This window comes from Pipistrellus kuhlii, unplaced genomic scaffold (genome assembly GCF_014108245.1).
Source record: "Pipistrellus kuhlii isolate mPipKuh1 unplaced genomic scaffold, mPipKuh1.p scaffold_m20_p_3, whole genome shotgun sequence".
In the NCBI taxonomy this organism is placed as follows: Eukaryota; Metazoa; Chordata; class Mammalia; order Chiroptera; family Vespertilionidae; genus Pipistrellus; species Pipistrellus kuhlii.
The window spans coordinates 107,021,521-107,165,699 of record NW_023425529.1 but is presented as its reverse complement, the minus strand read 5'-3'; the positions used below and the strand labels follow the sequence as shown (position 1 = coordinate 107,165,699).

Genomic DNA, 144,179 nt, shown 5'->3' with positions numbered 1-144,179 from the left:
TCTTGTCTCTTTCTTTCTCTAATTTCTTAATCCCCAGCTCCTCCACTCAGGAACTTGGATTGCAAGAGGGAGATTCTCAGATGATGTACCCCAGAATTCGGCTTTCTCCTCTCTGGTTACAGGTGTATTACCCGAGAATTGCAGCTGCCAAGTCACAGCTCAGCAGCTTCTGCATTGAGCATTTGCCCCCTGGTGGTCAATGTGCATCATAGCTACCATTGGATGTTCAGACAATGACTTAGGCTTTTATATATACAGATATGCTGCCTACATAAGAAACCTGCCTCAGATTGATAAAGTGCACAGACTGAGAGTAAAGGGATGACAAAAGATGTTTCATGCAAATGGAATAATAATAAAAATCTGAGCTAGCAATACTTATATCAGATAAAGTGGATAGACTTTAAAACAAAGATTGTAACAAAAACAAAGAATTATATTACATAAGGGTAACAGATACTTTGTAGGTGCCTGCAGCCCCAGACCCATCTCCAGCAGCTGCTTCCCTGATCCTGCCATAGGACCCTCCCAATGCTGGCTCATACTATGCCCAAGTGAACATGTATGCCCAAGTGAACATTTAAGGACTACAAACCTATCACTTGCTGTATTGCAAAAGTTGCCACTCCCTGTTGTAAAGTCTCCTTGCAGAGCTATAAGCTCCAGTTTCAGATTAGAAACTCACTACCATGTTTTGCCCTAGCACATGGGTTTTTGTTCAGTTTGGAAGCAGAGAATTTCCAAACGTGTTCTGGATCTGCCTGAACTCTACGATGTTGATCAAACACTATTCAGTGCTTTGGAAGCACTTCTGCTTTTTGGCTTATTGAGGTGTTTGTGTTGAGTAAAAATATATTTCTGGTCCAATCATGAGTTCATTTCAAGACATCTTAAAAAGGATTTTCCTAGATGCTTAGTTTAGAATATTGGTCTTTAGAGACCAGATGCTTTCATAGCCCTCCAGGAGGCCTGTAAGCCTTGATGGGAAAATGCAGCTAGGCATCTCACAGGAAAATCAAACATACTGAAATTCTATTTGCATATCTGCCTTAATTTAGGCTGGTTATTGATTCTCCTGGGGTGCTCACTTCACACCTTCACATAGCTTCCTTAGCCTGTTCTCCTCTCAAAGGAAGAGGAGCAGTGGGAATTTTCAAGCACATTTCTTCAATAAAAACTTATGTATCCCAACTAAGTAATGGACATATCCTTCCACAGAGCATATCACACTTAGGATAAGTGTTCAAGCACCTTTTCCAATAGGCACTAATGGCAGCTAGTCCCAGAGACACAGGTACATTAGCTTGCCATTGAATTTGAGAGCCTAGACTCTTATCCGTGATCTACCTCTTCTCCCTAGTCCACATGTGTCAAACACAAGGCCCGCGGGCCAAATCTGTCCCACCAGGCCTTGCAATGTGGCCCGCACCACGCTGTCATCACTGCACTCCACTGTGTTTCCATCACAATGACAGTTTATGACTGTTCAGTAAACCATTCGGCCCGCGATTTAGGCTGGATTTTAGATTTTGGCCCCTTCTCTGATTGAGTTCGACACCCCTAGTCGGTGACCTCAGATAAGCCACTTGAATTGCCTGGGCCTCCTTTCTACGATCTGTAATATGGGATCAATCAGTTTTTCAACCTCTTTCCCTGGGTCCTTGCCATATAATCCCTTCCCTGGATCTGTGTACACAGTCAAGGGATTTATGGAAGTAAATGATTACCTGTCCTACAGTCTGGCGAACTGTTCCTTCCTATAAAATGTCAGTCTTCATATATGCAAATTAGTACTTCCTATGTAGGGCAGTCAGGTACTCCTTGTTTAACACAATTGTGCTTCTACTTGTGGTAGTTAGAGGGGAAAGAACTGCCCCTCAGTTCACATCATGTATTCTGAAAGTGCCATGATCTCATGTCACTAGCACACCATCTGACTCACTTCAGCCAAAGTTTGCAAGGGGTAATCTACCACATTTCTTCCCACTAACCCAAGTTGAAGAGAAACTCACTCAGATGTGATATAAAATCTTTTGGAGAAAAGATTTTGGGTTGGAGCAAGTGATACACAAAGATAGATATACCAGCAATTAGAAATGAGGTGAGACACTCATAACATTTCAATCATTTAACATCTTGAGGTATTTTACTTTAACTTAGAAGATGTGAAAGTTAATAATAAGAGCAGCTGGTATTATATGTGTGGCCACAACTACCCCAGTCCCTTTATCTTATACTTTTACCACCTAAAGGCAGAGTCGCCATTAAAACAAAAATAGAACATACAACCAGCTGAAATAGTAACCACCAATTATAGTTGCTTATAAATAGTCTACATAAAGGACTAGCACTAAGATGAGAATATTATAGGTGTGGGAACCAAAGGTCGTCACCAGGTGATGGAGATTTGGCAGAAGGGAGCCTTCCTATAGCATCTATTGCATGTCCAGCTTTACAAACATGAATTTCATGGGCTAAGGTTCTAGAAGAAACCTGGCTCTCGGATTCATTAAGCCCTAACCCCACCATGAAGAAGCCTGATTTTTCCCTCTTCTGACTCTTCCCTTTTCTGGTGACAAGTACAGTTGTTTTATCATATGGCATAGATGACTATAAGACCCCAAAGCAAGGACAGGGAAAATTATACAAATGCCTAAAAGTCTACTTGATTGATTATTTTTATAGCCTAACACAAGAGCTTATTTTTAAGCTTATATTGTGTAACGTTAATGCTATTTATATGAACTAGATTAATGCAGAATCTGACCCATATTAGCAGCTCAGTAAATATTCATTAAATGAAATAAATAACCTCTGGATTCAGTTGGAAAAATTGAGAAAAGTAAAATAAATAAATAAATAAACAAATAAATAAATAAATAAATAAATAAAAATTAAAAAAAATGGAGAAAAGTCTTCAACAAAAACATGGTGAGTGAACAGGGAGACTTTTCTAGAATTAGTCTACCAGGGTTGAATCTCAGCTCTATTGCTGGTATCTCTGATCTTGGACAAGTGCCATCATTTTTCTTTGTCTCAGTTTATTCATATGTAAGCTGGGGGTAATAATTTTTAAAAATTATAAAATCAGTTCTTTTTAACTCAATAATGAAATAACTAATAAAATGTTATGATTGGTTTAAAGAACATCTGAGAAACTAGTATATTTATAAATAGTTTGATAAAGAAATATTAGGATAAGATTTTTGGGTTAGATATAATCTGGGTAATGTTTAACATTCCATAAATCATTAAGGTTATGTGTTTCACTCATGAGAAATTATTTATAAATCTGATTCAAAGTTTTCAAATTAACAAGTGACTTCCTTAAGTCTAAAAACTTGGATCAAGATTTTAAGCAATGAGGTAAACCAAGAACATTCCTCAAGAAAATACCTGGACGACCTTTTCCTCTTACACTGAAGGATGTGTTTTCCACCATTTTGCCTTCATTCTAGCTGTTGGATAATTTTTTTCTGGCAGCACCTACTTTACTGGTTCATTGTGAGGATTAAATAAGTTAATATATGTGAATCCCTAAAAACAGTGCTTGGCATTTACTTAGTAAATGCTATTAAAGTTATTGTGATGATTAGTTTGCCCAGTTAAGTCAGGTCCATTTAATGTCTTGGAAGGGATTTAGAGCAAACATCAGAAATGTGTTTATTTGCAGCATTCTCTTATTCTTTATTCAGAAGAAACTTCCCACTGATAAATCAATAGAAATGAATAACATCATCTGTTGCAATTGCCAATATTAAAATTAGCATTTTGGGGTGAGAGGGCAGGTTAGAGCAGGCAAACAGAGAGACTCAAAGTGCCAAGTCCCTCACCTGCTGCATCCAGTCAGCCATCAAATCCCTTGAGAAATCTTAAGCCCTGTCCTTCTAAACATCTGCTCTGCTATCTCCTGCCTGGGGTGTTGAAGCAGGTTCCTCACTGGGCTCCCTGACTCCCACCGACTCTCCAATGGCCCCTTCATCCTCCACATGCACTAGAGCCCACTGCCTGTAACACATCCACCCATGTCATTCCTTTGTCTCTTAACTTCCAGCAGTGACCTGTTCCTAGGTAACTCCTCACCCTCTATGTTCAGCAAGCCACTTCTACCCCATATCCCCCAAATCACTCTGTGGCCTCACCCCCCTTCGCAGTGGATCACCTGCCGCCCCCAGGCACGGGCCTTATACCCTCTGCCCTTTTCACCTCCTCACAAAGCGTGCTCGCCCTCCAAAAACTCATCCCAAAGCAGCCTCTGCTGTGCAACTTTCCCTAAGCCAGAGGCCCAGTGTTCCCCTGTTCTCTACCCTCACAGCTCTGTTTATAGCACTAGCAGGAGTTCCCTGCCATGCTGCCCTTAGAGAAACTGATAGGGGCTCTGCCTCTGTTAGTAAACTGAGTTTCACTTCATCTTGTGTTTCCCATCTCTGGCCCAGGGCACACACAGTCTCCAGCAGTAAATATTCACTTTCTGAGTGGTCTAGCCTTGCTCCAACACTTTTCCTGGGATGTAGCCTGGCTGAATGCTTAGAAACTTATTCTCTCATCTCTCACGGTACATGACTAGACCACATTCCTCATCCACCCCTTGGACTATGGGTGGTAATATGTGTACCAATATGCCCCATCCCCAGTCCCTCTCTGTGAGTGAGAAAACATTGTAAAAATAATACCAAAGTAGTGAAAGAAAAAATGTTAGAGGCAAGAAAAGCAGTTCTTAGCACATAATAGTAAGAATTTCACTTTCAAGTACATTCTTTTAATGTTATTTAGGCTTTACCATCAATTTGCTTGCCACCTCTTCAGCTCCAAAATATCACTTAAAAAACAGAACTAACACCCTATTGTATGTTTCCTGAGTGAAAAACAGAACAGAACTATATCACTTTTCAAGGGGCCAAGAAGTGAAAATATTATAAGGAAAGAAATATTTCCTAGAGGAAATTAGAGTCAAGAGCACTGGCCTGGGAAACAATTCATGAGAAAGTGCCCCATACAGAGAGGATAAGAAATACTGGGCTTATACTTGTAATAGTACTACAGACTTACCCCTAGTGCGAGTGATGTGAGGAAGGGTGATCTGCTCACTGTTTGTAGGATCCTCACCATTAGTGGGAGCCCAGTGAAGAATCTGCGAAAGCAAATGTCCCACATGCTGGGGCAGCCTTGGGACCTTGGATGCAGCCACTCCACCAACTGTGCCTTCTTGTCAACCATAAACAAAGAGAGAGGTGGGGCTGGTTCTATTGAAAAACAGAGAGGCTACTAAGAAATCTGCCACAGAGTGAGGTTTATTTCCCCTTCGTACATCTGTAAATACATGGTTTTAATTTTGGAAAACATACAGCTGGAGTGTCATTGTATTGCCAAACAGACGGAGTCTAGTCACAACATGACAATAGCATTCAATACTGAGAGAAGTATGATGAAGGGGAAAATGTTTGAAATAGAAGTCTTAACTAATTGAGACTTAAATATCTGTCTTTTGCAAATTTCAGGAAACCATATGACCATGTGAACACATTTTCTCCTTCCTGGACATTGGAAGTTGTAGAGTTTGTTTAGACAAAAGTTCCATTAAGAGTCAATAGCAGATTATTTTTTCAACACGCATAATTTAATGTCAACAATAGTCTTATGAAATTCTCACCTATATTTGCCTTAACATTGGAGGAAGAGAGAGGTATCTTAGTTACAAACCTTGCCCCACAGCTCCCCACTGGAGGTTCTCAGTTATGCATGGGGGAGAAGGTGTAGTCAGACCCAGTGCTTGCCTTGCACTGCCCATGTTGGAACTGTGAATAAGATGTCACCTCTTTTAGAGATGATGTCACCAAGAGATGAGGGTTCTTAGAGATGGCTGAGCTGGACTAGCAACAGTTTCTCTTTACTTCCTGAAAGATGGCTGATTTATCACAAACTACTTTATAATTGTACCCCTTAGAGTCTCAGTTGCATGATTGGATCCTAATCATGTGACACACAAGCATGTCAAAGACTAGAAGAGAATATGGGTAAGTTAAAGCATCTGTATTGAAAGGTGGAATTATGAGATTTAAATATTTTTCTTCTAATGTTCATATAAAATAGATAAAATTAATAAAGTATATAACATTTTAAAAATTGTAAGTAAAAGGAGTGAGAGATTTGAATGGACTGAGATAGAAGAAAGGACCATGACTTAGACACTCACAGACAGGCAGATAGTAAAATATACCAACTATCAGAAAAGGAAAATTTGGTGTTAGTGCCCTTCTGCCTTCTTTCTCTTGACAGTTTCTTCATTTTATTGCTCAACCCTCTTCCAAGAAAAGAACTTAACTAAAATTTGTGAATGGTGCTTACATATTCATGTTTATGTCATTCTGTTGTCTATAAGGTGTTCAATAACCAAATATATTCTTTGTATCAGCTCAAATGTCACCTCCCTAGAAAAGCTCCTTAAACAACCAATTTAAGCTAGCCCCCTCTCTCTACACATTCTCTTCACATTGCTTAGCTTTTAACTACTCATAAGTGTTTGAAACTATCTGTTTTATTTATTTGTTTACTTGTTTATTATTTATACAATTCTGCATACCTATCTTTACTGCTGTATCCCAGCTCCTTAAGCCACTCAGCACAGCAGAGAAGACCAATAAGTATGTGTTGAATTAATGAGTCACACACCATAGCCCTTGTCATAAGAGGTTGGGTGTTTTTGAAAGTTGCATAGGAAGGACACTGTTTAACATGATGTGATGGATAATAATGATGGAATTACAAGCATTGTGACATTCGAGTCTTATAACATCTCTAGAAGGTGATAGAGCATGAATTATGTTCTCCACCTTACAAATGAGGAAGCTAAAGGGTGACTTACCTAAATTTACACAGTTGAATTGGAGGCAAATTGGGTTTAGACACCTATTCCTATATTCTATCTACCATGTCAGCCTGTGAGAATCACTACCACTGCATCTGGTTTAGTTCTTTTTATATGAGGATTATAGTGTTAACTAGTTACTAGTTAGAATTGTACTTTGATGACAGGAATTGATTATAATGGTAGATTTGTGCTAAAAAAAAAAAAAAAGAAAGAAAGAAAGAAAGAAAGAAAGAAAAGAAAAAGTAGATGTTCTTTACATATTCTCACTCAACCTCACAATAGCCTTTGTGTAGGTTTATTTAGTAGTTACATTTAACTACAACTCTAACTGATAACTTTCTGCAGGTAAGTCAGAGTAAAAGTCAAAGATTTAGAAACCAGATGTATCTCCTCCTCAAATGACTCACAAGCAAACCCCTTTGACAGTAAAGACCCACATTTTTAAGCTGACTTGTTGGGTTTAAAATTAATAGTAATTATATGGTTATCAAACACAATACAATTTATTTTATAAAAACTTGGCTGACATATCATCTTCATCGAATTAAGAATTAAGTATTTTATCACCTATGGGTCTAGCTTCAAAAACCATACAAAATGGCCCCAACTTGTGAAGTCCCTGGCTTGCTTTGTGAATTACCATTGTTAACCAAAAGTTGAAGATATGCTACCTCATATTAACTACAGGAAATCCAGACATGCTTTTGTGGAGAAGAAGGCTGTCCTGAGAAAACCAACTTATGACCAATGGGTTATATATATTTTTAAACCAAACAAACTCTCTTGGGCTCCAGGGATCTTCTCCCATGAGTCCCTCGCTGTCATACTATGGGAAACTGAGAAGAAAGAGGCAAATTCACCTCGAACTCATGTCCATGCCACCATAGTCCCCCACTGCAGTCTAGTACCTTGCCTATGCTCTCGGTCAACAATGCAGCTTCATAGAAAATGAAGAGTGGCCCCTCACTTTTGTTCTCCTTGTTTCAGCTGAATTCTATTCTTGAAAGAGAGTAATGGAGAGGAGGGCTAGAACTACTTGAGAAGAAATATATAACATTTATCCTGCTTATTTTTGTTTTTCCAGATATTCTTTTTTATTATTATTATTTTCTAAAGATTTATATATGTCTCCTTTTTCCCCGATTGACCCTCCTCCTCCCCCCTGCCCCAGCCATCTCACCCTGGGCAAGCCCCCACCGACCCAGTATCTGTGTCCACTGGTTATGCTAATATGCACGCATACAAGTCCTTTGGATGCTCTCTAACCCCTCCCCACTACCCCTGCCATTTGGCTCTGGATCTATTTTTGTTCATCAAATTAGGTTGATCATTATATCCCACAGATGAGTGAGATCATGTGATATTTATCTTTCTCCGACTGGCTTATTTCACTTAGCACAATGCTCTCCAATTCCATCCATGCTGTTGCAAATGGTAAAAGTTCCTTCTTTTTTATAGCAGCATAGTATTCCATTGTGTAGATGTAGCAAAGTTTTTTAATTCACTCATCTGCTGATGGGCACTTAGATTATTTCCAAATCTTAGCTATTGTAGATTGTGCTGCTATGAACATTGGTGTTTCTGGATTCTGGTTTCTTGGGATATAATCCTAGAAGTGGGATTACTAGGTCAAATCTCCTATGTCCAGTCCTTGTTCTTCCACCATCCTCTGGTTGAATGATGAGTCTGCAAAGACTTAGAGCAGGGTAGAGCCACCTAATGAAAGGGAAATGTATCCCTGAGAGACTACATGGAGCAAAACTCCAACTTCCTTTTCTAACCTGCATTAAATTATGTTGTGAGCAAGAAGTAAAATATATTATATTAAGCCACTATAAATTTGGGGTGGGTTTTAAGGCAGTTAACCCTTCCTGACTAATACTTTGAACAAAATGTGTTATAGACAAGCAGAAAGAATATTCTGCAATTGAAGACAGGAATCCATTACAGGTTTTGAAAGACCCAGTACATGATCAAGTTTGAGAGGATATAAGATCAGAACTTGGAGCACATTGGATGGAGCTGGTTGTTCTGGAACAAGCAGGAAGGCATATGGGTCCAGAGAGTAGGTCTAGAACCTGGATTCAGCCCAAGGGAAGCAATTATCATTAAAAAGGGTAAAGGGACTCCTTCTCCTGGAAACCAGGACTCCATGCTGAGAATCCTAGTCTGGAGCCCAGGACAGGAAGCTGGGGGAGTAGGGTGTGAGGGAGGAAACTCTGCCAAAGTGAATCTTGAGAGAAATCTAATCTTTTTCTGAAATATGCTAATATAATAAGAATTCCAGACACAGAGGCCTTGTATCATGTTTTTAAGGCTGTAATCATGGCGCAACACTCAAATAAGTGGGTGTTTGTTTGTTTTGTTGTTGTTGTTTTTTTGCAAGTTTTTACATTTTCATAAAATATTCAGGAAGATTTTTGAAGTAGGAATGGGAAATTGAAAAAGATGGGTGTTAGTTTCTTCTTTGTACTATTTTAAAAAGATTTTTTTGTCTTAAGTTTACTCTCAGGGCAGGAAAATATATAAAAAGATCTTTAGACATTTAAGGCAAATGGGCATAGACGCAGATTTCACTTTTCTTTGGAAAATAATGTCACATATTTACCTCTCTTTTTATACTTTTGGTTATTTATTTTAACTTATAAATTAAGTCCCTTTTAGCTAGTTAGACATAAACTGAAACCCAGGCAATTTGCTATGTAGTATAACTTCAGGGCAGCATGAAGCAGGCAGAGGATCCAGTGCAATGTCCAAGTTCTCACTGGGCACCCCACCTAAACGAAAACTCCCCTCTGTCTAAGCACTCCTCACCTCTCCAATTGCTCTCTCACTCACGCTAGGAAAGTTTTATCTTTCTCCTAGAACTTGGAATCTTTGCCTCTAATTTCCCATGCTTCTTTCTGGGCTCCCCTTTCTCTGCTTTTGATTAACACATCCTTTCCCTGAGTCAGTAAACCACAAACAGTCATTGAGCTTTGCCTGGCAGGGGGCAGAGCAGCAAACAGGTCAAGATGTCACAACATTATTCTGCTACACTCACATGCATACGTGCACATACTCCAGTCTCCAAATCACTCAGAGATAACTATGGCCTGGATTCTCTAAATGCCCCTCTTCATTAATGCACAAAGTGCATCAGTGCACTCCTCCTTGTCCCTTTCTCAATTCTAATATTTGGTTTCACTGCTTTGTGTTATTTGCTGATGCTGTGTTTTACTCCACTTTTGTCCATGTCCCAGCTTAGCCCAGCAGATTGGTCAAATTAGTTACTATCAGAGTGATTTTATTGAGTACAGAGGATTCTTTCTCTCTGCAGTTGTAAAAAGTTCTGACTAATGGGTCTTTTTTATTCTTTATTTTATTTCTTTCCATCACCATGTATCCTCACTGTACCCTCTTCCACCTCCACCCATCCACTAACACCCTCTCCCCCTCTGCAGTCACCATACTGCTGTCCATGTCCATGAGTTCTTTCTCTTTTTTTTCCTTTTTTTCAATCCCTCTACACCCCCAGTCACCTTTCCCTTGACAGCTGTCAGCCATATTAATATGTCTCTATTTTGCATGTTTGTTCATTAGATTCTACATATGAGTGAAATCATATCGTACTTGTCTTTTTCTTACTGGTTTATTGCACTTAGCATGATGTTCTCTAGGTCCATTCATGCTGTCCCAAAGTGTAAATTTTCCTTCTTTTTTACAGCTGTGTAATATTTTGTCTTGTAAAGGTACCACAGCTTTTTTATCCACCCATCAATTGATGGATACTTGTACTGCTTTGAAGTTTAGATTCTTTAACAACTACATTTCTGTAACACCAGCTAGTTCCATTTCTAGTTTACACTACACATATCTGGGCAAATGCAGAAACTTAAGAAAACTTGGGTCTCCTTTAAAATAGACTCTATTATATGACTATAAAATGTCTTATCCTCTCTGCACTATTGTGGGTGGCAGTGATAGTATAGGTCCCTTTGATCTGGGGACAGCAATTGAAACTTTTTCTGCTTAGAAACTATCTAGAAAGCCATCTCCTCTCTCCTCCACTTATTTGGAGATGCTTACTTTGATTACTGACTATATTGTGTTGTCTTCATTCTCCCAATGGCAACAATAGGTGTGTGTGTGTGTGTGTGTGTGTGTGTGTGTGTGTGTGTGTGTGTTAATCACCTCTCTAGTGCATTACTGAAGTTTAGCTATTTAACTATTTAATGTGCACACATATGTGCGTATACACTATCAAAATGTATGCAATAGTCCAGGGGAGTAACTGGGGGTGGAAAAAAGAATGATTAATTTTGCCTGAGGAAAAAGGATCAGCAAGAGATTTTATTTGAACTAGGTTTGAAGAATAAATAGAATTGCACCATTGGGAAAAGACATCTACCTTGGGGATAGCAGATATCACAAGGAAAGGAGGTGACAATGAGAAAGTAGAATGAGTAAAAGCAAAAGAGTGTGGTATTAAAAGAACCGAGGCAATATCTGATAACTGAAGTACATGGTACTTTTATCAACAGAGAAATATCTATGGCCATTGTTCAGACCTGTTTGAATGAGTGGAAAAATCTGAAAACCTTAAAAAAATAAACACAAAAATCTAAAGAAAATACCAAATTCATAAACCAAGAAAACACTCCTTCCATTAAAAAAAATATCTATTGCTTATTGGACCTTTGAACAGGAATCTCAGGCTCTGAGGAGTAAAGAGCACTACATTACATATAATTTTATGTTTATAATTGCTACCTACACCCCCAGGCATTAACAAACACAGACAGCTGCCCTTTGATAAAAACAAAAATATAACCACTATCAACAAAGCTGTAAAAACCATTTAAAGTGGGGGCTATCCTGCATTTCTGCACATCCCCCCTCTACCCCAATCACTCTGATAATGAAGACCCAAACACTAGTGTTGAATGGACCTCTGAGACCTGAAACATTTGATTTGGATCACTACTTCACTCCATTCTTTACACTCTCAAATTCTCAAAATATGGAGAGAAAATGTGTGACCCTTAAGGAAGAGAGAAGAAAGGTGAGATGAGGAAAGATGGGATCTGTCACTAGCCCTGTGGCATTTTCTGTCTCCTGGTGTCTTCCTGGCTTTATTGGGAGCTCACAGCCCCAGGCTCCTCCCTCTCACTGTGAAACTCTCCACTAGGGCCCTTATCTAGAGCAGTGTTTTTCAACCTTTTTTGGGCAAAGGCACACTTGTTTCATGAAAAAAATCACGAGGCACACCACCATTAGAAAATGTTAAAAAATTTAACTCTGTGCCTATATTGACTATATATAAAGTAATTCTCTTGAATAGGAATCAAATAAACACAAAGAAAGTATTTTATAATTACTTTATTATGAAATATTAAGTAAACAAAATAGTGAAAAATTATAAAATTCTTGTCTCGTCTGCACCTACGGCACACCAGGCAACATCAGTGTGCCGCGGAACAGCGGTTGAAAAACGCTGATCTAGAGGTTAATACACAGGCCCACCCAGAGAGTGAACACCAGCAAGCCAGGGGTTGGCTTTGTTTGGCATGGATGTTTGAAGAGGCTTTGAAAACTTCGTAGGAATAAGGATTGTGACCCTGAGGAAGATATTGGCTGCAAGAAGTTCCCTTTGCTCCTGGGAAGCAAATGCCAGCCTCTCCTTGCTTTTAAAAATTCACATAGATAGTGAGGACATCCGCACACTCCCTTTGGATGCCAGAACCTCTCGAAAGACAGATGGGGGAGCTGTCAGTCGAACTCAATCAGAGAAGGGGCCAAAATCTAAAATCCAGCCTAAATCGCGGGCCGAATGGTTTACTGAACAGTCATAAACTGTCATTGTGATGGAAACACAGCAGAGTGCAGTGATGACAGCGCGGTGCGGGCCACATTGCAAGGCCTGGCGGGACGGATTTGGCCCGCGGGCCTTGTGTTTGACACATATGGTTTAAGCAATAGGTCCAGCTTTCTGTGACCGAAGATGCAAGGACACACAGTCACTCCTCCACCCACCTTCTCGCTGTGCAGCACGTGTTTTATGAGGTTGCTCCCAATGTTATCAGCTACTCCGGCAACACCTTCAGCATCACAGAGCTGCTGCTTACACTTCAAAGGGTGTCACAACGCCACATTTGCCATCTTCTAGTGTCCTTTCTCTGTTTCATGAGCAAGGACTTACTAATGTGTTAACTTCTGCATCCAGTCAGAACAAGAGATCAGTGACTCAACACTGACCTCCACTGGTTTGTGTCAAAATGCCTCATCCCTTTCTCTCTAAACCTTGCACGTTTTCACAGGTTGGGCAGGGGACACGTGGCACTTTGCATTGCTACGTTAACATCTTGCTATTGATCGAAATTTATAATCATAATAAATCCACCTTCCAGGGAACCCACATATTAATATATTCTGAAAAACCGGTACAACATGGATCTGTGGGATCACACACCTGGCATGCCTCAAGCCACCCACCCCCACCTCCACTGCCACAATCCCAAACAAGACGTGGTACCATTTTGCCTATGGGAGGTTTGGAGGGTCAAGGTAGAATTCACAGGGATTTGAGAAATCAAGGTCAACCTATTCCCATGGTGGTATCAATGACTACTTAGATGCAAATTGACTTAATATCTTTTAAATGCCCCAAACTCAAATTGGCAATAACCATACTTTGAGCTAGTATAATAACCTCACCTACAGACTCAGTCTGCACAAGATACCGCGTTGCCAATGCCTTCCTTGATTGCCAGGAGGTAGGCAGGGATGGCCTACTTAGATCAGTGCCAACAAGGGTGGCCGTGATTCTCCCCACTGCAGTGGTCAGGATTTGGAACCAGCCAGGGCCTTTTGGTGAGATGGTGTGCAAAGTGCACCCTGAAAAAATGCAAGCCCCTTTCTTTCCTGGAAATATGTCAGGAAATATGTACTGCAGCCCGTCAGGAATTTGAGCCTTGTTGGTTATAAATGGAACCCTACTGGGGCCTCCCCGCTCAGCAGTTTACATAAGATTAAGGGAGCAATTGATAGAGGAGATTCTTATTTGGAAATAATTACCATTTGGTCCCAGTGAACAGAGGAGGTCAGAAAAGTCTAAGCAAACACAGTGACAGGTGTTTCTGACTATTGAGAAATCCGGACCCAAAAAACAAACTCTCAGAGACCAAACCAGTGTTTTTTGGCTTGGTGCCTGCATTTGGAACAGGATATTGCCTTAACACCAATATGCTGAGGTTAATCTTAAGCAGAAATTTTAAAATATACATTTGCAGTAGATACTTTAAAAAATGAGTGACACAGTCACAACTGAAATTCTTATTGCTTCAATGCCCTTAAATATAACTTAAATATTTTATATACATTTTCAATAGGTAATACATATTCAAGGCACTAAATTAAAAGGCATATAAAATAAAAAGTAACTTTCTCTCTTATCCCTGTCCCATAGTCAACCAGCTTTCTTCCCAGTAGGCATTCTCTATTACTAGTTATTTATGGATATTTCCAAACACTTTAAATATGTTTGTGTGTATATATGTTGTCTGTGTGTATATGTATACATAAGTATGTATATATTTACATAAATTTTTTCATAATTGGTACTGGATTATGTGTACTAGTCTGTGCCTCGCCTTTTTCTCTGACAAAACAATACAGCTTAAATAGCCTCCCCTATTACTACATAAAATATTTCCTTATTAGTTTTTATTGGATACTATTTCATTATATAATGTTCCATAATTTACTGTATTGATAAACATTTAAGCAGTTTCCAAATTTTTACATTTATAAACAGTATTTCAATAAATCATTGGTATATATAATAATGTCTCACATTTGCAAGTATATTTGTAGAAAAAAAATTCCTGGAATTGGAATTGCTAGGTCAAAGGCATATACATTGATCATTTTGATAGATATTGCCAAATTTTTCTCCACAGATGTTGTACCAATTTATATTCTTACCATCAAAGTATGATATGACTGACTCATAGACCTAGCATGTTATAAAATGTATTGATCTTTGCAAATCTGAGAAAAAATTATATTTCCTTATAGTTTAACTTTAAATTTGCTAACTTTTAGTGAGTTTTAGGGGTGATCAGGCAGGCAAGCAGAGTGATTAAGAGCCAGCAGTCCCAGATTTCAAGAGGGTGCAGGCTGGGCTGAGAGACTCCCCCACCCCAGGCATGAATCTCATGCACTGGGCCTCTAGTATAAATGTATAAAACACACAACAGAATTCATATTCAAAAAATAGAAATATCTCACTTATAACATTTTATATTGATTACTTGTTGAAATAATATTTTGGATATGTCAAACTAAGTGAAATATGTTATTAAAATTAATTTTACCAAATTCTATTTTCTCTTTCTTATTTTTCTATTGTTTAAAGTAGGGGTGTCGAACTCAATCAGAGAAGGGGCCAAAATCTAAAATCCAGCCTAAATCGCGAGCTGAATGGTTTACTGAACAGTCATAAACTGTCATTGTGATGGAAACGCAGCGGAGTGCAGTGATAACAGCGCTGTGCGGGCCACATTGCAAGGCCTGGCGGGACGGATTTGGCCCACGGGCCTTGTGTTTGACACATGTGGTTTAAAGTATTGCATATAGTATTATCAATACATATGTCTCCTTTTTCCCCATTGGCCACCCTCACCCCCCAGCGCATGTCCCCATCCCCTTAGTGTCTGTGTCCACTGGTTATGCTTATATACATGCTTCTATATCTTTAAATCTATTTTTGTTCATCACTTTATGTTGTTCATTATATTCCAAAAATGAGTGAAATCATGGATTATTTTTCTTTCTTTGACTAGCTTATTTCACTTAGCATAATGCTCTCCAAGTCCATCCATGATATTGCAGATGGTAAAAGTTCTTTCTTTTTTACAGCAGTGTAGTATTCCATTGTGTAGATGTACCACAGTTTTCTAATCCACTCATCTGCTGATAGGAACTAATGTAAATTCCAAATCTTGGCTATTGTAAATTGTGGTGCTATGAATATAGGAGTGCATATGTTTTTTCTGATTGGTGTTTCTAGTTTTTTGGGTTATATCCCTAGAAGTGGGATTACTGGGTCAAATCAGAGTTCCATTTTTAATTTTTTGAGGAAACTCCATACTGTTTTCCATAGTGTCTACACCAGTCTGCATTCCCATCAGCAGTGCACTTCAATGTAAGACAGAAAACCATAAAAATCCTAGGAGAATCCATAGGCAGCAAAATATCAGACATATATCAGTAATATCTGTACTGATACAGCTCCTAAGACAATGAAAACTAAGGAAAAAGTAAACAAATGGGACTATTGATACATAAAAATAAAAAGCTTCTACACAGCAAAAGAAACCATCAATAAAACAATAAGAGAGCCCACTTTAAGGGAGAACATATTTGCTAATGTTATCTCTGATAAGGGTTTAATCTCCAAAATTTACTATAGGGAACTCATACATCTTTTTTTTTTTTTTTTAAATAAATCTTTATTGTTCATATTATTACAAATGTTCCTCATTTTTTCCCCCTCCATTGCTCCCCTCCACCAGGTTCCCACCCCACCCTCTGCCCTTTCCCCACCCCCCATTGTCCTCATCCATAGGTGCACAGTTTATGTTCAGTCTCTTCCTGCACCCCCCACTCCCTTTTTCCCCAAGAATCGTCAGTCCACTCTCCTTCCATACCTCTGATTCTATTATATTCACCAGTTAATATTGTTCATCAGGCTTTTTAATTCCCTTGGCTTTTAGTTTCACTTGTTGATAGTTACATATTTGTTCATCATAATTTTTATCTACATCTTCTTCCTCTTCCTAAAGAACACCTTTTAGAAATTCATATAATTCTGGTTTTGCGATGATGAACTCCTTTAGCTTTTTTTTTATTTGTGAAGCTCTTTATCTGGCCTTAGATTCTGAGTGATAGCTTTGCTGGGTAGAGTATTTTTGGCTGCAGGTTCTTGCTATTCATCACCTTGAATATTTCTTGCCATTCCCCTTCTGGCCTGCATGGTTTCTATTGAAAAATCAGCTGACAATCATATGGGTGCTCCTTTACAGGTAACTACCTGCTTTTCTCTTGCTGCTTTTAATATTCTCTCTTTGTCTTTTGCTCTTGGCATTTTAATTATGATGTGTCCTGATGTGGTTCTCTTTAGATTCCTTTTGTTTGGGGTTCTGTGCGCTTCCTGGACTTGTAAGTCTATTTTTTTCCCCAGGTAGGGAAAGTTTTCTGTCACTATTTCTTCCAGTATGTTTTTGGTATCTTGCTCTCTCTCATCTTCTGGGACCCCCATAATTCTGATGTTGATTCGTTTGAAATTGTCCCAGAGGTTTCTTACAATATCTTCAACTTTCTGGATTCTCTTATCTTCTTGCTTCTGTGGAGGAGTGTCCTCTGGCTCTTTGTGTTTCAAATCTTTGACTTGATTTTTGTGATCTTCCCTTCTGTTTTTAGGATTCTGTATAATATTTTTAATTTCAGACAATGTATTCTTTATTTCTAGTTGATCCCTTTTTATTTCTAGTTGGTCCCTGAATATCCTCATAGGTCTTGTTTATTTTACCAGCTTTTTCTAGGAAATTCTTGAAAAACCTTAAAACCATGGTTTTGAACTGCATATCTAGTCGCTTGTTGTCCTCCATTTCTTTCATTTGTGATGTTTCCTTGTCTAGGCATTTTCACAGCTTCCCTGAGTTGGTAGGGTGGCTTCGTGTGTTAAGGTGTCCTATATAGTTCAGTGGGTCAGCCTCCCAGTTATCTGAGATGGACACTCTTTGTGCACCCCTTTGTGGACTGTGTGTACAGCTTTTTGTAGTTAAGTCTTTATATATATATATATGGGTTTTTTTTTTTGTTTTGTTTTGTTTTGTTTTGTTTTTTGTTTTTTACAGAGAGGAAGAGAGAGGGATAGAGAGTTAGAAACATCGATGAGAGAGAATTATTGATCAGCTGCCTCTTGAACACCCCCTACTAAGGATGTGCCCACAACCAAGGTACATGCCCTTGACCGGAATCGAACCCAGGACCTTTCAGTCTGCAGGTCGACACTTTATCCACTGAGTCAAACAGGTTTTGTCTGTAGTTAAGTCTTGATTGTTGTTGGTATCACTGGGAGGAACTGACCTCCAGGCCAATTGGCTGTGAGGATCAGCTCTGTCTATGCTGGGAGACAGCCTTATTTGACTAGACTTGCAAAATTGCAAAATCCTCTGTGCTCAGCTTGGATGGGGGGGAGTTTCAGGGTGGAGCCTACAGCCTTGGCTTCCCTTCAGCCCCGCCCTATGAGGTTCCTGAGTTTCAGTGTTCCTCAGTGTCCTTCAGTATTCGCTGCAAGCACCTCTGAGAGAAAGGTGCCCTCGAGTTTTGCCCTCTACCAGACAGTCTAGTCTCTCCCCCAACTCCAGAACTGGAGTTCAGTGCAGTCAGAAGTGAGCTTGGAAGTGGGGTTAAGAGCAGTCCAAAGCTTATGTCTCCTTCCCACTAGGGCAATCCAGTGGCACAGTCAACAGTCCGTCTTCTGTGTGCAATGTGCGCGTCTCCAGGGCACTGCCTTTCGCCACTCCCCTGAGTTTCCACCTTACAGCTCAGATTCCCTCTGTATGAGCTTGGGTCTCCAGGGTCTGTCTTAGAAGTGGGATTCAGTGCAGTCAGAACTGGGGCTCAGCACAGTCCAGAGCTTATGTCTCCTTCCTGCTAGGGCAATCTAGCAGCAGAGTCAACAGTCCGTCCTCTGTGTGCAATGTGCATGCCTCCGGGGCACTGCCTTTTGCTGATCCCCTGAGTTTCCGTCTGACAGCCCAGATTTCCTCCGTATGAGCCTGGGTCCCCAGGGTCTTGCCCAGAACTGGGGTTCAGTGCTGTCGGAACTGGGGTTCAGCACAGTCTGGAGCTTTTATCTCCTTCCCGCTAGGGAACGCCAGCCAGGCACTCAGCCGCCCCTCCTCTCCTGCTCCATCCTCTCCCCACGTGCTCACTGTGTCTCCGTACCTTAGGCTTTTACAGCTCCTCTGATTTTCCTTCTGGTTTTCTCTTTCCTTCTAGCTGTAGAATTTCCAGTCAGTCAACTTTCCTGTAGTTCTGGATAATGTCCACTTTATATTTTAGTTTTATTTTATTGAGATTGTTGTGTGAGGCTGCAGTTAGTCATTTACCTATGCTGCCATCTTGGTTTCTTGAACTCATGTATCTTAACAAAAGGAAAATAAACAATCCAATTAAAAAAAACAGGCAAAGGAATTAAATAGACACTTTTTCAAAGAGGACATATAGAAAGCCACGAAACATATGAAAACATACTCACAGTCACTAATCATCTGAGAAATGCAAATCAAAACCACAGTAAGATGCCATCTCACACCTGTCAGAATGGCTATCATCAACAAATTACAAGTGCTGACGAGGATGTGGAGAAAAAGGAATTATACTTACTATAGGGAACTTATACTATTTATGTTGTAGTTATATTGTTCATTATATTCCACTCCTCTAATGTGATATATACCTTTCTCTGACTGGCTTATTTTTCTTAGCAAAATAAAATGTCTGTTATTTTGCTGCCTATGGCTTCATTTAAGAGTTTTTCAATATGAACTTTACTATCATATATAGACCCCCAAATCCTTTTGATATACTTATAGGATTATATGAAATATTTACATTAGTTTGGAAAGAATTAAAAGCTGTATGATTTGAGTTTCCCTTGCCAAGAATATAGTATATCTTTGATTAGTATAATGTTCTTTGTGTCCATGAGTACTATAGTAAAGATTTCTTCAAATAGATCTTTCAGATGTGATAAATTTAGTTCTAAAATTTTTCTAGTCATATTGCTATTAAAGTTGAAGTAGTTTCTCCTATTATTACTATTTTATTTTAATAAAGGAAGATGATAATTTTATAAATTAATTCTGTAACCAAAGACCTATTTAAACTCCACTATTATTTATAATATTTTTTCAGTTGGATTATTTTTATTTTTATTCAATATTAAATCTTACAATTATTTCTAAATTGTGTACATTTTATTTATTTTTTGTATAATTAAATTTCCCTGGATCTCCAGGTTAATGTTTACTAATAGTGGTGATAGTAAATGTTCTTATCATGTTTCTGACTTTAATATCAATAATTCTGAGGTTCCCCCTTAAATACATATGATGTTAGATTTTAGATTAAGATAAATAAATATTTTTAATTATGTTAAGTAGGTATCTATTATCATTTTATTAAAACGATTTTTGAAATAAATAAATTAAAATAGATGTTGGGTTTTATCAAGTGTCTCAGCACTAGAAACATGACTTTTAATCTATTAGGCATTATAAAAATACACATCTGATTTCCTGATAATAAATCAGTTGTCATTCCTGGAATAAATCACATTTGGTCATGGTATGTTAGTTTGTTAATATGCTTTGGGATTTGGTTTAATAATCTTTTATATTAATTGTTTTAGTATAATATTCCTAGAGTGATATCTTACTATTTTGAGTTTCTTACTCAGAAATACCAATTATGAATATATGTAGCTTATTTTGTATATATTTCTGTAATTTAATCCTTTAAGCATGTGTATTCTTTACACTCTCTTTTTTTCCAATCCATTCTCCCACATGCCTAGAGTTGTTTCAGCAGTACACAATCTTTGTTGCAGCTTCCAAGTTGCACTTTGATCTTCATTTCTGTGATTTTTGAAAAATATTTTATTGATTTTTTACAGAGAGGAAGAGAGAGGGATAGAGAGTTAGAAACATCGATGCATCGATCAGCTGCCTCCTGCACATCTCTTACTGGGGATGTGCCCGCAATCAAGGTACATGCCCTTGACCGGAATCAAACCTGGGACCTTTCAGTCCACAGGCCGACGTTCTATCCACTGAGCCAAACCGGTTTAGGCATTTCTGTCATTTTCTTGAATATCTTCCTTTAACTCTACCAACCCATGTTTAACCTACTTCTGTTGTTCTGTAATTGTTTTCTGTGAAATTGCATATAAGTGATTACTCATTTTTTTTTAATTCAGGAATATATTTGGTCACAATTTTGATCCAGCTCATTAGACATTTTTCTAGTAAATATTTCTTGACTGCCATTTAGGTTTTCCTCTTTCTGTCCTCTTTTTTATTTCTTCTTTTTATAGAACCTGTGTTGATTCTTTTTTGATTAGTTATCCTGAATCAGATTTTTTTTTAATTTTATTTATTTATTTATTTATTTATTTATTTATTTATTTATTTATTTATTTATTTTAGAGAGAGAAGTAGGAAGAGAGAGAGAGAAACATCAGGATGAGGAGGAAACTTGGATCATCTCCCTCCTGCACACCCCCTATAGGCATGCATCCCAACCAGGAATCAAACCAGCAACCCTTCAGTGCATGGGAGGATGCCCAACCAACTGAGCCACACCAGCCAAGACCTGAATCAGCTATTTTTAAAAGATAAGGATAAGGGCCATATCCCAGCCACAGGAATTTTTGTTTGTTCTGTGTTGTTTATGGAAAAGCTTATTTTGAGCCTTCAACTTTCTTCAGTCAATTGATATTAGCACCTTAGGGCCATTTATAAACCAAAGTCACTATCCTTCTTACTGGCATACCAATTACTCTTTTAAAGTGTGCTAATATTTTAATTGGGGGATGTTGAAGTCAGACTCACCTTAAATACATAAGAATTCTTCTTAAATGGACATTTCAGAAACTTTGAAAGGCTAAAGAAAGGGGAATAAGGGAAAAATGTTTCAGCAAAGGGCCTTCTAACAATATACTCATATGGCCAGCTTGGGTATCATATAACTTAATCATACACTTTCCCCGTCATCTTATTGTTCTCCAATTTGAGGAGAACTACTATCATTGAGAGTAACACCATCTAGCCCCACCTGAGGAAGTCACTGATGGCTTCCCAAAGGAGATAATGCCTGACAGAAGGGACTTTCTAAGAAAAGCGATCAGCATGTGCAAAGCCAGGAGGTACAATGATTGAAAAGTGAGTCATAGCAATGAGAATTTGACTGCTGCTCTGCAACTGAAGACTTTTCTCTGAATGGGAGAAATCTGTACCATTGGGGATCAAACTGTGAGTGGTTCAGCTCTGTAGACTTATTAAGACTATAGAAGAGCAAAAGATAGCATGGCACAGTGAATGGGGCTTTATCAGGAACTAAGGAAAATATTTTTCCATAGTACTAAACTGTCAGCCTGGACACAATGTGCATCAAGGCAAGAAGACTCACCAGGAATGGATATTTTTAAATTGCATATTGCTCATATAAATCCCAAAGAAGCAGCTTATAAACATCTAATCTTCTCTGATGTGACCACACCACTTTCATCACATAACAAGCTGGTCAGCCTACCCATTTCTGTTCAATGGCTATCTGTTGTAGTTCCTGTGACTAAATTGAATTTTAATTTAATCACATAAGTTATGTTTTTTATCCATCCATATAAATGAATATTTACTTATATGTTGTTTATTTATTCTTAAAAATTATGTTATTTCTATCAAAAACTAATGATAATAAGCACAATCATATCTAGCATGTATAAATAAATCACAACTTTTCAAAGTCCTTTTTATGTCTTATCTTAGCCAACCCATGCTTAGTATCAGTGGGATCTGGAATGGAGAGATTTTTATCTTCTTGTGCAAACAAGCAAATTGAAAAGCCAGAGGCCAACAGACATACTTGCAGTTATGCCCGTGGTCAGCAAGCCAAGGATCGAGAGCTACATGCAGCTCTTTGGCCCCTTGAGTGTGGCTCTTCCACAAAATACCACGGCCTGGGCAAGTCTATTTTGAAGAAGTGGCACTAGAAGTTTAAATTTAAAAAATTTGGCTCTCAAAAGAAATTTCAATCTTTGTACTGTTGATATTTGGCTCTGTTGACTAAAGATTTTGCAGACCACTGAGTTACACAATTACTTAGCCCTGAAGTCAAAACTGGAACTCAGGTTTCCTGGCTCCTGATGCTTTCTACTTCCTACTTTGATTCCTTAGCACTCTCTTCAATCCACGAAGACAAAAGAAGCCGTACTGTTTCTCCCATTCTCCCTTATGAATGAGAGAGGGAAAAATCAACAACAATCACCAAGGAGCCAAAATGGGTAAAACAATGTGACATAGGAAGATCATAAGTATTGGAACCAAACTGACAAAAATTGTATCTTGGTGTCAACCTTGCTTTCTGCGGGAGTTTGGATCAGTTTCTCCATCTCTCTAAGTCACGCATTGCTCATCTATAAAATGAGGATAATACTATTTCTGTAGGGTTGTTTTGTGTTTTTTTTTTTAATTTTTTACTATCCAATACAATATGTTTATTTCTGAGCTAATACATTCTGTTCCTCTATTCCCCTTTGTTTTGTTTTTGTTGTTTTGTTTGTTTTGTAATCTTTATTATTGAAAGTATTATATTAAGTCACTGTTTTCCCCCCAATGCCCTCTTCCAGCCTGCTCCTGCCCCCACCCCAGGCCCTGAGCACCCCATTGTCTGTGTCTACAGTTATGCTTATATGCATACAAGTTCATTGGTTGATCTCTTCCCACCCACCCCTGACTTCCCCCTAAGGTTTGACAGTCTATTCCATGCTTCTATGTCTCTTGGTCTATTTTTGTTCATCCATTTATTTTGTTCATTAGATTCCACATGAGTGAGAGCATGTGATACTTATCTTCCTCTGACTGGCTTATTTCACTTAGTGTAATATTCTCCAGGTCCATCCATGCTGTTGCAAATGGTAAGAGTTTTTTTCTTTTTTACTGATCTGTAGTATTTTATTGTGTAAATATACCATAATTTCTTTTTATTTTTTATTCATTCATCTGCTGATGGGCACTTAGGCTGTTTCTAAATCTTAGCTATTGTAAATTGCACTGCTATGAACATAGGGTTGTGTATATTCTTTCTGGTGAGTGTTTCGGGTTTCTTTATGTATATTTTGTGTGTTCACCTTAGTCCTGGCCATTCAGTGTATATCCTATATAATAAAAGGCTAATATGCAAATTGCCCCTTCAATCAGGAATTCGACCAGCAGGCAGGCCAGGCAACTGCCCATGTCCCCTCCCCCTTGCCAGGCTGGCTGGACCCCACCCATGCACGAATTCATGCACTAGGTCTGCACCTCTCCAATCTGGGATCCCACTCGAAATCCAGAACCACTGGCTTCTGAATTCTCACCTGCCTGCCTGCCTGATGCCCCTAACTGCTCTCCTGCCTGCCTGATGCCCCTAACTGCTCCCCTGCCAGCCTGATGGCCCTAACTGCTCTCCCCTCCTGGCCTAACCCCCTAACTGCCTATGTACCCTCCCTTCCTCTCTGAGCCTTCAGAACCCCGGTGTAGGAGTGCTGAGAGCTCTCCACCGAGGTCCTGCCTCATCCTGACACACACACACACACACACACACACACACACACACACACATACCATCTGGTCCTGGCTCCACCACAGGCCTGTGCAGTGCCTCCACCAGTAGGGCTGCATCCCCTTTCCCCCTGCCCCCCGCAGCAGCCTCATGACCTGGTAGCACAAGTCCCCATCCCTCTCCCCTCCTAACAGCTCCTGCCTATTAACCAGTCATGACTGTGACAATAGTAGGACCAATTAGCATATTACTTCTTTATATATATAAATATAGAGAGAGAGGTTTTTAAGGGAAAAGTAGCATTTCAATGTACTTTGATTTTCAACACAGTCACTAAACAACAAGAAATGTAGTTCCTCCTAAGCTTGTGCAGATTATTGTTGTAGAAATAGTCACCCTCTTTTTATATAACTATAAATATTTAGAGAAACCTGCCAGTATATTCAACCCTTCCTATTTTTCACAAGAATTTCCTACTTCAAGTGGAATATTTAGAAACAGTAAAAAGGGCTAGATGTTTCCATATGAGTTTAATAATACTGTAGTATTTGTATTCACATATCATATATCCCTGGTACTTCATAGCTCATTATCATTCAAAATTTACAAAGCAGTATATGAAAGCAAAAGGCTTAGAAGCAGCTCTTCTCCTGCCCAACAGTAAGTTATTAATGCAAAGATTGGGACTTATAATTACCAACACATGTGGTCCTACAATAGCTCAAGATAAGTCTCATAAGAAAAAATAAAGTGTTCAGTAAGTACAATATATCAAATCCAAAACCCCATTTATTCAAGATAATTTAAAAAAACATGTATCTTTAATCATATGAATAACCATATTAAGTCTCATAGGTCTACATGAATATAAAAATAGATTCATGTTTCATTCAATTAAACTGAATACTTAAAATGAATTAATAAATATTTATATACATATAGAATCCAATTACTTTCACAAAGTAGAATATGTTTCCATCAAAAAAAGTCATCAAACATGACAACATATTTAAAAATGTGAAGTACTATCTTAAAATTTTTTTCCAACATGCTATAAGGGTACAGATGCCACTGGCCAGACTGCTATATATTTTATCAAGTGTCTCTTTAGTGTGAATCAAAACATCCCATTGTTTACTGATTCAGTTGCGAAGGGAAGGTCCCAAGTTTTCTTAGCAGTACTTAGCTGTGGTTTTGATTCCAGTGTCCTGAGCACCATATGTCTGGGAGATTCTGTAAGATCTGTCTCAAAGAAGCACATGCTACCACATGAGCATCAGAAGGAAGGTTAGCAAGTGACTGAATCAACTTCTTTACTATTGTCTTCAAACACTGGTGAGCAGCATTCAAATCTCTGTCAAAATGGTGTCCTTCGATCTATAGAGCCAGATGACTGCAGATGTTTCTAAACTCAACACTATCCTGAAAGGAACAGCAAAAACCAACAAGCAACTGGACGGATTATTGAGGACATTTGTTTTATACTTTGTGTACCCAATTCCCACCCTCCACCCCTCTTCTGATGACAGCACTCTGACTTTTCTCCCAGAGAACTACTCTCCTCCATTCTCAGCCTATGCGGTTTGACCAAAGCTGACCTCACTCCAGGGACCAGGCTAATCAGAGCATATCATGCCTCAGCCACTTGGACTGTTTAGGGATGGACAGGTGACTCAACACAGGCCAATAAGCCACAGTCCCAGAATATTATCTAGGCTGAGAAAGAGAAACCCTTTTTAACTGAAACTGTTGGAAAATATCTTGCTACCACAAGGGAGAATCCAAATTACAATGATGCCAACACAGAGAAAAGTAGACCCAAGAAATTTTAAAAGACTGATTCTAATAACATTTTCTGAACATGTCAACTTAGCCGTATGTAAATAAACCCCAAGATTTTTTGTTTATCTGAGTGAACAATTATCCCTTTTTACTTAAACCATTTGAAGTTGAGTTTCTGTTATTTGTTCCTAACAGAGCTTTGACAAATACACAAATAGCCTCTGTTCATGTAATCCCCTACTCACTTTCTTCAAGTTCCCAATATAGGATTTAGGATTGAACAGGGTCTCAAAAAATTTCCAGTGCAAATTTAGAAGGAAAAAAAAATAGTTCCTAGGTGGTTTAAAACAAGGAAGTAAATAGATTTTTAATCCCAAAATGTTTCATATTCTAAAATGCATTGCATGTAAATGGTACACTGAAATTACTCCACATTATATGGTTTATTTTAAAATAAATGGAGATGATTTCCCACAGACTTCTGGGTCTGGCAACATAGCATGTTTATTTTCTTCAAAACCTCTTGCTACTAAATTACTGCTAAATGAAATAGAAAAAACATCCTTTTTGCACTTGCAGGAAAGTAATGGAAATCCCTAAGGGCCAGAAATAAAAGAAAAGTATTGTAGATTGCTTTAGCTGCCCTCCAATACACATCAGAAAAAGAAAATCAGTCTCTCTCTTAAACTGAGTTTAGGACTAGGGTAAAGTTTTCCCAAGAATGTGTAACTATGGACCTATATTACACAGAAGTTTAAGTTTGGAGTTAACCTCTGTACCATATACATGTTTGGGGACACTCATGCTAAGAAATTAACTTCAAAATTGGAACAGGGCTGAAATGTCCATGGACACAAGGAAAAGCAAACAAAAACCTATCCCAGAGTCCATGCCCACTGAGGCATTCCCATAAAGCTCCGTCAAAGACAAGCTCTGTTTGAAACTTAAAATACAATTCACCATGATATAGTAGATACAATGCAGGGCAATATTAAATTACAAAAGTTTCAAATATAAACTATAAAATATGCTTAAAATGATTAAAGATATAAAAGAAGGAATAAAAAATGTTTTAAGAAAAATCAGGCTTGAAAAAGAACCAAATGCAACTTCTAGAAATGACAACTATCATGACAAATTAAATATTCAATGGACAGTTTAAACACTTGAATAAATACATCGGAAGTGAAAAATAGTAAACATGATAATTGTAAGAAAAATTGCTCAGAAAACAAAATAAACAGAGGGAAGATAGGGTGGAGGGACGGGGAGAGTTTAACCAGGGAATTACATGCATACCCTGTTTCTCCGAAAATAAGACAGTGTCTTATATTAATTTTTGCTCCCAACGATGCGCTAGGTCTTATTTTCAGGGGATATCTTATTTTTCCATGAAGAAGAATATAGTACACATTTATTGTTAAATGAAAATAAAGAAAATTTATTACCTGTATATGGTACGGTAGTATGGTAGTTGTCAAGACAAACTGTGAATCTTACAGTATCAAGAATTTACTCATTTATTCAATGATAATCATGTCATCATCTTCTGGAACATCATAATAACAATCCAATTCCTGAATTTCCTGGTGAATTTTTTATGAAGTTAATTTTCATTCTGAGACAGAGCCTAGGGGGGCCTTATTTTCGGGAGGAAGCCTTATATTTCACTCAGAAGGAAACCTGTAAGTAGGTCTTATTTTCGGAGGATGTCTTATTTTCGGGGAAACACAGTATATACATAGTCCATGGACACATGTGGTGAAGAACAAGGAGGAGTGAGTATGGGGTAGAGGGAGTCAATGGGAAAAAAGGGGAACATCTAATATACTGTAATACTTTCAACAATAAAGATAATTTTTTTTTAAAGGAAAAATAACAAAACTAGATAACTAAAAAAAAAAGTTCAAGACATGGGAAATATGAATGAGTGGTTAAGCAACATGGATGATAGAATGCCCAACTACAATAAATGCATTTCCAGAAGAGACAAAAGAATCATTATAAGATTATCCAAATCTGATCCAAAACATGAATCCTTAGATTCACGAAATAAAACAAGCCTTGTACAGAGTAAGTTAAATGAGACACAAATCTAAACTCATTAAGGCAAAACTACTCTTAAAAGTAACCAGAGAAAATAAACAAACATATTTTAAGGGATGACAAGACAGACAATGAACTTCTAAGCTACAATTAAACATAGAAAAAATAGAATAATATTGCCAACTAACTTCAACCAAGAAATCTTTTTAATCTAAGTAAACTATTAGAGCAAAATAAATATATCTTCATTTAAAAGGACAAAAGTAGTTACTACAAATAGACTCTCACTGTCAGATCTTCCTTAAGATATAATTCAGAAAGAGGAAGTTAAATGCAGAGAGAATGAGATACAAGAAGCTACAGTGAATGAAGAAACATAAAAATATGATATAAAGCTAAAGAATTGATTGTTTGAAACAAAAATCTTAACAACTAACTTGGAGTTTACAACAGCAAGATGGTTCGAAAATGCTGAATAGTAGTAACATGTAGGATGAAGAAATATTTTAAAACATTGCATTTATTCAAGAGAAAGGTAGAAAATTGATAAATTTCAGATTTTTAAATTATGTACATGAGAAATGTAAGTGTTATTATTAAGGTAGAGAAATAATACATACAACTTCAAAATCAGCAGGGGAAAAGTACATTAAAACTTTATTGGTCCTATCTATACAGGTAAAAATGAAAAAATGCACAAACATAAAGCAAGGTGAATAGAAAACACCAAACAAGACACTTTTGAAATATAGTGGTAATCAGACTGTATTTAAAAAATCTATATGCTTGCTGGGACCGGTTTGGCTCAATGGATAGAGCGTCGGCTTGGGGACTGAAGGGCCCCAGGTTCGATTCCGGTCAAGGGCATGTACCTTGGTTGCAGGCATATCCCCAGTAGGGGGTGTGCAAGAGGCAGCTGATCTATGACTCTCTCTCATAGATGTTTCTAACTCTCTATCTCTCTCCCTTCTTGTCTGTACAAAAATCAATAAAATATACTTAAAATAATAACAATAATAATAATAATAATAATAAATAAAAAATCTATATGCTTTTTAAAAAACTTTAAAAGGAAAAGTACCTAAAGATTAAAGTCAATGAATACTAACATACATATATGCCAAGCAGAAAAACCAAAATAAAGCCAGAAAAATCATTATTAAGTATAAAATAAACCCCAATTAAGATAGGAGATTATTCCCTCAAGAAGTTATAACAATTATGTACTTGTGTGTGCCTACTATGATAACTTCAATTTACATTCAAAAAGACATTTTAGGGAAATCAAGACAGTGGCTTAGGTAAACACACCTAAACTGCTGCTGTGCACAACAATTTCAAAACTACAACTAAAAGACAAAACATCTATCACCCAGAACCACGGGAAAGCTGGCTGAGGGGAAGCTCTACAACTAGACTGAAAGAGAAAGGAGCATTCAAGGCACAAGAGCTGAAAAACTGAGGTACTGGGGCACAAGCGTGATATGGGCTGGCGGTGGATCCTCGCTGGAGACAGTCATTGCTTTCTTCAACCCAAAGAGAAACAAGCTCCCAATCTCTTTGAAATCCAATTTCTGGGGAAAAGCTAGACTGTCTGCCATCAGGTTGGAAAGTGAGGGAAGCTTGCTTGCAGAGCTGCGAGCAAGAATAATTGTTTGCTGTGTAGGGGCACGTGAAGCGGGGAGACACGGGGACTTGGTCAGAGAGGCAGAGAAAGCTGACTGGCAGTCATCGCTGTTTGCCACTCTCTAGCCTAGAGATGCTCTGAGACTCCACCTCGCACAATCTACAAACACACCCAAGCTCCAAGCAGCGGCTCTTGCATAAGGATGGCCTTCTCTAGTGCAGTATAACCTAGCAAACTTGCAACCTGGTGCAAAAAGCTCCAAAGCCTTCAAGCTCCAAGCAGGGAGGAGAGGACTGTGGTTCTCGCTGTAGCTCCTGCAGGGTGGCCTCAGACAGTAGTTGAATTGCACCCCATTGGAGAACCAGAAGCCAGTGTATCTAATGGTCAGTGTGAGACACGACTTTAACCCTTCACATCCATAAGTAACACATTCGGGAGGTGGACTCAGTGAGCACCAAAGCCCCACTAAAACAAGGTCTGCACCATAAACTTGTCTTTAGCACAGCAGTTTATCCATTATAAACACAGCGAGTCCTCACAGCCAATTGGCCTAGAGGTCAATTCCTCCCAATGTACCAACTGCAATCAAGGCTTAACTACACCAAGACTTTGCACTCAGCCCACAAGGAGGTGTACCTAGAAAGACCATCTCAGGTGATTGGGGAAGCTGAGCTACTGGTCCCAATAGGTCACCTACCACACAAAGCCACTCCATCAATACAGGAAGGAAACCAAAATGCAGAGACACAGAAGCATGTCATGAATGTACGAGATGGAGGAAAGTAAACTAATGGATGACACAGAGTTCAGAATCACATTTATAAGGTTACTCAAGAAACCTCTGGGATGGCTTTAAGCATACCAACATTTGGATTTTTGGGGGTGCCAGAAGGAGAGAGAGAGCAAGATATTGAAGGCTTAATGGAAGAAATAATGACAAAAAACTTTCCCTACCTGGTGAAAGAAATAGACTTACAAGTCCAAGAAGCGCACAGAAACCCAAACAAGAGGAATCTAAAGATGACCACACCAAGACATATCATAATTAAAATGCCAAGGGCAAAAGACAAAGAGACAATCTTGAAAGCAGCAAGAGAAAAACAGTTAGTTACCTACAAGGGAGTACTCATACAACTGTCAGCTGATTTCTCAACAGAAACTATGCAGGCTAGAAGGGAGTGGCAAGAAATATTCAAAGTGATGAATAGCAAGAACCTACAACCAAGATTACTCTACCCAGCAAATCTATCATTCATTATTGAAGGTCAGGTAAAGAGCTTCATAGACAAGAAAAAGCTAAAGGAGTTCTTCACCACCAAACCAGGATTACATGAAATGCTGAAGGGTATTCTTTAAGAAGAGGAAGAAGAAAAATAAAAAGATAAAAATTATGAACAACAAATATATATCTATCAACAAGTGAATCTAAAAATCAAGTGAATTAAAAATCTGAAGAACAGAATGGACTGGTGAATATAATAGAATCAGGGAGTGGACTGACAATCCTCAGGGGGAAGGGGTCTGAAGGGTGTGGGAAGAGATTGGACAAAAATCTTACACCTATGGATGAAGACAGTGGTGGGGGTAAGGGCATGGGGTAGGGTGGGGAATCAGGTGAAGAGGAGTTATGGGGGGGGGAAAAGAAGAACACCTGTAATAATCTGAAAAATAAAGATTTATTATATATATATAAACATTTTAGTTCAGCTTTTTCAGAACCTGGCAGATCAAACAACATAACAATCAGCCTGGAGAGAAAAGATTGAAGCATTAATCACAACCTTGGTCCAGTGGAGATAAGCAAATATACATTATTAGTGGCCTGGTGCACAAAATTTGTGCATATTAAAAGGGAATTAATTAGAGGAAATATTTTAATATTGCTATTTGCCTTTTCTCTATAATAAAAGTATCAGAGATGAAAGAAAATGAGTAAAATGCATATGAAAATCTCCCTCCTGTCAGAGTCTGGGGTGCACCACAGGACCTAGAGTCAAGTCCCCGCCCACCACCCGCACTCGCTTTGAAAACGCAGGAGACCCAGACCTGGCAAGCCCCCTCCCCCCACATTGGGTGAGACCCAGACCCAGCCGGTCCCACCCCTGTCAAGCCACTCTGGGCAGGGGGCACAGCCTCAGGTCCCCTGTTAAGCCCCATCAGGTTGTGGGGAACAGCCTCAGGTCCCCCAGCCTGGTCCCAGGGCAGGGGGCTCGGCCTGAGGTCCCCTGGCCCAGCACTGGGGTGGGAGGCAAATCCTGAGGTCTCCCGCCCTGGTGCCAGGGTAAGAGACATGGTCTGAGGTCCCCATCAAGTCTGGAGGGGTGGAGGGCATGGCCTGAGGTCCCTCACCCCAGCCAGGCACCATGCAGCCTCAGGTCCCTGATGTTGGGTCATGATGTTACAGCATTCAGGCTAATTTGTATATTCTTCTATTATATAGGTCAGTGGTCTGCAAACTGTGGCTCACAAGCCACATGCAGTTCTTTGGCCCATTGAGTGTGACTCTTCCACAAAATACCACATGCGGGTGCGCACATACAATGCGATTGAAACTTCGTGGCCCATCCACAGAAGTCGATTTTCGTCTCTCAAAAGAAATTTCAATCGTTGTACTGTTGATATTTGGCTCTGTTGACTAATGAGTTTGCTGACCACTGATATAGGTAGATTCTCAAAAATATATAAAGTATCTATGAATGCTGGCTATTTTATAATATGGCACAATGCAAATCTCAATAAATATAAAAAAGCCTGTTATACAAATCACAGTGCAATAAATGAGAAATCAGTAATATAGATAATATCCCCAAAACATGTATTACTTAACAATCTACTTGTAAATAACTCATAGTTCAATGAAAAAAAAATTTGGAATTTTAAAATAATTCATACTGAACACTTATGAAAGTACTATAACACAAATTTATGGGATATGGCTACAGTGAGAAATGCTAGACTTAATTGCTTAAATAACTAAAGAATAATCACTGAAAAACCATGAGCTAAGAATTCAACTCAGTAATTCAGGAAAGAAAATAAATAATTCAAGAGAAAATAAAAGGTAGAAGTAAACAATGAACCAATGTTTAATGATTAACTAGAGTTTCTTTCTAAATTCTGAATAGAAAAACAAAGCTATTCTTCTCCCTAATAATGACTTTGTCACTATGCCCTGGTCAGTGGCCCAGTTGGAGCATCATCCTGCACACCGAAAAGGTTGCAGGTTCAATTCCTGAGTGAAGCACATGCAGGAGGCAATTGGTCGATATTTCTTTCTCACATCAATGTTTCTTTTTTTCTCTCTGTGTTTCTCTTCCTCTGTCTAAAATAAAAAAACATATCCCTGGGTGAAGATTTAAAAAAAAATAAAGCTTTCCCTCCCCCTAAAAAACAATAACAAAAAATAGAAAAACAAACAAACACTGTCACTTAGGTGAGAAGAACCTGGGTTTCTGGCAAAATGTTTAATAGAGAACATCTTCCAAGAAACAAAACAAACATCCATTTCTTCAATTCAGCAGACAATGGCAGTAGGACCCCAGTGTGAGCTAGGTGTAGGATAGGAAACAAAACATGCTCCAGGCCCTTTACTCAGGGCTTCACAGGCTACCACGCTCTTCTCTTCGGTTTCTTCTCTTTAAAGCACTCTTGCTTCCCTGCCATTGTGTGTTACTCATTTTTTCTCAGAAGGTATCAAGGGGCTACTTAGGTAATCTGTCCCATAGTTTATAGGGCAATCTATATTGCTGGAGCACATTGCTTGGAAATGGGAAAGTCCGGGAAAAATGACTCTGGACTACTTCCCATAGATCCACACCAAGGAAAATTGTCCACTGGCTTTACAAGAGTGATCCAACTCTAAGTACAAAATGGGAGGATCAAAAACAACTTGCAAAAGGAAATTCAAAATAGGAGGAACCACTAAGATGTGTGCGGACATGTGCCTATTAGCCAGTCTGCAAAGGCACTCATCACTCAGAGAAGATGAAAATGCCCTTAAAATATATTTGTGGGCCTAATATATTTATTCAATTCCACACTTACTGTAAAGAATCAAAGAAGGCATCATTTAGAGAAATTATACATAAAATAAAATCCTATTGCTTGGCTCTACTTATCCCTGAGGTCCTGGGTAAATTTCAAATATCTGGCAAGCTATGCAAAGTCTCTTTATTTTACTATTTTAGTACAGTATTTCCTTTTAATCCTTTTTCAAATATATTAACAGTCAAAGAAAACAAATTAATAGAAATAGCTTTCCACGGACTCTTAAGCCAGGGAAGGGGAAAATAAAGCAAGTGGTTGCCTCTCTTCCTTTCTGGAAGGTCTGAAGCCAACTATAGATCCAGTCACAATGGCCTCCACCCAAACCTCTAATGATTCTGCTGTATAAGGTGGGGCCACAAGTCACAGTGTTGAGGCAATAGCATATTCAGTGCTCACTGGCTTTCAGTCTGGATGCACGTGATCAATATTGGTGATGATTTAACTTACGTGCTTTCTACTCAATGGTAGAGCATATCCTCCTAGCATCTTTATTTAGCAAGTCCAGGTGCTTCCAGAAATGATGTAATATCCTACTCTAGGATTTGGGTACATTGCCAGAATTAGAACAGTATAGCTGAGCAATCTAAAAGTGGTTTTGGAAGTTCTAAAGCCTTATGTAATTTCAGAGTCTGGATATTAAATGTATTGATTGCTACAGTGGTCCAAAATGATGGCCAACAATTAAATTTTAAAGTGAGGTAGTAACTGAACATACTGGGATTATGTTTGACTCAGCTTGTTTGACTCAGTTAATGAATCAGCTAATTTCATATCAAGTCTCCACTATCTGATTGACTACATTGAATAAAAGGCAGTAAGATATGTATTTCTTTGGATAAATTCCCAGAAGTAAAATTGCTGGGTCATAATTAGTTATATTTTTATTTATTGAGGAACCTCCAGATTGCTTTCCACAGTAGCCACAACAATTTGCAATTATATCAACAATGCATGAGGTTCCCTTTCCTCCACATCCTCACCAATATTTGTTTGTTGATTTACTAAAGATAGCCATTCTGACAAGTATAAGGTGAAAACACTAACTTGAAAAGATATATGGATCACTGTGTTCATTGTGATATTATTTACAATAGCAAGATATGGAAGCAACCTAAGTGTCCATCAATAGACGATTGGAAATAAAAGATGTGGTTTATATATACAATGGAATATTACTCAACCATAAAAAGGAATGAAGTCTTATCATTTGTAACAGCATTGATGGCCCTAGACGGTAATATGCCAAGTGAAATAAGTCAGAGAAAAAAAAAGTACCATATGATTTCACTTACATGTGGATCTAAAGAATAAAATCAGTGAACAAACAAAACAAATAAACAGAGAGATACAGAGAATAAATTAATGGTTGCCAGATTTGGGGGGGGGGGGGGGGGGCTTGGAGGGGGTGGGAGGGTTGAAGGAATGAGTAAAAAAGTTGTATGGGATAAAAAATACAAATTAGTAGTTACAAAATAGTCAAAGTAATATAAAGTACAGCATAGGGAATATAGTCAATAATATTGTTATAACTGTGTAGGGGGATCATTTTATAATGTATATAAATGTCTAACACTTATGCTGTATACCTGAAACTAATATAAAATAATATTAAATTCCAGTTCTAACTGAAAAATAAATTAAAAATAAAGGCAGTAAGATATGGTACTTGTTCTCTAAAAAGTTTGTAAATGGTAAGGAGAATGAGACACATAGAGCATATATACCAATGTCCAGTGAAATGTGATGGGGGCTGTAGGAAAAAAACACAAAAACCCAATCCTATATAGGAACAGACATTTCTAGACTCATAATCTAAGCAATGCACTAGGTTCATACAAAACTCCTTCTAATGTGTGAATCCTTTCTATAGCACACTTGATGTGTGGTTGTCCAAAATTATCTTGGTTACACTACAGAAACTCATGTGCTTAGGAGGCCACCATGGCTCTAGTTTTTAGCACATTTCTTCCAATGTTTAGCTGAAATCTGCCACGTGGCTTCCCAAATATGCCCATGTCCTAGTCCTCAGAACCCAGAAGGGTTCATTTAATGCTAAATGAAACAAATCACACACACACACACACACACACACACACACCGCCAAAAAAAAGAAGAAGAAAAAAAAAGAAAAGAAAAGACAAATACCATCAGTGAACAAATTAAATTCCACTTGCATGTGGTATCTAGAAAGTAGAATGTGAGTTGCCAGGGCTGGGGGTAGAGGAAAATGGAGAGTTACTGTTTAATAGGTATAAAGTTTCAGGTTTGCAAGACAAAAAAGTTATGGACGTTGCTTACACAACAATGTTAATGTATTTGACACTAGTGAACTATACACTTAAAATGGTAAATTTTATGTTATGCATTTTTTACCACAATAAAAAAATTTAAAGCAGCTGAGGCCATCAGAGTGCTGCCAAGGGCAGGCAGGAGGGCATGAAGGTTTGGATGAGGCATTAGAGAAATGTTAGGTTGGGAGAGCTGTACAGACACTACAAGATAGGTGGTGTTGAGAAAAGCAGTGTTTGATTCATAAGGAAGAGAGATGGCCTCCTGCCATTAGGATGCATAACATAAGCAAAGGCCTAAAGTCAACTAGGGGCCAGGACTGGGAGGAGATCTGTCTAAAATAACAGAGAATCGGGATATAAGCCAGTCTGAGAAACTTCGATTGCCCCAGTAAATTCCCTGGAGACTTCCAAGCAGGAGAGCAGCATGGCAAACCAGCACTCTGAGAACACCGTCTGGCCCCAGGAGCCTGAGCACCTTCTGTAGGAGGCGCCCCGCCCCAAGTGAGGCACCTCTGCACCTTGTCTCACTCAAAGAAATGCGGCTTGGCGAGGTCAAGTGATGTGCCTAAATCACACAGCATGTGAGTGACAGAGCTGGCATTAATCTCCATTTCAAATTTAAACGTTCTGCAAAAACCTGCCTCAAATCAGAACAGCGGGGCTCACTGCCCAGGACCGGAGACAGACCCGCAAACAGGATCAACGGAGCTATGGATGCCACAGTGGGATGAACAGGGACACCATGGGAGCAAGCAAAAGAGGCACCAAACTAACTCTGGCGATGACACAGAAATGTTTACAAGTGAATTGTTGCATTTTTCTTTTTTGGCCGTAGTCACACTGTTTTTTAAGGTTAACAGAGCGTTATTCGTGTTACAACACTCAAATTGGCCTTGGACGCATCTAAATTGAATATTAGCTTGCTGGCCCATCCTTCTTTCCTGCATCATAATTGAGAGCGGTTGGCCATCTGGAAGACATTCAAGACCTGAAACCTTCTGCACCCCATTTAAGCTGGAGCTCCCCCTTCCTCTGCGCTGTTCTCTCCTCTCCAGTGTAAGGGAGGTCTCTTAGAAAAACACCACACTTGTACTTTTCCGCATCATGCATTGTGTTTATTTAGAATACACACATCTGGAACTCTTGAGCAACTTTCATGCACCTGCAAAGTCCGAACAGGGAAGAAAAGTTAAGCTTTTTCTTTTAGCTTTTTGCTGAAAATAAAACTTAAGGCTTCAAGGCAAAAAGAATCTGGCTGCAGGAGTCAGTTTCAAAGCTTATTTCCTGAAACCAATACCAATGGATAATAAAATCAAAACACAATATGACTTTATAGGTTCCAAAATGCAGACAACTTTTACACAATCCACTAGGACAGTTACTGTTGTTTTCCTATTATGTCACCTTCAAAATTAGTTCTAGATTTACATGAGCCATAAATCAGTTCATATTTCCTTAACCACCTGCTTTAAAATAAGCTGGTTCTTTTCGAAACAGTCACATCTTGAGCTATATTGTCTTACAATGGCTTCCACAAATTTGTTTCTTCTCACTTTTTCCCCCTCTCATTCTTCCTGAATTCCTAATGTCCTCTGCAGAGAGCAGGAAAGAAAGAAAGAAAGAAAGAAAGAAAGAAAGAAAGAAAGAAAGAAAGAAAGAAAGAAAGAAAGAAAGGAAGGAAGGAAGGAAGGAAGGAAGGAAGGAAGGAAGGAAGGAAGGAAGGAAGGAAGGAAGGAAGAGCTTTTCCCTTGCTTTCTGTCATGGGGCCTGTTTGTAATGAGCATCTGCATGGCCAGCAGAACATTCTCCACTAAAGCCACCCAGTGCTAGGCACTACAAGGGAACACAAATCCTCTCTCCAAACCCTTTACAACCCTCCAACTGGATGTGTACATAAAGGGAGAATGTTCCTCTATGTAGAGAGATGTCATGAAAACCACATTCTCAGGAACAGTATGCTTCAAATTGCCCCAGTTCACTTGTTTCATCAACATCTGGCTTTGAGCTACAAATTCACAGGGCCCATATTCGTCACCAGTTACAATCTCAGATAGATATGTAACTACACACTAATAAAACACCCAATGAAGAACCAACATATCTGCCATTCACCATAAAAAGTCTCTCATCCACAGGAAATTAAAGATTTTTACTTGTGCTGTACCCAGAGTCAATGCCCCATGAGTAACTTAGCTTCCTTATGCATGTGCTTTGGGCACGTCATCATTTCCATTAGAAAAGTCTGTGAAAAACATGTTGTGATGGCTACAGGTACTGGATTCAGGTATGCTCACAAGGCAAACCCCAAACTGTAAGACAGAGCATGGCAGCATTTGCACCAAGATGTTAAACATAAGTAGCTTTGTTTTAGGGCCTTTTTGCAATGTTCTTTGCAAAATTTTAATTTCAGAAAGTTTATATGTCCTGATTCTCATATCATTCACATAAGAAATTACAAACTATGATTAAACTACTTCGATGGCAGTCACTGGGCCTGTTTCTAAAACATATAAGCATAATTTTGTCTCAAATCAATAGCAACCTCCTGGCTTTGGCTATTAATCATATGACCATAAGCATTTTTTTTTCCTTCAAAAGTATGTGCATAATTTTGAAGACACAGTTTTCAAATTTGCAGAAACTGGCTCCACTAATAAAAGAGCATTACAACAATGACTGTGCAACCAAAGCCAATGGCTTTGCTTTGTAGAATGAAAAAACAGTGAAGACTACTAAACGTGATGGAATGATTGGTACCAAAATTAGCTACAAGAAACGGAGAACTCACAGGCAAGTTAAATCTGCAATGTCAGGAAAGTTATTTTGCCTCTGAAAGTTGGCAACAGCCATAGTTTCCATGAAACTTGCTTCAGAACAGAAAGAACTCTTGGCAACTATAAATATTTTTAACTCTCAAAGGAAGACAGACAAAACTCAATCAGTGACTTCATAATTGGCTGTTTAATAGTCTCTATGTGAGTTGGTCATTTTGGGGAGTTTTTAAATCCTAACTTTCCTTCTGGTGTCCCACACATTTCTATGCTCTCTTTAGGTTGCAGGTGCCTAAAGCATTCCTGCTAGTATTACTGGTCTGACAATGATTTCCCACATTTGCCTGGTATTTTTTGTCACTATGTAAAGTCACCATCATGGAAGGAGGCGCACAAATCACCCAGTGTTATGGACTGAATTTTGTCTCCCAACCTCCTCCTGTCTTGCCCTGCCCTCAAAATGCATATATTAAAAACCTAACCCCCTTGTGACAATATTTTGCAGAGAGGTAATTAGGTTAAATTATGTAAGAGAGTGAGCCCCAGATCCAACAGGACTGGTGTTTAAGAAGAAGAGCCCTAGCTGGTTCGGCTCAGTAATCGGAGCATCCGTACACAGACTGAAGGGTCTCAGGCTTGATTCTGGTGAAGGGCATGTGTCTCTTTGCAGGCTCAACTCCCAGCCCAGGTCAGGGCACGTGAAGGAAGCAACCAATTGATGTGTCTCTCTCACATCATTGTTTCTCTCTGTGTCTTTCTTCTCCCTTACACTCTGTCTAAAAATCAATGAAAAAAATATCCTCGAGTGAGGATTAAGAGAGAGAGAGAGAGAGAGAGAGAGAGAGAGAGAGAGAGAGAGAGAAGAGAGAGAGGAGAGGGAGAGGAGAGGAGAGGAGAGGAGAGGAGAGGGAGAGGAGAGGAGAGAGAGAGGAGAGAGGGAGATAAAGGAGAGAGGAAGAAGGCAGAGAGGAGAGAAGGAGAGGAGGAGAGAGCCGAGGAGACGAGGAAGAGGACGAGCTGAGAGGGTAGAGAGAGGAGAAGACATGATAGGTCGAGATTGAGAGTAGAGAGAGCAGTGAGATACGGTGCCGGTCACACTCGCTTCGAAGAATGCACGAATCATACGAATCATAAAGTCCTATGACTATAATCTACATCTGAGATCTCTTTCTTTCCACATGCACAGAGGAAAGGCCATGTGAGGACACAGTGAGAAAGTAGCCATCTACAAGCCAGGAAGAGAGCCGTCACCAGAAACCAAATTTACTACCACCTTGCTTGATCTTGGACTTCCCAGCCTCCAGAATAGTGAGAAAATAAATGTTTGAGGTTTAAGCCACCCAGTCTGTGGCATTTTGTCATGTCAGCCAGAGCTAAGAGTCTATAATGTGACTGTTACACTCCAAGTGGCGTTCAGTGCACGGCATGCATGACTGTGCCCTGTCAACCACACACTCTCACATACTTTATTTCAATGTGATGTTTCTAATACCCCTTTAAGCTAGCAGTGTGATTTGGTAGAGTCACATAAAACCATGTTTGGCCCTGGCTGGTGTGGATCAGTGGTTGATTGTCAATCCATAACCAAGAGATCTCCAGTTCTATCCCATCAGAGCACATGCCTGGGTTGTGGATTTGATCCCTTATAGGGGGCATGCAGGAGGCAGCCGATTGATGTTTCTCTCTCATTGATGTTTCTCTCTATCCCTCTCCCTTCTTCTCTTTCTAAAATCAATAAAAACATGTTTGAATCATAAGCCATCGCTTCCCAGAAACAGGATCTTCAGCAAAGTTTTACATTTCTCTGAGCCTCAGTTTCCTGCTATAAAAAAAAAAAAAAAGTTTGTCAAACTGGCCAACTTCTCCACCAAATTTAACAAGACTCATAACTACTAAGCACTTTTTATCCACCCCGAAGAAACTCATTTCATGTTTGTTTGTTTTTTCTTTTCATATGATTGATAAACTCTAAATGTTCAAAAGGAATAAAAATTATTGGTGTCTTTGAGAAAAGAGTAAAGACGCCATCTTGAAAGGGAGAGCACTGTGATGGGAGCACAGCTTCACCACCACCTGAAGAGACCTTGGACACCACCCGGGATCCTACAGCTACGTTGGCCAGGGACCAATTGCCTCGGCTTTGAACCCATGAACACCAAGACTCCAGCTTCCCTGCCACAGGCTCTAAAACGTTTGTCCAAGGGGAGACAAAATGGTGGCCAAATAGGCGGATGAGTCCAGCGCCTTCTCACGGAGCAGACAGAAGAAACAGCTGAATCGAGCAACATCCACCTGGAATTGGTGAATTAAACAACCCAGACCCTTGCATTGCTTCTGAGTCTTAGATCATAGTTTCCTTATAATGTGTTTTCCCTTTAATGCCTGGAGAGCAAAAATTCACTCTTTTAAAAGGTTACCTCCTACAAGAAACCTGCCAGGATCACCTTAGGTAAAACTGATCACTCAGACTCTCCTTTTGCCAGCCTGTATGTCTTGTATATGCTCCCAATATCATACAATATTTCCTATTTCATCAATTCTAAGATGTACATTTTTTCACATTTCAAAAAAATCTCTAGAATGAGACTATCTTACAACCAAAGGTCTATCATAAAATAATTGGCAGGATTTTTTTATTTCTTGGAAGTACATAAAAAGGTGCATTTTATTTATTTTTTTAATTTTTATTTATTAAATTATTATCTGTGTACATATTTTAACATTGCCCTCCCCACATACCCTCCCTCCCCAGAGTTTTGTGTCCATTAGTTGTACTTATATGCATGTATACAAGTCCTTCGGTTGATCTCTTATCTCCCCCAGATCTCCCTACTCTCCCTGGTGTAATTTTACAGTCTGCTTGTTGCTTTACTGTCTTTATATCTATCTTTTGGTTTGTCAGTTTATAATGTTTTTAAAAAGGTGCATTTTAACTCAAGAGCATTGGTGAAATGTAGCTTCATTTTTTAATTTTCTAAGGTGAATGGAGCAGTGCTTCACATCTGGAGGCATTCCAGCTTTCCCTCTCATGCATACACATTTGGCAATATTTGATTTTATCAACTCAAGGAGGGGGGGAGAGGTAGGGAGACAGGGAGGAATGCCCTGGCATCTACTGGATAGAGGCACAGGACAAACCCCCACAACATTTGTCCAGCACAAAATATCAATAAAGCAGAGACTGAGAAACCCTAATGTAGAGTAATAATGCATAGTTGGGAGTGTGATATGCTTTATTATGTTTGATTTTTAAATCAGTCTTTTATAGTGGATATGCAATCTAATATGTAGCAATTTTTTTCCAAACCATGGCTTGTAAAGCACGAATAAGCAATTCTTGAGAAGTGCTCTGAGCTTTCTTCGTCACCCCTTCCCCGCTCCTTCTGCTAGACTCCCAAGGGAAAGGCATGATGCGAAGCTCCAAGTCAGAACTGGAGAAAGACAGGTCTCACAGAGGCTGTGACCCTAAACCATCAGTTAGGATAATTAATATCAAGACCATCACTTAACCCAGACACTGGATTTCCAGGATCCTTCCCAGCCTGGGAGCTAGCTACTCTGTTTCCTGACAGTTGGGAATCTTAAGAAGAAAATGCACTCTACAAATATGAGGTGCATGACTTAGCGGGAGGTTAGCATTAGAATTCATGCTTTGCCCTAGACAATTTTGCTCAGAGGATAGTGTTGGCCTGCTGACCAAAGCATCCCAGGTTCGATTCTGGTCAAGTGTACATTGCAGGCTCAGTCCAACGTGCAAGAGGCAGCTAATCAATGATTCCCTCTCATCATTGATGTTTCTATCTCTCTCTTCCTCTCCCTTCCTCTCTGAAATCAATAAAAACAAACATAAAAAAATAAAATATATGATAAAAAATATATACAATTCACGCTTCAACACTGGGGATCTAGCCCACTCTTAACTTACCTTATGAGAATGTAGACTCTGTGAGGTGGTCCCTGAGCTCTGTGGGAAACTCTATGTATGCAAAAACAACTGTTTCAAAGGACTTTAAATTAATGTAGGTGACTTTGTCATACAGAAGGCAGTGGGGACGTAACACGTGTATTCATGGCCCTGGAAGAAGGGTTATTAAGTTGGAAGAGAGAGCAGGGGAGCTGTCCCACATGCCTGTGGAAAGGGCCTTCAGCTGGAGCAGGAAGCTGATGTATAATACTTCGTTGTAAGAGGAAGGAGTTCCAGAGACCTTTGGAAAGCCCTCTCCCGCTTCTCTGCTCCATAATCCGCACCCACCCCTCGCCCTCCACTCCGAGTTCCCTGCCACAAGTGCAGAGTCCTCCTCCCAGCCCCACCCGTCCCTCTCCCTGGTGCAGTGAGCAGCTCAGCTTGGGATCCTGGGACCCCACCCAGTCTCCATCTGCGTCCTCCAACCCCAGCCAGCAGGGGAATCCGGCCCCGATGCCGGTGCTGGAGGCCAGACTCACCTTCAGGTGGATGGGGAAGGATCGCTCCTGCTGCAGGGGGCTCAGCAGCGTCCTCTCCACGCTGACCAGCTCTGAGGTGGAGTCCACCACGCGGGCCAGTGCGCTGTGCATCGCCACCCGGGCCAGGGTGCACGGCCCGCGGCCCCGGGGGCAGGGCAGCAGTTCCTTGCCCCTCTCTGCGCCTGGCACTACCTCTACCTCGGGGGAGCTCGCCTGTCCCTGGAGTCCCCCGTTCCTCCACCCCCGGCCCCCTGCGGTCCTTCCCCCAGCCCCAGCCCCGCCCGGGAGCGCCGGGGGCCTGAGCGCAGCGCTGGGGCGGCGGACACGTGGTCCGAGTCGCGCGAATTTCCATGGGCGCCCGGACCGTCCCGCCAGCCCCACTCCTGCTGCAGAAGCTGCAGGGTCTGCAAAGCCAACGTCTGGTGGCTGATGGAGGCCAGGAAGGGCGCGGAGCAGGCCATGGTCTCCTGGACTGGCTCTGTGCGCTCCGCGGGCAGGTGGAGCAGCGATGGGTGTTGGAGGTCGCCTGGGTCACAGTCCCTGACCCGCGGCTCCAGGCCCCAACCCTGGCCCGCGGTCAGTGGTCTGCGCTGGCCCGTGCATTTGCTTCAGGTCCAAGTCGCCTTGTTCTGATTCAGGCTGCTTCACGTGCACTTGAAAATCAGCCAGATGCTGAGCTCTGATTCCTCGTCCTCCCTGGGGTCCTGCGGGGGAAACGTGCCGCTGTGTGCATACATGTCTGCAGCATTGCCCCACCCCCATGTCCTTTGGAAGATGCTTGCCAATGTCCAGTAAGGCTCTGGGGCTGGGGTTGGGAGGGACATAAAAGTCCCTCGCCCTAGGAGAATTTTCAGGAATTTCTTGAAGTATCCTTAAAGACGTCTAGCCCCCAAACAAAAGAAAGTGACTGTGTGTCCCACAGTCCTGCAGTGCTCTGCGCTGCCCCACGCAGCAGGTGCCTGGAGAGCCTGACCACGGAATGGCATCAGGGCAAGCCCTCCAGGCTCCTGAAGTGACTGGCGGAGCGGGTAGGCGCTGCCTTGGTGGAGCATGAAGGATTTTGAGTGAAACTCCCAAAGGAGTGAAGCTAAACCCTTTCACAAGCCATGAGCACGGGGACAGCTGTACAAATAACTGTGGTTTTAATTAAACCTAACTTCGCTACTTCCTTAGCTTAATGTTTTGATAGATTAGAAACTATTGGTGTGTGATTGCACTTAAAAAAACACACACAAAAAAAACCCCAAAAACTAGAGGGAATGATATGGAGGACTGTCCCAGAGGGGCATCGTTTCTGCTTCCTTCCTGCGTGGGAAACCAGTGGGATAACCTAACAACACAGGAAAGCAGGGGGCAAAGGCACAGGCCCATGGCAGACAAGTGGGCCCTCGCACACCCAAAGGATGCATTTCACTTTTCCTTTGTAAGGGAAGGGCCCCCCTGGGTGTGGCGTGAGATGGGGAGAGGTCCTTGCTTGCTTGGGAAAGCTGCTCCAGTGACAATTCGTTTAGAAAGGCAGTTATCAAAGATGTGGGGAGGGCTCAGGGTCCTTTAAGGTTTCTTTAACTCTGGGAGAGTATGACCCCACGCATTCCTCCCAACTCTCCAGGGATGATTCCTTCTCCTTCTCACTGAGTTGTTCTTTGTGGGGGCTTTTTTCCATCTATGAAAACAAATCAGAATGTCAAGATAAAGAAAATCTTTCTTAAACAAAAAGTAGTATGCTCACACTTATTATAATAAAAATCCATGCCTGTCAAGTGACAAAGAGAAAATTACTGTGGAAAATTACTATTTACAAGTAAATAGTTCAATCTTGATTAGATTCTCTTGCCATGAAGTTACTTAAGTTCACAATAAAAAATAAATAAATTATTCTGTGTGTGTGTGTGTGTGTATGTGTGTGCACGCGCGCGTGCGCGTTTTATATCCTCAAGTGTTAGAATACATTAGGTCCAACAGAGACTAACCAGGAATAGCTAAAACTAGCTCCTAGTTTTCTCGGAGCATGTCAGATCTCCAGGGGTGCTCCTGTTTCCAGATAGGCAGGAAATCCAGGTTCGTGGGCTAACCCTACTGCTATCGAATGGCTGACTGTGAAACCTGCTTGACAGATGGAATTCCAGCCAACAGCACAATTGAAATCACTAGACACAACCTGACCTGAGACCCCACTGTTCTGCATCCCAGGCTGAGTCTGAGAGCCATGAGACCAAATGAATTTCAGGGGTATGGGAGAAAGGGGCCAGAAAAACACCAGGCCTGTGGGATGGCACATGCCACTTAAACAGCTGCCTGGGTTTTCCAATATCCTCTGAGGGTACTAGATTCTTAAGCAGCCCAGCCTTGGTCCGTCTTGCCTATGGGCCACTCACCTTGAGGTGGCTGATGTTCCAAAGCTGGAGATATGAGGCCCTAATTGAAGAAACATATTGATTCATAGGCTAACAAGATGACTCAATAGCATAGCAGCTCTGCCTTTGATTTAAAACCTTCAAAGTTATATATTCTGGGCTACCAGTCCAAGTAACAAATCACAACTCCTTAATTTACTATACTGACAATTTCAGGCCACTCTGTAATAGAAGGCACATTCAAAAGGATAAAGTACTGGATACATGATGTTTTTGCTTCACAGTATCTATTTCACTATTTAATGGAAACCATATCCTCATTTCCCAGTAGATATTCTTCCCCTTTCTCCATATTCAGTCCATGTAGTCAGATGTATAAACTCATCCCACTGCAGAAGTGGGCTGGGGCATTGAGGCTGAGGCCAATCACACATCACATTCCCATTATGACTGGTCAGGGATGGATATATGACCCAATTTGAGCCGGTATGACAATTATCAATTAGTATACTTTCTGCTGAATGAACCAAATAAGAGAAAACAATGAAACTAGAAGAAAATGTAAGCTAAAATATAAAAGAGTAAAAAAGATAATTTCCCGCCTTAGCTGGTATGGCACAGTGGATAGAGCATTGGCCTGTGGACTGAAGGGTGCCAAGTTCTAGTCCAGTCAGGGGCACATGCCCAGGTTGTGGACTTGACTCCCAATGGGGGCATGCAGGAAGCAGCTGATTAATGATTCTCTCTCATTGATATTTCTATTTCTCTCTCTTTCCCTCTCCCTTCCTCTCTGAAATCAATAAAAATATATTTTTTAAAAAGATAATTTCCCTTATAACAAGAAAACTTAACATAAAATAGTTTAATCAGTAAGAATAAGTTATTGTTTCAGATCACAAGTCCTGAGGTAGGATGGCTCCAGGGTTCGTTAATCCCCAGGAGTGCCAGATCTCCAGTAGTGCTCCTCTTTCCAGAGCCACTGGAAAGCCAGTTTTAGGAGGCTAACCCATCTAGTATCAAATATCGGCCTGCAGTGATTCCTTATGGATGTGAAACAGAGATGTAAGTTCTGAAGCTTCTGCAGCCAGATTGTGAGTCTGAAAGGAGAGCTTGCCTGTGAAGGAGCCAACACTAAAAGATTTATAAAATGAGAGCAATCAGTGGCTTTATCACATCACCTGAGCCCCACATTTTAGCTACATAAGGGGACAGCTGCAACTCTTAGCTTTTCGTTATTCAAGCCACTAAAATCGCTTTTTGCTTAAGCCACTTTGGGTTGAGTTACTGTCTCTTGCAACAGAAAGTTACAGCTGAAGCAAACAGCTTAACACATCTCGGAGGACAGACAGGATGTTAATGCAGTGACCCTGTGACCCAATGCCCCTCAAGCAAAACACTGTAAAAGGCTCCCTTTTTCCATTCCCCACAGGGCCTTTGTCGTTCACCTACTCTTTCTACTATTACAGGAATGGTGGGAGAGCTCTTTGAGCAACTTTGGCCATTGCTGATGATTGATGGGACCATTAGAAAATGATCAATGGAACCATTCACGACCCTGGGTGCTGTGGGATGGAAAGTAGAAGAGCAGAAAACTCAGTAAAGTAAGAAACAATTTTCTACCTGTTATTGGGCAAGTTGGAGTGTTGTTGCAAATAAGGATTCTGTTGCTTCTATTCATCCAAAGGTCCTTTTTCACATGAGCAAATGATAAAAGATCGTGTGTGGAATCATGAAGAAGCCAGGCTCAGTGAGAAGAGAAGGGAGCTGGCAAAGATGCAGCTCTGTGGAGCCTTCCTCAAAGGACTTGGCAGAGTCCAGATACATTTGAGCCCTCCTTATATACTTTGGCACTTTGCTCCAAAACGGGTCCAAGAGAATTCCAGAAATGGAGCTGTTAACCTTCAACACATGCTGGTGAACTCCATAGGTGGGGACAAAACAAAACATGTCCAAAGAGGACAGAGAGTTATTATTTTTGAATGAGAATTGTTATTGAGGAGAAACAGATGCTGAATAGATATACCAAGATATGAAAATGTTCTGTAAAAGAGAAAACAAAGAAACTGGGGAAAGAAGGAGTTCCAAAGAAGAAAGAGGAAAAAAAAGATCAAATTCCCCTTTTAAACACACAATTGTAACGTTTGAATATGCCAGTTCATAAAACTGCACATGCAGTTCTAACTTTGGCCAAAACATTTCATTTTGAGGAGGGAAAAAGATGCAATCCTGCCACGAAACCTCCGAATTGCCAAAAACAATTGTTTACATAGGGCAGTGTGTTTTCAGGACATCATATATGTTCTGCCTGCCCAGACCCTACTAAGCTGGTGAAGCAAAGTGAAACTTAGTAAAACTAAGTGCAGAAAACCAGGGAAGTCTAATAAAGGGAGAAAAAGAAAGAAGTAAAAAAATGTTGAATGTCACCTGCCTGTGCTGACTTAATCTGATGTGTAACTCACCTCCTCAATACAAAATTGTATTTCCCCTGGACTGTAAATAGCTTTATTGAATTTTGTCTCAATAATTATTATATTTCCAAAAGGAATTCTTAATGTTGACAGAAAAAAATAGAAAGTGGACTTTTAAGGAGTATACTTAATCTTTACTAATTCTTTTTGCTTTGGTAGGTAATTTGGTTTTTAAGAGTGAAAGAATGGCCAAGGATTTTCATACTGCCTACATATAATTTCAATAAGACAACCTTGCTGGGTTCTCCCCTCTGTTTCTGATTACAAAATGTAACTTGTAAAGAATATCCTTTCTCTTGGGGGGAAAGTTAAAAAGCTGCTTGATCTGCTAAGCTATTGCAATTATCTGTGTAGAAATGGCTTATAAAATTTAAAGAGGGGAGTAATAGCAATAAAATGGGGAAGGAATAAATGTGAAAGTGTTTTCATACAATTATATCCCAGGGTCTGCAATCTAAGTGAAAAAAAAAAAATGGGACCACCCTCACTACTTTCCATGATCAACCTGTATATATTTCCAAGTTCCAGTAGGTACCCTTTTAATATAATAAAAATAAATGCTCAACTTTGGTTGGTATATTTAAAACTAAAAGAAATCTTCACACTCTGTTTCTGTACTTCTTATCTTAAGAAATTCTATTCTTGTTCCCCAATTTCTAGCTCTGCTGGGTTTTATAGTTGAATAGACATTGGGGTTTTATCTACTCTTTCATTTACTCTTTTCTCCCTTGATATTTCTGGAGCTCCCTTTTCTGTGGTAATTATAATGAAAAAGGGGGGGGTGCAGGGAGGAGGGATTGAGGGCACATGGTCTTTTGTTTAAAGATCACTAAACCTATGCTTACATGAAATGAAAGTTTCATACTTGGAGATTCAATAAGTGCATTGTTAGTATAAGTCTTATACTCCGAGTGCACCAAGAAAGAACTAAATCAGTTCTGAGGACTGGAGTAGTGCCTTCCCGTGTTGGCTCTCTGTACTAGGAAAACAAGAGAGACCAACAGATGGGCTTGTTTTATTTGTTTGGTCATTTTCTTCATTTTTGTTTCAAAAATATTATTGAGAATAGTCAGAAGAGTTGAAATAAGGTAACAGCCATTTCAAAACCAAAAATTTGTTGAACATCACTGAAAGACTTATTTTTCCCTTGGAGAAAAAAAATATAATATTTTAAAACTTATGCTAACATGAAATTATGTTATTACATATTTTAGCATAAAGAATGTCTGTATTTTTTTTCATCTGTTTCTCTAATAGTCCACTGCTATTTAGCAAATGGGGTTTTATAGATGCTGATCTAACCATAAAATTCAAATGGCCCATACAAATGATCAAATATCAAGCATATGATCAAGAAAATAATTTGTAAATTGTATTTGGTCTGTAATTTCCATTTGAAAATTGAAACTACATTCAATAGAATCTTTAACTCCTCTGTTCAAATATATAAGCTTTCTCAGAAGCTTAATAGTAGCATCTGATGGATCCCTCCTAGGTAATGGTAGATATTTGTTAAAGAAGCATTGAAGGATTTTTAATGTTCTATCCATTTTAGGTAAGAGTAAAATCTAATACTTCCTGGGTAAATGTTAATTTTAATACACAATTCTATTTAACCATGATTTATTTATTTTTAATTTTAAGTAATTATCATTTCAAAGCCAAGATAAAATATAAAATAACAGTTGATAAGTAAAAAGTATACCTTGAAATGTCTTATTTTTATTTATCACAATTAATGCTATGCTTTAAATTAAAACATTTTTAGTTCCCTTAAATTTCCATGCAAATATTTTAAATTACCAAACTTAACACTCAGGGGGGAAGCAATGCCATGTGGAAACTAAGTATTGGGCTCTTGTGGATGATAGAAACATCTGCCAGGAGAACCTAAGAAAATTAATTAAAAACTTGAAAATTTACTTCTGATATATATTTTCAGTATACAAAAACTGATTAGCTTTTGTGTGTACCACAATAACTGATTAGAAATGTCAAGGGGGAAATGGCCTAATTCATAACTTATAAAATAGCTGGAAATAAACTAAGCATAAACATTTTCAATACTTATGTAAAAAGAAAAAAAATTAAAAAAAAAAAACTATGTAAAACAAAATTACTAGAGCTATAAAAAAAGATCTAAATAAATGCAGAAAAATAATCCCTTTCTGTTGACCAGTTCAAATTTATAAAGTTATCAGTTTTCTCTAACTTATTCTAGAAACTCAATATAATCCCAATAACATGTCAGTAGGATTTTTATAAAACTAAGCAAAATCATTCTCAAGTTCATCTAGAAGAAAAAGCATCTAATTAGCTAAAAAAAAAAAAAATGTTTTTGAAATAACAATTAGGAGGGAATTTCTATATCAAATATCAAAATGTACTGCAAGTTATTCCAATTTTAAAAGAGGGATATGCTAGAGGCTAAGACAGCAGGTCATAATTATACAAGAAGTCTCCAGAAGGCTGACAGGGTAACATTACATTACCCTGCTGCTGGCCAAATGGCTGAAGTTGATCCCCTTACCTGATAGTCTTTTGCTGTTTACCAAACCTTACCTTTGATATGTATGATTGCTTTGCTAAAGGGAAATATGTGTAAATAAAAAGCTGTGGGTTGGTTCGAACATTCTGGGAGCCTGCTTCACTAGAGGCCAGGTCTCCACCTGGCTTTCCCCCATGCCTTCCAAATTTATATTTCTTGTCTAGTCTCTTCATTTATGTCGCAGCCCCTTCTCCAGATTCCTGAACCCTTGCTGCAAAAGACTGCAGCAAAGATAATGGAACTAAAATGGACAAATAGATCAATAGAGTCAAAACCAGGTAGGTATTTACTGTAGGTACTAGAGGTTGCATCTGTGGAAAGGACCTTCAGCTGAGAGAGGAAGGAGTTCCGGAGCCTTTGGCAAGGCTTCTCCTGCATCTCTGTTCCATAGTCAGTGGGCCCCACGTTCCCTGCCCCAAGTGCCAATTATATATATGATTTTATGTCAAATCAGTGAAGAACAAATTAATGATGTAATAATTGCCTATTCATTTGGATAAAAACAAAGTTAAATCTATTTCAATTTCATATCTTATATAATAAAAGGCTAATATGCAAATTAACCAAAAAGCAGAATGACTGGTCGCTATGATGTGCACTGATCAAAGGGGGCAGATGCTCAATGCAGGAGCTGCCCCCTCATGGTCAGTGCACTCCCACAAGGGGGAGCACCACTCAGCCAGAAGCCAGGCACTGGTGAGAGCAGTGGTGAGGCAGGAGCCTCTCTTGCCTCCACAGCACTGCTAAGGATGTCCAACTGACGGCTTAGGCCCGCTTCCCTGGGGGAAAGTGCCGACCAATCAATAGACACCATGACCCTAACTCCACCATGATTAATGATTCCCTCCCATATAACCCTGCCCTAGAAGCGATCAGGGAGCCAGGTCTTTCAACACACATTCACCTGTGACTTCTGGTTTGGCACCATTTCCTTAACTAATAAACCTTTACTTTTTTTTTTTTTTTTTTTTTGCAAATTCCTGTTGGGGTTTGATTGGGCTCAAATGAACCCCTGTAATTTGGTAACACTAAGGCAAATAAATGGGGAAAGAAAATCATTTCAACAGATGTTACTGGTATACCTGCAAAGGATTTAGAATAGTGACAACTATTCCTAAAAATAAGAATGGAGCTAGAAAATTTATACAATAGATATATTCAGGTGATTTTTTTACAAAATTAATGAATGGGGTAAGGAAAAGTCTTTTTAATAAATAGTGCTAGAAAAATGGATATCTGCATTTAAAAGCAAACAAACAAACTTCAATCCTCATACCATTCTGTTGAGAAAAATTAATTTAGGGGGAATCCTATCCTTAAATGTAAACACTCTATAACCATACAGCTTCTAGCAAAAAAAAAAAAAACCCACATAAATAGTTTTAGACAAGTAACAATAGTAGCAAAAGAATTGGACTTCATCAAAATTAAATTTTCTGCTATTCAAAAGTCATTATTGAGAAAATAAAAAGGCAAGTCACAGACTGGAGAAAATATTTATAATAAACATCTGACAAAAGACTTGTATTTTGATATGTACAAAGTAATAGTTGAAAAATATTATTTTTAAAGTGGACACAAAATTTGAACAGACATTTCACAAAAGAAAACATGAGTAACCAAAGAGCTCTATGAAAGTAGTTGGACATCATTAGTCATCTGGAAAAGGCAAATTAAAACCACGTCGTGCTACAATGTTACATTCACTAGAATTACTTTGAAAAATACAGAACTGACAACAACAAATATAGTGAGGTTATGCATCAGTTGAACCTCTCATATATCATTGGTGGGAGTGTAAAAAAATAGTGCAAGCAATAGGGAGAACTATTTGGAAGCTTCTTATAAAATTAAACATACATGTCCCCTGTAATCGGCAATTACATTCTAGTTTCTTACTAAGAGAAATGTAAATATATGTTAGCTAAGGATTTGTAAAATAATTCTTACAAATTCATAGGATTCTTATTCACAATGACCAAAAAAAAAGGAAAAACAGCCGAAACCAGTTTGGCTCAGTGGTAGAGCGTCGGTCTGCGGACTGAAAGGTCCTAGGATCGATTCCTGTCAGGGGTATGTATGTTGGTTGTGGGCACATCCGCACATCCCCGGTAGGGGGTGTGCAAGAGGCAGCTGGTCGATGTTTCTCTCTCATCGATGTTTCTAGCTCTCTATCTCTCTCCCTTCCCCTCTGTAAAGAATCAATAAAATATATTTTTTTTAAAAAAGGAAAAAAAACACATGCCAGTCAACTAAGAGAATGGGTAAGCAAACTATGGTGTATTCACAGAATAAAATACTTCTCAAGAAAGAGACGTTTAAAATTATTGATAATTTCAAATATGTCCAAATCTTAAATATACTAATCTAATTGCAGCAAATGAACAATAATAAAAGCGTACTTACTGATGGTAGCAAAATTTTGGCCCTTGTTGTTATATCTGTGAATATGCTACATTACATGGCAAAAGGGTCTTTGGAGATGTAATTAGGGTTACTTATTGGTTGACCTTAAAATAGAAAGATTATTAAGGATTATCCTGGTAGTCCCAATCCTATATAATAAAAACCCAATATGCAAATCAACTGAATTGCAGAACGGCTAGTGGAACTACTGGTCACTATGACGTGAACTAACCACCAGGGGGCAGACACTCAATGCAGGAGCTGCCCCCAGACAGCAGGCCCCAGGCCAGCCAAGGTGGATGCCTGCGCCCCCCCGCCCCCCGCCCCTATTGTCCCATAGATCAGCCTTGATCGCTGGCCAGGCCTAGCAATCCTACCTGTGCACAAATTTCATGCTCTGGGCCTCTAGTTAATCATATTATTTGGGTGGAAGTGGGTTAAGGGTAAAATTCTTACAATATCTCAAGAAAAAGAATTTTCTGAGACTCACCTGAGAGGATGAGCGATTTTCTTAAACTTACTCAAGCATAAGTTGCAGACATTATGACCTTTTTTTAAAGTTTTTTATTTGCATGGAACTACATCTCTGTGTTTCTAAAGCCCCATTTCCCTCAGTCCAGCTCGGGAAAGGTGCAACTGGCATTTCAGCAGAGCTAAACGCAAAGCCAGTGTCCAGAGTTTCCGTTCCAGGTTGCAGCCAGGCCCAGCTCAGCATCAGCCTCGTTGCAGTCCATTAGTGTAGGAAACGGGCCTCCTCATCCATCTCCAGCACAGTCAACTTTTATTGGAAACAGTTACTGAATTTCCCCAAGGCAAACAGGATGAAGGGAGGAGGGAAGAGGATAGAAGAACAAAGAATTGTGTAGGTGAGCCGGCATCCTGGCATCCCGGTGGAAAAGCCCAGGCTCCCAAGACAAGACTCCTCCCACTGGCCTCTACTAGACAGGGGGAGGCGGAGACAACTAGAAAAGGCCTCAGCCCATTTTTTAAAATAAGTCAATCGGAGACAGTAAGACCTCCGTGACAAATGAGCAAACTATTAATCCCAGAGCACTCAGCCAGCGAGGAACTGGAGGAGGAACTAGGCACCCTAGGGAGAAATGGCCTGTGATGGCTGCTCCAGGGTGCTTGTTCGAACATATTAAAAGTCTCATTTTCTCCATACTTCTGTATCCAAGTCAGTTATTTGAATCGGACAGGTGAGCATTTCTCACATCAGTGCAGTGTGTGGGGGTCCACATGGCCATAAGCCACATAGGAGAACGCGGGGAGCAGGAGCATGAGAGCCCCGCAAGCAAGCCAGGAGTCAGCCCAGAGGAACCGGGAGGGCCAGGAGGGCGAACTCCTTGGTAGGGAATTAAACATCCCACATCTCCCTGTGCCTGCAGTGGCCATGCCTGTGCTGGCCAATGACCTGTTCCCAGGTGTGACTGACAGCTAGCCCTTCCCCTGTGTCTCCCCACTTTTCCTGGGCATGCATCTACCTCCCGCCTGTCCGGTCCCGTCCCTCAGCGCTCTGCAGGGAATGGCTCCCTCGGGAGTTAGAAAGTGACAGCTTCTTGGCAAAACTGCCCAAAGGACATGCCTGTGATATGTGGCCTCCCCCTTTGTTCCCTTCCTGTTATTAATAACTAGGTTCATTACAACCATATCACTGTGAGTCCTCAAATGCAGAGGCTGGAGGGGAAGTCAGAGATTCCAAGCTTGGGGAAAATTCAGACTAGCTTGGAAATGAATGAGTCCATGTGGAAAGTGTGTGTGTGTGGGGGGGGGGGGGGGGGGGGGGGGGGGGGGGGGGGATGGATTCTACCTACAACCAGTAGCTTGGAAGATGACCTTGAGACCCATTTGAGAACTTCCTCAGCCAATTCTTATAAGACCCTTGCCCCAAGGAGGTTCAGGGAAGGGATCTGGGGGGTTCATCTTCTAAGTCGTCCTTTGAGATAAATGAACCGTGCAGGAATTGGGACATTCAAGTGGAGACTGCTCTGCATCAGCAGGACCAGCGTGACAGGCTTAGGACCAAAAAGACCAGAGGCTTTAATTTTAAGTTTAAGCATACGCAAATTAATTCAATTAACTGCAGGAGGAATTACACCACATGAAACATTTGCAGTTGCAAATCACACAGCTTTTTATCACTCACACACATTCCTGAGCAGCCGGGGTACTAGCTCAGTTAGGGATCCCCATGGCGCTGTCCGCTGTGGTCGGCAGCTGGGCTGGGCTGGTCCGGGAGCGGGGGCCACGTTCTTCTCCCGAGAGCTTAGTCACGTCTCCATCGGGGATTGCTGGCCGCTCTTCCGTCTTCTGGCAGGGAGAGGAGCGTGGAGTGGTGTTGCTTGTCAGACAGACAACGGGATGGGCCTTTGTAATGACAAGATGAGCATCATTGGCTGGCAGGGGTCCATATTTGAGGCTTGACCGCACCCATAACAGCTCAGGTGGCTATCAACGATTTTTGTCAATGCACATATGTTAATCTTTAACATAGCGAGGGGGCTAAGGAAAATATATCACTCAGGCAAGTGTTTATCTTGACACAAGTCACTCTGCCTCAGTTCAAACCCTTATCTCTGAGCAGTGGGGAATGTGTTTTTAAGTTTCAAGGAAAGTTAATTTGAACATTTTAAAACCTTCTTGATATATATATTTTTAGGCATTTTAAAACATTTCTATATATTACTATGACAATCCTGAGCAGAGAATTAAACCATGCAGTACTGAATTCCTGACCTTTAGAAATTGTAAGATAATAAATGTATTTTGCTTTAAGATGCAAAGTTTGTGGCAATTTTTCATGCAAAATAGATAACTAATGCACTGTATGATTTCATGTGTTTTAATTACTAGACCTGGCAAACTACTCTGTGGTAGAGGTCAGAAAAATAGTTGCCTGTTGGAGGAGATAACTAAATAAAGGGACACAAGGGAAATTTCTGGGGTAATATAAATGTTCTATATGCTTTTAAATGATGATTACATGGTTTATAAAATCATCACAAGTCTAACTTTATGTCTCCTTCATAAACAAACACAATGAGACACCACTACATGCACACTGGAATTGCTAAAATAAAAAAGACTGACAATAAGTGTTGATAAAGATGCGGAGCCACTAGGACTTGCAGGCATTGCTGGTGAAACTATATCCAGAGAAGCTATTGGCAGCTTCTTATCAAGTTAAACATACATTCTCCCCATAATCCAGTAATTCCACTCATAAAAATTTATCTAAGAAAAATGAATACTGTGTTCACAAATTACCATGTGCAACAATGTTCAAACACCCCATTCATAATAGCTCCAAATTGAAAAAAGTAACCCGATGTCTATCAATAGGAGAATGGAAAAACAAGTTGCAATATATTCATGTGATGACTCAGTGGTGAAGGGGATGATACTATCACAGCACTATGAATGGACCTTTTAAATATTATATTGAGTAAAATAATTCCTCACAAAAGAATGCATATTGTTGGTTTAATTTACATGAAATCCATGAATAGTAAAACTAACTATGGTGATAAAAATTAGAATGGATTTTGGAATTAGGAAATTAATTGAAAGGGCCAGAAAGAAAGTTACTGGTGTAATGCACGTATTCTATATTTTGTTTTGGATGGTGATGAGACGGGAAAAATTGTCAAAATTCATCTGACTGAACACTTAAATCTTGTATGCTACATCATTTGTAAATTATCTCATTAAAAATGAAAAATAATATCCTAAGGAAATAAAAATAGTATTTATTTAGTCATCCTTTACTCTGCTAACATAGTTAATTGAGTTTCTTCTATGTGCCCAGCCCTGTGCCGAGCCCTCACACTGGAAGTCCGTTCTGTTTTGACATTCTCTGTCCTGTTATCTCAACAGCTGGGCTTCAAACCAGTTAAATTCCATTTCTTAAAAGCAGATTTCATCAATTCAAACACGTCCTTATTACATTAATAGTGGAAAGTTACATATTATAAATACACTAAATTCACCCAAACCTTATGGGTTTTAAGCTTTGAGATTAAACTGAAGGAAGCCGAGACCGGTTTGGCTCAATGGATAGAGCGTCGGCTTGGGGACTGAAGGGTCCCGGGTTCGATTCCGGTCAAGGACATGTACCTTGGTTGCGGGCATATCCCCGGTAGGGGGTGTGCAGGAGGCAGCTGATGACTCTTTCATTGATGTTTCTAACTCTCTATCTCTCTCCCTTCCTCTCTGTACAAAATCAATAAAATATATTTTAAATAAATAAATAAATAAACTGAAGGAAAACATTAAGATTTATATTCCTTTTTCACTTAATGCTCTTCTGGAAGCATCTATCTACCATGGACTATTTTTTAATGTTTTCATCCTTGCTGATAGCATTTGTGATATGTTTTTAATATTATATTGTGGTTATTCTAAATATTTGAAAGTTTTATAGAAAATAGAAAGATTATTATAGAGATACTAGAGGCCCAGTGCACAAAATTCATGCATGGGTGGGTGGGGGAAGGGGTGTCCCTCAACTCAGCCTGCACCCTCTCCAATCTGGGACCCCTCAAGGGATGTTTGACTGCAGATATCCCTCTCACAATCTGGGACTGCTGGCTCCTAACCACTCACCTGCCTGGCTGCCTAATTGCTCTTAAACGCTTCTGCCTGACTGCCTGATAGCCCCCTAACTGCTCCCCTACCAGCCCAATTGCCCCCAACTGCCCTCCCCTGCAGGCCTAGTCACCCCAAACTGCCCTCCCCTGCTGGCCATCTTGTGATAATGTGGGAGTGGCCATCTTTGATAGCCATCTTATGATGACATGGAGGTGGCCATCTTGTGACAACATGGGGCAGCCATCTTGTGATGACATAGGGGGGTCCATCTTGTGACAACATAGGGGTGGCCATCTTGTGACAACATGGGGCAGCCATTTTGTGATGTGAGGGTGTGACGGTCAATTTGCATATTATCTCTTTATTATATAGGATAAAGACTTTGCAAAACATTTTGCTTCAAAATTTTAAACAGGTTATAGTTCACAAAATAAGAAATACAAATGACTAATAAACATGACAGAAATTAAGCCAGTTTAATGATAAAAGAAATAAGTTAAAAATTAGATACTATATTTTTGCCTCTCAATTTATCATATATTTTTTAAAGTGACATTATCTAGATTTGGCTGAAATATGCCATGGGTTACTAGTAGAAATATAAATTAGTACAGTTTTTGGAAGAGCAATGTGGTCATATGTATCAATAACCTTAAAATGTATGCAGCTCTCTCTTTGCATTGTGCTATATTTAACTGAAACTCAGTCAGATCAGAACTGTGCAAAGTGAGGAGTGTTTGTGTTGCTTTAGATACAATAATTCCATCACCAGTAATCTATTTTGAGATAATAAATAGGAATGCATGAAAAGATTAAATTCTAACTATACTTATTGGGGCATTACTTATAATTAAAAATGGGAAATCATTCACATATCCAACAATAAGGAATTGGTTAAATAAATTACAATGCTTCCATATAGTAAAACACTAATCTTCCATAAAAATCATGTTTTCAAACAATGGTGAATGACACTTGAAAATTTTTGTAATATTAAACTAAAAGTGACATCCACAAATTATGTACAGAATAATGTCAATTTTTTGGGCAATCATGCTCCCAAGAATATACATAGTTGGTACCTGTTTAAATCAAATCAATAGGTTAAGAAGGCCCTTTTTGAGTGGTAAGATTATGGATTATGTATAATCTTTCTTAAAGGTTTCTATACTTCCCCAATCTTTGTTACAAAGCTATACATTTTTATTTTATATTTCATTTTTACAATAAATATATTTCATGGTACATTTTTTAAATCTGCAACTATACAGAATTAAAAGGTGAAGTTCCCATTTCACTTCCATGTACAGAGATGACTATCCTAACTATTTTTATGCACTTGTACATGTACAAAGGTACACATCCATATTAAAATGGACTTCATTAAGGTATAAGTTACATACAATAAACTGCACTCATTTCAAGTAAGCAAGTTAATGAATTTGATAAATGTATTAAACTGGCACAATAATTAAAACAAAATATTCCCATCTATCCCCAAAGTCTATGTCACTTTGCAGTTCAATGTTCCCTACACTAATCAATATTTTGTTACCAGGGATTAATTTGACTTTTCTAGAGCTCTGTATACAGTACAATTGGAGTTATACAGTATATAATCTTTTGTATTTAGCTTCTTTTACTCATCATTATAATTTTGAGATTTCATTCATGGTTTTGCATATATATGAAGTTCCCTTTTTATTGCTAAGTTGTATCTAATTGTATAGATATACTACATTCTGTTTATATAATATGTTCACCTACTGAAATATTAGGACTATTTCTAGTTTCTTACTATTGCAAATAAATCTACTATAATCTTTTGTGTACAGTATTAATGTATACATATACTTTCATTTTTCTTGAATAAACACCTAAGAGTGAGTGCTTGTCGTTATCTGGAGAAAAATACTCAATAGGAAACATACAACATATCTATGATATATAGATAAATCTATAGATTTAGAGATGATATATTTATATAGATAAAAAGAGAGAGGTTGATTTACTATAAAGAATTATCTCATATGGGTATGGAGTCTGAAAAGTTCTAAGAGCTGCAATTGGAAGCTAGAGACTCAGGAAAGCTGATAGTATAGTTTCAGTGTGAGTCAAAAGGCCTGGCAACCAGGTCAGCTGATGGTGTAAGTCCCAGTCTGAGTGCAGGTCCCAGGGTAGAAGAAAACTAATGTTCTAGCTGGAAAATAGTCAGGTAGAGAGAGTGAATTCACTCATTCTTTCTCTGCCTTTTTGTTCAATTCAGGCCCTCAACACATAGGGTGAGGACCACTACCAATAAGGAGGACAATTGACTTCCTCAGATCCAAATGTTACTCTTATCAAGAAACACCCTTACAGATACATGCAGAAATAATGTTTAACTAAATATCCGGCACCCAGTGATCCAGTCAAGTTGACACATGGAATTAACCATCACAGAGTGGAACATATGGCTCAAGTGGTAAATATGTTTACCTTTTTAAGAAGTTTAAAGAACTTTTAAGTTTTTTTAAGATCTGTCAAAAAAGTTTTCCTAAGTAGTTGGATCATTTACATTCCCATCAGTAGGATAGAGAGTTGTAGTTCCTTCACATCTGACCCAACACTGATTCTGTTCCTTTTTAGCCATTATAATAGACTAGAGGCCCTGTGCACGGGGGTGGGGGTGGGGGGCTCCCCCTCAGCACAGCCTGCTTCCTCTCCAATCCAGGATCCCTCTCACAAACCCGGACCGCTGGCTCCTAATCACTCACCTGCCTGCCTGCCTGGTTGCCCCTAACTGCCCCCGCTGCCAGCCAGGCCACTCCTAACTGCCTCCCTCACCAGCCTGGTCATCCCTAACTTCCCCCACCCCCCAATGGCCTGATTGCCCCACCTACCCCCCTCTGCCTGCCTGGTCTTCCCCAACTGCCCCTCAAACCAGCCTGATCACCCCAACAACCCCCCTATGCTAATCTGGTCACCCCATGCAGCCTGCTTGTTCGGTCGTTTGGTCATCCCTCGGGCTGGCCCTGGGCAGCTGGGGTGCTGAAGGGACTGGGGGACTCTGAAAGCAGGTGCCCCAGTGGGGCTGAGGGGACTGGGCACTGCCATCTTGTGGCTATGAGCACAGCCATCTTTGAGAGTGTGACAGCCAATTAGCATATTCCCTTCTTATTGGCTATGGGCGCTGCCATCTGTGTGAGGGTGTGGTGGTCAATTAGCATATTCTCTCTTTATTAGATAGGATGTTATAACATTATGTTTTAGTTTGAATTTCCTGGTGATGTTCAACATCTTTTCATTTGCTTATTTACCATATATATGTTCTTCGGTAGTGTCTGTTCAATTTTTTTTGCCCAATTTTTAATGGAGTTGTTTCTTTCTCTCTTATTGGGCTTTGAAAGTGTTTTATGTAGTCAGGATACAGGTCCTTTATCAGATATGTTTTAGAAATATTCTCTCCCAGTCTGTGGTTCTTGTTTGATTCCTTTAGCAGTGTCTCTTCAGGAGCAGAAGTTTTTAATTTTAATGTAGTGCAATTTATTTATTTATTTATTTATTTATTTATTTATTTATTTTTAGATTATGTTTTTGTCATTTCAGTTAAGAAATCTTTGCTAACCGAAGATAACAAAGGTTTTCTCCTTTGTTTCCTTTAAAAGGTTTTACATTTTACATTTATGTATATGATTAATACTGAATTGAATTTTGTATATAATGTGAGGTGTGCATCACAATTTTTTTAAAATATGGCTACCAAGTTGTTTCAGCACAGTTGTTGCAAAGACTATCCTTTCTGTATTGAAATGTCTTTCCACCTGTATTGAAAATCAGTTGTCCATGTATGTGAGAGTTTATTACTAGACTACCTAAACTGTGTCATTATCTCATTGTCTATCTAGATTCCAAAGCTAGACTGTCTTGATTAATAAATATTTATACTCAGCTTTTAAATTCAGGTAGTGTTGATTCTCCAACTTTATTCTTGTTTTTCAAAGTTAGATTGGCTATTATAGATTCACATTCCTATATGTACTTAAGAATTAGCTTGTCATGTCCACAAAAGACCCTTTTGGGGATTTCTTAGAATGTTTTAAAAATCTATAGATAAAATTGGAGATAATTGACATCTTATTTTGAATCTTTTATGAATGAACATGGCCTCAGTATATCTCATGCTATCTCTCTATCTATCTTAAATGTTGTTAAAATCACCAAACATTGCTGATTACATATATACTTGAGGCCGAATGCATAAAATTCATGCATGGGTTGGGGGGGAGGGTGCAGAGGAAGTCTGGCCTGCATCCTGTCACAATCTGGAACCCCTCAGGGGATGTCCGAGTGCCGATTTAGGCCTGATCCCACCTGCCTGCCTGATCACCTCTAACCACTCTGTCTGCCTGCCTGATCATCCCTAACTGCTCGCCTGCCTGCCTGCCTGATCACCCCTTACCACCTCTGCCTGCCTACCTGATTGCCCCTAACCACTCTGCCTGCCTGCCTGATCACCCCTAACCACTCACCTGCCTGCCTGATTCCCCCTAACCACTCGCCTGCCTGACTAATCACCCCTAACTGCTCACTTGCCTTATCATCCCTAACCATCTCTGTCTTGGCCCCTGCAGCCGTCTCTGCCTCAGCCCCTGCCACCACAGCTTCATCTTGGAAGGTCGTCCAGAATGACATCTGGAAGGTCATTTGGCTGTTCAGTCTAATTAGCATATTATGCTTTTATTATTATAGATATATATATGTATATACATATATATATAGACAGTGGGTATACACACACACACACACACACACACAAAACTGTTAAACTCTGCTGAGGTGCATATAAAATATTATGTTGATTTTTTTACTGCTCCATAAAGATATTATTCTATTGTCTCTAGCCTTTATTTGCTTTCTAAAGAAAAGCAATCATTGTTTTTATTGATGTTCTGAATGTAATATGTGCTTTTTTTGTGGGATGTTTTTAAGATCTTTTTTAACTTTTGGTTTTCACCAGTTTGACTATGATCTGCTTAGATGTGTTTTATTTTATTTTGGTTTTGTATTGATCCTGCTTGATATTCACTATACTTATTAAACATGTGGCTTGGTGTATTTCAGCAATTTTGATCATTTTTGACCATGATTTTTCAAATATATCTTTTGCTCAATTTTTTCTCACCTCTCCTTCTGGGTCACTTATTACATGTATATTAGATGATTTGGCATTATTTTTAAACAAACTTAAAAAAATAGCTTTAGGTTACAAAAAAAGTTGGAAATGTACTAATTTCTGGCCTTTTCTTGTTAGAGTAAGAGTGACAGACTCTTAACTTTTTATATCTTATAAGAAAATTAATGTGTGTCCTCTCATTAGGTGTTGTGCATTATCATCAGGGTATAGTTTGTGTACCTATCACAAAGTTACCTTAAATACACACAGAGGCGCACTTTTTTGGGGTTGTAAATCCTCACCTGAGGATATTTTTTCCATTGATTTTTTTAGAGAAAGTGGAAGGGAGGGAGGGGAGAGAGAGAGAGAGAGAGAAAGAATATAGAGATGAGAGAGACACATTGATTGGCTACCTCCCACACGCACCCTAACTGGTACAGGATCAAACCTGCAACCCAAGTATGTGCCCTAGTCTGGAAATTGAACCTGAGACCCTTCAGTGCATAGTCTGAGGCTCTAACCACTTAGCACACCAGTCAGAGCCAGACACACCTTTTAAATATGACTAAACTGCCGAAACCGGTTTGGCTCAGTGGTAGAGCGTCGGTCTGCTGACTAAAAGGTCCCGGGTTCAATTCCAGTCAGGGGCATGTACGTTGGTTGCAGGCACATCCCTAGTGGGGGTTGTGCAAGAGGCAGCTGGTTGATGTTTCTCTCTCATCAATGTTTCTAGCTCTGTCTCTCTCCCTTCCTCTCTGTGAAAAATCAATAAAATATATTTAAATAAATAAATAAATAAATAAATAAGACTAAAACATGCTTTAAAACCTCAAGATTCAACACCCCTATTAAATGTGAGGAACTTAAAAATGCCCTCTGGAATCTCCCATATTTGTGATACAATTCATATCAATATAATAAATTTGTTCAATAAACATTTACTTGAATAAATTTGTTCAACAAACACTTACTTGTGTACCTACTATGTGAGTTAACCTTCCAGTGGACTTCTGCAAAAATAAAAGAATCATGATTTAGAAGTGAGCACTCCCACTATGTGCAAGTTTGCCATAATCTGACATTTGAAGCAGTGATTTCAGAAGCCAAATTATTAAGGATAATTTATTCCAGATCTCTTCTGAAATAAACAATGTTTTTGAGCTCTGTACAGATGTGTAGCCAGCAGGAAACTGCCTGACTACATCAGTTTCTAGACATCTTTCAGCAAAGTCAGAGCTTCACATGGAAAGCAGGGCACTAGGGCCTCTGTGCACAGTCAGGCCTGCCCTGGGGCCTCAGGCTAATGAGGAGATTATGCTTTTCTCTGTGTGTAATATTTTCATTGGTGACAGATTTAATGTGAATAATCATACTCACTTAATAAGCAATCCAGTATAATTTAACAGAAGTTAGCAATACAAGCTAACATGAACCTTCATCTACAATTTTAAGAGCATCATGAAAGAATATATGACAAAGAAGAACAGTGGGTAAAGAACTAACCTAAAAATAAAAACGACATAAATTACGTTATTGCATTCATTTCTTTTATTTAAACAACTGAGACTATGAAAAGTGGAAAACTGTATTTCATGGTAGACATGATTTGAGTATAATATTAAGAGCTTAAGCCAAAAGATTGTACTATTCACCTAACATGATATGAAGTCATGCTTACTCACACAGTTTTAGCTTATCACTAAAGCATGGTCTGAAAACTTTTTTTCTAAAGGACAAGATTGTAAATAACTTCAATTTGCAGACTCTGCAATCTCTTGTCAACTACTCAACTCTGTTGTAGCATGAAAGCGGTCTTAGACAATAGGTTAATAAATGAGTCTGACTCGTTCCAATAAAACTTTATTTTTTAAAAATGTATTTGGTCTGTGGTCCATAGTGTGCCAATCTCTGAACAGAAGAGTTTTGGGAGCTTTGGAGTTGTAATTAGACTCTTTAAGAAAAATGACAGGTTATTGACCTATGGCTGGCTACGAGCAGAATTGGTGGCTCCTTATATGCTATGCACAAAATATGACTCTATCATGGAAATATTTCTAGACCTATATGATAGGATTCTTAAGTAAATATATTAATGCATAATGACCCTATGCCTGAGGCTGGTCAGGAAGATAGATTCTCAATGGACTCTGATGTAGTAGCTTTGTGGGAGGTGGAAAAGGTATGATCCCACCAGGTTGGACTTGGTGTCTTAGCAATTGAATCCTCTCTCAGAAGTGCTTTCACCCCTGTACACATTATAAAACATCTAAATCCAAGGAGTATTTACTGATTTCTTTAAAATATTTTTTTATTGTCTTGAAATACACATAACAAATGTTATCATCTTAACCATGTTTAAGTGTACAGTTCAGTAACTTAATTACATTCACATTGTTGTGCAACCATCATCTATATTTCCAGGACTTGTTTTATTTTTTGCAAAACTGGAACTCTGTATTCATTAAATAATAACTCCCCATTGTCTTCTCTCTGCAGCCCCAGCAACCACCATTTTCATTCTGTCTCTATGAATCTGATTACTCTATAGTTCATATAAATGAACTCATACAATATTTATCTTTTGATGTTTATTTCACTTAACATACTGTCCTCAAGGCCCATCCATTTTTTGTAGCATGAGTCAGAATTTCTTTATTAAAGCTAAATAATATTCCACTGTATGTGTACCATATTTTGTTTATCCATTTATCCATTGATGCAAACTTGATATTGCTTCCACCTTTTTGTCTATTTACTTTTTAAAGTTTAAATTACAACTTATACTATTCTAAGCTGAAAATATCTGCAAATTCTAATTTTGTTTAAAAACAATCCTGAGTTTGTTGTTTCACTAGTTACCATCATGGTGTGGACGAAAAGAGCCACATGCTGACCTGACAAGCTCAGGGGAGGCCTACATGGCAGTCTTGCAAACTCAGAGACCTAAAGTAACCAACCACAAAGGGTAGTCTGAAATTAAACTTTACCTAAAAGCACCTCTTAGGCCTGTAGTCACCTCCTAGGCCTGTATCTTTACTGACAAGATCAACCATTACCTTAACTAAGCCTATCTGTATTTTTGCATCTATAATAACATACCTTTGAAGTGTCTGGGTAATTTGTAACTTCCCCTTTTTTGGACCCCTTGGGGCACAACCTAATATGCTGGGTGCCAGGACAGATACCACAAATTCCTTCATTATTTTGTTAATTATTCCTGCACCCACCTAAGTATGTGTCATCATTTTATTCTTTATCTAATCCCAGGGGTTTCCTTCCACCCCTGCTTTGCTTTATCCCACCTCCTTAATCTATCATCAACGAATTTCATGTAACCCACCTACATCCCTCCTTTATTGTAATGTGTAAATACAGATGTAACCCTCCATTCTCCAGAGCACTATTTCAATTCTTTGAGATTCTGCTTCCTGGCATATGCCAACAGTTTGCTCAAATAAACTCACAAACATTCTTTACAGGTTTCAATGGTTTTTTACATTAACAATGGGGGAAAAAGAAAAGCACCAAATTATATCTCAACCAGCACAGATTTATCAAAATCTTTCACCTTATATTTACACTTTGTTATTTTCCATGCTATTCCATTTATTTTTTTGTGTGATATGGTTAAGAAGAGATTGGCTGTTAAATAAATACCCTTAGAGTAGCCAAACATACTATGATTACTGTTTTGTGGCCAGTGCTCACTTTGTTTTACTTGTATTTTTGCCACATTTTTTTCTCACCATTGCTTCTTGCATCCTAATTCTTATAACTGATTTCAGTTTTCTTCTTCCAGAAGCATATCCTTCAGATTCAACTGTGGTCAACACTCCCAAAAGGGGGAATGAGTGCTTAGTCCTGAAGTTTTGGATGAGATTATTAATACCAGTGTTCACTACACAGAATAAACTGAATAGTATGATATTTATGTATTATATAAACACACAAAAAGCTATACGTTGTTTATGTATATTAATATATGCTAAAATTATATACATAGCTGCCCATCCTCCAGAGTTAAGTTAACTGAGCCAATAAATGTTCCTCTGGCTTTAGCTAGTTTATGATGGACTTTCATCAACACCAAACCAGTATTATATGAAATGCTGAAAGGTATTCTTTAAGAAGAGGAAGAAGAAAAGGTAAAGATAAAAATTATGAACAACAAATACATATCTATGAACAAGTGAATCTAAAAATCAAGTGAATAAAAATCTGATTAACAGAATAAGCTGGTGAATATAATAGAATCAGGAGCATAGAAAGGGAGTAGTCTGACAATTCTCAGGTGGGAAGAGGTGTGGGGGGTGCGGGAAGAGTCTGGACAAAAATCATACACCTATGGATGAAGACAGTGGAGGTGGGGGGAGGTAAGGGCAGAATGTAGGGTGGTAACTTGGTAGAGGAGAGCTTTGAGGGGGAGAGGAACAGTTGTAATAATCTGAACAATAAAGATTTATTAAATTTTAAAATAAATAAATAAATATGAAAAGGCCGCCATATCTTTCTACTTTATTTATTTATTTTATTTTTTAAATATATTTCATTGATTTTCAACAGAGAGAAACGGAGAGAGTTAGAGAGCCAGAAACGTCGACGAGAGAGAAACATCGACCAGCTGCCTCCTGTACATCCCCCACCGGGGATGTGTCCGCAACCAAGGTACATGCCCTTGACCGGAATCGAACCTGGGACCTTTCAGTCCTCAGACCGATGCTCTACCACTGAGCCAAACCGGCTTCGGCAATATCTCTCTACTTTAATCACACTAATTATAGGAATGAAGGAGGTAATAGTGTTTTACTCATTAATGTCAGAGGCATAGAAATGAAAGGTTAGTCTAAACTACAAAGACTTGATCAAACTTTAAAATTACATAATGCTTTATGGGAAGGAAATATGATTGCAGGGCCTTTGATTTGAGTCTCAACATTCATGACATTTAGTATATTTTCAGCTTTTGTATAAAAGGGATTTTGTCTTGAATGAAAAATAGTTGGAGATGATATAATCTCATAGATGGTATATGGGACAGCAAGGAGAGTGTGGTGACTAACCTGGGTGACCAGGAAGGAAGAAAGAGGATTGAGGTGGAATGAGCCACAACTTCTTCTATTAATTTTTTAAATTCCTGTTTAAAATATCAAATATCCTATCTAACAAAAGAGTAATATGCAAATTGACCATCACTCTAACACACAAGATGGTTGCCCCCATGTGGTCAAAGATGGCTGCCCCCATGTGGACACAAGATGGCTGCTAAAAGATGGCCAGCAGGGGAGGGTAGTTGTGAGCAATCAGGCCATCAGGGAAGGGCATTTACAAGGGACCAGGCCTGAAGGAGAGGGCAGTTGGGGGCAACCAGGCATGTAGGGGAGGGCAGTTGGGGGACCAGGCCGGTAGGAGAAGATAGTTGTGGGAGACCAGGCCTGCAGGGGAGAATTGTTGGGGGAGACCAGGCTGGTAAGGGTGGCAAGTTAGGGGTACCTGGGCTAGCACGGAAGGGCAGTTGGGGGGGACCAGGCCTGCAGGGAAGGGCAGTTGGGGGAGGGGAGGACCAGGCCAGCAGGAGAAGGCAATTGTGGTGTCCAGGCCTGCAGGAAAGGATTGTTGGGGGTGACCAGGCTGGTAATAAAAGGAAGTTAGGGGGTGACTGGGCCAACAGCAAAGGGCAGTTGGGAGTGCCCAGACCTGCAGAGGAGACAATTGGGGGGGACAAGGCCGACAGGGGAGGGTAGTTTGGTGGGACTAGGTTGGCAGGGAAAGGTAGTTGGGATGACCAGGTCTGCAGGGGAGGGAAGTTCTGGGGAGTCCAAGCCTTCATGGGAGGGCAGTTGGGGGCAACCAGACCTGCAGGGGAAAACAGATAGGGGTGACCAGGCTGGCAAGGCAGGGCAGTTAGGGGTGACCAGGTCTGCAGGGGAAGGCAGTTGGGGGCAACCAGGTCTGCAGGGAAGGACAGTTAGGGGTGACCAAGTCAGCAGGGGAGGGTAGTTAGGGGCAATTGGGCCGGCAGGGGCATCGATCATGCTGGCAGGGGAATGGTTAGGGGGTGCTCAGGCTGGCAGGCAGAAGCAGTTTTGGGCAATCAGTCAGGCAGGCAGGTGAGTGGTTGGGAGTCAGCAGTCCTGGATTGTGAGAGGGATGTCCGACTGCCTGTTTAGGCCCAATCCCACCAGGATCTGACCTAAATGGCAGTTGAACATCCCTTGAGGGGTCCCATATTGAAAAGGGTGCAGGCTGGGCAGAGGGACACCCCCCCCCTCCCAAGCACGAATTTCATGCACCAGGCCTCTAGTCCATAAATAAAACACTATAAAACAGAGATTTCTAAATTAATCTAAATCTTATGTTCCACTTTTATGCATAAATACACTTTTAAAAATAATTTTAGAGTAAAATCACCTTATAGCAAGCCTTCAGTGAAATGCCTATCAAGGTATTTCATTCCACTTAAGTTTTAAGTTCTCAATCATCTGATTAATCATAATGTATATATTCCAAGATCACTATTCAGGTTAAATCAAGAATAAATAAGTTTTATAACTGTTTCACACTCAATGAATAACTTGATTCTTTTAAAATTATTTGCCCACAATTCTTAGCATCGTGCCGGTGTGCCCACCTTGCCCTTTCCTGCCACGAGAAGCAGAGCAGTGCTCCTGGGCAGTGGGCTGTGATGCTGGGAGGGGTGGTGCTCACTGTCCTTTTGCTCTTAATGCTGGAGTGCAGAGGCTTCCCTGAAGCTCACAGGACACTTAATGTTCTCTTAGATAAACCTCTCCCTCTATGGAAGAAATAAGAGTTAAGGAAGTTAGAAGGGGAGCTGGGAGAGAAAAAATGAAGTTTTGAAATATAAAGCCTAGATAAAAGAAAATGATAGCAGAACAAAGGAATAAAAATGTTAAAGCTATGCAACAAAGTAATGGAAGAAAAAAAACGGTAAAAAAAAAAATGATTTATAACAAATAACAGAACACTGGCTCAAGAACATTCTGAAGTCTCCTTGATTACACAAAAGGGAGAACTGAACTGATGTGTTTTTCATGGAAACTTCGTGTCTAAAGGATGGCAACTGTAAATTTTTTAATGATGAAACATAACCTTCTAGAAAGAATCAAAGAGCCAGTTTGACTTAGTATTGGACTATACAAGTTAAACATATGCACATCTTTTAAATACTCGGCAGGAGTCAGCTGCCCTTTTTCATTCTATGAGAGACTATTAGGATTTCAGCTGTGCTTGGGACATGGTACTAGTGTAATTCTTATAGAAAAGTCAGTGATGTTAAAAAAAAAGAGAGAGAGAGAGAGAAAGAAAGAAAAAAGAAGAAAGAAAGGAAGAAAGAAAGGAAGAAGAAAGAAGAAATCATTTGTTCAAAACAAATCTAAAGGGAACAGTAACATAAAATAATGAAAATGCCAAAGATATGAAAAATAAAGACCACTATTATAAGACGCAATAGCTCTGAATGTTTGCTTTTATGTGACAGATGTTTTTAACCAAAGTTCAATGCTGGCAGTTTGAGTACACTTATGATTTTAATTTATATTCTATCCTATTTTCATATCAATGTCTACTTGCAACATCTGTGAAGGCTGTGTAACCCGAATTTGACAGGGGAAAGTGAACAGACTGCTTTTAGGTTGTTTCCATTAAGTCCTCGTAACAGACTGTTAACAAAAATCTTAAACAGGTATTCTAATCATCAGCAGCAATCTTACACAAATTAAATTAGACCAAAAGGGCTTGATTAACTTTAAAATACCTTACAGGCATATAACATGATTTAACCTTTTCCTTCTTTGGAGTAGAAATAAGATTGTCCAGTGTGGGTGAGATGCACAGTTTAAAAAGAAAATCAGCATGCATCTCCTAATGACGTGGAGACAAAGTTTCATTTTCTGAATCAGGAAACCACACATGTGCTTAGAAATTCAGTTCATCCACAACCAACCTCCTGGTTAACATGCAAAGTACATGCATTAAAAGAGGCTCCTTTAATAAATGCAAGGATGCTTAGCATTCTTATTGCTAAAGAAAGGAGGCCTATATCAACTGGCATTAATATTAAAATGATGCCACCAGCAGAGGTCAAAGCTGAAGTAGAATTTCTGCAGTTCAAATTCACCTATCGAGAATAGGCTGCAGCCTGGCTGGTGATGCTCAGTGGTTACGTGTCAACCCATGAAGCAGGAGGTCACGGTGTGATTTCTGGTCAGGGCACATGCCTGGATTTCGGGCTTGATCCCCAGTAGAGGGCATACAGGAGGCCTTTTAAAGCATTCTGTGACTGTACACCACTAATCAACTGTTTTTACTTCATCACCTCTACAAAACTTCTATAAATGTTCTCTGATATTCATGAATATTCCTCCCTCAGGTTTTGATCCACATTTAGCCAGCATCTGGAACTCCTTCAACTTGTCTGTGACTGTTCAAGTTCTCTCCACTCCCAGAGCTCCGTTTAGACCCCCTCACGCACAATGAGCCCGGTCCATGCTAATCTTTCTTTATTGTAATTATCAATTGTTGAGCTATATTTTTCTAATTGTTTAGTCTGTGTGGGTCTTTCAATTTAATTGTAAACTTGAAGTTTAAGCAATGATGCTATTCTTTTTGTATTCATTCCTGTGAGCATTTTGCACAGTGTGGAATCTGAATGCTCCTCTATAAATGCTTGTTGATGGACAGGTAGAAATAAGGTGGAGTACAGGTGAAGCAGGGCCTTCCCCTGCATCATTGGCCCCCAGAGCTGTGGTTGCCTTGGTCCTACTGGGATACCATTAGCTTCTCAGAGTTAGCTAGGTTCTTACGAGGACTAAGGACCAAACTTCCTTGTTTTGCTCCTCAGTGACCCTTCTGCCTTGCTATAGATTCCAAGGAAAACAATTAAAGTCCTTATATCTATAGAGTTAGCAGGCAGAATCTCAAACTTCAAAGGACATCTATGACATTGATAAACCTTCTAGCTCCAAGCACGCTAGGATTTAAGCTGTTTCAACAAAGCTCTCGTTCTAAAAATTCCCAGGCCTTCTTGAATGTTTTGCAGAGACATGAAGTTATTTCAAAAGTCTAATCTAAATCTCTTTGGCTGCAACTCAAGTCTGTTCTCTTTATCACAATCCTAAATGGAAACAGGGATTAGAGCTATCTTTGCTAAGCACCAAGTTACTGATTTTCAAGAATGTATTTATCAGTCTATCTTCTTCACAAGCTAAGGATGTGGTGGCATGTTTTCTATCTGGTCTCAGTTTTAAAGTAAAAGGCCATCTGCAGTACTGATTGTAATTAGGCAAGTTCTATAAATTGGCAAACAGAAAGTACAGAGAAACTTTGTCACATTTGCTGTAAATATTTGATTTTAAAAACTAAGATATTACACATATAGTTGATGCCTCCTTTGTACAATTGCCTGTTTTTTTTCCTAAAGGGTTATGTCTAGCTTAAGCTAAATGTATATTTCTTATCCAGTTTTTAAATTGTATATACATATTGTATATGCCAGGGCTGACCAGCAGCCCCTGAAGGATGGATGAACAGATTACCCTGACCCAGTTTCACTGTGAAAGAGAAGGCTAAGGAATGACCTGGCTGGTAGCAGCCAAGCAGCATTGATTGACTGCCTCATAGGCTTTTATTGGAATTTTTATCTTTAGAGACAATCAGTAGGGTAAGTATTCTTAGGAGGACACATGTGCTTACATTGTCCTCTAGGCTAGGGCATCCAGGGATTAAACATACGAATTCCAGTGAACACCAGTGGGGCTTCACATGCACAGACCTGTTTGGGAAGATCAAGGAATAATTAGGGGCATCACCGTAAGTATCCCCTAAGTTGAAATTCTGATAAACAGGGCAGGCAGCCTTCCACACACGTCCCTTTTCTCAGAATGTCCTCCTTACAACTTTCCAACCAAGTCTCTTGTGCTCCCCAACAATATACATACATATATTATGATAAATATACATATACATATATAATACATATACATATATATATTGAGTGGCCAGATTATTATGATCTCTGAATGCATAATAATCTGGCCACTCACTATGTATATACATATATATATGTGTGTGTGTGTGTGCACACACACACACACACACACACACACACACACACACACTGGGCCTCGAAAATATATATATATATATATATATATATATATATATATATATATATATATATATATATTTTTTTTTTTTTTTTAGAAGCCCAGTGCATGAATTTGTGCATGGGTGGGGTCCAGCCAGCCTGGCCAAGGAAAGGGTACATGGGTGTTTGGTTGGCCTGCTTGAAGGTCAAACTTCTGGTCAAGGGAACAATTTGCATATTAGCCTTTTATTATATACTAGTGGCCTGGTGCACAAAATTCGTGCATGAGGTGGGGGGGGGGGGTTGTCCCTCAGCCTGGCCTGCCTTTCCAATCTGGGACCCCTGTGGGATCAGGCCCAAACCTGCAGTTGGACAAACCCCTCACAATGTGGGACTACTAGCTCCTAACCACTAACCTGCCTGCCTGCTTGATCTCCCCTAACCACTCTGCCTGCTGGCCTGCTTGCCCCCAACTGCACCCCCCCACCAGCCTGATCACCTCCAACTGCCCTCCCCTCCTGGCCTGATCACCCATAACTGCTTCTGCATTGGCCCCACCACCATGGCTTTGTCCGTAAGGACATCTGGAAGGTCTCATGGTTTAATTAGCATATTACCCTTTTATTAATATAGATAGGATATGACATACTGCCATAACTATAACATATCTACCAGTATTACTCTATGAGAATACATACTTCATGCAATAGGAAGGCATCTAATACATTACATTGTATATGTTGTAAGTAGTAGAAAATACTGTATTGCATCAATAATATACACTCTGTGACTTCCCTTCCTGATCTGGGAATGGTTCCCCAATTCTTTGAATGTTTCCTGGCTCCTAATGTATTTTTTTTTGTCATTCAGTGTAACTTTATTTACTGTTTATTGCACATGATTTGAGGTCTTTAATTTCTAACCACCAAAGATTCAAAGGACTATTTTTTCCATGAAGTTTAACATTAATATTAGTGAATTCATGTATTCATGTGTCTTTATTGTAAACATCTGAATTATTCACATTGTCATAGATTCTGAACTTATAAGTGTGGACCATGCACAGGCTGGCAGCAAGCTAGGAAGCCACTCTGAAAGCAAACAGATACTCTGCATAAGGAAAAAAGTCATAGCACAACATTTAATGTCCAACCTGAGTCACCTCAGAATGTTACACCAGCGTGGGAAGCATAGCCACCTCAGAATATTGACTTCTTAATTCATATAGTATCGGGAACTCAACTGCTTGGTTAGTGCTGGGGTTAATTATTCCTGAAATAATTAAGGAAAGGGGGGCTCAATCTTTCTTCTTGGTTGCTTGCTCCTCCCCAGCACCTTTATCTTTCTTCTGGTCCTCAGCTGCTTGGGCATCTGCTCCTTCACCTTCACCTCCTTTTTCCTCCTTTGTGTCCTCAAATTCTTCCTTGGCTCCTTCTTCCCCTTCCTCTTCTTCCTCTTCATCAGCCACTTCCTTCTCCTCCTCCTCTTCAGCTTTTCCTTCAGAAGGGGGTTCATCCTTAGCTTCTTTGGCTTTTGCTGCCTCAATGGTCTCCTCCACCTCGATCTGCTCCTTCTGGACATGGCTGGTGTATTAAGAAGGGAAGGAGTGAATGGACACCAAGTAGGAGCTGGTCTGTAAACCACCTTAGGCAGATCACCAAAGACCTGGGAACTCTGGGAGTAGCTGCTGGCTATGCTTCCCACGCTGGTGAAACTGAGCCAGGTCTCCTCACCTTCCAAGAGTTTCCTGTAAGTTGCAATGTCAATGTCCAAAACTATCTTCACATTGAAGAGGTCCTGGTATTCTTTTAAAATTTACTCTCTGTGGTTCTCAACACATTTTCTAATTTGTTGATTGTGTCCTGCATAGCACTAACATTGGAGTTCTGCTTATCCTCCAGCTCTTGCAGCTGCTTTCCCAGCATTTCGTTCATGCCCCAGCTTGCTTCCATCTTCAGGGTCTTGACCTTGAGCAGTTGCTGGCCCACACCGCATAGATGCTTTTGGCAGGGCTGTCAGCAGGGTGAAGCTGCTCTTATACCATTCTTCGGTATTCTGCATGTTCTTGGCAGCCAGCTTCTCATACTGTCCTTGAGCATAGCAGAGAGGATGGACTTGGAGAACATGTCCATCTCCACGGAGATCTGAGCTTACTGGACATGCACCTTCTTCAGAAAGGCGATTTTGTCCATCAGGCTTTCAATGCACTTTTCCAGCTCAGCACTGGCAACAGCCGCCTCATCTGCACCTTTGCTCACCTCCATCAGCCAGCATCCTCATGGCTCAGTACCTCTTCCTGGGAGCTCGCCTGCAGGTTGTTCCCAGCCACTTCAGAGCCCAGGTGCCTCCTAACTGCCCACTTCCCTCTCCTCTCCAGGGACAGGGAGTGGTGGGCCAGGGCACAGGCATCGCATTTTCATTAAACTGTTCAACCCGGGCCTGCTCCACCAGTGTCCTCAGGCGGACTGGGGGCAGACAGTGATCCCTGAGACACAGACCCTGCAGGCAATGTAAGGCACGGTCCATGCTGCCTGCCCAGCCCAATCTCACCCTGGACCCCTCGGGCAGCATCAGGAGAGGACTTGAAGTATGCACTTACTGTGCAATCTTGAGCCGGCATGCTCCTTATCTTAAGCAGCCAAGATGGAAAGAATCCTGAGCACAAAAGGAATGCCTCACTTAAGCTTACTTTGTGATTAGTATAGTAACTAGTAGGAACTAAGGTATTAAAGATGAGAAACAAGAAACAGTTGCATCAACAAGGTATTCTGGGATTTTGTAAAATATCAACAAATCCTTAATTCTTTATTATTATTATTTGTACTTTATAGGCTGTACTTTAAAGGTCCAAAACCTTTGGATAAAATTATCTTTATAGGCCGAAGGAAGTCATAATTAATAATCACTAATGATTTTTCCCTTTCCGTTAATCTAGAGCAATTGTTCTATTTTTTTTAATTCAAATTATGTACTTATTTATTTATTAATGAAAATATCCTGAGCATTGACTACATGCCAGGCTCTGTGCTATGAGAAATAAGGTAAGATATGCAGCATACAGATGTTAAATACAGATGTTAAATAAATAATTACAGGAACAAGCTTTAAATACTGCTGTAATAAGTCCTCTTCACTGCCCTTCTTCCTATTTTCACATATGTGGCTCTTTCTTTCCTTTTAGGGACTCATTTAAAATGTAATATTCTCTGCCCAGCCAGTATTGCTCAGTGGTTGAGTGTCGACCTATGAACCAAATTCGATTCCCAGTCAGAGTGCATGCACACGTTGCAGGCTCCATCTTCAGAAGGGGGTGGGGGGGGGCACAGGAGGCAGCCAATCAATGATTCTCTCTCATCATTGATGTTTCTATCTCTCTCTCTCTCCCTTCTTTTCTGAAATCAATAAAAATATATTTAAAAATAAAATAAAAATGTAATATCCTCAGATAACCCTCTCCCCACCCATGTGCCATTATTCTCTGGTCCAATTGAGAGCTCTGATTTGATATGCTTATCACAATTTACTATTATTTTGCTCATTTAATTTTTAAAGTCTGTCATCTAACCAGACTGAGCTGCACAATGAATGCCTCTCTGTCTTGTTGTCTTTGCTATCGCTCACCAGATATGAGAGGAGAGTTGAATGGGAGTGGAAAGAACTTTTCTGGCAGAAGGAACACCTGTGTCAGGTCTTTGGGAACAGAAGGAGTGTGGCAACTGCAGGAGCAGAAAGAAGACCCAAGAGACTGAAGTTGCAGTGAGTAAGGGGTGGGCAGGGGTCAGTTGGTCTTGGCTTTGAGTGCCAAACTGAAGATTTTAAATCTATTTGAAGGGCCATTAGAAGCCATTGCAGGGGTTTAAGCAGAAAAGTGACTCATTAAATTTTCTTTATGCAACTGCTCTGTCCAATATGGCAGCCATTAACCCCACACAACTATTTAAATTTAAATTAATTAAGATTGAACAAAATTTTAAATTAAGTTTCTCAGTCACAATCCACATATCAAGTGCTGAAAAGACACATGTATCTAGTGGCTTCATTAATAGGAAGTACAGATATAGAGCATTTCCACCACTGCAGAAAGACCCATGGGATAACACTGTTAAAAATATTGGATACTCAATGTATGGTAAGCATGTCAGTGGGAACAACTGCAGTGTCTATAAAATTTGAATGTATCTAATAATACATCTAAGAACATTTTGAAGTGAAAAAATTATTTTTAAATTAAAATGTAGTTGAAAATGAATTTTGAGTTTTGAGAGATTTAACAGTTCAGAAAAACATCTGTGTTTATATACTTACTAGATGTCCAGTGCATGAAATTTTTGCATGGGGAGGTCCCCTCAGCCCAGCCTGCACCGTCTCCAATCTGGACCTCTGGAGGGATGTCTGACTGCCCGTTTAGGCACAATCCCCGGGTTAGGCTAGGATCAGGCCTAAAATGGCAGTTGGACATCCCTCTCACAATCCAGGACTGCTGGCTTCTAACTGCTCACCTGCCTGCTTGCCTGCCTGATCACCTCTTACTGCCCCCCCCCTTCCATCCTAGTTGACCCCAACTGTCCCTCCGCCAGCTTGGTCACCCTTAACTGCCCTCCCCCCCACCGGCCTGGTTGCCCCTTATCCCCCCCACCCCCACTGGCCTGGTCATCCCCAACTCCTTCCTCTGCCAGCCTGGTCACACCTCACTTCTCCCCTTGCCAGCCTAATCATCCCCAACTTCCCCCCTTCTGGCCTGGTTGCCCCAACTGATCCCCTGCCAACCTGGTCACCTCCAACTGTCCCCCTCTGTCAACCTGGTCCTCCCTAACTGCTCTCCCCTGCCAGCCTGGTTGCCCATCACGCCCCCCCCCCCCCCATTGGCCTGGTCACCCCATGAAGCTTGTTAGTTGTTTAGTCATCCTTCACTAATCCCCTGTTGGCCTGGTTGTAGGCAGCCATCTTGTGAGGACGTGACAATCAATTTGCATATTACCTATTTATTATATAAGATAAATTCAAGTTATCCTTAAACCTCTTGAGAAACTCTCAAAAACATTTTGAGATATAGTTCTAAAATCTGCACTGTTCTCTAAAAACAAATATATCTAATGATTGGTCTGGAGATAATGAGCAAAAATCTATTAGCAAATTTACTAATTAGGGTCATGTCTATGCCTTAATGAAAACATAAAACAATTGCTTATTTGACATAAAATTTCTTTAACTAACTACCATAAATATTGGCTGCCTGTCAAAAATGATATACACAGATTTCATATGTTTTAAATTTCCTAATAGTGACCCAACCCACACAATATTTTCATATCATGACAGCTGTCATAAAAGCAGGATATCTTGTATATGCATAGGATTTTGATTAATGGACTAATGGTGGGTCCCTGTTTAAAGTCATTAGGCCCGATGTGGTGTTTAGCCAAAACATGCTTAGAGTTGATAATGGTCTTGATTATGATATCCAAATGTTAGAATATAACCAAAATGATCACATTACTGATAACTATGTTATTTCAGCTGCAGATCACAACCTGCTACTAGGCTGTGAAATAAATTTAGTCAATGTTATCAGCATGTCTTTTGTGTGACTGCTAGGTCATGCTATAAAATGTATTTCTTGCTGTGGATTACAGTGAAAATATTTTATGCAATACTGGGCTTCTTTTAGGTGTTTAGATGTAACTACTCTTGGTTGATCTACTTTTTCTTTTGGCCACATATTGATCAAAGTCCTTTTATTACACATTATTACACTCTCTTAGCATTCCTTACTCAGTCCTCAGGGGGAATCCTATTTTGCTCCCTTCAATGGCATGCAAGGTCCCCACTGCTGCAACCTCATCTCCTACATTGGACCACACAGCCTCATTGCTGTCCTTGACTGTGCCATGCTGCAGAGCCTTCGCACTGGCTGTTTCCTGTGCCTGGAACCTTCCCACAAGGAGGATACCCACCTAACTCCTTACCTTCCTTTCAGCTATGCTCAGATGCTAACTTACTATTGAGCCCACCCTGACTGCTTTATTTAAATTGCAACTGTTCTCATAGTCACAAACCCTATTTCACTGTTGTATTTCTTTCCTCCACAGTACTGGCCATCTTCTACTGTATTCTAGAATTTATTTATTGTTATATTGTTTGTCTATCTCTCTACTAGATGTAAACTCCAGGAGGGCAGATATTTTTCTGTTTTATTTACTGATATAGTCCAATCAACCAATCAGCCAGACAATGTTTGGCACAGAGTTAGTGTCTATAAATATTAGATTGGTCCACATTGCACATACATGAGAGGGAGGGAAGGAAGAAAGGAGAGAGAGAGAGAGAGAGAGAGAGAGAGAGAGAGAGAGAGAGAGAGAGAGAGAACCAAGAATTAAATACAAAGTTATCAAGAAGTTGTTATTGCAATTTTTTGTTGTTTTTCTTTTTCTTTTTTCTGCCTTTTGTCAAAAACTTCTAACTTCTTAAAAGCAGCCAGTCTATTTTACATTTTCTTCTTATATGGCCTATTCCTCCTCTGGTTCTACAAGAAGTTGGAGGAAGAGATTCCACTAACTTCTAGGAATCAACCCCAGAGGAGTGTAGCACAAGGTAACAAATGAGCCTCTGGTTATGATTTATAGATTTAAGACAGCTAATGGAGGCAAAATCATCGCTGCTGCAACCTCTACTGAAGTTACTGACCCAATATTGAAAATGAAATAGTAAAGAAGTTCAGAAAATAAATAACAGGGTCAGTTGACTTACAACATGAAACTTAGGTAGGAAAGTAAAAGGTTCAATGTGATGTATCCTGAAATTTTGTTTCTGGAGTGGCCCAGTTTAGGGAATAAAGGACCCCAGTGGAGCCATTCTGCTACTCCAACAGGAGGGTTACATACTTGGCACATTTCATCTATTTCTCACCTCAAAATTTTCAACATAGAAGGAGGGTCTACTATTTGCACCTGATGAAGTCAACAATGTCTTCCTGTGCTTCTGGATCCTATAGGACTCATACTATATTGGGCCACACTACCAAGCCTGGGAAACATAGTAGCTGTACCCAATACAATACAATACAATACAATACAATAAAATAAAATAAAATAAAATAAACACAGGGAGGCTGCCCAAATGAGGAGACAAAGAAACATGTCCCAAATAAAAGAACAGAATAGAACTCCAGAAAAAGAACTAAACAAAATACAGACAAGCAATCTACTGGATGCAGAGTTCAAAATACTGGTTCTAAATATGTTCAATGAACTTAGAGAAAACTCCAACTGCATAAAAAATGACATGAAAGCTGTGAAAAAGAAACAGTCAGAAATGAAAAATACATTAACTGAAATAAAGAATAATTTACAAAAAAATCAACAGTAGAGTAGATGAAGCTGAGAATCAAAATAGTGATTTTAAATATAAAGAAGAAAAAAACATCTAATCACAACAGCAAAAGGTAAAAAGGAAGACAGTGAAAGGAGCCTCTGAAAAAACTTCAAGCATTTATATCCTGGGGGTGCCAGAGGAGAAGAGAGAGAGCAGGAAATTGAAAACCTATTTGAAAAATTAATGACCAAAAACTTCCCTAACCTGGAGAAGCTAGACATACAAGTCCAGGAAGAGAGTCCCAAACAAGATGATAAGCAGTTAGTTACCTATAAGGGAGTTCCAATATGACTGTCAACTAATTTCTCAACAGAAACTTTGTAGGCTAAAAGGGATTGGCAAGAAATAGTCAAAGTGATAGAACCTACAACCAAGATTACTCCACCTAGGAAAGCTGTCATTTAGAAAGGAAGGACATATAAAGAACTTCTCAGACAAGAAAAAGCTAAAGGAGATCATCACCACTAATCCATTATGACATGAAATGTTAAAAAGACTTCTTTAAGAAGGTACTTTTTTTTTTTTAAGTGAATAAAGGAAATTGTTCAGAGATGTTTGTCGCAGCACATTAAACAAATTAATTTTTGCTCTTGGATCTAAACATGAGAAAGTTTGCTGTAATCTTAATAGGACATACCGACAGTGGTCCATACTACGTGTCCTGGCTTCTCTCTCATTTGATTATTCCATTATCCCTCATTCCTTATCCCATTATCCTCCATTTTAAGACACCCATTTCTTTTTGCTTGATAATGGGCTTTCACTGTGCATGTATCCTTATAAAACATGTTTTTTTTTAATGTGTGTTTTTAATTTACCTACATGGTATTCTGCTATAAATCTCTGCCTACCTTTTTTCTTGACATAAAGGACCCATGTTGTTATGTGTACATCTAGTTAATTGATTCTAACTGCCGCATAATCCATAATTGTATACTTTGTAGCACTATCTGGAATAAAAAAGGGTAATATGCTAATTAGACATCATTCCTCATGTCCTTCCTGATGAGCTGGGCCAGGGGGAAGCCAGCCTGGGTCCCGGGTGCTTACTGGTGGCCAGATGGGAAGCCCGGATTCTGGAGGAAAGCCAGTGCTGGCAGCCCGGGCCCAGGTCCTGGAGGGAAGCTGTGCCAGCAGCTGGGAGAAGGAAGGCCTACTCTTGTACCAATTTTTGTGCATCGGGCCTCTAGTCCTATATAAAAACGTAATATGCAAATTGTCCTCTCAACTGGGAATAGGACCAGCTGGCAGGGCCAGCTGGCCAACCTCCCACGGATTGGGGCCGGGGCTGGCCAGCCAACCTCCCGTGTCCCCTTCCCCCTGGGCCAGATCCAATTGGCCCCATCAGGGCAGGTCCACCCATGCATGAATTCATGCACTGGACCTCTAGTTTATAATAATACTGTGAAATAAGCTAAATATTGCACAGTAGGGAATAGTTAAATAATCTTGGTGCATTAGTAGTGTGAAATAACATGCCTCCATTAAGAATGACAGTTCTGGATGCTATAGGGTATGTTTTATGACAATGTAAAGGGAGAAAAGCAAACAGAATTGTATTTATCCTGTGAAAACAACCACACACTTGTAAAAATATATGTTTATTCAGCCAATGGCTAGAAAGGAGCACAGGAAATAAAAACAGCTCGTTGTCGGAACACTGGAACTGTGTGTAACATGTCTCTTGTAGCTGTTAGTCATGATTATGGTGTGTCTGGGCAGTTGACCTATATACACTAGAGGTCAATCTTAGTGGACAGAAGAGGTCAGAGTAAGATTAATCTCGGCCTGCCCCAGACTTGGCATTTCTTTGCTCCTCCTCAGCCGGAAAGTCTTCATCTCTACCACCCGTGTCCTGCACGGAACTTCAGCTGTCTCCTCCCATGGGAAACAGGATTAAAAATAAAAAGTCCTTTCAGAAGGCTGAGACAGATCCAGTGTTGTCAAATTTAAGTGCACAGAATTACATATAGTATTCTGCCATTTGTGCAAAAAAGCAAGATAAGAATTTGTAAGTGAATGGAAAATTGCTGCAAGAATAGACAAGAAGTTGTAAACAGTAATTGCCCCGGGCGGTGGGTTTAGGGATCTGGGGTAGGAGGGAGACATACTTTCCTTTAACGCACTTGTCAAATACAAGGCCCGCGGGCCAAATCCGTCCCGCCAGGCCTTGCAATGTGGCCCGCACGCTGCGTTTCCATCACAATGACAGTTTATGACTGTTCAGTAAACCATTCGGCCCACGATTTAGGCTGGATTTTAGATTTTGGCCCCTTCTCTGATTGAGTTCGACACCCCTACTTTAACGTATGAGAGAAATTGCTATTAGTCTTTTTAAAACCATGTTACATCAAGCATCACCTTTTCAATTAAACTTTTTTTTAAAAGCTTAAGTTCCCCAATTTCATGACCCTGACTTTTTAAACATTGCTTTTTAAAATGTCTTAACTTTTAACTCATTACAAAGCCGCCCCAAATGACAAGTTCATACTATGAGCCTCACATTGTGAAACCTCTTTTTAGTGATGAGGACTCCGATTTGAAGCACACACTCTTTTGACATGAATTCCTATGCAGAATGCAACAGACGATCCAGGCACACTGACAACCAAGAGCACAGAGGATTCCGAGGTGCCTGCTGTTGTCCCTGACAGGAACTTGCTCCCCACAATTTCTCCCGGCCAGAGCTCCAGCTCCGGGGTGGAGGGCATCAGGGCGCGGGGCCCCGTCCCTTCCCAGCCGCCCCGCCCGCTCCCGCGCGGTGGGTCCTCCGGCCGCGCTACCAGCTGGGAGGGCCCCTGGGCCCGGACCGCGGCGGCCCCGCGCGCTCCCGCGTCGCGTCCCGTCCCGGAGCGGCGCGGGCGCAGCGTTCCGGCGCCTGAGCTGGGCACCTACCCGAGTTTGAAAAGTTTCGGTGACGGCGGCCGGCCCCGGAAACGAAGCCAAACTCGCCCCCCGGCCGCCTCCGGGGCCCGCCAGGCCTGTGCGCCGCGCCCCCGGAACCAGCCCCTCCCGCCATTCCCGCCGCCCCAGGCCCCGCGGGAGGAGACGGCTCATGGCGCGCCGCGGGGAGCGCGGGGACGGCGGCCGCGCCCGCGAGCACGTGTTCCTGCTTCCAGGTAACCGGCCGCCTCCGGGGGCAGCCAGGCCTCCAGCCCGGCCGGAGCGGAGCGGCCGCCGCGGCTCCCCCCCTCCCGCCGCCCCGCGGGACCCACGGTGCGCGCCCCGTCTCCGGGCCGCGTGCAGACCCGATCGTCTCCCGGAACACAGCGTAGCACAGCCAGCTCGGTTTTCAAACCAGACCCGGAAGCGCCAACCGGACCCCCTCCCCGCTAATCTTCCCTCCCCCCGCCCCCAGCCGGTCCTCATTGGGGGGGGGGGGGGTCCATGGGCCGCAGGGGGCGGGCGCGTGGGCCTGCGGGGAGCGGCGCGGGGCGGCTGCCGGGGTTTGCTGCGCGCCCGCCGGGGGGGGGGGGCGTCCTGCCCTCGGGGTGTAAGCTGGTGCCCCCCCCCCCCCCCCGGGCAGCGGGCCCCACGGCTGGGCTCCCCCCGGGCCGGCAGCCAGGGTCTGGGCGGCCGGTCCCAGCACAGACCCGGACGGTGAGAGGAGAGAAGCCGATGGGGAGGGGCCAGGCCGGGGTGGAGAGGTTCCGGTGGGGGGGTGCAGGCAGGAGCCAGCCCACCTCACCCGCCCTGACCACTGGCCACCGGGCCTGCAGGGGCTGGGGAGGGCCCTCAGTTTCCGCAGGTGATGGGCCCCGTTAATTGGCGGAATAAAAGGAGTTTGGGACTAGGGAGTGAAAGCCAGAAAAGTTTGGCGCCTTTTAGACTATATTGATATGATGGCCTAACATAGAAAATAAAGGAAAATACGTTGTTTGAGTTTTAGCTCAGCAAATGCTTTAAAGTAATTGCTAATGACGATATAGTTGTCCAGTCATGTAGGTTTTATGGTGGATATTGAAAAGTGTCACATGTCAGTTTGTAAGTAATTTTGTGCGTCTAACGGCATAGCATACAGTAAAACCTACATATTTAAGTGTGCAACTCAATGAGGTTTGCATATGTAACCCTGTAACCGTCCTCCAGGTCGTGATGTAGAACTTGTTCAGTGAGCTCCCCGTGTCTGCTGGTAGATAGCCCAGGAACCGCTCTGCTGACCTCTGTCACCAGAGGTTCATGTCACCTGCTGAGGTCAGCGTGCACTCCTCCGTATCTGGCTGCTTTCACTCAGCATGATGCCTGGAAGATTCATTCATACTGGGTGTAGCAGTTGTTGGTTGATTTGTGTTTTCATTTCTGGGTATATTTTATTGCATAAATATCCATAATATTTATCTCCTTTACTGTTGATGGACGTTTGGATTTCCAGTGGGTAACTATTGTGAATTACACTTCTGGGACAGAGAGGAATTTGTTTCTGTAGGGTGCAAGACCTGGGAGTGGAATCGCTTATCTTAGGTATCTGTATGTTCAGTTTTGGTGGCTGCTGCTGAACAGTTTTCCAAAGTGGTTGTACTACTTATATTACGACCAGCGGTGTGTCAGAGTTCCTGTTACTCCACATCCTCATAGAGATGCTTGTGCAGTAAAGCAGTTAATGCAAAATTCAGGTTTTGACAGAGTCTAATGAAGGGCTACCTATACACTGCTTCACATTGGAAAAAATCCTCTTCTCACTTTTTAAAAAAATATATTTTATTGATTTTTTACAGAGAGGAAGGGAGAGGGAGAGTTAGAAACATTGATGAGAGAGAAACACCGATCAGCTGCCTCCTGCACACCTCCCACTGGGGATGTGCCCACAACCAAGGTACATGGCCCTGGACCGGAATCGAACCTGGGACCCTTGAGTCCAATGCTCTATCCACTGAGACAAACTGGTTAGGGCTCTTCTCACTTTTGTTGCATCAATTCAATGAGATGTTTCAAATCAAATGCATTATTTTTATTCAGAGACACAATGGCTGAGGATAATTTACGTTTCTTATTTTCTGTTTAATCAGTATTGACATTCATTCTTAAAGTCTGTTTGTATCTTCATTATATTAAACACAAGACCTTCAGAAAAATTAGTATGTCTACTGCTGGGGCTGTGAGAATAATTTCAGTCCTGTTCCTGTTCAAAACTAAACTCACTGGAGGAGGCGGAGGCAGTTGTTCAGGAACTGATAGAAGGAACTGTCAGACCAGCAGGTTTTGTAACACAGCTTCAGCTTCCTGCCGATGTAATTCTTCTAGCCGGCCTGTAGTGCCACCTGCAGGCTCTGAGGGCATGGACACTGGTGCTTGTAATGACCGCAGTGCCACAGTGCTGCTCAAACCGGAGGGTGTCTCACAGGTGAGCTACTGATTCAGTGGGTCTGGAATGGCCTGACAGTGTGCATGTCTAACAGGTTCCCACGGGATGCTGCTGGGCAGTGAGACCAGCCCTGGAGAGCTGGATTTGGGGAGAGGAATGGCCATCTTGAGGTTTCTCTGGTTAGAGTGGGCCAGAATGTGCATGGTCAGGGCAGTGCATGTAAGCACAGGGTATGCCATGTCCTGGTATTGGTTAGGAAATCAGCTCCAGTAAGTTATGCATTTGAAAGGAGGAGGCTGTACCCTTGTCTGAGTGAGGGCCATAGCTACAGTAAAGTTGGGCCCTTCATTAAAGAAACGAAGATTGTATGAAAATTTTCAAAAGTATTTGATGGAAGCAGTCTGTACTAAGTTTTAGAAAACTTCTGGCAGAAGAATTTGAAGCACTTACTCTACATACTGAAAAGTGAGCAAATTAATCATCAGACCAACAGAACTTTAGAGATCTGTCCACGAGACAAATGTACAGGCACCAAAACTGAGATGCCTCTTTCCCCCCCAACACTTAATTTACTTTATTTATCGAGTTGCCTACCATAGTATTGTGTTACATGTTGGAGGGTAAATGCAGAAGTACTATTTAGGTATCTTTGCCTCTCATTTTCCTGAAGAAGTAAATTATTCTTTCCTCCCTCCCCCACCAGCAAAAAAAAAAAAAAAAAAAAAAAAAAAAAAAAAAGCTGGAACTTAGGAGGGATACTTGGGAGGTAATCAGACTTGGAGTCTTGATTTTCGTAGGCCGGTGAAGACTGAATTGCCTTCCTTCTTAGCAGAGTAAGCATTTCTTGTAGTTTAAGATGATCTTAAACATTTCTCAAACTAGTGTAGGTATTTGCTGTTTCAGTTACTATGAAAGACTGTTAACATCTCTACTTTTTGGAATATAGCAAATATTTTAAATATTTCTCTTGAGTCCAAGTTTTGTACGCTTGTCAGTTCTTTTAAATTTGAGTGGATTCTAGTGTGGAAGGCCAGCTGGGAGCAGATCACTAAGTGTGGGATAGAAGACTGTGTTGATGTTAATGTGTCTGAACCCTGTTACTTAGCCATCTCCAAGGAAATGGTAAAGCATTGAGAAGCCCTAATGTGAGGGGGTAAAGCAAGGACAGAAATGATGTCAGGACCAGTTAAGAAACTCATTCGGGTCTACTTCAGCTGAAAAGATCCTTTAACCAGCCCTCTGATTAAACTGGACATCAACCACAGACAAGTTTTACAATAAAGTAATTCCCCTTTACTGTATTTCCTGCATATATGTGTTAAAAAGCATTCTGGGAAGAGTAATATTATTTCCTCACAGCCATCATAAGTAATGCCAGTTTTTTGTGTGTTTTTTTTTTGGTGGGGGGGGAGAGGGGCAGGGGGCAGGTGGGGTGTAGATAAGAATTCCCAGCTTGCTCGCCTACCTTAGACACTCCAAGTGTAATAAGGAGTCTGTCATGTGAGGCACCACAACAATCACAAACAATGACAGGCCTCTCCAGAGGAATGCAAAGATAGGTTTGAAAGCATTGTGTGAATGAAACCTTAGAACTATGTTCTTAATTTAAAACTTAAAGAGAAATAAACTTTAAAAGAAAAAAAAACATTTTTCTGTTTAAAGATGGAGAAAATTCATTTCAGTGCTATTACTGATTAGAGTCTTATAGTTTGTGGTGTTTATTTTTAAAATCCTCACCCAAGGATATTTTTCCATTGATTTTTAGAGAGAGTGGAAAGGAGGGAAAAGGAGAGAGAGAGAGAGAGAGAGAGAGAGAGCGCGAGCGCACGCGAGAGAGAGCACAGATATGAACGAGACACGTGCATTGGTAGTCTCCCTCACGTGCTCCCATCGGGGATTGAATTTGCATCATGCCCTTGACTGGGAAACGAACCCTTGACTCTTCAGGCTGATGTTCTAACCACCGATCAACCCAGCTAGGACATATAGCTTTGTAATAAGCCCCCAAGAATACCTCTTGTTTGATAAAAAGTAAAAATATGTGTTGAAAGAATAATTACTATATACCTAAATGACTTTTCAGTGACCCTCAAACAAACAAAACACAAAAAACGCATTTTCCCTCCTTAAGTGCACATGGTTAGTCTCAAAGAATATTTAAGCAGGTTTTTTGTTCTTTGTCAAACTGTTTGCAGGTATGTCTGTGTTTAGAAATACACCTTGTGGGCTGAAAGTTTCCTTACTTTCAGAAGAGCTTATTCTCAGAGAGGAACCTGCACTTAGTTTGGCTAGCCTTGGGGGGAGGTGGGAAGAGGAGATAGGGAGGCGTGGGGAGATCTGGCCAGTACAAGTGCTGATTTTAGACAACCTCTGAATAATTAAGCTCAGCTTCTGGGAAAATATGACATTTACTGAATAGTGGTCTGTAGGCCTTCAGCAGTGGGAGTCTCTGAGTTTTCTAGCATGGAGCATATGTGATATTTTCCGCACAAATACTGAGCCTGGCTTTGCCTTTATGAAAAGTTTTTTGGTGGGAACCAGACTGACCTCTCTCATATGGCCATTGGATCTGCTCCCCTTGTATTTGAGCACGTCCTGGAGTGGATGGCCTTAAGTGTTTGCCAGCTGGTGTAATTAGGCTGTTTCCGGAGCCTGATCTTGCCCTGCTAGAAATTGTTCCAATGACCAAGTACATTTTATGTTAATCAGCTTAACAATAACCCACAACCTTCGGACCAACTCCAAGTACGTTTTATAAGAACTTGTGAGTCCCGCATGTTTATCCTCCAGGGCAGAAGAGAAATCATAAAAGCAAAGTAAGCAACGTTCACAGTTTTTCATTTGAAAAGCAGAATGGGAGCTACATGGGTTTTCCTAAGAAACAAACAACTCACCAGTGTTCTTTAAAGCCTGACTATAAAAACACACACCTAAAACTAGATTTTGCTATTGACTAGTTATGTTCTTGGAGAAATTGTGTTCTCAGTGGCAAGCCTCAATTTCCTCATCTCTACATTGGGGAGAACAGTACCAATCTCATGGGTTTGCTAGCTGTTGGTTTGAGTTTCACAGAAGCTCTTTTTTTGTGCCCCAAGTTCTTAGCCTGAGGTCTGGGACAGAGTAGGCATTTAATAAACATTTATTGAAAGAATAAATGCCTCACATTTAATTTCTTCCTGCAGTGTTCTTTGCTTACACTGTCCTTTTTCTCCTTTCACTTCTATCCAAATTCTACTCTTTCTCCAAGGCTTGCTTCATCTTTAGTTCCTGTGAAGATAATCCATTTGCCCCAACCCAACTTCTTTGTCTTTTAATATCCTTGACTTTGTGTCTACTTGTCCCCTACCTGCCAACTCTCTTTGTGTTCTCTACCTGCCAAATGCCTGTTTATTCTTTACTGGTAAGCAAATGCAAATGTCACCTCTTCCAGGAAGCCTGCCCTCTTGGCCTTTCCTGTTAGTGTGCAAGTTCATGGTACCTCTGCAGTCACCTATATACACTTCCTCCTGATTACTCAATTCACTGTGCCATTTTTGTATAAATATGTATTGAATGCCCAATACATGCCAGTGGTTGGGGAGAACCCAGGTCTATTCTCCCTGAGTAGCCATTTTAGCTTCTTAGTGGTGGAGCCTTGGCCTTAAGCTTCAGAGCCCCAAATTGCTCAGTGCCTCTGAAACTAGAGCATGCTCCTTGGGACTCTCAGCCTTTTTGTTCCGAGATCCTTTATATTTGATTTTAAAATACCTTTAAAAGTGACTTTCTTTTCTAGGTTTCTGTCTGCTAAAGTAGCCCATTCTACCTGGTAAAAGGGTCAGACCTGATGCCTGTTCTGTTATCTGCCTCTGAAACAAGGAGGACCCAGGCCGGCTGAGGTCTCTGGCCAGAGCTGATTTCCCTGCAGGGGCCTAAAGTCCTAGCAATGTTTGGTGAAACTTTGCCTTGATCAGTTGCTCAGGTTTGACTAGTTGTCTCTTCATTTACACATTTTCTCCCATATATTTTTATTAAATTTTTATTAGAATAGCAATACTCAGTAAAGAAATTTTAGTAATGCTATACACACACACACATACACACACATATATATATGAAAGAATTTGTCCATCATTTTACCACCTAGAAATAACAATTTGGAAATATATTTTTCTAATCTTTTTATGTTGTATGTATCACAGAAGGAATTACATGTTCTTAATTTTTCTTTTTGGATATTTGTATTTCTGCCTCCGTTTCACTATTTACTCTTTCTACTTATTTACTATAACACTCACTAAAATTCTCAGGGGTATTGGGGTTTTACCAGAGTGTTATATAGTTTTATTTGCTGTATCTAATCATGGAATTAGAGAATTACATTTAAGTTGATTTAATGGAGAGGTAAAGGACTGAGATATTTTTTCTCTTAATTTTAGGAAAGATAGAAATTCACATAGCCAATATTAACAAAGTTGAGAAAGATTTGTAGGTCATACTTTTTGCATTCAAAAGGCATATTATGAATTTATTTATATTGTAACAAATATACCACATAAGCATTGCTTTCACAGAGTAGACTACATATTTAGTATGGGTTATTTTTAAGAGTGGGTTGAGACTAAAAATACAAATAGATGCAAAACAGGGAAAGATAAATTCACAGAGCCATAGTGGACACATGGCAAGCTAGAGTGTTTTGAAAGGCATTTGAGGTTAAATTTATTTAGGACAACCATGGCTTCCTGCAGACAGCCCTTGGAATAAATACGATGCCAGTTTGAATTCACCATGAGTCTGTATAGTGTTTCTCTAATATGTGGCCAGTGAGTCCTGACTGTGTTACAAAACCTGACTTAACACTTTGTTAGGAGTTCCACAGTGGGATCAACATATTCCTTGAAGAGCCAGCTGTGTGTTGGGGCAGGGTTTGGGGGGTGGGTGTTGGAGAGACATCTGGAACTCAGGTGTTGCAGCACCAGGCCCAGGGTTTTGCCTCTCTGAGCATTAACACGAACTTCCTCTGTTTAGTGGGAACCTGGTTGCACACTGCACCACGCTTCAAATCTCCTGGTGTCTGCTGGGAGAAGCTGCCCCTCTTCTTTTAATCTAGTTTTAACCTTTTTAAAACAGCCTTCTGCACCCTGTACCCCATTACCCGTATCCAGGGAGGAGCAGACTCCACTGCAAGCACAAGGTGGGAGAGCGGGCAGAAGACCTACGCAAGAGTAGAGAGTGCTTTCCTGGGAGAGTGGAGTAGACAGCACAACAGACAGCCACTGCCCTCCGTTAGTTACCGGTGTGACTGAGCTCTGGTCAAAAGCTTGAGCCACTTACGACCAGGCCTGTTTCCATCCAGCATTCTGAGTTTCTCAGTTATTGGTGATTTCTTTGGGTGACATACAGTTATGGAAGAGATTTATTTGTAGGGAGAATTTTATTTTGGTTGTAATTCATACTCATTTAGCCAGGGTTTATGTAAGTTTTAGGAAGCCCATCCTCTAGCTCTTATACTCTTACAATGCGCTTGGGTGTAAGTTATTGTATTTGACCTTGGGAAGTTATCAAGGCAGACTTCATTGTCTCCATTCTACAAGACTCGCAGAAGTCAAACCATCTGTCCAACATCAATAGGAATTATTGGCATAGGCTGTTGGCTCTTCTGTGTCCTCCTGAACTCCTATGTGCCAAAGACCACTCTGCAGAATGGAAGGTGGTCGTTGCCACTGTTGGAGAGGAGGGAAGTTTAGAAAGGGCAGGTCCGTCCTTTCTACCTGTTCAGAATTTTCCTGCTTCCCAGATATTTCAAGGCCTTCGTGACATCTCTATATATTGCTGGTCTTTGTGGCTCTGAGTTGGCTGCAAACCTGAAGTTTTTCATCAGCTCATTTTTCTGACTGTATAGGGCAGGGGAGGGAAACCTTTTTTCTGCCAAGGACTGTTTGGATATTTATAACATCATTCATGGGCCATACAGAATGATCAACTTAGAAATTAGCCTGCTGCATATTGTCAAACATCTAATTAACTTACCCTTAATGCCTTGGCAGGGGCAGACCAAATGATTTTGTGGGCCTTAACTGTCCCTCAGACGTTCCCTACCCCAGTATAAGGCATTCCTAGAAACAAGGCTGTTGATCTATTGATAGGGACAGCCCTGGAAGAATGGAGATTTTATCTTCTATGGTCTTGGTTAAGGTCAGTTTTTATTTTTTCTTCAAAGCTTCAGAATAAAAAGATATTCTTAGATGAACCAATTACTTGGGAATTATTATTCTAGTTTGTGCCTTTCTCTAGCTTTCTTGGTTTGCCTCTTGTCATGTTTGAGAAAGTTGAGAGCTTCAAAGTCAGGAAAATGACTCAGGCCATGTGGCAGTGCGAACATCTTAGGAAGAGGAGGCATAGACTGAAATTAATATTTCTGGAAGTGGGCCTAACAAAAGCCTATACAATAATTATTGTTATGTCCATTTTATAAATGAAACGACTGAGGCACGGAAAGGTTGGAATCTGCTGAGTAAGGAGGAAAGCAGGGATTAGATTGTGCATCTGTCTGGTTCTAGATCTTGTGTACTTCCTATGCTGATATTATCAAAGAAACAGGCATCAGCTCAAAGTAAACTTACAGAGGAGGCCCCTTCCTTCTACACTTCCATTCTCTCTCATTATTCTAAAAGCAGATTTTTTTCTTTCCTAATTAATGCAGGTAAAAGTTAGAAAAAAGACGGAGCTTCCAAGTCTGGAGGGGTGACCCAGGATTTCTCAAATTTAAATGAAAATTAAAAGCTCTTTCATAGAGCCTTTAATTTATAGTCATAGGTAATTTTGTGTGTCTAAGGCCAGGTATAGACCAAGAAGTGTATCAGAAGTATTATAGCAATCTGAGTTCTTTTTTATACTAAGCATTCAAAATCTGGTAGGGTTAAGTTCATAAAAGTAATGAAAACATTGACAAAGATGGCCAAAATCAACTTTTTCAGACTCTTGATATTGCTTCCTCCAATAATAGGAGTATTTATTCAAGAAAAACTGCTGAATCTCGTTAAACAGGATTTGTGGCATATAACTTGAACTTACTCAGGTCTGCAGTAGCCTTGAAAACCAGCAGCTTTGAAAACATGGTATTACTTGTAAAAACCAGCTGCCTTGCAACCACTGGATGGGGCAGGCCTTGCTTGGAACTCTTCAAAAAAAGTCCCATTCTCAGCTCATGTCCCTGTTTGACCCGTCTCACAGCTCACTGGAAAAGCCCCATTTACAGGACAGTGCTATCATTTGGCCCTCCTTGGAGCTCAGAATTTGCTCTGCAGAAAAAGCCCTGTCCCTAGGGCATTTGCCAAAAAAAATCAGTGGCAATTGTTTAACATATCAGCTGCTGAGAGGACAATTCTTAAAAGGAAGATAAGGCAGTATTACTAAATACAAATAAATAAGTAATTGCTCCTAAGCAATAGAATTGAGTTATAAATAATAGAAAGAAAAATCATATAAATAGAAGAAACAAAATCAGGGTGAAGTAAATTAGAAGAACAAAAAGCAAATATCTTAATTTTACAGATTCACCATTTCTTTTCAGAATATTTAAAAGATGCCTCCAAGAAGATGAAAAGTGGGCTTGTGTTTGTAAAATTGGTTAACCCATGTTCAGGTAAGCTCCCTTTCCCTTCCCTGCATTAATAGTAACTTGAATTTTTTTTTTTTTTACATTGTGGCTAAAAAATGTATGTACTTATTTGCCTTTGTATTTGGTTCTAACTGAATAGCTTTTTAATGTAAAATGGCATTACCTGGTGACCAAAGTAAGCTGTTGACATTATCAGTCTTCTCTAGATGATTCACTGGACCTAAACATTTTTTATTTATCCTTATAATTTTAATCCATAGACCTGTTTATCAGAAATGATGGCAAAACATAGTAACATATTTGATTTCTTTCTGAAAACAGGTTAATTTTCTTTGGCTTACCTAAGCCAGCTTTTCTTAGAGTAGTTAGCCTCCTATTCAATAAAATATATAGGGGTTAAAAAAAGGCTTTTATCTGAAATGCCAAGATTATGAGTGTTTCAGTTTTAGCTGTACATTCTTTATTTGGTTCTGACCAGAAAATAGTATTTTTTTTTTTCCTGTCAAAGGTTGGTTTTTTGGTAGCAAAACCATTGTGTATTATAGAGATACATATTTTATCAGAAATAATTTTATTTTAACTATAGTCAGTGTATTTTCTATTTTATCTTAAAATATTTAGGCAAAAATATTAAACTATATAATAGATATGCAGTAAAATTGACCATGTTATTTATCTCTATATGGAATTTTTATATAAGATTTACATTAAAAAGTTATTGTTAATTTTATAATGTTTGAGTAGATGCCTGATACTTAGTAAATCAAAGGATTCTCCTAGTAACTATAATCTATACCAGTGTTTCCTCTATAATTTTTGTAACGCTGAGTATCCCTCATACTCATGAGAACATAGAATTAGGCGCAGCTAAGCACGTGCAGTGCATATCCCCACCAAACTCCAGTGCAACGCGTACCCCCACCAAACTCTTCCTGTACCCCTGAGGGTACTTGTACCACACTTTGGGAAACACTGATCTATATTATAAAAAGCCAGGGTCGTAACATCCACAACGACCAGAGGCTTGACTGAAAGCCAGGCTGCTCACAGCAGACGAGCGGGCTGAACTGCTATGCTCAGTCCGCTGGGGGTTGGGGGGGTCAAGAGGGGGAGGGGAGAGAGAGAGAGAGGGGGGGAGAGAGAGAGAGAGAGAGAGAGAGAGAGAGAGAGAGAGAGAGAGAGAGAGAGAGAGGAGAGAGAAAGTGGTGCTGTCAGCAGTGGCAGTGGCTGCTGGCAAGGCCCAGAAAGAGAGGCAGGGTGATCAGACCCTACTCCTCTCTCCGGGCCTCACCAGCAGCCAAGCCTATCTCTCTCTCCCAGAGTCAACAGTTCAGTCCTCTCACCAGCAGCCTGGATCAAATACCAGGCTGCACATGCTCACTTCTCAGAGAGGGAGAGAGAGGCGGGGCTGATCAGCAATACCAGTACTTGCTGGCGAGGCTGGAGAGAGAAGCAGGTGATCATACTCTGCTTATTTCTCTTGGCCTTGCCAGCAACCAAGTCTCTATCTCTCTCTCAGAGGTCAGCAGTTCAGCCCGCTGGCCAGCAGCCTGGGGCAGCTGCTGATCAGCCCTGCCTCTGTGATCAAGCCCGGAGATAGGCCTGGAGATGCTGACTGGCATAGAAACCTACCAATCAGAACCAAATCTGGGTGAATAGCGAGGAGCCAATGGCTGCCTAGGAGGTGAAGCTTTTGACGTTGACTAGCATGGAAACTGACCAATCAGAACCAAATCTGGGTGAACTGCAAAGGCAGAACCTAAGGTGGGGGCTGAGGAGTGGTTTTAAGGGCAACAGCTGTTTGGTGTAAGGAGTAAGAAAGTAATTCTATTTTTTTAATGACTGGTTTGACAGTATAGTGCATATGGCTGGCTTATCAGTCCAGATATAGGAATTATGTATTTGTCTGCCAAGAGCATCTCCTCCTGCTGAAAAAGGCTTTTCCTCCCATTTAAGCAATCCTATCCTCTATATCTATACCAATAAAAGGGTAGTAATATGCTCATTAGACTGGGTCGACTGTCCGTCTTCCAGATGTCTGACTTCCTTCCAGACAAAGCTATGGTGGTGGGCGGCAAGGCAGAAGCAGTCAGGGGCAATCAGGCTGGCAGGGGAGGGCACTTGGAGGCAAGATCAGGCCTGCAGGGGAGAGCAGTTAGGGGCGAGATCAGACTGGCAGGGAAGGGCAGTTAGGGGCGATCAGACAGGCAGGCAAAGGCAGTTAGGGGTGATCAGGAAGGCAAGCAAAGGGGTTAGGGGCAATCAGGCAGGTAGGCAGGCAAGTGGTTAGAAGCCAGTTGTCCCAGATTGTGAGAGGGATGCCCCAGATTGGAGAGGGTGCAGGTGGGGCTGAGGAACCCATCTTCATGCATGAATTTTATGCACTGGGCCTCTAGTACTGAATACAAAAGTAAAAGAAAGGGAAAACCAGTGGGTAGTACTTTGCTATTGTTATTGTTGTTAGGAAAAGTATAAGGTAGAAGCAACAAGAAAAAAATTTCTGGCTTCCTTCAGTTTTCTTTTCTTCTCAAAATGAAATTGAATATAATTTGTCCTCTATGCATAAGTTGAGGTGAGAAATCTTTTTTTCAAGGGACGTTTTAGATAGTAGCAAAAGTTCTAAAGCATTTAATAAAAGTAAAGGTTCAGAAATGTCAGGCTTCTTGTAAAATTTCTTTTGTTGTATAAATGTCCATAGACAATAGACATTTGAACAAATGTTTGTATTTGCTGCATTGACTAGGGAAAAAGTAAAGGCTAAGACTTGTTGAGCATTTATTCTGTGCTAAGTACTGTACTGTTTTAAGAACTTTGCATGTATTACCTTTTCAATTCTCATAAAAAACCCTGTGAGGTAGGTTCACTGTTGCTCCCATTTAACCGATATGGAAACAGTGGTGCAGGACACAGGCCCAGCATGTGACAGAGATAGATTCAAAGTCCTTGATTTTTCTGTGTTTAGGAAAAAAATTTCATGAATTAAAGGGCCTTTGCTTTTCTCACTTAGAGCTGCCTTCAGGGTCGGCAGGCTCAGTCCCTCTCTTGGTCCCTGTGTGTGATAAGACACATGCTGCCCTGGAGTCTGGGACCAATGTGTCAGTTCAGTTCATGTGCTTGAACCATTAGATTTGGGTAGTTTGAGAATGGGTTTTTCTTCCTGGTCTGATGGAAGATTCAGTAAGAGACTGTGTAACAGTTTAAGATAAATAATTTGCCTTTTATTATTTACTAGAGGCCTGGTTCACGAAATTTGTGCTTTCAGGGGAGGGGTGTCCCTCAGCCTGGCCTGTGCCCTCTCAGAGTCCAGGAGGAGCCCTCGGGGATGTCCGTCAGCCAGCTGAGATAGAAGCGGGCCTAAACAGTCAGTTAGACATCCTTAGTGCTGTTACTCTCGCCAGCAGTGAGCCCAGGGGGCAGTTTCTGTGTTGAGTGTCTGCCCCCTGGTGGTTAGTATGCAGCATAGCGACTGGTCGTTCTGCCATTCAGTCAATTTGCGTATTAGCCTTTTATTATATAGGATTTGTTTTACCAGTCAATTTGCACATTAGCCTTTTATTATATAGGATTTGTTTAAGTTCAATGAGGATAATAAGGCTAAAAAACAAGCATGCTATTTAATAAAGAGGGAATATGTAAATTGACCATCACGCCATCAAAATCATGTCAGCGCCTACAGTAGAGGCCGAGTTCCCCTAAGGAGCCTTAACGAGAAATCAGCAGGGACCTAAAGCTGCATAGTGCTGGGCTAGAACAGGGGACCTGAGTCTGCGCCCCTTACCCAGTGGGCCTTGACAGAGAACCTCAGGCTGCACCCCCTACCGGACAGGGTTTGATGGGGGACCTGAGATTGTGCTCCCTGCCCGGCGGGGCTTGACAAGGGTGAGACTGGCCAGGTCTGGATCTCACTTAATGGTGTGGGGCTGGCTGAATTTGGGTATAGCGTGATTTTGAGGTGCGCCCTAGAGTCTAACAGGAGGAAGATTTTCATATACATTTTACTAGTTTTCTTTCATCTCTGACACTTCTATTATAGAGAAAGGGCAAATAGCAATATTAAAATATTTCCTCTAATTAATCCCCTTTTAATGTGCATGAATTTCTTGCACTGGGCCACTAGTTTGTATATAATAGTGTAAGCTTTCCTTGGAGACAGTTTGTATAGAATATATGTCTATGTATGTTTATATTGGGAACATTTCTCAGAACAATTGCATAGTCTTGATTTTGTGTATGTGTGTGTGTGTGTGTGTGAATACGTGGAAATAAAAAACATTTGTCTTAACAGGGGAAGGAGCCCTTTACTTATTCGATATGTGTCTACAGCAACTGTTTGAAATAAAAGTTTTCAAGGAAAAACACCATTCTTGGTTTATAAATCAATCAGTTCAATCAGGTAAGTGACTAGTGTATATATTTCCATTAAGTAAACAATATACTTTAGCTTTTCCATTCTTCACAGGCGAACAAGTCTGTCCTCCTGGTTTGGAGGCTGGTCAGGGGTTGTTTTCTTCCTTGGCATCAGAGCAGGGTTTAATCAAGGAGAAAGGAAAGATAATTTGAGCAAGTTATTTCAATACCTATGTATTTAAGTGGTAGGGAATTTTGACCCAACGAATTTAAACACAGACATCTTTTCAGAAGATAGGTGACCTTTGTACCATGGAGTTCACATTATCTTGACCAGAAACTCTTTGCTCTTCTCAGCCACATTTGTGGCTTTTCAAATTTTTAACATCTTATTTTCTTGAAAATGGATACTGATATAGTTTCTAAAATAGAATAGAATCTAACAAAGTTGTTGTTTTTTTAAAATATTTTTTCTTGAGGTTTTTTTTTTTTAACTTTATCTTATTGTTTAAAATATTAAAAATAGTAGTACATATACAATATATCCTTTTTCCCCCCACTGACCTTCCCCTGGCCTCCCCTATCCCCCGGCATATGCCCTCACCCCAGCCCCCAGGGTCTTGCATCCATTGGTTATGCTTATATGCATGCATACAAGTAATTCAGTTGATCTCTTACCTCCACCGCCCCAACCTTCCCCAGCCTTCCCGCTGTAATTTGACAGTCTGTTTGATGCTTCTCTGCCTCTTTATCTATCTTTTTATTCATTAGGTTATAATGTTCTTTATTATCCATAAATGAGTGAGATCATGTGGTATTTTTTTTTTTTTCACTTGACTGGCTTATTTCACTGAGCATAATGCTCTCCAGTTCCATCCATGCTGCTGCAAATGGTAAGAATTCCTTATTTTTTATAGCAGCGTAGTATTCCATTGTATATATGTACCACAGTTTTCTAATCCACTGTTCTGCTGATGGGTATTTAGGCTGTTTACAAATCTTAGCTATTGTAAATTGTTCTGCTATGAACATAGGGGTGTTTCTGATTGGTGTTTCTGTTTTCTTGGGATATATTCCTAGAAGTGGTATTGCTGGGTCAAATGGTGTATACACTTGGTCATGATGTATGACCTTTCTAATGTATTGCTGAATCTGATTAGTTCCATTTTTAAATATTTGAGTAAACGCCATGCTGTTTTCCATAATGGCTGCACCAATCTGCATTCCCACCAGCAGTGCACAAGGGTTCCTTTTTCTCTGCATCCTCTCCAGCACTTGTTGTCGGTTGATTTGTTGATGATAGCCATTCTGTCAGGTGTGAGGTGGTACCTCATGGTTGTTTTGATTTGCATTTCTAGGATGATTAGTGACCTTGAGTATGTTTTCATATGTCTCTTGGCTTTCTGAATGTCCTCTAATGAAAAGTGTCTATTTAGGTCCTTTGCCCATTTTTTGATTGTTTTTCTTCTTTTATTAAGTTGTATCAGTTCCCTGTAAATGTTGGAAATTAAACCCTTATTGGAGATAAACATTTTCAAATATATTCTCCCATGCAGTGGGCTTTCTTGTTGTTTTGTTGATGGTTTCTTTTGCTGTGCAGAAGCTTTTTATTTTGATGTAGTCCCATTTGTTTATTTTCTCCTTAGTCTCTCTTGAACTAGGATCTGTGTCTGTAAAGATATTGTTACGACATATGTCTGCAATTTTGCTGTGTTTGGAGTCTTGTAGGATTTTTATGATTTCCTGTCTTACATTCAAGGCCTTTAGCCATTTTGAGTTTGTTTTTGTGTATGGTGTAAGTTGGTAATCTAGTTTCATTTTTTTGCATGTATCTGACCAAATTTCCCAGCACCATTTATTAAAGATAATGTTTTGACTCAATTTTATACTTTTCCATCCTTTGTCAAATATTAGTTGAGTATAATGACTTGGGTAAATGTCTGGGTTCTCTATTCTGTTCCATTGGTATATGTCTGTTTTTGTACCAGTATCAGGCAGTTTTGAGAACTGTGGCTTGTTAATATAGCTTTATTTCTCATATTGTGATCCCTCCAACTTTGTCCCTCTTTCTCAGGATAGCTATGGCTATTCGGGGACTTTTTTAATTCCAGGTGAATTTTTGGAGAGTTTGTTCTAGGTCAGTGTAATATGGCATTGGTATTTTAATGAGTATAACATTCAATCTATAGATTGGTTTAGTATCACATGTGTCAAACACAAGGCCCGCGGGCCAAATCCGTCCCGCCAGGCCTTGCAATGTGGCCCGCACCACGCTGTCATCACTGCACTCCGCTGCGTTTCCATCACAATGACAGTTTATGACTGTTCAGTAAACCATTCGGCCCGCGATTTAGGCTGGATTTTAGATTTTGGCCCCTTCTCTGATTGAGTTCGACACCCTTAGTTTAGGTAGTATGGATATTTTAATGCTGTTGATTCTATCAATCCATAAACATGGTATGTTCTTCCATTTGTTTATGTCTTCCTCTATCTCTTTTTTCAATGTCCTATAGTTTTCTGAGTACAGGTCTTTTAGGTCCTTAGTTAAGTGTATTCCTAGGTATCTTAATTTTTTGATGAAATGGTAAATGGGATTTTTTTTTTCATTTTTCATTTCTATTACTATGAGTTCATTATTGGCATATAAAAAGGCCATAGATTTCTGGGTGTTAATTTTGTATCCTGCTACATTGTCAAATTCATTTATTAGGTCTAGTAGTTTTTTTGATGGAGTATTTGGGGTTTTCTCTGTATAATATCATGTCATTTGTTAATAAGGACAGTTTTACTTCTTTTCTAATTTGGATGCCTTTTGTTCTTGTGTGATCGCTATGGTAAGTTACTTCTAGTACTGTGTCGAATGGGAGTGGTGAAAGTAGGCATCCTTGTCTTCTTCCTCTTCTTTAAGGGAAATGAGCTTAGTTTTGGCCCATGAAATATGATATTTGCTGTAGGTTTGCCATATAGGGGTTTTATTATCTTGAGGTATAATCCCTGTATTCCCACTTTGTTGAGAATTCTTTTCAAAAAAGCGTATTGGGTTTTGTCAAATGGTTTTTCTGCATCAATTGATATGATTATGTGATATTTGTCTCACTTTCTTTATGTGATGTATCACATTTATTAATTTGAGAATATTGTCCCATCCTTGCATCCCTGGAATAAATGCCACTTGGTCATGGTGTATGATCTTTCTAATGTATTGCTGAATCTGATTTGCTAGAATTTTGTTGAGGATTTTAGCATCTATTTTCAAAGATATTGGCCTGTATCTTTTTTTGTGGTATCTTTATCTGGTCTTGGGATTAGGATAATGCTGGCTTCATGGAAAGAGCTTGGAAGTGTGCCTTCCTTTTTAACTTTTTGGAATAGTCTAAGGATGATAGGTTTTAGTACTTCTTTGAATGCTTGGTAAAATGCTCCTGTAAAACCGTCTTGTCCAGGGCTTTGTTTGCTGGAAGATTTTTGATCGCTGTTTTAATTTCTTCGATAGTTATTGGCCTATCCAGGTTTTTTTTATTCTTCTTGGTTGAGTTTTGGGAGTTTGTATTTTTCTAAGAATATATCCATTTCATCTAGGTTGTCCATTTTGTTGCAATAGAGTTGTTCATTGTATTTTTTTATAATAGTTTCTATTTTGGTGGGATTGGTTTTTACTTCACCTCTTTGATTTCTGATTTTGTTTATTTGGGTCCTCTCTCTTGGCTTCTTGGTGAGCCTGGCTAGAGTTTCATCAATCTTGTATATCCTTTCAAAGAAACAGTTCTTGGTTTTGTTGATCTTTTGTATTGTTTTTGTTTTGTTTTGTTTTGTTTTTTTGTCTATATGCCGTTTATTTCCACTCTGATCTTTATTATTTCATTCCTTCTTATACTGGGCTTTTCTTGTTGTTCTCTCTAATCCTTTGAGTTGTAGGGATAGATAATTTATTACCATTTTTTTCTTGTTTTTTGAGGTAGGCTTGTAGAGCTATGAACTTCCATCTCAAGACTGTTTTCACTGTGTCCCCTAGATTTTGGATTGTTGTGTTTTCATTGTAATTTGTTGCCATGATTTTTTATTTCTTCTTTGATTTCTTTGATAACCCAGTGATTGTTTAATAGCATGGTATTTAGCCTCCAGATGTTTTATGTTTTATTGTTTTTATTGTAGTTGATTTTTAGTTTTATACCATTGTGATCTGAGAAGGTGCTTGAAATGATTTCTGTTCTTAAATTTGAAGAGTATTTGCCTGTGTCCCAATATATGGTCTGACTTTGAAAATGACCCAAGTGCACTTGAGAAGAATGTATATTCTGTGTCTTTGGGGTGAAATGTTCTGAAAATGTCAATTACATTTGATCTTATGAGTCATTTAGGATTGATGTTTATTTGCTGATTTTTTTGTATAGAGGATTTGTCCAGAGGTGTTAGTGCAGTATTAGAGTCCCCTACTTTGACTGTATTGCTGTCTATCTCTCCCTTGATATCCTCTGGAAGTTTTTTTTATGTATTGGGGTGCTCCTATGTTGGGTGTATACATGTTTACCAGAGTTATATCTTCTTGTTGAATTTCTCACTTTAGCATTATAAAGTGGCCTTTTTTTTTTCCTTTTGTTATGGCCTTCACTTTGAGATCTAATTTGTCAGATATAAGTATTGCTACCCTAGCTTTCTTTTCATTTCCATTGCCTGAAAAACCTTTACTATCCCTTTATGTTTTCTTATCCAGTCAGCCACCCTACATCTTTTGATTGGGGGCATTTAAACCATTTACATTTAAAGTTATTATTGAGAGGTACTTGTCTCCATTTTTATTCTCTACCCCATGTATTCCTTCTTAGCTTCCTACTTCTTCTTTTTACAGTACACCCTTTAGCATTTCTTGCATTGTTGGTTTTGTGGTAATAAACTCCCTTAGTTCTTTTTGTCTGTGAAGCTTATGATTTCTCCCTCAATTTTGATTGATAGCCTTGCTGGGTACAGTATTCATGGATTCAGTCCCTTCCTTTGCATGACTTTGTGTATTTTATTCTATTCCCTTCTGTTCTGATGTGTTTCTGTTTAAAAATCAGTTGCTGGTCTAATGGGGAATCCTTTGTAGATAACTTTTTGTCTCTCTTTGGATGCTTTTAAGATTCTTATTTGCCAATATCATTATAATGTGCCTTGGTGTTGGTCTTTTTGGGTTTACTCTGTGAGCTTCATGGACAGTTGGGTCTAGCTAGATAGACACAGAACTATCTAGGTGAAATTGGAAAATATTGCTCATCTCCCCTAGACTGAGTTGTTACCTGTTTGTTTGTTTAGTAGTTTTAGGTTCATAGCAAAAGGACCTGCTTTTTTCATTATTGTATTCTTTACAAATTTAACCTTAAAGAGCTGTTTTTAAGAGTGGTCACCAGGATATTGTTTTAGACCTAGAAACCTGCTCATAAAATGAACTTAGAGAACCTGATATGTTGTTTTTATAAACTTTTACTTTAAAAAAATAGTCAACTAATATTATATGAAATTACTTAAATTTTTTTCTTACTATGAAATGGATTCATATATGTAATTGAGGGTTAGAATTTCTTAACTGAATAGTTAGATTGCTCTGTTAGAGAATAGAAGTAAATATGTGTGTTTCCTAAAATCAAAATTATAAATATGAAGATAATGAATTGTTTATTGTTCCATTTGATGCAGTTCCTCTTCTGATTCATTTCTGTGGAAGAGGAGCTGGGGATAGAAGAAAGACAAGCAAGGAGTAATTATGCTAGTTTGTGTGATTTGCCTTTTTCTTTTCGGCTTGGAGAGCACCATTAATCTTACTGTTGAGTTTTCAATTTCTTGTGTGCAGTCTTGTTAAGCTCCTGTCCTCTTACCTTTTTCTTTGGGGGTAAAGGGATGGGATAGTGTCTGAGGGGGAGTTACAACCTTCTGAGCTGAGTCATTAACAATGCAGAGCAGTGAGCCCACAGACCAGAGAAGGAGCTCTGTACAGAGAGAATATTGCTTTCCCACGGCTTTATCCTCAGAAGCACAGGAAATTGCATTTTACTGCAGCTTTACAAATAGACTTGTATAGATTTCCTATATTTGTATGGTTCATATTCTACTCATATTTCCCCAACCTTTGCTTTTTTGGGGGGCAGTGGGGAAGACCTGTTAAAAAAATATTTTGAAAGAGAAATGGAACGTTAAAGGTTGATTTCAGTGTCTTGAGTCTCATCTACACACAGAAATTTGAAGGTCTTTAGAGTAAAATCTTATGGACCACATTCTGCCTTTTGAAAGACTCGTACAATCTTGGGCCTGTGTAAGAAGAGCTTCTATATGTGGAATTTCACATATAGTTTTCAATGAATCATTTCCACTTTGGGATTAAGCAGAAATGACTAAATTGTCATTTCAGACATTAATTTCCTTTGTTCTCCTTTTAATCTATAGGAGGTCTTCTCCATTTTGTCACTCCCATGGACCCTCTATTTCTGTTCCTTCACTACCTCATAAAGGCTGATAAAGAGGTAAGTTTCCCACTTTGAGAAAAATAACAGTGAGGAAACAGAATAGATTTTTTTTTTCCTGATCTCCTCTCTTTCCTTTTAATGATCCAAATTCAGATTTAGATAGGTTGATATAGAACACTTGTATCACTTGTGCTGGTAAGGATTAATGAGACCTGAGAATCACACCTTAATCTTGGACTTGTTTACCTGGGATTTCTGAGCACTTCCTGATCCTCTAATGCTGTCCATATACCTTACTTGTTTGGCACAACCTAGTAATGGAAGATTTTATTAAGTACTCAATAGTTTTTAAACAGTAAAAATGTTAAGAAATTGATCTCAAGTCTTAAGAGAAGAAAGAAGATAATAGCTTTTTTCATTTTCTTATTTGTGAGAGACTGTGAATTAGGTAAACTGGGGCATGCCTAGTATAATAAAAAAACCTCATTAATGGGGAAACTCTAGTTGAGAATTAAGGAATTCCAGATTGACCTTACAATTTACCTTATGACAGAGTTTATCCTATCTAATAAAAGAGTAATATGGAAATTGATCGTACCTCCGCTATACCCACAAGCCACGCCCACAAGCCAATCAGGAGCAAAAAAACCCAACCAAGATGGCTGCAGCCATGGAGAGCAGGAAGGTGGCTTGGGTTTCCCCGGCAATGGAGGAAGTCAAACTTTCTGCCTGCCCTTGAAGACCCAGGCCTCCACTCAACGCTACAAAGTTTCAATGATAGAAGATTAATAAATCCCAACTAAAATGATGGCAGCCACAGAGCTGGAGAGAGCAGGAGGCTTGAGTTGCCCCCAGAGATGGAGCAAGCCAAGCTTTCTGCCTGCCCTGGCTGGCCCAGGCCTCCACTCTAGGTTACAAAGTTTCAATTATAGAAGATAAATAAATCCTAACAAAAATGGCTGCAGCCATGGAGCTGGAGAGAGCAGGAAGCTTGATTTTTCTCCAGAGATGGAGGAAGCCAAGCTTTCCACATGCCACTCCAGGCTGCAAAGTTTCAGTTATAGAAGATAAATGAATCCCAACAAAAATGGCTGTGGCCACGGAGTGAGCAGGAAGCTTTGCTCGAATCAAGGCTTCAAAGTTTCAATTATAGAAGATAAATAAGTCACAGATATCAGAGCCTCCTCTTGGGTTGCTGGGGGGCATGGCTGGCCTGCAAGCCACCACAGGCTCCTCGCCAAGGCCATCCCACACCCCAAGGGAACCCTCACCCTGATCCAGAACACCCTTTAGGGCAAACCAGCTGGCCCCCACCCATGCACCAGGCCTCTATCCTATCTAGTTCTATATAATAAAGGAATAATATGCAAATTGACCGTCACTCCAACACACAAGATGGCTACCTCAATGTGGTCAAAGATGACTGCCCCAAATGTGGACACAAGATGGTCACCGTAAGACGGCCAGCAGGGAAGGGCAGTTAGGAGGGATCAGGCCTGCAAGAGAGGGCAGTTGGGGGCAATCAGGCCAACAGGGGAGGGCAATTAAGGGTGACCGGGCCGGCAGAGGATGGAAGTTGGGTGCGACTGGGCCTTCAGGGAAGGACAGTTGGGGGGGGACCCAGGCCTGCAGAGGAGAGCAGTTGGGGGGGTGGGGGGTGGCATGCAGGGGAGGGCAGTTAGGGGCAAACAGGCTGGCAGGGGAGCAGTTAGGCATTAATCAGGCTAGCAGGGGAGTGGTTAGAGAGTGATCAGGCTGGCAGGCAGAAGTGGTTAGGGGCAATCAAGAAGGCAGGCAGAAGAGCAGTTGGGAGCTAGCAGTCCTGGATTGTGAGAGGGATGTCTGACTGCCCGTTTAGGCCCAATCCTGATAGAAAGGTCCCAGATTGGAGAGGTGCAGGCTGGGCTGAGGGACACCTTCCGCCCCCCATGCATGAATTTCATAAAGTGGACCTCTAGTTGATATAATAATTTCAGCCATAGAGTCCTGAAACATTTCAACCTATGATACCTTTACACTCCTGAAAATTATTAAGGATCCAAAGAGCTTTTTGTTCCTGTGGGTTTTATCTGTCAAAATTAATTAGAAATTAAAACAGCAATTTAAAATATATTGTTAATTTATTTTTTTAAGTAAAAATAACAAGCCCAGTACATGTTAACATAAATAACACATTTTCAATGAAACAATTTCAGTTTCGATAAAATTAAGTGATAAGTGTGGCATTATTTTACATTTTTGAGTCTCTTTGATGTGTGGCTTAATAGAAGACAACTGGATTCTCATATGTGCTTCTGCATTCTGTTACATTCTTTTGGTGGAAGTATCTGAAGAATATGAAGCCTTTTAAAGATACATAGTCTGAAAAGGGAGAAATAGTATTATAGCCTTTCCAGATAATTGTGGATGTTCTTCTTTGGCACTCTTCTAAAATCAACAAGGCACAGCTTCTTAAAAGTCAGTTGCAGTGTGGAATCTGAAACCTTGTCAATGAACTCTCCATGCTCTGTTACATGAAAATCTACTGGTCTGTCTTGCACTAAAAATGGGTTTTTTACTCATGTGTTACTTTGGAAAATATTGTTTCACTGAAGTATGCTGATTTTTCAAATGTTGACACATCTCATTACCCACACGCACACACACACACGTAAAACTTTGTTGATAGCATCACTGATCTTACCAGAAAACTTAGATATTGGGAAGCTATCATAATGGCTGATACAAATTTTCTACAATTCTAATTTTCGCTTGAAAGTTAACATCTTATCATTGGCTGTAAGTACTGTCAGTCTTTCCCTTGAAGTGACAGGTTCACTTCATTTATGTTCTACCAAATATCCAAATGTGAATCATCATAGTTCGTAGCGGGTTTTGTTGTTTTTGTTAATCTGCAAAAAAAGCAGCTAATTCAACTTGCAGCAGTCCTGTACCTTCACTGGCTGCCTTAGCACTTTAGCGAAACTTTACTTTCATCATAGCAAATATTTAAAAGATTTGCACTTGAGTCAAGATTTAAATAAAAGCTATTATTTTTTATCAAGCATGTCCTTAAGTGAAACTGGCCAGTTTCTAACTACTTGTGCATGGCGGTGAAGAATTCAGTGGTTACAAGGATAATTTGTTCTCACCAACCTAACCAATGGATGCTGAGGAGCCAGCAGTTTTAACCACCTTTGCATTGGAATCTTCAGTGCAAATGTCAACACAGTGGAAACTTAGTATGATAGCAATATTATGAAAATAGCTTTGAGCTTGTGTGTCCCCTGAAAGGATACTGGGGACTCCCCAGGTTTTACCAACCCTCAATTTGAAAGCCTTTTAACAATTTTAAGGAATAAGTATTATTTAAATTGCTTAGAAGAATCTCTGTTTGTGTTTTTTTCACTCTTAATGTTTGCATATAGTTTAAATGCTTATGGCTTTCATTGTAAACTAACTTTCTTTTCTCAAATACTAAAAATACCTTTTAAAGTAACCAATGAGGTAGGTGTTTAGGTATTTTCTTCACTACATTTTAGACATGATCTTTTCCTATGTAGTTAAAAAAATATTGATATACACTTACTGACTTATTCTTTTTTAATCATAAGATTCATTTTAGCATCAGAAGAAATATATTTTTTATTCTAGCTACCCCAACTATTATTAACTGTATTCAAAGCAAGTTGCTTATTACATTCCTTTTTATGTATATACTAGAGGCCCGGGGCACGAATTTGTGCATGGGTGGGGTCCCTCAGCCTGGTTGGCCATTGGGGTCTCTCGGGACCATCTCACCCAATCCAATCAGGGCTGATTGGGGCTGGCCGGCCGGTGGCGGGGAGGGACCATGGGAAGTAGGTTGGCTGTGGGAGTGCACTGACCAACTTCTGTGTTGAGTGTCTGCCCCCTGGTGGTCAGTGCACATCATAGCAACCAGTTGTTCAGTTGACTGGTTATAATGGTTGGTTAGGCTTTTATATACATAGACTAGAGACCCAGACCCAGACCCACCGTGTGCAAATAGCTCACCGTCTTGAACCACCACGTGAGCCCTGCCACGCCGTGTAAGCCTTTCTGCGAGCCCCACCAGCCCTTCACAAACCTCTCTGTGCATGTGAGCCTCGAGTCCCACTGTGCTGTGTGAGCTGCGAGCCCTGCACGTTACTGCAAGCGGCTCACGGGTCGGGGGGGGGGGGGGGGGGGGGGGGGGGGGGGAGGAGGGAGGCGACTGAGAGGTACTCCATGCACCTCCCGGTGACAGGTCATTTGGTTGTTATGGCGTTACGGCCACTGGCCTTTTATAATATAGACGGTAAAGAAAAAGAAGTGAAACATTAATTTTGAAATTATATTATATGACTGTATAGTAGTCCATTATATATATATATAGAATGTTGTTTTAAGGTAGTAAAAGATTTAAAATGTTGATCATAGAAGAATAGAAATTAAGGTAGAAATCTAAAGACAGTAAGACTTAGGAAATCTGTGAATTATTTTTACTATCTGAGGGAAAAAGAGAATATTTAAATTGAGGCACTTCTTGCCACTTGTTAACCTAACTGACAGAATTACAGGCTATCATACATGCTACTGAATAAATGAGAAGCTTTTACCCTTCAAACAAAGAACTCTGTATTTACAGAAAGAAAACTGATCAGACACAGGTTTTCTGTCTTCATGTGGAACTGTCATTAACACAGAAAAGTAGAGTGAACTAGAAGTGAGACATGAGCAAAACCATACACCTTTACAAAGTCTGATATCCCTGAGTCAGGGAACTAATAACTCAGACTTCTCTCCAGGTCAGTAAAGGTAAGAAAAGCTAAACCTGACTGAGGTGAAGGATGATCTGGATTTCTGTGTCCTGCACTTGGCTACCAGGCCACGTATATTTATCAAGCTGAGCCTGATTTAATGTGTCTGCAAGTCCTTACATTCACCCCCCTATCTCTTCTTTCATTATGGCCTAAATTTGGAATCATTGTCAGACAGCTCTGACAGGAGTAGATTCACTTTTGCTATGTTTCTTTTTTTGTGGTGTTTAAAACACTGGAGATGCAAGGAGGGGAGAGGAGATGTACGCGCTGGGCTCGATGTAGGCTTATTTCTGGTTATGGGCAGGACTCCTGCTCTGTAACATCAGCTGGCTCTTTTTCAAATTAAATGGGTTGGACCAGCCCCAGGTAATCTACCATCTTTGCAAGTTTCCATAACCTCCAGTACTTTTTCAGAACTTTGCTGCCCGGTTTTATCCAGTTTTTGTACTCATGAGGTTGAAACTCTTTCAAGGGCCTCCTAAAGGGGAGCTGAGAGCCAGTTCTGGAGCCTGTCCCAGTTTAGGGATTCCTTAGGTGAACACGTGACTTTGAACTTGGTTTAAAAGTCCAGCTATGGGGTAATATATCTTTATTTTTTTCATGTGTGGATTTATTGACTGGTGTGCTTGCATTCTTACTGACTAAAGTTTTTTTTCAGGGCAAGTTTCAGCCTCTAGATCAAGTTGTGGTGGATGATGTGTTTCCGAATTGCATCTTGTTGCTGAAACTTCCTGAACTTGAGAAGTTACTTCGACACGTGACAGAGGAAAAAGGTAGTCATCATGGACCACAACAGGCTGATAAGTTGTGGTTGTTTGGGGTCACAGACAGTTTGGCCAACTATGAAATCAGTCTGATGGCTACTGGAAGGGCGGGCACCTGTCTGAGAATGGAGCTGCCTGAAGGCCGCTGAGGGTAATGCTTAGGCTGTGTGGGTCCTAGGGGAAACTGTCATTCAGATTTTGCTCCCAGTTGTCAATTCCAGTCCTCCGGTGCTTTGGATTGTTCAGTCTTTAACCTTCCGACCAGCGAAATGTGGTGGCTTGTCTCTTACAGGGCCAGGATTTGCAAGACTTGGACTAATTCAGTTCTTTGAATTAGTCTGTGACTTGAACTGCTTTCTTACTCATATTTCTCATTTGTAAAATTACATAAAAACCTATACTTTTATTGATTCAAGAAGTATTTATTGAGCATCTACTAAGAAACATACATTGAGCACTGGTGCTAGTTCTGGCAATACATACTTATAAATAAGACATCATTCTTTCGCTCATTTAGCTTTCAGTTTGATAGGAGCAAACGATGAGTAAGGCAAACAATAGGAACTAATGGAAGTGACCTTGGGTTTCTGGGGTTCTACAGGACAGGTTTATAACCTGGCCTGGGTTGGGTGGGAATGCAGGTCATTGAGCATTGCGTTTCTCTCCTTAGAGGGAATGACCTATAAGTGGCGTCCTGAAGGATAACGTCAGAATAGCATCAAAAAAGAGGCATGGGTGTATGGAAAATGTGTCACATTCAAGAAATCCTAAGGAGTTCAGTGCGTCCAAAATATAGGATGTCAGGCACGGATTTAGTAAGGAAGAAATGGGGTGGAATATTGGGCAAGAGTTCCTTCCAATGGTGAAGGGCATTATATTTATCTGGACTTTACCTAATGGAGTGTCAGCAAAAATTTAAGCAAAAAGTACGATAGAGTGGAGTATATTGGAGAAGCTAAGGCCAGATTCAGAGAGTCCATTGCAGTGATCCAAGCAGAGGATGACTGTAGCCTGACCTTACGAAATGGAACTAGAAATAATCACCAATTTGAAAGTAGAACTAACTCATTTGGTAATTGGATAGTAATCAAGGAGAAAGAGAAGGCAAGGATGACTTCTGGTTTTGTCTGTTGACCAGCAGGTTGTATAGTAGTAGCATCCTGGAGACAGGAAACATGGGTGGGAGGAGCAGGCTGGGGGTAAAAAGAGATGAATTTTAGGTATTATTCTCTGGAATTTGAAAGGAAAAAGTGAGGCAGTGTGTGTGAATGTGTTTTGAACAGTTAGGAGTACTATACAAATTTAGCATCAGTGCCCCAAGTAATTTCAGGGTTAATATGGAAACCATACAGGGACTATAACAACAGGCTGATAAGTTGTGGTTGTTTGGGGTTACAGATAGTTTGGCCAACTATGACAGTTCTGGGACCAAGAAAGTGGTGATTCCCAGAAGTGTAAGCTTACAGTGGGAAAGGGGAGAACCTCATTGATTGCATTTTACATTTGAGGGGTCCACTAAGTTCACACTTGGCCAGACCTAACACTCCATTTTGTGTCTGAGGGATGTGTGGTGCCAAGGCTTTATCAAAGCATTCCATTAAACACATTCCCTGATGCTGAGTTTGGCAGGAGAGAGCAGTCTTTTTCTGGTGACAAATGTGTAGCTCATTTCTGAAAGCTAAAGCAATGAGGAATAATTATAATTATTTTAATTTTGTTAACACAGTTGAAAATCCTAGAACTTGAAGTGATAGAATTGAGATTTGAATTCATATTTTTCTGTCTGTATGACAGTAACTCTTTCCCTTTTTACTTTATTTTTTGCCAAAACCGGTTTGGCTCAGTGGATAGAGCATCGGCCTGTGGACTGAAAGGTCCCAGGTTTGATTCTGATCAAGGACATATACCTTGGTTGTGGTCACATTCCCAGTAGGGGATGTGCAGGAGGCAGTTGGTTGATGATTCTCTCTCATCGATGTTTCTAACTCTCTATCCCTCTCTCTTCCTCTCTGTAAAAAAATCAATAAAATAGTATATTTTAAAAATAAATAAATAAATAAATAAATAAATAAATAAAGGTATCTCTTTATATGCACTTATTTGGCATCAGATAATCAACTTCTCTACAAACTCAGAAAGGCAAAATCACAGCAGATTGTCCAGATTAGGTTAATTTGTGTGTGAAAATAGCATTTTTTCTTTCATTTATTTATCATTCAATCATTTAACAAATACTCTCCGAAAGCTTATCCTATGGCAGGGACTACGGTAGGAGCTTAAAATGTATAAGTGAATAAATTCTTTCACCTTTATCTTTGGGGAACTTACCTACTAGTAAATTCTTTATTTCTATTTCCAAACCTTTCTTCTTACAACTATGTTAACACTTCCACAATACTCTGTTTGAATGCTTAGGTATTGTCATATGTAAAAATAGAAACTTTTTAAAAATCTTATATGACCTCTTAATTTCCCTTTGTGAGGCTATAAGAGAGGGACAGACAAAACTTTAATCGAGTAAGAAAAGGCATTTTTACTAATCCTAGCAATGAGCTTTCTGTACTCAAGGCACTGTGTTATCCTATTGTAGTGATTGCCTTGGGTGCTGGCTGCTTATTTGATTTGGGGTGATTGTCCATTTATAAGTTGTTGGTTCCATTCTTTGCATTTTATTGCTGGAATCCTATCTAATAAAGAGGGAATATGCAAATTGACAGTCACTCTGCCACAAAGATGGCAGTGCCCGGTCCTCTCAGCCCTGCTGGAACCCCCCAGTCCCGGGGCGGGGGGAGGGGGGAGTGGCTGAGAGCAGGCAGTGTGAGTGGCCTGGCGGCATGCTTGCTTTGTTACTACAGCAACAAGGTAAGCTATCTACCCCGGCCACAGAGAGCCTCCTGTCACTGGGCACGGAGTGGCCGGGAAGGCGGTGAGAATGCTTGCCTTGTCGCCAAAGTGATGAGGCAAGCATTCCACACCTGGCCACAGAGGGCCTCTGGCCACTCTGGACGCGGAATGCTTTTGTCATTGCAGGCCTGGCTGAGGGACACCCTCCCCCATGCACAAATTTCATGCACCAGGCGTCTAGTTGGGTTTTTTTTGTTTGCTTTTTTAAAAATATATATTTTATTGATTTTTTTAACAGAGATGAAGGGAGAGAGATAGAGAGCTAGAAACATCGATGAGAGAGAAACAACAGCCAGCTGCCTCTTGCACACCCCCTACTGGGGATGTGTCTGCAACCAATGTACATGCCCTTGACCGGAATCGAACCTAGGACCCTTCAGTCCGCAGACCGACGCTCTACCACTGAGCCAAACCGGCTTCGGCAGGCGTCTAGTTTTTAAATAAGAAACAAAGAAGACTGCTCAAGAGTGGTCAGGTAATATCCATGATAAGGAGCAAAGATAAAGAAGAAAGCTGTTATTTTTTAACTTTCATCCTCTCCACAGGCACTGAGCAAATAGCGTAAAAGCTCAAATACTCAAATTACCCTGCCAACTATTTTGATATTGGATTCCAGATGCTGTCTTAAAAGATTATGTCATTAAAGATCTTGTTACATCTTCTAGTTTTATGAAAACCTTCCTCCCTTGCCTTCTCCTTGCCAAATATACCCTGCCACAGTTGTTTGTATCCTGAATGATGATGGCAGTGACCTTAGTTAGCACTGCCAGTTTTATTAGTGAAGGAAATTATATGTTTCTGTTTGCTAGCTCTGAGGCTCAGCACGTTTCTTGCCAAAGGAGCTCACAGTCATGGAGAGATGTCAGGGGAAAGAACTATAAAGGGTTATGAACTTCTTCTTGAGTGTTGCACTCTGTTTCATACTGTAAGCAAAAGCAACACTGTGCTGTCCAGTGTGATTAACAGGAAGTCAGGAAAACTTACCTGATTAAAATGTCCCGAGTGCAGTTGCCAAGTTTCTATCCCCAGGAGGCAGGGGAAAAAAGAGACCATATGAGTTTCTCAATTGTAGGAAACATTGAGAAAATAGATCTAAAAATGTGCTCTAGACAGTTTGTTCTACAATCCATCAGGAAAATTCAAGTTTGTGAACAGATTATCCAATTGCTGGACATGTTATTTAATAGTGAACTCACTTTTATGCTCTCTTTATTTTGTAAGCCCAATCTTTCGAGATATTTTGAAACCAGTTTTATAGTTACCAGACACATGAGGGAAAGAAACCTTCCCAGCATATGTGCATATTATCTCATCATTAACTCTCTTAAGTATGAAATTTATGACATGGGTAATCTGTGGCCTTCGTGAGTATTTTAAACATTGCTTATAAAAATTTGTGAATTTTAAAGGTAAGCATATTGACAAAAGATTATTTGACTTTGAGTGGTGGGCACACTGTGCAATATATAGATCTTGTAACATAAAAATCAACAGCTGAAACATTCATGATCCTATTTTTTAAAATATATTTTATTGATTTTTTTTTACAGAGAGGAAGGGAGAGGGATAGAGAGTTAGAAACATCGATCAGCTGCCTCCTACCCACTCCCACTGGGGATGTGCCCACAACCAAGGTACATGCCCTTGACTGGAATCGAACCTGGGACCCTTTAGTCCACAGGCTGACGCTCTATCCACTGAGCCAAACCTGTTAGGGCAAGATAATTTTTTTTTTTTAATGAAGTAATTACTGATCCAGCACAAGAAGGTAAACCTGCTGATTTCTGACAGTTTTTTCCTTGTTTGCTTTTTCCTTCCCCATTGTCCTCTACAAGGTGATGTTGCTCCTTCCCTTCTCTTGTGGAGTCTAGTGATGGGATGTGGGGAGGAAGACAGGAGTGAGCACTGGCTCTGAGATCCGAGGCTGAGTGTCCAGGAGGGCTGTTTGTGAGGAAGGTGCTCGGTTTGGCTTTAGGCGCTCAGGACACCAGCTCAGGACTTGCAGGCTTCCTGGTTGGGTTTATTTAGTGTTGAGACTGGATTAAGTCACCCAGGAGAAAGGTACAATTGGTCTCAGAGGAGGAGGAAGGAGAGCTAGGAAAGAATCGGAGGAAAAGTCATCAGAGATATAGAAAAACTGAGAGAAAGGTTTTTTAGAAGCTTGGTGGAGAGATTTTTTTACCAGCAAATAACAGGGTTACAAGTACTGAGGCAGTTGAATGAGGAGCTAATTGATTTTGGTAAAATGAGCATCAGACCCACAGCTTGCAGCCAGCTTGAAAAGGAATCCTGATGCTCCTGCTTACTAGCTCAGTGACTCTGAACAATTTATTGAACTTCACTCACGCCCAGTCCATTAAGATGGGGACAAATACGTAAGCCTTTGAACTAGCCATTCATTCGAGCATTCAGTGGAAAAACTGTGTATAATGAAGGTAGCACAGCCCTTGCCGTTGTAGCTCAGTTGGTCGGGCATCATCTCTTGTACGGAAAGGTTGCTGGTTCGATTTCTGGTCAGGGTACATGTCAGGGTTGTGGGCTCAACCCCTGCTCTACCAGTAGTGGCCATGCAGGAGGCAGCCAAGTGATGTTTCACTCTCTCACTCCAATGTATCTTTTCCCTTCCCTTCTCTCTAAAAATTAATAAAAATATTTTTTTAAAGAAAAAAGAATGTATATAGAACAGTCCTGAATGTACATTAGTTTCAGATACTATTATCATGAACAGGTTGTCAGTTCTCATTTGTTCTTAACTAATATTACGTATTTGTCATGTGCCTGGTGTTGTGCAATCGGATTTGTATGGATCATCCCATTTATTAAGTGACTTCCCAAGGTGAATTGTGCTCTGCGAGTATGGGAACCCAGGAAATATGGTTCAGACACTGACTCCTCTTCTAAAAGAGCATTTTCAAGAGGGAAAGAATAGCCTGCAAGGGGCACAGGGAGTGGGAGGGAGGGAGGAAATGGGCAGATTGTAGAACATTCTTTCAGGGAATTTGGAGGTAGAGATAAGAACGAAGTGAGTAGCCAAATTAGGATTTCTTAAGAGAGACCTGAGCTTCTTTAGTGATTATTTGTTTAGGCAATGAACAGCAGTTTTAAAGTCCAATGAACAGTGTACATTTTTTGAGTGATTGCAACAATGCTCTTAGAATTCCCCTAATGCAGTGATTTTCAACCTTTCTAATGCCGCGACCCTTTAATTTTATGGTTGTGGTGATCCCTACCATAAAATTATTTTCGTTGCTACTTCATAACTGTAATTTTGCTTCTTTTATGAATCGTAATGTAAATATCTGTGTTTTCCGATGGTCCTAGGCAACCCTGCTAGCAGTTCTCAACCTATGGGTTGCAAACCACTGCCCTAATGTACAATATGTGGGTGGGACATTGTCTCCAGGGAAGATGGGTCCAGTCTCCTCTACTTTGGTTCTACAACAGGTTATTTGCCCAGGCAGTCCTCGCTCTGGGAACAGCAGATCTTGCATCTTGAAATTCTCAAATTTCTGAGAGGATACCATTTGCAACAGTGCCTCCTTTTTGTTATTTAGTGACAGGTCCTGAGGAGAGAGGAGCATAGATCTGGCTTCCCACTCTATCCTGCTTTCTAGTGCCCACAATGTTGACAACCACAGGCTGAAATGGGGAGAATATGTATTTTTCCTAGGGCCATGGACCTGCCAGCCCCTTCCCCATGCAAACCATTTAGTGGAACTCAAGCAATTAACAGACTGTAGTAAAGTGACCCCTGTACCATATTTTTTCATGTATAAGATGCTATTTTTTTCTAAAATCACTGAAAATCAAGGGGTGACTTACACATGCAAGTCAGCTGAGGAGGGAGCCACACTGGAATATACGAAGTGCCTCATATATCCCAGCTACAAAGGCAAACTGACAAGTCAAACAGGCTTCCTCCAATCATGAGCCTTATTGTTACTGACATCAACTAATGCCATAATTGGAGGTGGAGGTGGAGAGTGCACAGATGCAACAGGGAACGCCCATAAAGATGTCAAAAATAAAAAGATAAATACTGGTAAATGATTGTCTTACTCTGTAAAATTCAAACTGAATGTAATCACTATGCAAAAGAGCATGGAAATAGAGTTGCAGAGAGACAAGGACCTCTTCCCACTGAGTGTATGATCAGACAGTGGAGAAAACAGGAAGAACAACAACTTAAGATGCCAAAAAAGAAGAAGGCCTTAAGAGGAAAACCAGCAAAATGTTTAAAATATTGATTTCTTAATTTTGGGTTGGAAAAGTTGAGGGCTCCTTATACATGGGGGTGTCTTATACACGGAAAAATAGGGCAGTTTCCATTTCCCACTACTATTACAGAGGAGAGAAAGAGAAAACGTCATTCTATGCAATCTAGGATGGCTGTGACAGAGCCATAAGCTGGTGTTTGCATCTGCCCTTATCCAGTGGTCACAGGATAATTCCTGGGGGCAGGAAGTGGAGTGGAAGTGCCCCTGCACAGAATCCAAGACTTCCCATGAATGAAGAGTTACCCAGGAAATAGTAGTTCAGTGACATGGTAGCTAATGCTAGGTAGATTGTGAGGACAGGAGGTATAAATTATAAGACATGAACTTTTATCCCTTATATAAAAGGGCTAGGTTGAACATAGTATCATAAATCTAAATTCCCTCGAAATGGCAATGGTTATACTGGAATACAGTGAAAGAAAGAGCTGTCTTTTTTTCTTCACTAATCCCCTCATGACAGTACTGAGTAGTTAACAATGTATATTTGATAAAGGAATATTCATAGGCATCTGCATTTAGTTTCAATTTTCTTTTATGGGATTTTTGTTTTTATTTTAGAAAAGTAGTCTTTTATTGAAAACTTTGAAGTGAGCTTAAATTTATGCAGAGAAATGAAGTTTTCTTCACTTGCTAATTTTCTGTTTAAAAAATTATCTTTTCTACAGATTTGTGTGTATAATATGATTTGTTTAAATTCCCACTCCTTTAATGGTTGGATACTTCCAACCAAATTCTGTTCTGGATTTTTTTTTTTTTTTTTTCCTCACCTAAGGATATGCTTATTGATTTTTAGAGATGGGCGGGGGAAAGAAATATGGATATGAGAGAGAAACATCGATAAGTTGCCTACCACACTTACCCCGACTGAGACTTAACCAGCAACCTAGGTATGTGCACTGAATGGGAATCAAACCCACAACCTTCTGTGTATTGGAAGACACTCCAACCAACAGAGCCACCTGGCCAGGGCTATTCTGGAATTTTTTTTAATGTCTCAAGTACACTCACAGGTTTGCAAATTGCGTTTTTCAAGAATATACACGAATATAAAATATTTTAAAATTATCTTGTACATCAGGAGTAGGGAACCTTTTTTCTGTCAAGGGCCATTTGTATATTTATAACATAATTTGTGGGCCATACAAAATTATCAACTTAAAAATTACCCTGCTATGTTTGGTCAAACATTTAATTAACCCCTAATGCCTTGACAGGTCCAGACCAAATTATTTTGCAGGCCTTATATGGCCCTGGGGCCAGACATTCCCCACTCCTGTTGTATGTGATATAACCTTATGCATTTTATTTCTCTTTAATGTACTATGCTCAGTCTTCTTTTTTTCTTTCTTTTAATTTAATCCAGAAATAGGCAAAAAGAAATATTACAAGTACAGCAAAGAGAAGACATTAAAGTGGCTGGAAAAAAAGGTATAGTACTTCTCTAGTGCCTATGGCAGAAATAATTCAGTACACCTTTTTAAAACTAGAGAATATGGTAAGTCGTAAACCAAAGACTATCTTGTATTTCCAACTAATAAATCTTTCACTTTTCATCCTCCCTAACTCATGTCTCTGGAGTTTGCTAGGTGGTTTTTTTGTTGTTGTTTTGACCTGCATCCCCATTTTCCCATGATCTTCACCACTGAATGAAAGACGTTCTTGCTCTTTGTTGGTATAGATTTGAATCTTCCAAGCTAGACTATACTAGGCCTGAGGTACATTTGCTGCAGTTGGTCCTACAGTTGTCTCAGAGGTGGTGTTGCTCACAGCAGCCAGACAGGGGCCTGAGGCCAACTGGATTCAGGCTTAGAGGACATGTGTCCTGCTCTATATTGGGATGCTGGAGAGGAGTCATCTTCCAGGCACCCTGTATTCTTAGTGATCCTAAGAAGTAGACCGACTGCATATAAGATCTGGTAGTGTTTCCATATTGATTGAGTAAGTCACAATCAGTATTGGAATGGGATAGGATAGATAGGATGTGTTAAAATTTAATAAAGTAAGTGCAGGTATTAAGTATGGCTCTATGAAACATTTATATGTGTTTCAGTATTGGGTTGCTGTGTATTTCTTACTGTGGGTTGTGGCTAAAAAGACAACAACACAAAAAATACTTTGAATCCCATTAGTCTAAGGATGCAGTGTACTTTGACATTGCTTAAGAATCTTACCAAAGGATATCTGTTGCTGAGAGTATTGTAAGTCAGTGATACCAGTAGTTACAGTACTGATTCCTAAGATTCTCTTCTATTGCCTTCCATCTTGTGAAAAACCCGTTTGTGTGTCATATGTTACTGGACATATTAGGAGCCTGGGAGCATGGAAATGAACCTATAAAAGTAAAATTAATTAGGCTCCTACTGTACAGCGTAGTGAAAAAAATTTAAAGGTGCCTCTATGTTTCACTTTTCATTCACCTTAGTAATAGTCTACTATCCTGTTTCCCCGAAAATAAGACAGTGTCTTATATTAATTTTTTCTCCCAAAGTTGCGCTAGGTCTTATTTTCAGGGGATGTCTTATCTTTCCATGTGCTAGGTCTTATTTTCGGAGGATGTCTTATTTTCAGGGAAACACGGTATTAGTAAAGAATGAGTGTACTGAACAGAATCTTGACATTTAGTTTTGCTCTTAAATAATAATGACATGAATAGCAAAGTGAAATTTATATTTATTATGTTTCCTTTCTTAAATTCCTAGGATTTGGGAAATTTAATTATTTACTTTGTTTAGAAAATTATTATATATAAACTTTATGCCAGGTTCTGATGTAAGGGCCTTTACATTCAGGGTGGGGCAAAAGTAAGTTTGCAGTTTTGAGTATGTGAAACAGAGTTTATTCTTGTATTATTACCTATTAAGTTGTATTTTTTCCCATACGAACAACTATAAATGTACTTTTGCCCCATCCTGTATATTAACTCATTTAATCTTTATAACAATCCTATGAGGTAGATACTGTTTTAATCCCCATTTTAGTGAAAGGTTAAGTAATTAGCCCATGGTCACAGAGCAAAACCAAGCAAGCAGCCTGGTTCCAGAGTCAGTGCTCTCTATTGTGTAGCCCTAAGAAGTATCTAGAGATCATCTTGAAATGCTATGGCTGCTGCTCAACCCTTCTCCAAACATGCAGCTGTCTCTCACCTTCTTATATCTCCAGAAGAAATATTCCTTCCTGGATCTTAAATGAATTGAAGACTTATCTGGAAAGTTGTAGATTTCTGGCGTTAGTTCAAAATACCCTAATATTCCCCTTTTGGTTATTTAATAGGTTAATCAGACTGTGGCAGCATTAAAAAACAATAGCATAAATGTTGGTGCCCGGGTACAATCAGCTGCATTTTTCTCCGGTCACCAGATTTCCAGTGACAGGGAAGGTAAGTAAATAGACTCATCAGAAAGTATTCTTAAGTATGATGCTGATGTTATAAATGCCTACCTTATGATTTTAAAATCTTAATGTTTCAGAAGCTTTACATTCTTACCATGTCTTCTCATCTTGTGACAGGTGTGCATTTTATTTCAGAACCACGTAATGTTTCTACCATAGGTCACGTCTGTCACTAATGGATACTTTTAAATCATTCATTCAGCAAATGTTTATTTTGCACTAATAATAACAACTCTAACAGATCTGCCTTTCATTTACTGAGAGTGTATTATATGCCAAGCCTTTTTGCTAAGTTGCCAGTGTACACACATTATCTCACCTGACTCCAATAAGTCTCATTCTTGAGGCTCTGTCCAAAGTTGCATTGCTGGTAAAATGGTGAAGCTAAGCTATTAAGGAGCTGGTTTAGTCCTAAGCCCATACTTAAGCTTCTTGTTTATTATTTGTGTAGTATAGGCTGTCTAATGAGCTTCATCTGTTTGCATCTTTCTCTAAAGAAGCATTTGTCCTACATTAGGTCTCAGTACTTCAATTTTAGGTAAAAATTAATTCATTTAGCAATTTTTTATTCTTTGGGGTTATTAAAGTGCATTATTTTGCTTTTTCTAGTGTAATATACCTTACTTATTGAATAAAAACAGCTATATAATGCAATTAACATTCTCAAATGGCGGGGCAGAAATTATTCTGACTTTAACCTTCAGCTCAGAGTTCTCCTATTCTGGGTATACAATTGTGAAACACCTGACTTTAGTCATTAAAAAATAAAAATTAGGAACAATGCTCTGTTTGTGATTTATTATAATTGAGGCAGTCTTTGATTTGCAGAAATATGCCTTGAACACTTTGCACAGACAGATGATAGCTGGCTCCAGCCATTCTGGGAGTGGTGGATAGTACCCTCACTATACCAGCTGTCATCAGGTTCTTTGGTTGGTTTCAACAAAAGGAAAGGTTTTAACAGATAAGTGGACAGATAAATGGATAAAACCATAGTATATGTGTGTGTGTGTGTGTGTGTGTATTAGTATGAGAAGCAATATTAGAGGTTATTTAGGCAGATATCAGTTTAAAAAATGAAAAATTGAATGATTAAAAATGTTGGTGGAGTGAGTGGATGTTGTATGGACATGCTCTTAGGACCAAAGTGGAATTACAACTAAAATATAGAAATACTAAAATACAGAAATAATCAACTGAAGACTCACTGGAGAGAACCCTGAAAACCAAGCATAGAAAGTGGAGACCATATAGAGACTGATAGGAGGGATGGAGGCGCAAAAGGGCTGGCTCGGCACTCACAATGAAGTCCTAGGCTTCCACATGAGATATCTCAGCTGTCCAGGTTGCCACTGAGAACTCTAGGGTCTAATCCCCAAGCTGAGCCTTTCAGCAGAGAGCACTAGAACTGAGAATGATACCCACATAACACCTGGCTATGAAAAGCAGTGGGGTCGCTGTCTACTAGGGAGAGATGGATAGAAATGCAAGCATATTCTTAAAGAGCCAACACACAAAATTTCCTCTGGAGCTACTCACCTGGTACTTTGGCAGAGGGAGGACATAGTGGACTTGAGCTGTGTGAGAAGCCAGGGTCGGTGGTTCTGGGATTAGAAACCAAAAGGCCGACACCCTGGTTTCCTGTGCTGACTCATTCCCTCACATTGCGGAGGTCATCTTTCTCATGAAGACAATTGTAATCTAAGCGGTTTTACCTGTGGGGGAAGATGGTTGATCCACTCTATTGGAAAACACCAGAGTATCTGAGGCTCATTAAAAGACTAAAAATAGCAGTTAGCCTCCAGGCAGAAGCAATTGCCCTGCCCTGTTGAAAAAACTTTCACCACACCTGTGGACAATTGCCTGGGGGCTATTCAAGATAAAATCCTATAAGTCTGTAGACCAGGCGGTCTCTGGAGTCTTTGAGTCTTGGCCTGATCTAATTAGTCAGAAATAGCATTTGACATTATTCTGCACTAGAGATTGAGAGGCGTAGCAGATCTATCTAATACATCAGTGTTTCTCAAAGTATGGTACGTGTACCCCCAGGTACACATTGCACTGGAGTTTGGTGGGGATATGCACTGCACCATGCTTAGCTCCACCTAATTCTACATTCTCATGAGTACGAGGGGTACTCAGTGTTACGAAAATTATAGAAGGGATACACATATGTCAAAAGTTTGGGAAACACTGTAACCCAAACAGGCAGCAGTAATGAGGAGACAAAGAAACAACCCCCAAATGAAAGAATCAAAGAATTCTCCAGAAGAAAACATAAATGAATAGAGATATCAACAATATATTAGTAAGTCAGATCTAGCAATATATTAAAAAGATCATAACTGTGACCAAGTGTGATTTATTCCAAGGATGCAAGGCTGGTACTATATTCACAAATCAATAAACAAGACACATCACATAAACAAATTGAAGACAAAAATCACATGATCATATCAATCAACATTCGACAAAATCCAACACCATTTTTTATAAAAACTCTCAGCAAAGTGGGAATAAAGGGAGCATATTTCAACATGATAAAGGCCATATATGACAAATTTATAGCAAGCATCATACCCAGTGGGCAAAAAACTAAAACCATTTCCCCTAAGAATAGGAACAAGACAGGAATGTCTGCTTTTAACATTCTTATTCAACATAGTACTGGAAGTACTAGCCACAGCAATCAGACAAAAAGAAGAAATAAAAGACATCCAAATTGGAAAGGAAGAAGCAAAATTCTCATTATTCACAGATGATATGATATTGTACATAGAAAACTCTAAAGAATCCACACAAAAAATACTAGATTTAATAAATTAATGTGGTAATGTAGAAAGATACAAAATCAATACCCAAAAATTGATGACTTTTTTATACATCAATAATAAATTATCAGAAAGAGAAACAAACAAAAATCCCATTTATTATTGCCACAAAAAAAATTAAGATACTATAGAATAAATTTAACCAAAGATGTAAAAGACTTGTACTTGGAAAACTACAGGACATTAAAAAGAGATAAAAGAAGATATAAACAAGTTGAGTTCTGTGTTCATTGGATTGGTAGAATCAACATCATTAAAATGTCCATACTACCAAAGGCAATCTACAGATTCAATGCAATTCCTATTAAAATACTAATGGCATATTTCACAGATCTGGAACAGATACTCCAAAAATTTATATAAAACCAAAAGAGATCCCCATAGCTATAGCAGTCTTGAAAAAGAAGAACAGCCAAAACCGGTTTGGCTCAATGGATAGAGCGTTGGCCTGCAGACTGAAAGGTCCCGGGTTCGATTCCGGTGAAGGGCATGTACCTTGGTTGCAAGCACATCCCCAGTAGGAGGTGTGCAAGAGGCAGCTGATTGATGATTCTCTCTCATCGATGTTTCTAACTCTCTATCCCTCTCTCTTCCTCTCTGTAAAAAATCAATAAAATATTTTTTTTAAAAAAAAGAAGGGGAAAAAAAAAGAAAAGAAAAAGAAGAACAGAGTTGGAGGAATCACAATATCAGATATCAAGTTATACTACACAGCCACCATAATCAAAACTGCCTGGTACTAGCACAAGAATAGGCATATAGATAAATGGAACAGAACAGAGATCCCAGAAATCAACCCAGGTCATCATGCTCAATTAATATTTGACAAAGGAGATAAGAGTATACAATGGAGGAAAGACAAACTCTTTAATAAATGGTGTTGGGAAAATTAGGTAAAAGCAAAAAAAAAAAAAAAAAAAAAAAAAGGAAAAAAGAAACTAGATCACCAACTTCCACCATACACAATAATAAACTCAAAATGGATATAAAGAACTTCAATGTAAATCAGGAAACCATAAAAATCCTAGAAGAAACCATAGGCAGCAAAATCTCAGATGTCTCTTGTAGCAATACATTTATGAATACATCTTCTAGGGCAGTGATTCCCAACCTTTTTTTGGCCATGCCCTACCTAAGCATCTCTAAAATCCTGATGCCCCTTTGTGATATATAATTCTTATTATTTCTCTTCATGTGGTGGAGGAAGCCTAAAAGGCCATAAACTTGGTCTACACCAGTTTCCAGAGAACATGTCCAGGAAAGAGAAAACTAAAAGAACAAAAGGACAGTTGAAGTACTGATGAAGATATCACCTAGAAATTGTTTAAAAAATAATAATAACAATATGAAGTGATATGAAAAAATAGCAAATAAAGTTTCAAAGCATATAATATAGAACTGAAATGCATAAATATGACACAATATGTATTCATATACTGTATATGAGACCCCTAGAACATAAGAAATGCAAAAACTTCACTGTTACTAACTCATTCTCGAATTGCCGCCCTTAAAAATTAAATTGCCCCCTGTGGGGGGTGTGCCCCACATTGGGAACCACTGTTCTTAGAGCAAAGGAAACTAAGGAGAAAATAAACAAAAGGGACTACATCAAAATAAAAAGTTTCTGCCCAGCAAAAGAAATCATCAACTGCCGAGGTTCTTGTCCCAGCCTTACAAAGGGTTCAGCAATTTGGAGAAAGGGGCTGATGTGTAGATTCAAGGATTCCAATGACGAAAGATAATTTTGAAAGGTATTGGGTGTCAGAGGATCTTCAGCTAAAGAAACTGAAGCTACCTCTTATCTAAGGACCTCTTGCTATTTATTAACACAATTTGTCCTATGGCAGTGGTCAGCAAACTCATTAGTCAACAGAATGGCAAACCTTGGCATGTGGCTCAAGAGCTGCAGTTTGCTAACCACTATCCTAAGGCAAGGTGGACATAATACACTTCAAAGGGTAAGGTTTCAAAGGGTTCAGAAGCATTGTCAGTTTGGAGAATAGCCTACAGCTGTTCAGTGTTGGCCATCAGGAGGCAATAAAATGCTCTGAGCTGTCTGGCAGCAAGCAGTTATCCTATTTAGGTTTGGGGGAGGTGTCCTCAGCCATCCCAGATGATTCAAGGCTGCTGGCATGCTGAAATTGGCTTCTGGCAATCAACAAAATGAAAAGGGAGCCCACTGTATGGGAGAATGTATTTGGCAATGATACATCTGATAAAGGGTTAATATCCAAAATAAATAAGGAAGACATGCAACTTAACAGAAGGAAGACAAACAATTCAATTAAAAAATGGGCAAAAAACCTAAATAGACATTTTTCAAAAGGGGACATACAGATGGCCAATAGGCATGTTCAAAGTTCACTGATTATCAGAGAGATGTAAATTAAAATGACAATGAGGTATCACCTCACACCTGTCAGAATGACTACCATCAACAAATGACAAGTGCTGGCAAGGATGTGAAAAAAAGGAAATCCTAGTACACTGCTGGTGGGAAGGAAGACTGGTGCAGCCCTTATGAAAAACTATGGAGTTTCCTCAAAAACTTAAATATGAAACTGCCATTTGATCCAGTGATCCCACTTCTAGGAATATATCCTAAGAAATCAGAAACACCAGTCAGAAAGAATGAGTGCACCTGTACGTTCATAGCAGCACAATTTACAATAACTAAGCTCTGGAGACAGCCCAATGCTCATCAGTAGATGATTAGATAAAAAACTGGTACATTTATAACATGGAATACTATGTAACATTAAAAAAGAATTGCTTACCCTTTAAGATCGCATGGAAGGACCTGGAGAACATCATGCTAAGTGAAAATAGTCAGAGAAAGGGAAGTATTAGATGATCTTATTTATATATGGAATCTAACAAAGTAAACTGATGAACTGAGTGGATCTAGAGGCATGGAAGCATGAATATGGAATCTCAGAGAGAAGGCAGGGAGGGTGGGTGTGTAGGAGGCAATCACCCAAAGACCTTGTATGCATATATGCATAACCCATGGATACAGACAGTGGGTGGTGAGGGCCTGGGGTGGTTTGGTGGAGGGGGTCAATGGGAGAGTAAGGGAACATATGTAATACTTTCAACAATAAAGATTTAAAAAATAAATAAATACAAAATGAGAATTTGTAGTCTCAGAAGTGGACCACTATTCCAGGTCACCATCTTTGCTAGGAGGCCAGGTTGTCTGCTCCCAGTACAGTATTTTTATTAATTTCTACTAGTAAGTATAAGAATATATTGCAATTTAGTCTCCCAGCCACTCTGTGCTAGTTCCTTTTTCAAGATCTTTAGCTTAATATGCTAAAAGAAGAAACAAACAAAGGATATGATGACATTTTTAAAATTGCTTTGTCCATTCATGATTCATTGAATAATTGCTAGCTCAGAACCATGAGCACATTTTGAGAAGTTTTCCATTTCTACATTAGCAGTAAAAATATCTTACTGAAGACTTTTTGAGATCAGGTGATTCAAGAAGCAGACACTTTCTAACAAATACTGAGGCAAATTGTTACCTTAACTTGAAGGTAGAAGAGAAAGAAAAAAAAGAAGCTAATAAATGTCTTAGCAATAAACCTGGGATAGTGATAGTTTATATCCCAATGTGATTATTCCATCTTATGGTTAAATTTGATTATACCTTATATAAAATACTAAATTAAGGAACAAGGTTTTAAAACAGATTTTATTGTCTTATGTAACTGCATTTATTTTTATTTATTTTTTTTAAAATCAATCTTTATTGTTCATATTGTTACAAAGGTTCCTCATTTCTTCCCCCCTCCACCAGGTTCCCACCCCACCCTCCGCCCCCTTCCCATTCCCCATTGTCCTCATCCATAGGTGCACAGTTTATGTTCAGTCTCTTCCTCCCTCTCTTTCCCCGATAGTAAATCCATTTTCAGATAGTAAATCAGTTACTTAGCATTTTCTCATATCAATAATACCACCACATGCCCAATGATACATTTCACACAAAAGACATTTCCAAATAGGTCAATCAGCCTCATCCAGGCCCCATCCAAGGCACTCACAGATAACACCCCAGCGCTATACTAACTCAACACATCCAGATCTAAGCCTTCATCACTTGATTCAGCAGACCCTCAAGTTCCCACAAAAGTTTCCAGCCATGTCTGAGAGGCAGCTGAGGGGCAGGGGCAGGCGAGGAGCAGGCTGTTTCGGGCCTGGCAGCTCCGGGCCTGGCCTCTGTTGCTCTGGTTCGTTCCACAACCAGCTGCTCTGGGTCTGGTCACCGCCGCTCCCGACCTAGTTGCTCTGGACCTGGCTGCTGCTGCTCCGGGCCTGGCCGCACCCGACCCGGCTGCTCCGGACCTGGCCGCTCCCAGCCTGGCAGCCGCTGCTCCGGGCCTGGCCGCACCAGACCTTATGTAACTGCATTTAATTAACACTCAGTACCAAGGATCCAAATGCTTTAAAATCAATCTGCTGAGTTTAGTTTTTGTTTGTTGGTCTTTTGCATTTTATTAGTTTAGAAGAATATTCTTTATACTGAGTGGCCAGATTATTATTATCTCTGAACGCATAATAATCTGGCCACTCAGTGTATAGCCTATATAATAAAAGGCTAATATGCAAATTGTCCCCTTGACCAGTAGTTTAACCAGTAGGCAGGCCAGCCAACCATCCATGTCCCCTCCCCCTGGCCAGGCTGGCCAGACCCTACCCATGCACAAATTCATGTACTGAGCTTCTAATATATATACACACATACCCACACATACACACACACACACACACACACACACACACACACACTCTGAGTGGCCAGATTATTATGCATTCAGAGATCATAATAACCTGACCACGCAGTGTATAATATTTTTTAATATATTTTATTGATTTTTACAGAGAGGAAGAGAGAAGGATAGAGAGTTCAAAACATTGATGAGAGAGAATCATCGATCAGCTGCCTCTTGCACACCCCCTACTGGGGATGTGCCCGCAATCAAGGTACATGCCCTTTGACCGGAATTGAACCTGGGACCTTTCAGTCCGCAGGCCGACGCTCTATCCACTGAGCCAAACCAGGTCTGGCTCAGTACACATGTGTCAAACACAAGGCCCGCGGGCCAAATCCATCTTGCCAGGCCTTGCAATGTGGCCTGCACCGCGCTGTCATCACTGCACTCCGCTGCGTTTCCATCACAATGACAGTTTATGACTGTTCAGTAAACCATTCAGCCCGCGATTTAGGCTGGATTTTAGATTTTGGCCCCTTCTCTGATTGAGTTCGACACCCCTAGATAATAAAGAAATAATATGCAAATTGACCATCACTCCTAGCACACAAGATAGCCACCCCCATGTGGTCAAAGATGGCCGCCCCCATGTGGACACAAGATGACCACTACAAGATGGTTGTCAGAGTAGGGCAATTCAGGGGGACCAGGCCTGCAGGGGAGGGCAGTTGGGCAACAAAATCATATTGTTTTAAAAATAAGCTATAAATATTTGTATAGGGTCTCAACTATGAAAACAACCCAGAATTTAGGTTTTATCTGTAATTTAGTGGACATCTACTGTGTTGTACTTATATTACATGATCATATCTTGGATATCTTATATATTCATCCATCATATCACCTCACTACTGAGTGGACAGATATACATTAGCATCCCCATTTTACATATAAGGAAACAGGTGAGAAGCTTGAGTTTTTAAGGCTAGATAAAGTAAGAATTTGAACTCTGATCAATTTGGCTTTAAATCTTTCATAATTATTACTATAATTTTTTTTTTACGCTTCTGTTTCTTTCAGAGGACTATATTCGTTATGCCCATGGCCTGATATCTGATTACATCACTAAAGAATTAAGTGATGACCTATCTAAATATTTAAAGTGAGTATTGTTCATCTTCAATCATAATTAAGAAGTACCTTTTCACTTCTTGGTGTTCCAGAAATATTATTTCTTTATGGTTTATCATATCACTGTTTCTGATAAGAGATAATTTTAGAATTATGTCATAAACTCTCTGGTTTGGAGTTGATTTTTAATGGACATTTCTTAATTAAAATGAATTGATTTAGTGGATATTAATTGTGAGAACATGTGTCAGGATTGGAATTATGGGTTGGTGTGATTTTAGACAGTGAACTATGTTACAATTTTATTCCTTCTTAGACTTAATAAGTGTGGTTCTTTTGATCATTTTAATAGAAATAAAAGTGGCAAAGAAAATAGGTGGTGTGTAGAATATTTTTGAAAGTTACATTAAAGATTTGTACCATTTTCATTAGATGTTGAAATTGGAATTGTCTGAACTAAAAAATAAGATGTTCACTGAGTAACTTTATTACACCCAGTACTTGGAATCCAGAAAAGGAAAAAATGGAGTCTTGTGTTTTTAAGGACAGAAGGGTTTATGAATGACTTCATTTATGTTCCTTTATAATATAAGACTTTACCTTTAAAAAACACGTTTTTTTCCCTAGGTGTAGGTAACTGTTTTTCAGATTTCATGTGTGTGATGAGTTAATGTACTTTCTCATTCCTATAATTAATTACATTTTCTTCCCATACATGAAGATAAATGACTTTTTAATAGATATAGTTGCTGTTTTTAGCAAATTTAAATTTAAATTGTCCTATTTTAAAAAACAACTAGCAGAAGTTTTTTTTGTGGTGGTTAAAATGTGTTGAAAGCCTGCTTTAAGTCGATAACCATATTCTTCTGTTTAATATTTCCCTAGATTACTTAGTCGCTCCTTATCTAGTTATATTCCTTATGTTTTTGTACTCATTATATTTCACATTCCTTTCTTTCAACTAAAATTTTTAAGTTAAGATTTAGGGAGAAATATATGTCAATTAAACTTCTCTCTGGTGGAAAAAAGGCAAATTTTGTATGGCTTTTTGTCAACGGTTAATATAATTTTAACTTTTAAATATGTGCTAGATTCATTATTTATGAAAAAGAAACACTACAGTGCCAAAAATGCAAATTTATGGAGGCTAAAGAAAAGCAATTTGATTTCAACAAGTGAGTTCTAATTTTATTTTTTAGTTCAGACAATTCCAATACAAGGAATCTGTGAAATGAAGATTTATTGATTGATTTAAATTTTGTAATTTATTTATTATTATTATTTTTTAATCTTCACCCCAGGATATTTTTTCATTGGTTTTTAGATAGAGTGGGGGAGAGAGGGAAAGACAGAGAAAAACATTGATGTGAGAGAAACACATTGATTGCCTCCTGTATGTGCCTCGACCAGGGCCTGGGCCAGGGAGGAGCCTGCAACCGTGATACTGGAATCGAACCCGGGACCTTCCAGTCTGCAGGCCAATGCTCTATTCACTGGGCCAAACCAGCTAGGGCAAAGATTTATTCATTTAGATAAATGTCATTCTTTACACTGCAATGATTGTACATTAAAGTATATAGAAGTGAAGCTATCAGAAGAAAGAAGACTTATTGAATCTTAAATAGGCCCAGCTTTTCTGTTTGCTTATCTATGAAAAACCAAGACTAGAAATCTTATTTTTCACTCTGTAGGCTTCCAGAATATTCAGCTTCGTTGCCAAAACCTCCATCAAAGGTAAGAAGCTATGACTAAGATATCTTGGAGAACTTGGAAAAATGTTACACTTTTACCACATACATTTAGTTTGCTGTAGTTTACCAGGTTTATTGGTTAATAGTGCAGAATTTGTAATCAAAGAAAACATGATAATTTCCAGAGAAACATCAAAAGTGCTTTATTCAAAGTAATGTCCATCACTAGCTACACATCTTTCAGGTAATTTATAGATCCCGTCCCAATAGAACTTTTCTTGTTTTGAAACAAACCATTCAGAGACCCAAATTTCCACTTCTTCATACGTCTTGAAGTGCTGCTCAGAAAGTGTGTGTGCCATTGATCAGAACAAGTGGTAATCTGAAGGAGCAAGGTCTGGTGAATACAGTGGGGGAGTTAATACTTTCTGGGCAAATCTTTTAAGTGTCTTTAACTGGTTTTGAAGTGTGTGATAGTGCATCATCATGAAGCAGAATTACTTTGCCGTGTCTTCTGGCACATTCTGGTCATTTCACGATCTAAGCGTGGTTCAGATTCATTATTTTGTCAATAGTGATTGGTTTCACCTTGTTTTAGAAGCTCATAATACATCACATCTTCCTGATCTCACCAAACACAGAGCATTGTCTTCTTTTTCAAGCATTTTGGCCTTGCAGTCAATATTGATGGTTGACCTGGATCAACCCATTATTTTGTGCATTTGGGGTTCTCAAAATAAATCCACTTTTCATCACCAGTCACAATTCTATGCAAAAAAAAGACATTATTTCGTGCCCTTGAAGCAACATTTTACTGATGACTTTTCGGTTTTCCATTTGCCTTTTGTTCAGTTGATGTGGGACCCATTTTCCTTCCTTTAAAATCTTTCCCATTGCTTGTAAACAATTGGAAATTGTTTGCAGACCCATCTTCATCCATTAATGCTTGTAATTGCTAGTCTTCAAACTTCTTTGGTTGACCTGGACATTCTTTGTCTTCACATCAAAATCATCACTTTTAAAGCATTTAAACCAGCATTCACAAGTATCTTGAAAAAGAGCATGTTCACCATTAGCTTCCCAAAGTATATGATAACTTTCAGCAGCACTTTCTTCAAAATAAAATAATAAATTAAAACTTCCTGCAAATGCTCTTTTTTTGGCATGAAATTCAACATTTTTAATTGTAAAAACATCTATGATGTTCACACCTTCAGCAAATTTGACATGAAGTTTTGAAGCTTCCTGCCAATACAACAAAATAGCATACATATCAAGTCACATATATATAAACATATGTGTAACTCCATCTATTGAAAAAAATCCACATTGTTAACAGTTACACCTGGTATTTTAAAGCATTCTAAATCTATCTTTCATGGAGTGATGTTACATGGAATAAAGATTGTACTAGACTCGCCAATTTTTTTTTTTTTTTTTTTTTTTTTATATTTTACCTGAAAAATAACGTACTGTCAAAACTCAAATAAGAGTTGGTTAGCCAGATACTTATATAAAAATATAGTAGATGTCCTATCTAATAAAGAGGGAATATGCTAATTGACTCTCATGCCATTGCAAAGATGGCAGAGCCCACAGCCAATAAGGAAGGAATATACTAATTGACTGCCATGCCCTCAAAGATGGTGGCACCCACAGCCACAAGATGGCAGCCCCAGTCCCCTCTGCCCTGCCGAGGCAGCAGGTACGTGGCACAGCTGGGCCCACCCTCAGGCGGGTCCAGCTGCTCTGCACACCTGACTCTGGGGTCCCCAGTCCTCTCAGACCCCCATCCACCCAAGGCCAGCCCAAGGCACAGGCAAGCCTCGGATGTCAGCTACCCAGCCACTGGGGGCCAGCTTGAGGATGATCAAATGACTGAACAAGCAGGCTGCGTGGGGCAACCAGGCCACAGGGGGTGAGTGAGGGACAAACAAATAACTGAACATGCAGGCTGCATGGGGTGACCAGGCCTGCAGGAGACCATGAGGGGTGACCAGGTTAGTAGGGGTGGTGCAGTTGGGGGCAACCAGGCCAGAGGGGGGGAAAGGGGGTGTTGGGGGCAATTAGGCTGGCAGGGGGGGCAGTTAGGGTCAACCAGGCTGGCAGAGAGGGGTAGTTGGGGCCGACCAGTCTGGCAGGGGGTGGGGCAGTTAGGAGTACCAGACTGGAAGGAAGGGGGCAGTTGGGAGTGATCTGGCCCACAGTGGGGGGCAGTTAGGGGTGATCAGGCCAGCACACAGAGGCATTGAGGGGTGATCAGGTTGGCGGGGGGGGGGGCAGTTAGGGGTGACCAGGTAGACAGGCAGGTGAGCAATTAGGAGCCAGTGGTCTAGGATTATGGCAGTCAGACATCCCCCACGGGATCCTGGTGGAGAGGACGCAGGCTGGGCTGAGGGGACTCCCCCCTCCATGCACGAATTTTGTGCACCAGGCCTCCAGTTTATGTATAATATTTATCTGTTAGTGGAAAGCCTTTCCCCTTTCAGATGTTCTCAAACTGCCACCCCTAGCTCCTCTGCACTGTGGCTGCAGCTGAGTTTGTCTCCGGATTGTTGAGCAGAGAAGTCAGTCACACACCACACTGGGTGGCACACTGTGGCATCCAGTCCAGCCTGACCTCTGAGACAGGGCAATAGACACACATGCCAGTCTGTCAGTGGGGCCATTCTCTTACCAGCAAAATAGCAAATGCCTTAGAATGTGAAGTGACATATTGTGGATGTTGAACAACTTTCCTTTTTCCCTGCCTTCAAGTTGTCAACATTCTCAGGACTTTTCTGTCTGGAGGTGGTAGTTGCTCTAAAAACATTTATTACTTTGATTTTTAGAAGGGATGGAAAATTTACAGTACATCAGTGGGAGTTGTGGGCCATTTTCAGCTGATTATCAAAGGAGGTTTATCTTTCACTCTCTGGGGGAATAGCATTGGACAGAAGTCAAACCTCACTTCAGTCCAGTAGTCCACTGTCTGAAAATGGTGCTAGGGGACATTGACATAATTGTCTAACTGAGAGGACAGGTGTGTTGGTGTCTTTCTTATTTCTTTTTCTTCAAAACTAAGCATATATCTTTCCCGGAAATATCCATCTTTCTTGGTAACTAAGAGATTATTTATGAATGGCTCTGAACCTATTCTTGAAGCTTTTAGCCTTTGATTCTGTCTAGGGTGACATGTTTCATAAGTTTACTCTTCTTAGATCCAGTTTTATGTTTTCTTGTTTTAATTTCCAAAATGTAAGTTGTTTGTAATTTCTTCATTTATGATTTTGGCGAGGGGTCAGCAGACTTATCCAGTGAAGTCTAAGTTTGTATTTAGTTAGTATTTTAGGCTTCACGAAGCCGGTGATCTCCGTCACAACTACTCCACTCCGCTGTTAAAGTGCAAAGACAGCCACATACAATTCATGAGTGAACCAGTGCACTGTGTTCCAGAAGAACGTCACTAATGAAAGCAGGTGGCCAGCTGGATTTGGCCCGTGGACAGTATTTTACAAAGCCCCGATTTAGGTCTTGGCATCCTGCTTCTCTTAAATTTCAGCCTGGTCTCCTGAGTTATTTTAGCTGCTTTTTGAGGTCTCCTCCTCTATTGTGTCTTCCTGGGGCTCCCGTGTGCACAGTGCAGACTGCACTGGGTGAAGAACCACATTTGAAACAAGCACAGGACAATATCTTCTGCTAGCTTTCCTGTCCAGGATTTTATTGATTTTTATTTTTTTATAGTAATTTAGTATATTGTTTTCAGAAAATACATTCTAATGGCTCATAGATATCTTTGTATCTGTAGTGTAATCGATAGCATGGAGCCATGTTTTGCATTACTTTCTTACTATCATATGTGTGCCTCTGTTGAACCTTAGCTTCCAGCCCCCATCCTCTCCCATTTTTTTTAATTAACACTGTCAGCCAGCAGAGCCTAAGGCAATCAGTGGATTTGGAGATGTTTCTGTTTCTTCTTGCAAATCATTTGTAAGAATGATAAAGACCAACCCATCCTAGCATTAATTCTGGTGGTCCTCTGCCCTTTGCTCTTTTCTCCCAGAGCTGTACCCATTTAGTCAGACTGTTTGTTACCAACGTGTATACATCTTTCTGAGTCACTTTTTTTTTTCTGAAACAATCCCGAAATCTAGAGGCCAGTTAGTATTTTAGGCTTCATGAAGCAAATGATCTCTGTTGCAACCACTCAACTCCATCCAGTCTTTTAAATAACAGCAACAACAAAAATAAGTCAGTACAACAATTATGGATTTGTTTGGTTTTTCAATATATTCAACAATGTGCTGGGAATAACATGAAACCTAGCTATGTGCAGAGACTATCACCATTTTCTTTGTTGTAAGTACTTACAACTTGTGTCTTGTATGATAGAGAGCTGATAAAGCACCTAAACAAGTCAGTTATCTTTTTATATTTTTAATATTTATAAGGAAATATCTGTCATCTAAATGTCTTGCCATTTTTATTTGAATTATCAGTGAAAAGCAAATAAGCCCACATGTTTATGACATCACCCGTATTAGAACATTTTGCCATAGGAGAAAAGCAAACATCCTCAGAATCTTAAATTTTTTTCATTGTGAAACTATTATAGCCTTCATCATCACCTATGCATTCTACTCTTCCGGTTGAAGATAAAATGTGCATCACCTAAACACGTCTTAATTTTAGTAGAAACATGTATTCTTAAGAATGTTGCTTGATCACTTACATTCACTTTGCTGGTACATAGTTCATACATGATAAACTAGTCTTTTTCTTTTGAAGATTCATTTCCTAGAGGTTGTGGTCAAGAGGTTTTCCCCATTATGTGACATAATCCCAGATGCCCCTCTGTTAGTTCCAGTGAAGAATTTCAAGGATGTTGTTTTATCCCCTGATATATATGGGTTGTGGCATCTTTTAATGCTCTCCCAGTTCTGTGTTTAGCAAAAGCTGGGGTGCGAAGAGTGATGCTGGGAATAAATATGTATTTCCTAGGGTGGATCCATATTGGATCTTGTCAACCTGGTGTCTACAAAGAGCTTGAAGATCTGCAAAAAAAAATTTTTCTTTATTTTATTACTACAGGCCCGGTGCATGGAATTCATGCACGGGGGCGTGGGGAGGGTCTGTCAGCCCAGCCTGCACTCTCTCCAATCTGGGACCCCTTGAGGTATGTCCAACTGCCTGTTTAGAGGGTAGTCAGACATCCCTCTCACAATCCAGGATGGCTGGCTCCCAACTGCTTGCCTGCCTGCCTTCCTGATTGCCCCTAACCGCTTCTGCTTGCCAGCCTGATCACCCCCTTACCACTTCCCTGCAAGCCTGTTTGTCCCTAACTGCCTTCCCCTGCAGCCTGGTTCCCACAACTGCTCTCCTCTGCAGGCCTGGTTCCCTCCTAACTCCCTTCCATGCAGGCCTGGTCACCCCAACTTCCCTCCTCTGCTAGCTTGGTCACCCTTAACTGCCCTCCCCTGCAGGCTTGATTGCCCCCAACTGCACTCCCTTGCAGGCCTGGTCCCTCCCAACTACCCTCCCCTGCTGGCCATCTTGTGGTGGCCATCTTGTGTCTACATGGGGGTAGGATCTTTGACCACATAGGGGCAGCCGCCTTGTGTATTGGAGTGATGGTCTATCTGCATATTACTCTTTTATTAGATAGGAGAGAGGCCTGGTGCACTGGTGGGGGCTGGCTGGTTTGCCCTGAAGGATGTCCCAGATTAGGGTAAGGGTTCCCTTGGGGTGTGGAGCAGGCTGGGCTAGGGGCCTGTAGTGGTTTGCAGGCCAGCCACACCCCTTGATGACCCAAGTGGAGGTCCTGGTATCTGGCGTTTATCTATCTTCCACAATTGAAACTTTGTAGCCTGGAGCGGAGCCAAGCCTTCTGCTTGTTCCGTGGTGGCAGCCATTTCTGTTTGGATTTATGTATAATATCTTCTGTCATTGAAACTTTGTAGCTTTGAGTGGAGGCCTAGGCCTGCAAGGGCAGGCAGGAAGCTTGGCTTCCTCCATCGCTGGGAAAACCCAAGCATCCCTCCTGCTCTCTGTGACCGTAGACATCTTGGTTGGATTTATTTGCATATTTGCTCCTGATTGGCTGGTGGGTATGGCTTGTGGATATAACAGAGTGATGGTTAATTTGCATATTACTCTTTTATTAGATAGGATTATTTTTTTCTTCACCATTTATTCCCCCTATACCTGAAGATCTGTAAAATTCTGAGTTGGGATCTCTGTGTAATCAATACTCTATGCTGAAGACTTATCAGCCCTGCTTTTGTGCCCTTTACATAATAAATGTGGCATGATTCCTCTGTAATGTGAACATTAAGGCTAAGTTTAGCTCTTGACAAGATTCTCACACTTATTGGTACAAAATGCGCATGTGAAAGGGGAAAACACAAAGTAAATGTCAACTTAGTTGCATTGTGCCTAATGGAAAGAGCACTTGTACAGAAAATGAGATCTCACCCTATGTCCTCTGCTCAGTGGCCTTAAGTTTTTTGTTTAACATCTCTGTGCTTCCTTCTTCCTCTGACTGCTTGCTTTGTGAAATTGTTCTTACGTGATAAAATGAGATTATTGAATTGAAAGGAGGTAACAACATGACACTATATAAAGATGATAATAAGTGCTGTTTCTAAATGGACATTACACCAGCCCAGAAGGTGAATGAAGTGTAGTTTCTAGCTGACAACCTTAAAGAAAATTCTAGTCTTTGCTTTTGTGCCTTCATTCACCCCCTTAAACTTTCCTGGAACTCAGCAGTCTCTGTCCCTAGTACATGTAAAATATGTGATTAATACCCCTAGAGACTGGAACTAGGACTTTCTTACTTATATCCCCCATTATCAAGACTGTTCCTCAGAAGGGCTGTGTGGCTTAGTTCTCTAGATAATCAGCAAAATGTAAAGGAGCTTGTTAAAGAAAAAAGCCATTTGCAGGGTCAGTTGCTTAATTTGGCCTTAGTGTGGGACCAAATTCCACATTGGTTCTTTTTAAGTTGATTGATGTGTTAAGGTGGCATTTTACACCATTTCACTACTCTAACATTTGCAGAAGGTAAAGTTGTCAGATGAGCCCGTAGAAGCAAAAGAAGATTACACTAAGTTTAATACCAAAGATATGAAGACTGAAAAGGTATGTGTGTCCAGACATAGTGGCATACACTTGGACTCAGTGAGTGATGCTGCATAATTGTATGCTATTGTGATTTTACAATTCTTCTGTTTTTTGTTAATCCTCACCCGAGGATATCTTCCATTGATTTTTTTTTTTAGAGAGAGAAAGCTGGGGAGAGACAGAGAGAAATATCATGTGAGAAGTACATTGATTGTTTGCCTCAGGCACATGCCCTGACCAGAACCAACATGCATGCCCTTGACTGGAATCAAACCCAAGACCCTTCAGTCCACAGGTCAACGTTCTATCCACTAAGCCAAACTGGCTAGGGCTGATTTTATAATCTTTTATTTTCTTTAAAATATTCTATTGATTTTTTACAGAGAGGAAGGGAGAGGGATAGAGAGCCAGAAACATCGATGAGAGAGAAACACTGATCAGCTGCCTCTTGCACACCCCCTATTGGGGATATGCCCGCAACCAAGGTACATGCCCTTGACCAGAATCAAACCTGGGACCTTTCAGTCGGCAGGCTGTCGCTCTATCCACTTAGCCAAACCAGTTTCAGCAACTTTGAGTGAATTTAACATGGTTTCCTATAGTCTGTGGTGGTGGCTGTTTCCCAGTAGGGGGGTGCAGGAGGCAGCTGGTCAATGTTTCTCTCTCATCGATGTTTCTCTATCATCGATGTTTCTAACTCTGCCTGCTTGCCCCTAACCCCTCTCCTACTGGCAGGGGAGGATTCCCCTAACCACTGTCTCCTGCCAGCCTGATCACCCCTAACTGCTCCCCTCCCAGCCTGATTGCCTTTAACCACCTCTGCCTCAGCCCCTGCCACCGTGGCTTTGTCCAGAAGGAGGACCAGATGACTGGAAGATTTTTGGTCAACCCCGTCTAATTAACTTATTACCCTTTTATTAGTATAGATATAAATAAAATGTTTTCCAAAAATGTAGTAGAAATTTGTACTCCTAACCATTATTCCTGATGAGTATTCATCTTCCATTCTTGACAACACTGAGTATTATTTTTATTCTAAAAAATGTTTGCCTGTATAGTTAGGCTACATTTTTTTAACTATAAAGTTAGTTGTATTTTTCAATGCTTATTGGCCATTTGCATTTAGGCCTGTTTTTATATTAGGATAGTAATGTTTTCCTGGTTCATTTGTAAGAGCCTGTTCTAAATTGAGCCTGTTCTATTCATACTTTTCATAACATATAAGGAAGGTACAAGAATTTTCAAATTTGTGTTCAGCCTTTTCATTTTTAAAGTTTTAAGTTTTTCTTAGGATTGAATATAGAAATTACTCTTTATGATTTTTCTCATTATTTTTATGCTTAGAAAGACCTTGCCTATCCCAAAATAGTTAACTTCCACTTAGATTTTCATATTTTTCTCCCCTTATAAAGTTTTTAAATAAATTTTATTCTGTATATATAATTTATCTGAGCTTGTGATATCAGGGGATAATCTAATTTGAGATATGGCTAAATACCTGGTGACCTCCATGGTTTCTGTAAGCAGGGGTATTTTTGAGATTCTCTGTGAGAAGTATTTCTGCCCCACACTTTTAACTGCCCATTGTATCTCCTAGGGCAGCAGTGGCCAACCGATGGGTGGTCCATGAGGTCCTAAAGGTTGTTGACTGCTGCTCTAGGGCATAGCACCAGTGAGATAACAGGATGTCAGTTAAATGCAAGGGATGACTTATCTCAGAGACTGACCCTAACCCTACTGAATTATAAGTGACAGAATGTAAGAAGCAAAAGTTCAGGGATCATGTATTGTGTCCTAAAAGATACTTTGGCAATAACTTTGTCTCACAGTTCCCAGAAAGGCAGCTGATTTTTTTTTCTTTGCTGATTCCCATTATTTATGCTTCTGTTGAACAAGTGATGCGTCAAAATAAAATCGGCTGCTATTTACCTTCTGTTAGACGTGTCACAAAAAGAAAAAAAAACTAAAAAAAAACAAACAAAAAAAACAGTGACAAGGAAAAGAGAGCAATTTACATAGCAGAGATATTTAGAATCAGCTTTTTTAAAAGAATTTTGTTGTTAGAGGGGAAAATAGGCCAGCTATTTTTTTAATATGGTAACATTTTCTTAAATTAAAAAAATTAATTTTCTTAAAATCTTTTGAATATGGTAACATTCTTAAATTTATTTTTTATTGAATTTATTGGGGTGACATTGGTTAATATCTCCTTCACCCCAAAACAAGTCCCCTTCTATTACCATATATGTTCTTGTTTTCCCTCTGAATAAAATCAGATGGTAAATTGGTGTGAATTATTCATCATGTAGTAATACAAGGCTGTAATTCCTTCTCTGGCAATTGCTGCCTGTGTCAGTTCCATTGTTTGTGTTATTGCACTTAATGCACCCTCCAGAATTATTCCCCAATAGTAAAACTTCAGGAAAGGCAGCAGTTTGTCTCCCGCCTTTTCTTTTTTCTTTTTTCTTTTTTTTTAAACATATTTTATCTCTTAAGTTTGAATTCTGAATTGAAATCAGAACTTTTTAAAATTAGCACTCCCTTATGAAGCATGTTAGCAAATGCTTACTTACCTCCCTTAATGAATCTTGAGCCATGCATGGTGAGGTTTGATTTGCATGTGTGATTTATAAATGTTGCATTTGAAACAATTTTTCTCTTATTTTTGTGAACAGAAAAATAGCAAAATGACTGCAGCTCAAAAGGTGTTGGCTAAAGTTGACAAGTCTGGAATGAAAAGTATTGATTCCTTTTTTGGTGCAAAAAATAAAAAGAAAAGTTGAAAAGATTTGAAACTGAAAATGAAATCCAGCAAAAATGTTTTATCTTTTACATGTTCCACTTTTATCCTTCTTCCATGTCGCTGTACTTCCTGACCCTAAATCACCATCCTTTGAAATAAAAAAAAGAGCAGTTTTTAGATTCACTTGAACATTTCTTTGTATATGAATTTTATGTTCTTGAACAAAATATGGGAAAGTAATTCTGTAACTAAATGGATTTGGACTTTGGAGTCTTCTTTGACATACTGAAAAGTAATCAAGTGACTAGAGTCAACCTCTAGGCTCTCAATTTTCTCAATAAACTGACATGTGACAATATCTGAGTGTGTGCCTGTTATTTTATGCAACTTTGCCAAATGGTAGCCATAGCAATATGGCTTTCAGTATACTGAGAGAAATCAGATAGCAAAGATATCTGAAAACCTACTTTTTAAAAGCCTTTAGTTTTTGGCTTTGTTTAATGGCATTTTCTGTTTTATGATGAAAACATGTTCTTTGTAGAAAATAGAAAAAAGTAGGATGGTGACTGGCAAGAAGGTAGGGAAGGAGCGTGTATGAGAGAGTGCGGGAGCGATAGAGGAGTGTGTGGAGAGAGAGTCAGATCCTGCAGGTCTCCCAGGGGCTGCCAAGCTGGGCAGTCTTGGACGACAAAACCCCACTGTCACTGCAAACAATCCAAGGAGGACACCACCGGCACAGAAACCACACCACCTTGAAGAACAGAGCTGCTTGAGACTAGGAACCTAGCTTTGCCACCACCCAATCTGGTCTCAGATGCAAACCGGAACCCTATAGCCACTCGGGTAAAAGACCTGTGACCACAACTGCAGACCCAGGGACACCAGGACTCCAGGTGTGGATTTCTTTGAGTCCAGAGCCCATCCCCCTCCCTGCGGGCCCGCTGTGGCACCACCCTCCTGCCCACACAGGGAGGCTGAATTTGAGCCTGGGCATGCAGACTTGAGGAGCTTGTTTCCCACAGATCGCACTCCCATGAACAGACCCCTCACCCACACAGGGAGGCTGCACTGGGTTTGAGCCTGGGTGCACAGACACAAATTTTATTTCCTGCAGTGCACACTCCTGTGACCAGACCCCAGGCACACTCAGGGCATCTGTGCCGCCTAACTTTGATTCTAGGTGAGACCACTTGGAAGTTCGTCTCTCCAACTCAGGATGGCTGTGCACCCGGTCCCCCAAGCAGACTGGGGACCCTCATTGTCCACATGAAAGGCGGCACTGAGCACCAGTGGTCTATCTTTGAAAATGACGTGTGTGCACTTGAGAAAAACGTATATCCTGTGACTTTGGGGTGGAATGTTCTAGAGAGCAGACAGATGGACGTGTTGGGGAGGCCTGGGCTATGGGAAAGGCTGGGCCGGGAAGTGGACATAGCCCTGGGGATGTGGGTGGTCAGAAAGGTCTAACCTCTGTCACACCTTATCTCCGCTATGGCTTGGAAATCTGATTTCCATCAACTTTTTTCCCCTGGTAATTTTTAGCCTCAAAGTATGCTTGACTTTGTACTCAGTGAGAAACCAGCTTATAGTGATTAACCTTATGGTGGCATTCTTCAGAGGATATTAGGGACTACTACTTCAGCAAGTCTATGTTTATACTTTTTTATACATTGGAAGTCTCCATAAGACTTCCTACTATTTAAAAATAATAATAAAAAAGGATCCACTTTTTAAAAAGAAAACAAAAGGGAAAGAGAACAATGGTTTAAGAATTATTTGTTAAAATATTGTTGTTGTGTGTTTCATGTATTTTCTAAAATGATGGTATTTGCTCCATAAGTTTGGGGCAACCTTAACATTATTTTGTATTTCCCTCCTTTAAACACTGGAAAGAAAATATGTTTCTTACCAACCCACTCCCAGGAGCTGTAGAAAGTCGCCAAGGAGGCGTCCACCAAAACCCCTCCCTCACCTGAGGTCTTCTCTCGGGACCCTAAACCAGCCAGCATCGCTTTGCTGTTCTAGGAGGTGCAGATGGTGCCTGGGACTTCAGGGGACTCCTTCTTTGGGATACAACATGTTTTCCTTTTCTCTATAGGTGGCAGCACAAAGACAGAAAAGAAACAAGTGACAGCAAGTCCACTCAAGACTCAGCCGCTTCTCATATAATTTAAAGACTCTCTCAAAGGGCTACGGCTCTTACTTCTGCACTGCCTAGAAAATCACCAGGTGCCAAACATGTACATTGAAGACATAACCACACATGCTCGATTTCTTTGATCAGCTGCATGGTGAGGTGGGCAGTGGCACTCCCAGAGTGTGAGCCTGTCTGTAATCTGTGAAATTTAAGCCACATCACACCTCTGCCCAAACCTGTCCCATAAAGGTGTGGATTGTTACAGTAGAGTGCTTCAGACTTCAAAATATCGGGAGAAGAAGGCTCATTGTGAAATTCAGGTCATTTCTTAAGCCTGACCACCTTGGCCTGTTCTGCTTTCTTGGGCTTAGACAGGCATGTGGTGGATGTGTGGTGACCATGTGTGACCATGCATACATGGTGGTTGTAAGGGCTAGATTCTATGCTAAAAGCTTTGATGGACTGATTTTCTACCCTTATTTTTTTTTTTAATGGCTGCTTCTAATTCATAACAATACCTGAACATGTGCATTTTATTATCTGCTAGAGTTATAAACATTGCTTCATTTCTAAAAGATTTATCCAGTATGTGTATTATTACTTTTTAGAGTGAGGGCATAAGATATGGGGGAAAGTTGGAGGTAGATGCCAAAAAGTAATTTCGTGTGGGGAGTTCTGACACAGTGAACATGTGTTACCCGGAAGTGGGGGTGGAGGTTGTGCAGAAATGTTCAGGGGTTTGAGCTGGCTCATCCACTTGACATGCAAGGAGAATGGAGTAGAAGCCACACCGGTGATCCCAAGCAAGTGTAAGAGGTGATCCCGAAGCTCTTCTTCAGGAAATAATTTTTGTTTCTGATTATCTGATACCATCAAGTGGTAGAACCTGGTTCTGGAAAGTACTCAGTAGTTTTTTTACACACCTCCTTTCACACATACAATTTTTTAATCTGGAGCAACTTTTAACATTCTGTGCTTCTGTAGTTGATAAGTGAATTCTCTCCAAAAACCCAATTCTAGGAAGTCATTTGTGGAATTTGGGATATATTACAGGCTTTCAAGAGCACGTGCTCCCCAGAAATTACCTGTTTCAAATCCAGGCCATTTGGGTAATTAAAAGCCTGACACATGGTTCTATATACAGATGTGGAGATAAAGTTTGGCTGTGTCTTCACCTGGCCCAGTCCCAACACTGCCCTTGCAGGTCTCTGTATATTTAGGCCCACAGCAACTGCCAACACTGGAGTTTTCCTGCTCAGCATGTAGTGATCCGTAAACAAACTGGACCACATCTCAAGCAGGAGAGCTGCTAGTGCGATAGCTGTCCCTCATCTCCCTCCTCCAGAAGGACTTAGCTCTGGGAAATCTCGGGGTGGCACCATGCTCCCACGTGTGTGAGGCTCCCCCAGGTGAGAAGGCTTGCTGGGACAGTCCTGCATCTTCTGCAGGCTCCATTTATCAACGGTGTCAGCCCTCTGCCGGCCTCTCTCTGATGTTAGGACTCTTCCATGATAAATACGTACTATTAATACTATTATGTTAATACAGGGAAATAGTTAATTTATGTCATTAGTTTTTCTCAAAATTATAATTTAAAAAAGTCTTACGTCTCATTTAGTAAATTTCTTGGAGGAAGAATCTGTTTTACTGTTCTGTGCTTGGTATTCAAGTGGATGTTGACCAAGTACTATCAGTAATCAAATAATTGTTCTTCTATCCTCAGACACTTAAAGATTCCAGACCCCTGCTATTGATT

The 144,179-nt window shown here is 40.0% G+C and overlaps 2 protein-coding genes and 1 pseudogene across 4 annotated transcripts; 1 reads left to right on the top strand and 2 right to left on the bottom strand.

The window, feature by feature from the left end:
• Nucleotides 1-24,755: 24,755 nt before the first annotated feature.
• On the bottom strand, nucleotides 24,756-44,003 carry DLEU7 (deleted in lymphocytic leukemia 7). The gene is given in 3 exon segments (XM_036457774.2): nucleotides 24,756-25,666; nucleotides 43,252-43,509; nucleotides 43,512-44,003. Coding segments are annotated over 3 exon segments (504 nt in total). The 5' UTR covers nucleotides 43,713-44,003; the 3' UTR covers nucleotides 24,756-25,621.
• An 11,199-nt stretch (nucleotides 44,004-55,202) lies between these two features.
• Nucleotides 55,203-75,494, bottom strand: LOC118729619 (annotated as a pseudogene).
• A 7,572-nt stretch (nucleotides 75,495-83,066) lies between these two features.
• Nucleotides 83,067-143,004, top strand: RNASEH2B (ribonuclease H2 subunit B). 3 transcript variants are annotated; one of them, XM_036457436.2, is made up of 11 exons: nucleotides 83,073-83,364; nucleotides 93,100-93,171; nucleotides 97,433-97,540; nucleotides 103,909-103,985; nucleotides 109,389-109,503; nucleotides 118,039-118,103; nucleotides 119,946-120,051; nucleotides 128,698-128,779; nucleotides 130,440-130,482; nucleotides 137,481-137,561; nucleotides 140,219-140,644. In XM_036457436.2, exons 1-11 carry the CDS (start codon nucleotides 83,301-83,303, stop codon nucleotides 140,324-140,326), a joined length of 921 nt encoding a protein of 306 aa, XP_036313329.1. In that variant the 5' UTR covers nucleotides 83,073-83,300; the 3' UTR covers nucleotides 140,327-140,644. The 3 variants fall into 3 exon arrangements, with proteins under 3 accessions (XP_036313330.1, XP_036313331.1, XP_036313329.1); XM_036457437.2 differs by lacking the exon at nucleotides 137,481-137,561 and having other exon boundaries at nucleotides 83,067-83,364; XM_036457438.2 differs by lacking the exons at nucleotides 137,481-137,561; nucleotides 140,219-140,644 and adding an exon at nucleotides 142,385-143,004 and having other exon boundaries at nucleotides 83,071-83,364.
• Nucleotides 143,005-144,179: the final 1,175 nt, after the last annotated feature.

Bases quoted from the DNA above. Each gene is read 5' to 3' on its own strand.
- RNASEH2B (XM_036457436.2), top strand. From the start codon at position 83,301: ATGGCGCGCCGCGGGGAGCGCGGGGACGGCGGCCGCGCCCGCGAGCAC. The intron at 93,172-97,432 runs GTAAGCTCCCTT...TTGTCTTAACAG, and splicing joins ATTGGTTAACCCATGTTCAG to GGGAAGGAGCCCTTTACTTA. The intron at 109,504-118,038 runs GTAGTCATCATG...AATTTAATCCAG, and splicing joins ACACGTGACAGAGGAAAAAG to AAATAGGCAAAAAGAAATAT.